The 143,034-nt window shown below is 41.9% G+C and overlaps 8 protein-coding genes and 1 pseudogene across 13 annotated transcripts; 8 read left to right on the forward strand and 1 right to left on the reverse strand.

Annotated features, from left to right (window-relative positions):
• Positions 1-3,027: 3,027 nt before the first annotated feature.
• Positions 3,028-23,366, forward strand: CYP71 (cyclophilin71). The gene is made up of 13 exons (XM_078591285.1): positions 3,028-3,336; positions 3,446-3,531; positions 3,780-3,868; positions 4,086-4,325; positions 4,857-4,978; positions 5,080-5,155; positions 5,226-5,333; positions 18,526-18,702; positions 19,339-19,556; positions 20,606-20,738; positions 21,101-21,324; positions 21,909-22,062; positions 23,088-23,366. Exons 1-13 carry the CDS (start codon positions 3,203-3,205, stop codon positions 23,166-23,168), a joined length of 1,842 nt encoding a protein of 613 aa, XP_078447411.1. The 5' UTR covers positions 3,028-3,202; the 3' UTR covers positions 23,169-23,366.
• A 359-nt stretch (positions 23,367-23,725) lies between these two features.
• LOC144716198 (monodehydroascorbate reductase-like) lies at positions 23,726-29,044 on the forward strand. Its single transcript, XM_078591286.1, has 10 exons — positions 23,726-23,863; positions 24,251-24,322; positions 24,651-24,702; positions 25,106-25,186; positions 25,293-25,411; positions 26,304-26,523; positions 26,602-26,720; positions 26,796-26,921; positions 27,020-27,160; positions 28,566-29,044. The coding sequence occupies exons 1-10, from the start codon at positions 23,813-23,815 to the stop codon at positions 28,890-28,892; spliced, it is 1,308 nt and encodes a 435-aa protein (XP_078447412.1). The 5' UTR covers positions 23,726-23,812; the 3' UTR covers positions 28,893-29,044.
• Positions 29,045-48,162: 19,118 nt separating this feature from the next.
• On the forward strand, positions 48,163-52,542 carry LOC144716131 (flagellar radial spoke protein 5-like; annotated as a pseudogene). The gene is made up of 9 exons (XR_013584822.1): positions 48,163-48,518; positions 48,619-48,703; positions 48,813-48,929; positions 49,847-49,911; positions 50,298-50,386; positions 50,796-50,875; positions 51,546-51,657; positions 51,745-51,864; positions 52,246-52,542. The product of XR_013584822.1 is annotated as a flagellar radial spoke protein 5-like (transcript).
• Positions 52,543-55,236: 2,694 nt separating this feature from the next.
• LOC144716318 (flagellar radial spoke protein 5-like) lies at positions 55,237-61,446 on the forward strand. The gene is given in 10 exon segments (XM_078591441.1): positions 55,237-55,518; positions 55,520-55,604; positions 55,706-55,790; positions 55,909-56,025; positions 57,783-57,847; positions 59,188-59,276; positions 59,677-59,756; positions 60,432-60,543; positions 60,631-60,750; positions 61,091-61,446. Coding segments are annotated over 10 exon segments (1,071 nt in total). The 5' UTR covers positions 55,237-55,383; the 3' UTR covers positions 61,274-61,446.
• LOC144716320 (zinc finger A20 and AN1 domain-containing stress-associated protein 4-like) lies at positions 61,430-63,159 on the forward strand. 2 transcript variants are annotated; one of them, XM_078591442.1, is made up of 2 exons: positions 61,430-61,589; positions 62,548-63,159. In XM_078591442.1, the coding sequence occupies exon 2, from the start codon at positions 62,564-62,566 to the stop codon at positions 63,071-63,073; it is 510 nt and encodes a 169-aa protein (XP_078447568.1). In that variant the 5' UTR covers positions 61,430-61,589; positions 62,548-62,563; the 3' UTR covers positions 63,074-63,159. The 2 variants fall into 2 exon arrangements, with proteins under 2 accessions (XP_078447568.1, XP_078447569.1); XM_078591443.1 differs by lacking the exon at positions 61,430-61,589 and adding an exon at positions 62,050-62,066.
• A 9,305-nt stretch (positions 63,160-72,464) lies between these two features.
• LOC144716080 (bZIP transcription factor ABI5 homolog) lies at positions 72,465-76,474 on the forward strand. Its single transcript, XM_078591111.1, has 4 exons — positions 72,465-72,675; positions 73,516-74,260; positions 74,344-74,415; positions 75,657-76,474. Exons 2-4 carry the CDS (start codon positions 73,550-73,552, stop codon positions 75,777-75,779), a joined length of 906 nt encoding a protein of 301 aa, XP_078447237.1. The 5' UTR covers positions 72,465-72,675; positions 73,516-73,549; the 3' UTR covers positions 75,780-76,474.
• On the reverse strand, positions 75,569-83,341 carry LOC144716079 (Spc97 / Spc98 family of spindle pole body (SBP) component). Of its 2 annotated transcripts, none has more exons than XR_013584815.1 (21): positions 83,185-83,341; positions 82,378-82,436; positions 82,198-82,240; positions 81,979-82,113; positions 81,767-81,898; positions 80,775-80,858; positions 80,583-80,681; positions 79,927-80,018; positions 79,756-79,828; positions 79,526-79,678; positions 79,328-79,447; positions 79,188-79,241; positions 78,578-78,661; positions 78,422-78,496; positions 78,187-78,333; positions 77,485-77,610; positions 77,119-77,226; positions 76,987-77,049; positions 76,032-76,338; positions 75,833-75,959; positions 75,569-75,757 (listed from the first exon to the last, which is right to left on the reverse strand). XR_013584815.1 is itself a non-coding variant. In XM_078591110.1 (21 exons), the coding sequence occupies exons 1-21, from the start codon at positions 83,254-83,256 to the stop codon at positions 75,839-75,841; spliced, it is 2,073 nt and encodes a 690-aa protein (XP_078447236.1). In that variant the 5' UTR covers positions 83,257-83,341; the 3' UTR covers positions 75,569-75,838. The 2 variants fall into 2 exon arrangements, 1 of the variants encoding a protein (XP_078447236.1); XM_078591110.1 differs by having other exon boundaries at positions 75,569-75,959; positions 76,032-76,189; positions 76,264-76,338.
• Positions 83,342-95,997: 12,656 nt separating this feature from the next.
• On the forward strand, positions 95,998-104,806 carry LOC144716270 (uncharacterized). 3 transcript variants are annotated; one of them, XM_078591382.1, is made up of 16 exons: positions 95,998-96,206; positions 96,739-97,235; positions 97,333-97,573; positions 97,650-97,945; positions 98,568-98,747; positions 99,374-100,063; positions 100,136-100,230; positions 100,348-100,410; positions 100,505-100,593; positions 100,672-100,740; positions 100,821-101,309; positions 101,581-101,655; positions 101,731-101,801; positions 102,246-102,303; positions 102,668-102,899; positions 103,921-104,806. In XM_078591382.1, exons 2-16 carry the CDS (start codon positions 96,823-96,825, stop codon positions 104,442-104,444), a joined length of 3,585 nt encoding a protein of 1,194 aa, XP_078447508.1. In that variant the 5' UTR covers positions 95,998-96,206; positions 96,739-96,822; the 3' UTR covers positions 104,445-104,806. The 3 variants fall into 3 exon arrangements, with proteins under 3 accessions (XP_078447508.1, XP_078447510.1, XP_078447509.1); XM_078591384.1 differs by having other exon boundaries at positions 97,333-97,567; XM_078591383.1 differs by having other exon boundaries at positions 95,999-96,206; positions 98,571-98,747.
• Positions 104,807-104,884: 78 nt separating this feature from the next.
• Positions 104,885-107,170, forward strand: LOC144716272 (F-box/LRR-repeat protein At1g67190-like). The gene is made up of 2 exons (XM_078591385.1): positions 104,885-105,024; positions 105,822-107,170. Exon 2 carries the CDS (start codon positions 105,845-105,847, stop codon positions 107,072-107,074), a length of 1,230 nt encoding a protein of 409 aa, XP_078447511.1. The 5' UTR covers positions 104,885-105,024; positions 105,822-105,844; the 3' UTR covers positions 107,075-107,170.
• The last annotated feature ends 35,864 nt before the right edge of the window (positions 107,171-143,034 follow it).

Genomic DNA, 143,034 nt, shown 5'->3' on the forward strand with positions numbered 1-143,034 from the left:
ATATCGGTTTCTTCCTCCATAAATAACATATGGATATCTGAAATGATTTATTCAAATAGCTCTTCATTCAATTCTTTATCCACAAATTCTTGATCCATATTTTCTTCGTCAATATCTTGTTCATAATATTTAGTCATATTTGAAAGATCATCATTACTCATAGAACACATTTGATGTTCAAGCATAACTACACAAGGTTCAAAATTTTCAGGATTTTCTTTTCCATTATCTATACAAGTACCATGTTTCAAAGAATCCTGATCCATAATGCATTCAATTGAATTATCTTTTGATATTCCATAATGAAGATGTTTTCGAAGAGGAACATGAGTTTTGTGATGTTCTTGAGAAGGATATATTTCAACTATTTCTTCTACCAGAACATCGGTGTGCTCACTCTCCTCTCCCTCGACTTCATCATTAGGAATTTCCATGATAAGGGCAGATAATTCTTTTGACAGCACTACTCTAGGCATAGCATGACTGGATTTCCAATTTTCTTAATTGACTGAAGGCAAGGAAGATGATGCATGTGACTCAACGTGCGAAGGCTGATGAGATGACACAAATTTTGAGTTGAGGGTTCACTTTGATTGGCAAACATGTTGCTTTGTTCATCTTCCATTAGGTTGACAAGAGACTTTTTAAGCTCCTCATGGGCCCTTTCATTATTTTCTATCTTCTCTAATATCCTTTTATTCAGCTCCATCATCATTTTCAGCACCTGCATTAAGTTATTATCGGGGTTCTGATTAGTTAAAGGCACATTCTGAAATTCTGAGCAAGATTAAGGTTTGAGGAAATGTAATGATCTCTGCTGAAATGGATCCCCAGATTCACGATTTTAGTTTCTGCTTCCTTGATTAGTCAAAGGCATTGAATGAAAGTTTTCATCAAATAAGCTTATTCTTCAAAAAATTATTGATGTCGGTGGTTTTCATGAGGAAAGATAATAATATCTATACTTATACAAAAATTTAAAAACTTCTCACAGATACTCTCCAATAATTTTGACAAATGCCCAATCAAAATATCATTTCATAACCAGCTGCTTGACTACTGCTGGTCATATGATTTTTAGAGCAAAATTGGATTATTTTTGTGTTTAAATAAAATGATTATCTTTTGACCCTCCATTTGAACTGAAAAATATATTCAGGTGATGACATTTTTATCTTTCATTCAGAACAAAGTATTGAATTCATGATGTCAGCCTGCATAATTAAAATCCTAGCTTCTTAAAATTTATAAATATTTATTTTAAAAGTTATAAATTATTAATTAATCATGATTCCTAAAAGTTATCAATCATAATTCAAAGATTTTTCATTATTTTTTTATTAATTATTTATGTTCTTCCTAGTTCTATAAATAAAAAATAATAATAATAGTGTGTTATAAATATATTGATTAAATCATACATACTAGTTATGACCTGGAGTAACAAAATGAAGTTCACTGATGTAAGTATTCAAAATCTGGTAGAGGTTATCCAAATATTCATGCATGGTAAATTTTAGGCCCAAAATCAGAGGCTTGCTTTGTTGGTCGCATAAATATTAAGTTTATTCATTAAGGTACAGCTGCCATTATTGTAATTCAGTTTGATGTATTTCTTCATCGCTTGACTTCTGGAGATAACAGAACATCTTCCCATGCCTTACCATTTATATACCCAATGCAAAATTAATCACCACGGTTTACCACGCCATTTAGGATGTGATGTATTTTGATTATTCGTCACTCTACTATCATGTGTATCAATAATTAAATGTATCATGCCTCAATATGCACCTTTTATACAAAAGATAAAGGGTATATTTTATAACATGGTGGACAATATAAAAAGTGTAATGAGTGTAGCAACAACCAATTTTATTTAATGGAGCGTCAAAATGATTTGACATGGCACCTCATGTTGCTCTTTAGGCCAGTTCTTGTTAGGTCCTCTAACTATGTAATGGTCCATCTTCTATAGGTTTGTTGGAAACATCTCAATATTCATTGGAGTTGGTAAGCTGATGGTGCCGCCAAACCTTATCATTGCCCTGCAAGAAGGAGGTTACTTATCAGATCATTAATCATCTAAACTTTACTAAATATTTGGATTTTTATAATAGTTCACCTTATGATTCTTTGACATTAAATTAAACAAGACTTGTTCTACAATAAATTTTCTCTACTACAATGGTTCTACAACCTATGGCACCTAAACCACACAACCAATAATGTTCACGATGTCTTTATATTGGAGGAAAACAATAATTTGGTGTATCCCAGTCTTTCTAAGAAATAAAACTCAGCATTTTTTCCTTTTTGAGATGTCATTGTACTCCTCACCCATCCTTAAATTATTTATCATACTCCTCCACATCACAACCCTACTTGCATCCTAGTTATCATATATTTGAATCAAACTTTGCTGTATTTGTGAAATATTGAAATGTGGTCATGTCAGACCCCGGGAACTAAAGCATTTGTAACCATTAACTCAACTAGACAATATTGATACCAAATGTTGTATCATGAAATAACTAAAACAAAATTTCCTTCATGATATACTTGGTCACCTGAATGAGTGTATTAGTGTAAGTATTAGGAGGCATCCTATAGCCTTCATATATGAGGGTGTGGGGTTTTTTGCGTTCAGTATCTTTGAATACAATGCATTATAATGTGATGCAGGTTTATATTTACTTCTCAAGGCGAGGAAACTAATGAAACATAACTAATGCAAAAAACAATGCATTATTATATTCCTTTCTGTGTATCACACGCATAATACCTAAATTCTATAATTGGACACTGCATTACTGGTTCCTATTTGGCTGGAACTTTCAATTGGAGTTCTAATAAATGCACTGCTCATGAGGTTCAGAATGCCTTTTCATTTGAACTGACTTTTATTGATTCTTTTTTCAATTCAGGTGCATGATTTTTGTGAAATAACTAGGAACCATGCCTCATATAATGGTAAATTCCAAATTCAGAGAAGTGAGTTTTGGGTGCATTATTTCAGAAATTCAAGATGTGGGTTTTGGCCCAGTATATCAAAGATGAGGGTTAGCGTTGTCCGCCATCTCCGACAGTCCAGAAAGATTTGCCTTTCCCGCCCGCCGGAAAGTTGTGTTCTTGGCCAATTCTGAGACAACCCATCATCTGAAGATCTCTGTAGAAGAGAAGAAGATCAGTAGTTAGCCATATGGAGGGAGCAACTTTAGATTCAATCGAAGAAGAAGAGGTCGCTGTAGGCCCGGCTCCAGCTCCACTTGCTCGACCAAAGCGGCCTCTGCAATTTGAGCAGGCCTACCTTGATGCTCTACCTTGCGCTCACATGTGAGTTCATGATCTTAGCGTGAATTGTTATTTATTTGATTTTAAATGATCTTTGTTTGATTTTTTCTTCCGGTGGATACATTGTTTCTTCATCCGTTGGGATCCGCAGGTATGAAAAGAGTTATATGCATCGAGATGTGGTCACGCATGTTGCAGTTTCGTCGGCAGATTTCTTCATTACTGGCAGTATTGACGGTATGTTCATTACTGAATCTTCGGTTCTCTTATAACTCGTTCATGAATTTGGAATATTATCGCGATCTGATTGATCTCTTTTTGAAAGAGGCGGGTCTGAGTTTCCATTTTGTTCAACTTTCCGTTTGGAAGACGCGGAGTGAAGTTTGATTTATGGATATTGACGATTTATTGGAATGAATGTACTTTACTCTTTGAAATTGTAGCTTTTTAGATGAACCCACTTATATTGATTTCACCATGAACAGGTCATCTGAAATTTTGGAAGAAGAAGGCCATTGGAATTGAGTTTGCCAAGCATTTTAGATCTCATTTAGGCCCCATTGAGGGTTTATCTGTAAGTGCAGCTTCCAGTTTATGCTCTGAAATTTCATTAATCTTGTATGATAATGCCATCTGTTTTACCATCTTCGCGGCAGCTTCTTATCCTGTCTGAATACAAGATAAGAAGCTGATTTTTTTTATTCAACTGTTTAACACCATTAACCATACTTCTCCCCTATGTCTTTGTATTAACTATACAATTTGATAGTTAATGGTGTTTGGGGTTTTAGGTCAGTGCCGATGGCTTGCTTTGCTGCACGATTTCTGATGACCGTTCAGTGAAGATATATGATGTAGTTAACTATGATATGATGCTGATGATGCGGCTGCCTTTTGTGGCGGGAGCTGTTGAATGGGTCTTTCGACATGGAGATGCAAAGCCCAGGCTAGCTGTCAGTGAGCGAGACTCGCCACTGGTTCATGTTTATGATGCTCGATCTGGGTCCAATGAGCCAATCATCTCAAAGAAGGTTCATAATTTTCTAACTATTATGTTCACTGTCCCGGAAGACGATGAGGAGAGCATGATGACGAGTTGTCATTGTCATCGTTCTTGTCATTTGTTCATGCCAGGATGACGATGGCGACGACAATGACCAGGTCATCATTATCGTCGTCATTCATCTGCGACTAGGATCACGATGAAAAAGTCTTCATTCTAGTCATCATCCTACCATCTCACTCCTGTGACAATGTCTGGCTATCTATCTCCTCTCATTTCTGTCAAGATGCTTTCTCACTCCCTATCTCTCACTGTCTCTCCCTTTCTATCTCTCTCTCTCCTGTCTCCCCTCCTCTTCCTCTCTCTCTCTCTCTATCTCTTTCTCCCTCTAATTTCCTCCACTCGTCATCGCCATTCACCTTTCTCTTGAAAATCATCATCATTATTATGATCACCACGCACGCTTGTGATGACGATGATGACAAACTCATCCTGGGATGGTGAACCCTTCTTATCACCTTGCCCAGTCCAAATTGTTCACTTTTCTTCCTTTTTATAGATACATTTGTGCCCAATAAAGCACATGAAGTACAACCAAGGGTATGATGCAGTGATATCCGTAGATGCTAAAGGAGTGCTAGAATATTGGTCTCCTTCCACACTATCCTTCCCGGAAGATGGGTATATTTTTTACTCTTTTTCTTCTCACAAGATGCTGGTACGCTTGTCAATCGAGACAGGTTCTTCCCTTACAATTAAAATTCGGGATGTTGTCTGTGCAGTGTACGCTTCAGCCTGAAGGTTGACACAAACCTCTTTGAGATAGCTAAATGTAAGACGACTGTGTCAGGCATTGAGGTGGGTGTGGGCTTTCTTTTTCTCCATTCATTGCACGTATTGTTATGTATTTTGGGATTGATTTCTGTAGGTGAGTCCAGATGGTAGCCAGTTTGTGACTACATCACCCGATCGCAGAATTAGAGTTTTTTGGTACAGAACTGGGAAACTCAGGCGTGTTTACGATGAGTCACTTGAGGTCTCTCTCTCCTCTCTCTCTTTTTCTTCCTCTTCATTGGGCTTTTCCTCTCACGCTTTCTATCTCTAACCTTTTTGTCTTTGCTTACTTTCTCGCTTTTAACGAATACTTCAGAGGGTATGAATTTTTTTTTGCTAGTGGGGGATGGTTCTTTGGTTTGCTACTCGTGGGACTGGGTTATTCTACAGTTTTTTCTAGCACAGTTGCTCTGCGATGAGACACGAGTGCAGTTCAAATTAATTGATTACTATATTATTTTTTTCGATTCTTATGTTGTCCTGCACGAGCTTCTCTGCGACGAGAATGCTCTGTGATGAGAACCTAATTGATTACTAATTGCTCTGCAATGAGAACCTAACCTGGGGTTAGGATTGAGAGGAAGCTCGATGGAAGAGGAGGATTGTAACTTGTTACCCAAGGGAGAGAGGATACAAGAGGGTTATTTTACCCTATTCAGATAGAGAGAGATAAGAGGGCTAATGGGCTTATAGAATAGGGCCCATTAGCCCATATAGAGGATGTCTCACTAACAGCCCCCTGCAAGCGAAGTATGGATGTCATCCATGCCGAGCTTGGATACAGCACGTTGCAAAAGAGGTCTGGAAAGCCCCTTGGTGAGGACGTCCGCAGCCTGATCAGCAGAGACAACAAAGTCTAGGTCACAAATGCCCTCGTCCATCTGCTCCTTGAAGAAGTAGCGGTCACGTTCCATGTGCTTGATCCTTCCCTGCTGGCCAGGGTTCTTGGCCAAAGCAATTGCCGACTTGTTGTCGCAGAAGAAGTGAATCGGTCCGTGTTAGTGATAGACTATCCCTCATGGGCTAATGGGCCCTATTCTATAAGCCCATTAGCCCTATTATCCTCTCTCCCTCTTAGGGTACATATACCCTTACATGTACTCTGTTCAAGTTATGTCATTATCTTCTTCTTCTCTTCCCCAACATGGTATCAAAGCTCCAGAGCTCCTTCCCTAGGGTTTGACATCGCCCATATACAGCCGCCGCGCACGCACAGCAGCCGCAGCCCGCAGCCGCCGCGCACGCACAGCAGCCGCAGCCCGCAGCCGCCGCGCACGCACAACAGCCGCAGCCCGCAGCCGCCGCGCACGCACAGCAGCCGCAGCCCGCAGCCGCCGCGCACGCACAGCAGCCGCATCACTACAGTAGCAGCGCCGTAACAGCACCATGCCGTTCACCGAGACCGACTTCCTGGAGAAGCCACTGTCCTACAAGGTGGCTCATCCGCTTCCGTCGGTCCCCGAGACGACACTCTTACGGGGCCCGAATCTACTCCCGTGGATGCGCTTCGTCGAGACCACCTTGAAGGCGCGCCAGCTCTTCAAGCATTGCACTGAAGACCCCCTTACCATCGACCACCCACATTATGCAGCGTGGGACGTTGAGGACCAGTTCATCCTCAGCTGGATGTATGCGTACACCCTGGCTCCAGATTTCCGCGACCGTCTTCCGCATCAGAAAACGGTGAAAGGCTTCTGGGATCAGGTGCGCTCTTTCTGTGGCCGGGAAAGCGACTGGTGGCGTCTTTATTCCCTTGCACGTCAGGCCAGCAATCTCCGTCAGGGGTCGTTGACGATCTCTGAATATGCACTTGCCCACAAGAAGATGTGGGATGAAGTGGATTACTACCTACCGCCCGACGATCCGACGTCCAAGATGTTCCAGAATGTGCTTCTTCTGCGGATCATGGGCTTCCTCAATGGCCTGAACCGCGAGTATGATGACGTACGTCGTCGTGCCTTGCACCGCAAGGAAGGTCCTCCTGCCCTCGAAGAGTTGGTGAAGGAGCTTCAAGAAGAGGAAAGCCACTTCCTCCTCCATGGGACTCCCTCCTCCGGCCCCCCAAGTGAGTCGACCGCACTACTTTCTGCCCTCCCTTCAGGCGGCAAGGCACCGTCGATCCTCCCTACGCCCATCTACGCCGCTCCTCCAGCTGGGACGACGATTTGCTCGTATTGCAGCGAACCGGGCCACGGGAAGAGCAAGTGCAAGAAGCGCCTGAATGACTGGCGAAAGAAGAAAGAGGCCGAAGAAGGCAAGGCCATGGTGGCCCATTCTGATTCCTCCTCCGCCAGCCCCTCCGCAGTGACTATGGACCAGCTTCAGGCAGATTTGGCCCGCCTCCGTGACCAGATGGCTGCCCTGCAGAATCCGTCCACGGCCTACTTCGGCGGCTTTGGTGCGTCTTCCCTTCCTTCATCTTCAGATGCATGGTACTGTGGCCATACGGCCTTCCACTCACCTGTCGTCTCCGATACGACTTGGGTCCTTGATTCGGGGGCTACCGAACACATGACCCCGAGCAATGCCCGGTTTGTATCATATGAGCGGCATCGTGGTGGCCGCACTGTCCTCACGGCCGGGGGTGGACGTCTCCGTGTGGCCGGAATCGGGGCAGTCTATGTGGACGGCCTCGGTGTGGTCCACAACGTTCTCCATGTCCCTGACCTGCGGGCCGTGCTTATGTCTCCGCAGCGCTTAGTTGATGCTATCTCCTGCTCCTTTCACCTACAACCTGACGGCATGTTTCTGTCTGACAAGGTGGGCCGGACTACACCGATTAGGCGGGAGAACGGACTGCTGATGCTGGACGATGAAGGCCGCTCCCAGTGCTTCATGGTGCACCGGACTCTTCTCTTGGTGGCTGAGCAGCGTCGGGGACGCCTTCTGATGGAGCATCAGCGACTTGGACACCCACCTTTCTCCACTTTACAGCGTCTTTTTCCCTCGTTGTGTTCGGGCGTGGACCTTAAGACTATGCTTTGTGAACCTTGTCAGTTAGCCAAGCACCGCAGATCCTCCTTTACTTCATCCTCGTCTCACACATCGACCCCGCTGTTCCGAGTCCACAGTGATGTTTGGGGGCTGGCACCGCAGATCAGTCTGAAAGGGCACTGCTACTGTCTACTCTTTGTGGACGAAGCTACCCGCTATACGTGGGTCTACCTCCTGACTGCGAAGTCGGAGGTTGTGCAGAATGTTCGACATTTTTGCGCCATGGTACAGACACAGTTTGGTCGAGGCATCCAGCGTTTTCGTTCTGACAATGCTCGGGACTTCTTCAACGCTGACCTCGCCTCCTTCTTTGCCGACCGGGGCATCCTCCACGAGTCCTCTTGTGTGGCCACGCCCGAGCAGAATGGCATGGCTGAACGTCGCATCGGCTATGTTACCTCGACGGCGCGGACATTGCTGTTGGACTCTAAGGCGCCGGGGCGTTATTGGGGAGAGGCGGTTTTGACGAGTACTCACCTCGTTAACCGTATCCCCACCCCACTCCTGGAGTTCTCCAGCCCCTTGGACCGGATGACTGTGGCATTCCCGAATGCTTCTTTGCGGACGGGACTCTTGCCTCGTGTCTTCGGCTGCACCACCTACGTCCATGATACTTCTCCCACACGCACGAAGTTTGATGCACGCGCACTCCGGTGTGTGTTTGTGGGTTACTCTTCCCTCCAAAAAGGGTACCGATGCTATCATCCGCCTTCTCGGCGGTTCTTCATCTCGGCAAATGTCACCTTTGCCGAGCATGAACCCTATTTTGGGGACTACTCTACCTCATCACGCCTTCCGCTGGATGAGGCTCCCTCGGCCCCCCCCTTGAGGCCAAGTCCGATCGTGGAGTCCACCACTCCCACTCCACCCTCATCACTTCCGGATCTTTCTCCCCTTGATTCCTTTTCCTCACTTCCTCCTGCGGGGTCCTTGGACGTGTCCTCTACCTCTTCTTCGTTACCTGCCCTTCACCTTTCGGCAGCTCTCCCTCTCCCATTGGTCTCCGTTCCTCCTTCCGGCCCCCCATCCTTGTCAAACCCTGGTGCGTCACCCTCCTCCTCTCTCGGTGACCAACCCTCGTCACCCCCCCCCTCCCGGTCTACCCTCGCCCTCCGATGAGTCTCCTACGACTCCTGGTGTCCTCTACTGCTCCTCCCGGGGAGTCCCCCATTGCTTCCGCTCCTTCTCCTGTCGATGGTGACGATCAGCTGGGGTGGCCTATTGCTCTACGGAAAGGGGTCCGTCAGTGCACTAAGGCCCCCCTCTACCCTCTCTCTCATTACCTCTCCTTTGACCGGCTGAGTCCTCACTACCGGTTGTTCCTCACCCGCATCGAGTCGGATCCCGTTCCTCGACGCTTAGCCGATGCTATCGCTTCTCCCCATTGGAAAACGGCGATGGACGAGGAGATGTAGTCTCTCCTCAAGAACCACACGTGGGACGTCGTTCCACTACCTCCGGGCAAGAGGGTAGTGGACTGCAAGTGGATTCATGCCAAGAAGCATCATGCGGACGGTACTCTCGAACGCCTCAAGTCTCGGCTTGTGGCTCGGGGGTTCACTCAGTCCTATGGCGTGGACTACTTCGAGACGTTCTCTCCCGTGGCGAAGATGGAGACTGTCCGGCTTATTCTGGCGCTTGCAGCGCACTTCCACTGGGCCATCCGCCAGTTCGACGTCAAGAACGCCTTCTTGCACGGCGACTTGACGGAGAAGGTGTACATGCAGAAACCCCCGGGCTACTCACTCGGCCCCCCCGGTCACGTGTGCCGACTGCGGAAGTCCCTCTATGGACTCAAGCAGTCCCCGCGCATGTGGTTTGGGAGGTTCTCCTCTGTTCTGAAGACCGAAGGGTACACTCAGAGCAATGGAGATGCCTCTCTCTTCTTCCGTCACCGCCGAACGGTGTCTCCATTCTGCCGTACGTCGGCGACATCCTTATCACGGGATCTGATGCTGCCGGCTGTCCGCCTCAGCACTGCCTTGGCTAAGGAGTTTGAGATCAAGGCCCTAGGCCTTCTTCGCTACTTCCTTGGTCTTGAGGTAGCCTACTCCCCGTGGGATCTTCGCCTCGCAGCAGAAATACGCCGTCGACTTACTGGCACTGACAGGGATGACCGATTGTGCGCCGGTGAGCACTCCCATTGATCCCAACGTGAAGTTGGGCAAAGGGGAGGATTCGCCGCTGACGAGTTCCCACCGGTATCAGCAGCTGGTGGGGAAGCTCCTCTACTTGACGCACACTCGGCCCGACATCGCCTTCGCCGTCAACCTGCTCAGTTAGTTTATGCACTCCCCACGGGAGATTCACCATCAGGCCGCCCACCGGGTCCTTGCTCTTCCCTCGCAGCACTGACCAGACAGTGAAAGTCTACACTGATGCTGACTTTGCCGGCTCCGTTGTGGATCATCGGTCTACCACGGGCTACTGCACATTTGTTTTTGGCAGTCTCGTCAGCTGGAAAAGTAGCAAGCAGGACAAAGTCTCCCGCTCTAGCGCCGAAGCTGGGTACCGCGCACTCGCCGATGGGGCCTCTGAGGGCCAGTGGATTTACGGCATCCTTCACGATCTTCGCGTGGAGTATGCTGGCCCGATTCACTTCTTCTGCGACAACAAGTCGACGATCGCGTTGGCCAAGAACCCTGGACTATAGGGCCGCATCAAGCACATGGAGCGCAACCGCTACTTCTTCAAGGAGCGAGTTGACGAAGGGATCTTTGACCTGGACTTTGTTGCATCCGCCGACCAGGCAGCGGACGTCCTTACCAAGGGACTCTCCCGCCCTCTTCTTCAACGTGCGGTCTCCAAGCTCGGTATGGAAGATATCCATACTTCGCTTGCGGGGGGGTGTTAGTGATAGACTATCCCTCATGGGCTAATGGGCCCTATTCTATAAGCCCATTAGCCCTATTATCCTCTCTCCCTCTTAGGGTACATATACCCTTACATGTACTCTGTTCAAGTTATGTCATTATCTTCTTCTTCTCTTCCCCAACAGTCCGGAATACTCAATGTGTAAGTCACGGAGAATCCCATAGATCCACTGAGCCTCAGAGGCCCCATCGGCAAGTGCCCGGTACTCGGCTTTAGCACTGGAGCGGGACACTTTGTCCTGCTTGCTGCTCTTCCAACTGACTAGGCTGCCAAAGATAAACGTGCAGTACCCGGTGGTGGATCGACAGTCAACGATCGACCCTCCATAATCAGCATCGGTGTACACCTTCACGGTCCTGTCCGAGCTACGCGGAAATAGCAGTCCCTTCCCGGGGCAGCCTTTCAGATACGCTAGTACCCGATTGGCCGCTTGGCGGTGAATCTCGTGAGGATCATGCATAAACTGACTGAGAAGGTTGACGGCGAAGCTGATGTCGGGGCGAGTGTGCATCAGATAGAGAAGTTTCCCCACCAGCTGCTGATACTGGTAGTGGTTCACCGGAGGCGAGTCCTCCCCCCGCCCCAACTTGACATTGGGGTCGATGGGAGTGCTAGCTGGTGCACACTCAGTCATACCGGTCAGAGTCAGCAGATCACCGGCATACTTCTGCTGGGAGACGAAGATACCTTGTGACGAGTAAGCAACCTCAAGGCCGAGGAAGTAGCGGAGCTGTCCCAAGGCCTTGATCTTGAACTCCTGGGCCAAAGCAGTGCCGAGGCGGCTCGTCTCGACCGCATCAGATCCCGTCAGCAGCCTGTCGTCAACGTACGCAGCAAGAATGGAGACTCCAACCGTAGTATGGCGGAAGAAGAGTGTGGCGTCCCCATTGCTCTGGGTGTACCCTTCGGCCTTCATGACGGATGCGAACCGGCCAAACCACATCCGCGGAGACTGCTTCAGTCCGTAAATGGACTTCCGCAGTCGGCAAACGGTGCCGGGAGGACCAAGAGGATACCCTGGAGGTTGCTGCATGTACACCTCCTCAGTCAGATCACCGTGCAGAAATGCATTCTTCACATCGAACTGCCGGATCACCCACTGGAAATGAGCCGCCAAAGCCAAGAGAAGATGGATGGTCTCCATCTTCGCCACAGGTGAAAATGTCTCGAAGTAGTCAATGCCATACGCCTGGGTGAACCCTAGAGCCACAAGTCGGGACTTGTGGCGCTCGAGTGTACCATCTGCATGATGCTTTTTGGCATGGACCCACTTGCATCCCACCGCCTTCTTGCCAGGCGGGAGCGGGACGACATCCCAGGTGTTGTTCTTGAGCAAGGACTGCATCTACTCGTCCATCGCCGCTTTCCAATGAGGAGAAGCGATAGCATCAGCTAAGCAACGTGGAATGAGATCCGACCAGATGCGAGCGAGAAACAGCCGGTAGGGAGTACTCTGCTGGTCGAAGGAGAGATAATGAGACATAGGATAAAGAGGGTTGCGAGTGCACTGGCGGACCCCTTTACGAAGGGCGATGGGCCATCTAAGGTGGGCGTCGTCATCATCGGAGGAGGGATGGGGACCATCACCGGAAGGAGGAAGAGCGGAAGCATGAGTGGGAGAAGGGGAGTCAGGAGGAGGAGATAAGAGCTCATCAGGAGAAGAATCGGAGAGAGACGGCGACTCACCGAGAGGAGTGGACAAGTCCCCCGATGGATGAGAGGAAACCTCCGGATGAGGAGAAGTAGGAAAGAAGTCAAAGGAAGAGGAAGCCGGCTCCAAAGTCACCTCGAATGACGGCTCCAAATGGGGCGGAGAGTCAAGGGAAGATGGATCACAAGAAGAGGATATAGGGGTCGGCGCGGTGGGCTTCGCCGACGGGAATGGCTCCAAGTGGGGGCCCGAGAGCACCTCATCCAAAGGAAGGCGGGATGAGGAAGAGCGGTCTCCAAAAAAGGGTTTATACTCGTCGAAGGTGACATTTGCCGAGACAAAGAACCGCCGAGAGGGCGGGTGATAGCAACGGTACCCTTTTTGGAGAGAGGAATACCCCACAAACACACACCGGAGGGCGCGAGTGTCGAGCTTGGTCAATGCCGGTGAAGTGTTGTGGACGTATGCCGTGGACCCAAAAATCCGAGGGAGGAGGCTGGTCTTCAGGGTCATGCCCGGAAAGGCCGTACTCATCCGATCAAGCAAACTGGTGAACGCCAGCGGTGCGGATGGAAGGCGATTGATGAGATGAGTACTCGTCAAGATCGCCTCACCCCAGTAAGTCCACGGCACGTCGTAATTCACCAGTAAAGTCCGAGCGGTCGACGTCACATAGCCAATCCGACGTTCGGCCATGCCATTCTGCTCCGGGGTGGCAACGCAAGACGACTCATGAAGAATCCCTCGGTCCGCAAAAAAAGGGATCGAGGTTAGCGTTGAAGAAATCACGAGCGTTGTCCGACCGGAAACGCTGAATGCCTCGGCCAAACTGCGTCTGAACCATGGTACAAAAATGATGGACTGTCGCGGAGACGTCGGACTTGGCGGCCAGAAGATACGTCCAAGTGTACCGGGTGGCTTCGTCAACAAAAATCAGGAAGTACCGGTGGCCCTTCAGGCTGGCTAGAGGGGCCGGCCCCCAGACATCACTATGGACTCGAAACAGTGGCGTCGTAGTATGAGATGTGGATGGAGGAAACGATGAGCGTCGGTGTTTAGCGAGCTGGCACGCTTCACACACAAAGGTTGGAGGGTCCAATCCCATACACAACGAGGGAAATAAACACTGCAAAGAGGACAAAGAGGGATGTCCAAGGCGCTGATGTATCAGATGAAGACGACCCTGGCGCTGCTCATCGGCCGGCCTGAGACTGCGCTGCACCATGAAGCACGTAGATCGGCCCCCATCGTCCAACAGCAACAGCCCGTGGTCCCGCTTAATCGGTGTAGTCCTCCCCACCTTGTCAGACAGAAACATACCGTCAGGTTGGAGATGAACCGAACACGAAAGGGAATCAACAAGTCTCTGAGGGGACAGCAAGATGGCTCTCAGTGAAGGGACATGGAGGACGTCTTTGACCAAACCAAGGCCGTCGACGTAAACCGCCCCAATACCGGCCACCCGAAGGTGGCCACCCCCCGCAGTGAGAACTGTGCGACTTCCAGCATGTCGCTCGTAGGATACAAACTGGTTGTTGAGCGGGGTCATATGCTCGATAGCCACCGAATCAAGCCCCCAGGTAGTATCCGAGACTAGTGGGGCGGTAAAAGCAGTATGAACACAATACCACTCATCACTAGCCAGAGTAGAACACGCACCAAAGAATGAAGAGGTCGGCACCGCGGTCGATGAGGACTGCAGAGAGGCCAGCTGAGCTGTAAGCCGAGCAAGATCAGCCTGAACCTGTTCGAACTGCTCGGCAGAGACGGACGAACTGCTAGGGGCAGGAGGAGTCGAAGAAGTCTGGGCGACCATCGCGGAATCCTTCTTCTTCGCCTTCTTCTGCTTCAGTTCATCAAACCACTTCTTGCGACAGTGGACCTCAGTGTGACCGGGGCGACTGCAATAAGGGCAAATAGTGCCACCCGAAGTCGGAGCTGAGGGAAGGGGGTGGGAGGAAGGACGTGAGAGAAGAGCCGTGGAGTCACGTGAGTCTTCAGAAGCCTTCAGTCCGAACTTCAGAAGATGACTCTCCTCTTGCAATTCCTTCACCAGCTCATCAATCGTGGGCAGACCATCCTTGCGATGCAAGGCACTGCGACGAATGTGATAGTATTCACTGTTCAGGCCACGGATGAACCCCAAGAGACGCAGACGCAGTGTGTACTAATACATCAAACAAGTCTTGTCGTCCGGTGGAAGATAATGATCCACTTCATCCCATATATTCTTGTGAGCCAACGCGTAGTCCATGATCGACATGGACCCCTGACGAAGAGAATAGGCTTGGTCGACAAGGGCAAGAAGGCGCCAATTATCGCCATCTTTACCACAGTAGATGGTAGCTTGATCCCAGAAACCCTTGACTGTCGTTTGGTGGGGAAATGTGTCGAGAAACACCGGGGTAAGTGTGTGTAGGCGCAGCCAATTCAAGATGAAATGCTCCTCTGCTTCCCACGGGGGAAAGTGAGGATGAGATGTGGGCAGTGGAGGAGCGGTGCAGTGCTTGAAGAGCTGACGGGCCGGGAGGGTGGACTCGACAAATTGACTCCACCTGAGAACATTCAGTCCATGAAGCCGAGCAGAATCAGGAGGAAGTGACAGAGGATTCACGACCTTGTGGGACAATGGCTTTTCCTGAAAATCGGCTTCGGTGAACTCTGCCTCAGATCTCTTGGTCTCATTGATCTTGTCGATCGACATGATCACTACGGCTCTACTGGATCACTGGCGGACGGCTTGGGACGGCTTGGGCTGAATCAGTCTCGTTCGAAGTTGAAGAAGGTCGGGCGTGGCCGTCTCGCCAGACTCGCGCAGGGGAGACTGCGCGCGGAGGAGAAAGTCTGACGGGAAGTCCTTGGTGAGGCCGCGCAGAGTCTTGCGGAAGAGTCCGCGAATGGCGGACGGCGCGCGGAAGTCCTTGGTGAGGCCGCGCGCGCGAGAGGCTGCTGACTGTGGAAGTCCTTGCGCGCGGGAGAGACCGCGCGCGGAAGTCAGGCGAGTCCGGACTGATTCACTTCGTAAGTCTGGCGATCTCGCAGCTCCGTGGTTCTTGCGGAAGAAACCAATCTCACAGAAACGACTGCGGAAGAAGAAACGACTCTCGCAGGGACGACTGCGGAAGGAACAACTCTCGCAGCTTGTCTGCGGAAGAGCACAATGGCTCTGGATCAAGAGCACAATGGCTCTGATACCCTGAGAACCTAACCTGGGTTTAGGATTGAGAGGAAGCTCGATGGAAGAGGAGGATTGTAACTTGTTACCCAAGGGAGAGAGGATACAAGAGGGTTATTTTACCCTATTCAGATAGAAAGAAATAAGAGGGCTAATGGGCTTATTGAATAGGGCCCATTAGCCCATATAGAGGATGTCTCACTAACACTTTCTATCTCTAACCTTTTTGTCTTTGCTTACTTTCTCGCTTTTAACAAATACTTCAGAGGGTATGAATTTTTTTTTGCTAGTGGGGGATGGTTCTTTGGTTTGCTACTCGTGGGACTGGGTTATTTTACAGTTTTTTCTAGCACAGTTGCTCTGCGATGAGACACGAGTGCAGTTCAAATTAATTGATTACTATATTATTTTTTTCGATTCTTATGTTGTCCTGCACGAGTTGTTGAAAGCTACATTGGTGAAAATGGCTTCTAAGACAGTCGTAATTTCTGCATCTTACAACATACAAATGCTTGTACTCTATGGTTTGAGAGCTATTGAAACATATTCTTGCCCCACAAAGAAATAGATTTAAAAAGGGATTGGTCAAACATATTGTTCCTGCTCATTTATAAACTTTGCGTTGTGACAGTTAGGATATTACCATTCTGAATTCAAGATACAGTGTAGATCACTATGAAACGATCTTGATGAAATTGCTAGTTTTAGCATTTGTTAATAGTGGTTAATGTTATGTGACTTTCAGCGCTGCTCTTTGGAATACTTCCGTTAGTTGCATTGACCACTTCATGGAGGATGCTTCTAGATCTGAATATCATCTCTTTCCCTTTTGGTCATATCATTCTCTCATTAGAAGATCCAATGTATGACGCAATAAGCATATAAAATCCTCCAACATACTGGTCCATCATTTTCCAAATCAGAGTTAAGCTGACAATGTTTATGTAATACTTTGGTCGTGACACTATACTTGGGTCACATTTTAGCTTGCTCATACTATCATGAGTGTGCAAATGATTTCTTCAACAGTTTAACGTGTTCTGATGTACTTTTCAGTGATTACTCCTTATTAATCATGTTTTCTCTAAAAAACTTCATAAAATGACTCCAACCTCATGAAAATTACAACGATACCTCTCAGTGGCCTCTTGTTTGGCATTGGCGATTCGTTGTCGATAATAATAATAATTTTTTAATAAATAGTTGCCAATAATGATTATCATGTGGTAGGCTCTCCGTCGTCTTTGAAGCCCACAAACAGTCAAATGAGTTCTTCTTCCTCTCACGTCAATATCCATTCGGCATAGTCCTCTCTATCTCTTTTATCTAGCTGGCATCTCCTTCCCTTCAGGTCATAAATCAAGCGTCTTTCCACTTGACTCCAAATCTAGTTATATTTTGATAGGATACCGATCAAGGTTTATCGTGGATCATCATGATCTTTTAAACGCTGGGCTGCTCTCAAATAACTCAATGAACGGGAGGGTCTTCCCTGATTCTATCACTTTTGCAGACCTCCAAACAATGCCGGCCGTTTTCTCATCCTTGCTCTCATGATATATTGTTGTGTATTAGAGCTATTGGTTTACAGAGGATGCCCTGTTATGAGTTCCGCAGCTTATCTGGCTCTTTATAAAACATAAGATTATCGCCTAGACTCTCCAATTCTAGCCTATACCTCCTGCTTTTTTTTGATACACCCAAAAAATCTGGTTTCAATCCTGAGAGGTTTTATGATCAAATTACCTAATCAGTCATGGAACATAGTATCTTAACTTTTTGAGGCATAATTTGCTTTTTATGGATTGTTGACATTCAGGGCCACCATTGACTTGGAATTACTTGGGCTCTTACATAATGTGAAAGAGAAAAAGAACAAAGCTTTGGGAGATATTATAAGAGAATCTTCATTGTAAAGTAGAGGAAAAAAAGGCTTTTTAAGCGTTCAAATTATTGGTAAATTATGTTCATATCAGGCTACGGTTTGAATCACTGATCTGCTATATAGGAAGGGATTAATGTATACCTTTTGAGGAGATTGAATGCAGTTCGGATGCAACTCCTTTACAGAGAAGGTTTCGTTCACATGAATTGCCTCAAGAGCTCTCATACATCCCAACATCAAATTTGGGGAACCCCAAAGTAGTGAATAGGTTTTCGTGTCAATGATGACCACGACAATGATGATTATCATCCAATTCCCTAGATCCGTCATCGTCATCACCATCATCCGTCAGTTGATGACAAATCATCATCGTCACCTTCATCCTGTTTCTCGTAAGAGCCATCATCCCCATCATTGCCATCTTCCCTGATTCTTGCAAGAGCCATCATCCCCATCATTGTCATCTTCCCTGATTCTTGCAAAAGCCATCATCCCCGTCATTGTCATCTTCCCTGATTCTTGCAAGAGCCATCATCCCCATCATCATCTATCCCTTCCAAGCTATGATCAATCATTTCATCTTGTCACTGTCATCATCACTGTCATCACCTTCCAGCTGTTGAGTTCATCATCATCATTACCATCATCATCAATCATTCGTTTGAGCCCAAACATGAACGATAAAGACCAAATCTGGGGATGACAATGACGATGCTGAATTCATCATCATCCTCAAACCCTACTTGTTCATATATTTTCAAACAGTTTATCGTTTTCTTTTCTAGTGACGTAAAGGAGGTATTCTTGCAATTCAGGTGGCACAGGATCTACAAAGGAGTGATGCCCCCATGTACAGACTAGAAGCAATAGACTTTGGGCGAAGGATGGCCGTGGAGAAGGAAATAGAGAAAACACCGGATGCCCCGTCTCTTAATGCTGTCTTTGACGAAAGCTCCAACTTTCTCATTTATCCCACCCTCCTGGGTATCAAGGTATAACCATCAACTACTTCTCTAGAGAGAGAGGGAGTGAAAGATTTGTTAAACTAGAGAATATTTTGCAAATCTATTTCTAGATTCAGTTCATAATCCAATTAATTCTGTATCAAGTATCATAGTGTATTCAAGCTCAATTGGACCCAGTTTAGATAGTCCGATGGGTAGCTAGATATATAAATAAATACATAGGTAGACAGATTCATATATTAGATAGGTTGATGGATAAATAGAGAGATAGATGGATTGATAAAAAGATGGACAGATCGATAAATGTATAGATAGAATAGAGATATTTTACTTAAATAGACACACCGATAGGTAGATAATGAGGCAGATAAAAAGAGAAGATAAAGAGACAGACAGGCATATAGTCAGATATATAGGTATATAGATAGATATGTAGGATGGAGGAATAGATAGATAGACAGACCGAAAGATGAATTGTTTGTATCAAAGTAGTCCTAGATTGTTATGCCCAAAACTTTTTCTTTTTGTTTGTTTGATCAAAAACTCGAATAAGAGAAATTTCCACCAAGTCAATGAAGACTCCGGGTTTACTCAAACCATTGCTAGGCCTCTTCTGTTCCTGCATGCTTGAGCTCTGAACTTGGATTTCTGTTGTCATGGCAGATAGTGAACCTGCATACAAACAAGGTTGCCCGAATTCTGGGTAAGGTGGAAAACAACGACAGGTTCCTGCGTGTTGCTTTGTACCAGGGCGATGGTGGCAGCAAGAAGGTTAGGCGAATCCCAACGGCGGCCGTAAACGTGAACGAGGCTAAGGAGCCTCTCTCTGACCCCACCCTTCTCTGCTGCGCCTTCAAAAAACACCGCATCTACCTCTTCAGGTGAATGATTCTTCTGCACAGTTTCTTGATCAATATTTATAAATGCTGAAGTCAGCAGCCCACGGAGAAATGTTATAGACAAAATCTAGTGTCCTTGCTATCAGCTATACTAGTGTTTGGGGACAAAGTGGTCTGTCAGACGGGGGATATTGTGCTAGGTGAAGGCTGACATTTCAGACAGGATAGGAGGCCCTGGGATAGGACTAATAGTGCATCCCATTCGAATGCCCGTATTCTTGTCGTGCAAGTCCCTACCCTTTGGACCTGTATACTTTGGATCTGGACACGTCAGTCATGTCATCCTGCATCCCTGATGTTGGACATTTGGATTGTGTCCCACATCCACATGTCTTGCTGATACACCTATGTAGTATCAAAGAACTATTTCCAAAAAAATCCAAGAATTCACGAATATTCACCAATGTGAGTTTGAACTCTGTGGGAAATTGGATAAACGAATGATAAGGGAGTCAGACAATCGGGATGGCTCCTTCCTCCTCGTAGGTGGAGCTCCTTCCTCCTCGTCGTCACTCCTCTCCAGATCGACGGCTTGGATCCGTGTCTCTGGCCTTCTTTCGGCGCAACTGTCGCCCTGTATTCAAGAAAATGAATCGATGTCCCCCCTCGTAACTTCCTCCTTATTTATAGGGGCTTGGTCCTTGGTCAGGTCATGCGGTCAACGGGTTGTTGACCGGCTCTCTTTTGCCTTATTTGGTACTTTCTTGAAAAGTACTTATCACTTGCATCCTATCCCTGATGTCAGACTGGACGGGATATGTGCTTCTCTTGACTGGATGTCGTGTTCTGATTGATTCTGCATCCCACATCCTGCATATGTGATGTAGATGAGTCCCTTCCTTCAGGACTTCTGGGTTTACGTCCTTGGGATGCCAGTCATGATGCGCTTCATCCCAACTCGGCTTGCATCCGGGAACATATAGAACACTAGCTATAGCTTTTAGAACAGTAGTAGGTGCTTGAATCATAATAAATTATATAATCTTCGACATCCTGATAGATCCAATCTCTATGGTTGTTTCTCTGTTCAGTCGGCGAGAGCCAGAAGAGGCGGATGATGCATCCAAGGGACGGGATGTGTTCAACGAGAAGCCGCCTGCGGAGGAACTCCTGGCAGCATCAGAGCTTGGCAAGACGGCGGCTTCATCCTTGCCAGACAATGTGGTAAGTTCTAAGATCAATCGGAAAAAAATAAAAAGAAAGTTGAGAAAAAAATTCAAAAATCAATAATCTACATTTCCTCAATCAACAATCTTATGCAGACTGCGAGGCTGATTGTTCCATTTATTTTATTTGTGTGTTCTTGGGTAACTTTTAGTTCCTCACTCCCTGATGCAGATCTTGGGTATGATCGATCTATTTATTTTCTTTGTATTCTTGGGTAGATTCTGTTCAAGAGATCAAATGAGAAACATATAAATACTTGAACAGAAAAACTCAAAGATTGATTATCTACATAACCTTAACCAATTTTTAGCAAATTTTGTGTTCAATCGATCTTGCTCATTTTTTATCTTCTTGGGTAGATTCTACACACATCGCTGGGGGATGTGCATTTGAGGCTGTACCCAGACGAGTGCCCAAAGACGGTGGAGAACTTCACAACACACTGCCGCAACGGCTACTACGATAATCTCATCTTCCACCGTGTGATACGTGGATTCATGGTCCAGACCGGGGACCCTTTGGGAGATGGCACAGGGGGTCAGTCTATTTGGGGCCGTGAATTTGAAGATGAGTTCCACAAAAGGCGAGTGCTTTCGTGAATTTTCAGCTTCTCAATTAAAAGGGTTTGTTAAAAATCTTGTTCTCTTTGGGTGTTCCTCTTTTTTTTTTCTAAAAAAAGTTGTTTCGATAGAAAAGTTTGATTTCTGAATTTAAAGAGGTTTTTAAGACCCTTGCTCTCTTGGTATATGTTTCTTTTTTTGCAAAAAAGAAATTTGTCAAGAAATTTTTGGCTTCTGAATTCTAAGGGTTTGCCAAGAATCGTCTTCTCTCTGGAGGTTTTTCTTTTGTTTCTAAAAAAAAGATACTTGTAAATAATTTTTTTGGTTTGTAAATTAAAAGGGTTTGTCGAAAATCTTTCTCTTGAGGGATTTTCTTTTTTATTTAAAAAAATATAACAAACTCGTAATGAAAACTTGGCTTCTGAATACAAAGGTTTTGTCAAGAGCCTTGTTCTCTTGGTTTTTTTTTTTCTAAAAAACTTGAACTTGCGAAGAAAAGTTTGGCTTCTAAATTTAAAGGTTTTGTCAAGAACCTTGATTCAAAAAAAATTCTCTTTGGTGGGTTTTTCTTTTTATATTTTAAAAAAATTGTTGACGTTTTTTGTAGCTTGAGGCACGACCGGCCATTCACTTTGTCTATGGCAAATGCGGGGCCGAACTCGAATGGGTCGCAGTTCTTCATCACGACGGTGGCCACGCCGTGGCTTGACAACAAGCACACTGTCTTTGGCCGGGTTGTCAAGGGCATGGATGTCGTCCAGGTATCTAGTAATTTTAGAAAGTTAGAGAGAGATGGTCTTACATACGCATGTTCTATCTCTCTCTCTTCCTCTTTCTTTAAATTGTCTATTAGTTCTCTCCTCTCTCTCTCTCTCTCTCTAGATTGTCATCCTTCCTCTCACCATTCACTATACTTGTGTTGCTGATAGATGCCCTTTATATTCCTGGTTTTGGTTAAGGTGGATATTCCCTCCTTTTGCATCTCTTGGCATGGATGATCTCTCTCTCGCCATAGTTCTCTGCATGTTTTGGCTTAGTGATCTCTCTCTCTCTCCATCTCTCTCTGCATGTTTTGTCTGAGGGATCTCTCTCTCCATCTCTCTCTGCATGTTTTGTCTTAGGGATCTCTCTCTGCATGTTTTGTCTTAGGGATCTCTCTCTCTCTCCATCTCTCTGCATGTTTTGTCTTAGGGATCTCTCTCTGCATGTTTTGTCTTAGGGATCTCTCTCTGCATGTTTTGTCTTAGGGATCTCTCTCTCTCTTTCGCTCTACTTGTGATCCAACTAGGGATGGTCTCTCTTTCTCTATCTCGTGATGTATCAGTTTTTTATTTTCTTGGCTATTATGGGTATCTTATTTCCCTTGATGAGCCGTGGGTATCTTATCTGTCTCTTTCTACGTGGGCACATATGTTACTATTTTGATATCTTCTGTATCTCTTTCTAGAAGTATTTGGAGCATTTATCCTCTCCATTGACTATATTTGTGTTGTTAGTAGATGCCCTTTATTTTCCTGGTTGTGTTTAAAGTGGATATTCCCTCTCGTTTTGCATCTCTTGGATATGCTCTCTACCTTTTTATCTCTCTCTATCTCTCTCTCCATGTTTTCAGTATATTTTATTTTCTGGGGTATTAATGGTGTCTTCTTTCCCATGATGTGTAAGCCGTGGGTATCTTATCTCTCCTTACTCTCTTTATCTCATCTCTCTCTCCACATGTTTTCCAGCCCGGTATGCATCTCTCTCTCCACAGATTCTAATTCTCCCTGTGTTTCTTCTCGAGCAGGCCATAGAAAAGACGAAGACGGACAAGAACGACAAGCCTTTCCAGGACGTGAAGATTCTCAATGTCACTGTCCCCAAGTGATCTGCCAGAGAGAGAGATCACCATGCTGCTGCTGCTGATGATGATGATGATATCATGCTAATATTGATTGGCCATTTTGTAAAGTAATTATTTTAGGCTTTAATTACAGGCCAACCGCAACAGTAATTACAGCCCAGACTAGTGGCATTTTTCGTAAAAATTAGAATGTTAATGGTCATAGATGTATTTTCACTTTGCCATTCGATGCTTAGAAAATGACGGGGGAGTCGATGAATCGATCTGATCGATTCGGTCGCCGATGCGATCCGATCGAAACATAGGACGAATTTGCCCTTCCGGATCGATCGAATCGAGTATTTCGATCCGATCGATGATATATAGCCAGACGAAATGGTCGATCGAATCGTCCGATCAGACCGATCGAAAACCCGACGATCAACGGCGACCCGATTCGATCTGATCGGATCGGCGGTCCAAGTGTCTAAGTTCATCATCTGGAATGTTCCACGTGATGGAAGGATCACGATACGCCACGTGGCACCGGGCTGACCAATTCGATTGGCTGGACAACTCTGCCCCACCACACTATAAATACGGTTGCTCGTATCAAATTTGTTTTGATATTTCTTCCTAGTTTGTGTTCTTCTTCTCTTCCGCGCTTGCGAGCTTGAAGTCAGCTGGCAATGGCGGAGAAGCAGTTCAAGTACGTCATCCTTGGCGGTGGTGTAGCAGCTGTGAGCTCCGATCTGTCTTGCTTTTGTATTTTAAAACGTTTTTTTCGATGTTGATGATCAGGAATTCTGTTTTTTCCCCCTCTTCCATGGAGTTTACGTTTTCGGCGTGCGGAAGAGATGTGATTCGTATTTTTTGTTGGATAGGGGAGATTGCTGCGCCAAAATGTTGTTCTGTGTAGCTTGTTTGTGTGTGTGTTTTTTATTGATGTGGATATTAAGCTGTATGGGAAGAGGATCCTCTGGGATCGTTGTGGATTGTCGTCTCTATTCGTTGTGGATTCTTATTGACTCCCTGCTGGAGTTTATTTTTATGGCAGCACTTTTTTTTCCCTTTTTGTAGGATGATTACAGACGATCTTACTTTGATTATTTGCTCCTGCTTGTCAGGGATACGCTGCGAGGGAGTTCGCCAAACTCGGGGTCAATCCTGGTGAATTGGCAATCATTTCCAAGGAGGCGGTATGTGCATCAATTTTTATTTTGATTTGTTTACTCTAATCTTCAGCTTAATTTTAACCAGGAAAATTAAATTTCAAATGAGTATCTCCCTCTGATTCAGCTTCTGAAATAATGAGATCATGAAAATTTATGAGCATTTTTTGCTCTTAATGCTTTTTTTCCCCATACAGGCCTCCTCCATTGGTAGCTGGTAATGTAAAATTTAGAAACGGGCGAATCCAGCAAAAAAATAATTGAAACGATCTTTTCAAATTTTCCGGATTTCTTGGTTTTATAAAGTTGATTTAAGTCTTTTAGAAAAAACACCTGGTTTTATGTTTTCGTCCAGGTTGCCCCTTACGAGCGTCCGGCTCTCAGCAAGGCATATCTCTTTCCTCAAGGTGCGGATTTAATTTCAGTGCCGTTAGAAGGAAATTGGTAGAGCAAAGATTCACAGATCTCGTTTAATTATATTTAATAATTGAAAATTTTTAAACATATTTTTGTAATTTATCAAACCTCCAGTGAATGAGTACAATGACGAAACGTAGGATAGAATGTATGAATTATTTGATTTTTGTCTCGGCTGACATGAATTACATAAAAGTGAGTACAGAACAGTGATGGTTTAATAAAAGTCCTCGATTTTCTTTTTGCAGCACTTTTCAAAGCCCTAAAAATATTATGAGAGTAAATTTTAAATATATTTTTGAAGAAAAAAGATAATTTACTATGCGTTGCCATTGGCTGTTGAATTATTTGCCTGGTATTTCTCTTTAACTTGTTTCTTTCCACAATTTCTAGGAGCTGCAAGGCTTCCGGGATTTCATGTCTGTGTCGGCAGCGGTGGCGAGAGACTTCTGCCAGAGTGGTACACGGAAAAGGGTACCCAGATTTATTTTTTTTAAACCCGTTTTCAATTTCCACGGTGGGATTTTCCTATTTCCGATTTTTATAGTAAAAACTAAACGATTTTTTTGCTTCATCTCAGGCATTGAGCTCATCCTGAGCACCGAAATTGTCAAGGCAGACCTTGCTGGCAAATCTCTGACTAGTTCTTCCGGGGAAATCTTCAAATACGACACTCTGATCATCGCCACTGGCTCAACAGTACTCAAAACCCTCTAATTTTTTCGTTTTCTTTCCACTTTTAGGGTCTGCAATCCGATCAATTATTCTTTCGATCCTTGCCAAGATCGATCTAGCCGTTTCTTTCAATCGAGTTGATCAATCCTTATCAATCGATTTGATCATAGTATAGAACAAAATACGAATACATGGTTAGAAGAAAAAAAATGTCGAAATGGACCAATGATAATGTGACACGTGGCTGTTTCCCCTGCTTTATTCAATTTACGAAATTGTCATTTTTATCTTACCGATCTGAGCAAGATCAATCACCGATCGGAATGGCGATTGCGTCAATTCAATAACTGTTGAGGAAAGGTCTTATCGTTTCTTTTAATCGAGTTGATCCATCCGTATCAATCGATTTGATCATATTATAAAAAAAATGCTTGGAAAAAATGTTGAAAAGGGCCAATAATAATGTGACGAGCGGCAAGTAAAAAAATGAGACGAAGTTACGAAATTGCCACCTTTGTCTAATCGATCTGAGCCTGATCGATCGTTGGTCGGAATGGCAATGATCATCGATCTGAGCATGATCGTATCAGTCGATTTGATCATATTATAAAAAAATGCTTGGGAAAAGTGTTGAAAAGGGCCAATGATAATGTGACAAGCGGCAAATAAAAAATGAGTCGAAATTACGAAACTACCATCATTATCTAATCGATCTGAGCATGATCGATCATCGATCGGAATGGCGATCGCGCCAATTCGATAAAAAATGGGGAGTGGTCTTTTCCGCCCGACCTTTTTCCGAGTGATTTTATTTTTATTCTTATGTTTTGATCAATCAAGAATCGATCAATCGACGACTGATCATCCGATCAAGAACGCGACGAACCCATCCATCTCTCAATCATCAAAATTTCAGGTCTTCAAACTATCCGATTTCGGCGTTCAAGGAGCCGAGGCGAAGGGAATATTCTATCTCAGAGAGATCGACGACGCCGACAAGCTCGTGGAAGCAATCCAAGCGAAGAAAGGCGGGAAAGCCGTGGTCGTCGGAGGAGGCTACATCGGGCTTGAGCTCAGCGCGGTTCTCCGACTCAACGGCCTCGATGTCACCATGGTCTACCCCGAACCTTGGTGCAGTAAGTATAATTCCTTAATAATTTACTCCCTTTAAACTTTGGAAATATGAAATTAAATGCGGCGAATGAATTGGGCAGTGCCCCGGCTGTTCACGGCGGGGATCGCTGCGTTCTACGAAGGCTACTACGCGAACAAGGGGGTGAAGATCATCAAGGGAACGGTCGCCGTGGGCTTTGACTCGAACGGGGAAGGCGAGGTGGGCCGAGATCCGACCCGATTAGCGTTGGCACTTGGCGGATGCTGACGTGGTGGGATGACTTTTCTTGGCCAGGTGACGGCGGTGAAGCTCAAGGACGGGAGAACGCTTGAAGCTGACGTCGTTGTGGTGGGGGTCGGTGGGCGACCGTTGACTTCTCTCTTCAAGGGCCAGCTCGAGGAGGAGAAGGGCGGGATTAAGGTTAGTATAGTTGAGTTTTCTCTATCTATCTGTCTGTCTATATCTCTCTCTGTATATGTATTTTGTTTTTGTGAAAGTTGATGATTGGTTTGTGGTAGACGGATGCATTCTTCAAAACTAGCGTGGCTGACGTGTACGCCGTCGGGGATGTCGCCACCTTCCCTCTGAAGCTGTACGAGGAGCTGAGGAGGGTTGAGCATGTTGACCACTCCCGGAAATCTGCGGAACAAGCTGTCAAGGTGCCCTACTCTCTCTCTCTCTCTCTCTCTCTCTCTCTCTCTCTCTCTATATATATATATATATATATATATATCTCCTTTCACTCGCCCTTTTATGTCTTCTATCTCTTCCTGAAGTGTGAGCTCTCTCTATCTCTCTCTCTCTTCTCTTCCAATCGCTTTTATGTCTTCTATCTCTTCTTGAAGTGTGAGCTCTCTCTCTCTTCTCTTCCAATCGCTTTTATGTCTTCTATCTCTTCTTGAAGTGTGAGCTCTCTCTCTCTTCTCTTCCAATCGCTTTTATGTCTTCTATCTCTTCCTGTGAGCTTTCTCTCTCTCTTCTCTTCCACTCGCCCTTTTATGTCTTCTATCTCTTCCTGAAGTGTGAGCTCTCTCTCTCTCTCTCTCTCTCTCTCTCTCTCTCCTCTTCCACTCGCCCTTTTATGTCTTCTATCTCTTCCTGAAGTGTGCGGTCTTTCTCTCTCCTAATCTATCTGCTATATGGTGTCCGTTTCCTCTCTTCTATTTTTTTTGCACTGTCTCTCTCTTTTTTGCACTGTCTTTATCTTTTTTATTCTCTTTCCCTGGCTTTCACTCTGTTTTGCATTGCGTTTTTCTTAACCATTTCTTTTAATCACTGTTTCTCGCTAAAGCGTTGTTTGAGCCTCTCGTCTCTACCATATCTCTTAATCTCTGTTTCCTCTATAGCGTTGTTTAAGCCTCTCTCTCTATCTCTCTCTTTTGCATTGCGTCTCCCTTCTTTACCTTTCCTCTTAATCTTTGTTTCTCTTTTTGTCGTTATTTGAGCCTCTCTCTCTTTTGCATGGTACTGGTCTCTCTCTTATTACCGTCTGTATTTACTTTTCTTTCCACCTCTTGTGTTATGTCTGTCTCTCCGCAGTAACATCTCCATTGCAATTTGCCAATTACGTCGTATCATCTCTCTATCTCTCACGCTTTTGACCCATCTTCCATGTCCTCTTGCCTGTTACGTCGGTCTCTCCACTTGAAATGTATGATATTTCTCCCTCTCTCTCTCTCTCTCGCTATAAATATATATATATATATATAAATATATATATATATATATCTTTCTTTATGCATGCCATGGTATGTTTGTCTCCCTCTCCCTAAAGCTTTACTTCTCTTTATACTTATTTTCTGGTCTATATGCCCTCCTTCTCTTCATATTTCTCCTATCGTAGTCATATCTCCCATTCCCTCATTCTGGCTTTCCCCGTAAGCTTGTTCTCCTCACACCCGGCATCTTATTCATCTCTCTCTTCCTGTCTGTCTATCTCGTTATTTTTGCATGTTTTCCTGATCTCTATGCCATCTATCTCTCTCTCAGTTAATCTCTCCTATTCTCCATATACATATAAATACATGCATTATATTTTTGTAACTGGGTTGAGGACATGGACAGGCGATTAAGGCGAGCGAAGGAATGGGAGCAGTAGAGGAGTATGACTACCTTCCTTACTTCTACTCGCGGTCTTTCGACCTTTCATGGCAATTCTATGGGGACAATGTGGGGGAGACGGTCCTCTTCGGCGATAACGACCCGAGCGCAGGCAAGCCCACCAAATTCGGCTCATACTGGGTGAAGGACGGCAAGCTCGTCGGCGCCTTCCTCGAGTCCGGCACTCCGGACGAGAACAAGGCCATCGCCAACCTTGCCCGTCTTCAGCCCCCCGTCCACAGTCTCGATCAGCTTGCCGCCGATGGCCTCGCCTTCGCCAGTAAGATCTGAACTCTCCTCCACCTTCAATAAAGCTTCCCTGGTATTGAGCTTGCTCTATGTTATATGCCTCTTGCTACTAAATGATGATAGAGATATCATGTACTGTTCTTGTGATCTCTTCTATGTAGTTATGTGTTCCTAAGGATTATTTCGCTTTTCTGTGTTTTGGTTTTCTTTTGGTGGGGGAGGGCATGGATGAAAAATAGAAAATGTGAATAACTTTGGTTCCTGCATATCTTTGGTCTATTTATAATTAGCTGTCTCTTCCTACCAATTTTCTATTTTTCCCAGACTATCTATTATTTGGCCTCTTCTATTAGTGTGGGTAGCCGCTTGTTTTTTATCCATTAGGAATTCTCTTGAGGTTGCTTTCTTTAATTTGCCCCTTCCTACCAACTGGTTTTATCGAGATCTTTTCCCGTTTTTGGATTATGGTATATTTTGGAAAACATGCATAAGAAATAGACATTGCGAGTACTAAGAAAGGTACCTGCAGATGTTTGATCCATTCCCAATTATATATCTAACTGGTTCTGTCTCTGTAAGGATTGGGAATCGAATCGAATTGGATCGAATAATTCGATTGACCGAATGAAACATGGATTTTTCTTGAGTTTGATCTACCAATTCGAGCGATTCCATTTCAGTAATCGAAATCGATCAGAAAGTTATTCGAACTTTTAGAACAAAACTGAGCAGTTCTCTGAAAAATGAGCTCTCTTCGTCCGGCTCTCTCTCATGCTCTCTCTCTCTCTCTCTTTATTTATCTCATTCTTGCTCACTCTCTATCCGGCTCTTTCTCTCTCTACCTCTCTCGTTCTCTCCCTCTCTCTCTCCGGCTCTATTTCTCTCTCTCTCTCCTGATCTTGCTGTCTCTCCCTCTCCGGATCTTTCTCTCTCTATCTCTCCCGTTCTCACTCTCTCTCTCTCTCATTTTATTTCTTATACATATATTTTTAAAAATTAAATCAAACAACTCTACCCAATCTGACCCAAACTGAACGGTTAAAAAAGAAATGGTTTGGGTTATTTGATCATAAGGTTGGGCCAGATTGTTAAATACAATCTTATCCAATGGGTTAGATCAAGTCCGTATCAATTTTCCGGCCTGAATGATCTTGGATCAAACATTTGAGATATCAGATCAAAATCCCTGATTCTTAGCTCTCTGTAACTTGGCCCTTCCCACTAACCGGTGGGTTAATTAAGTGTTTCTGCATATTGGGATAATGACATAATTAGGATATGGACGTTGACATGGATAACTGAACAGATAAAGAGAGGAAAACTCATTTGAATACTGAATTAAATTAAACCGTTCAGTATTGTTCTACTGCTCATGACAATAAAATTAACTAATTATCTCATTGTCATTTAGGAATCTGAATATTAATACACATGTGTAAATGAAAGATTCATAGGAGACAGTTAAAAACTTCATAGTTGATTACCAAATGTACATAATGATTAATATTCAAGTCACCTAACTATTTTAATACATGTCATCTAAGATCGTTAAAAGAGTTTAAAGCAACTGCTCTTACTGTAATATAATGAATTCTCCTCCAAGAGGAAGTGCCATAAGACCAGGATGGTTGGTAATCTACGATGAGCCGATGATAGGGCTCACCTAAACAGAAGAGAGAGTAAGATACAATACAAAATGATAGGTTAGAAAGAGGAGAAAGCAAGATAGGGAGAGGGGCGCTAAAATGAGAAGGTTAGGTTTTTTCTCCCACAAAGACAATTCATCTACTCAGTGGTGTTTCCAAGAGACAACTAAAACAAGAATCCTCAAAATCGGGGAACAAAATTAAAGACAATAGGTGCAATTAGGAAGCCATATGCTGGCCTTGGTCACTGATAGGAGGTCTACATATGGCTTCCTAATTGCTTGGATGGTTGGACCTACATACGAAAGAAAATGAAGGTGACCTAATGCTGGAACCTTTGAAAAACTTAAAATTTTGGGTATTAATTAATGTGGTTGTTGGTTTTTGAGTTTAATCAGTGATATTTATAAAACCTTTACTCACTGAAATATATCTAGCAAGTGATAGGTAAGGTCATCTCTGCCTTTGAAATTAGGACTTTAATACTAGGAATTTATAATTCTTATAATGGTGAGGAGGCAAGATGTGATACCGATAGAATACAAGGTAGTGAAATGTCAGAAATGGTGAGCATGAAGATGATATATAATTTCTATAAAAGATATTAGGAATATTAAAATGAAAGATAGAAGGTGGAATATAATGACATAGAGATGGAGTGAAAAGGAAAGAGGATAATGGTGTGAAGAGAGATGATGGGATGAGGTGGATAGAGATATAAATATGTATGTATGTATAAATTGATGTAAATCTATATTATATATATGTAGGTCAAATGATGGTGAGATGATTAAACAAGGTGATGTGAAGGGTGTAAGAAGTGATGAGAATGATAGGAAGTGATGTTATGAAATGATGAGATGGATCTTACCTAAATTGTGACAATGAAGATGAACTAATGTAAGGCAAGGAGACAAACCCCAGCTCCTTGTGTTCCATTAGGACAACATCATCTTTCAGATACAAGTAAGCTCCTATTCTTCATTTATTATCTTTATTCACTGCAAGATGTCAAGGATGAACACTTGACGGATCTCTCAACTCACTCTCTTTCAACTGTCTACAAGTCTAGGAGGCAAGGTCGAAGACAAATTTCTTATTGTTTGACATGTCATCTCATAGATTAAAGTACATGGATGGACAGAGGAAGAAAAATAAATCAGCCTCAAATTTTTATCTCGATCGGCGTTTTGGATTGTCAGATATCAAGAGTTTGCATTTCAAGAATCATTTTGTAAATAGTCTATCTCCTCAGTTCCACTCCGACTCCATCTCTTCACGCCCAATTCACTCTAGTCATTAGCCAGTGCAATCGAAACATTTATACTCTAGACAAAGACGTACATCTGTTTAATCACCCCGGATATGCGCGCGTGTGTGTAGAGATAGACCTATTGGAACCTATACAACGTATGATCCTCATCCACAATGGCGACGAGCTGACTCACCAGCCAATATTGTATGGGAATTTACCATAATTCTGTACATATTGCACTCTTCTAGGCCACACTATCCACACGTGTTGCCAAAAAGTGTCGTAAGTTACCTCCCTACAATTACAACATTGTAACAGCCCATCCCACTCCCCATGGGTATTGAAAATCTCAAATTTAGGGGTTTCAATTCGTCGTTGGTAATTGAGACGTGTATTTAACCGTACTCAATTAAGAATATTTAGTTATTGATGAGTACGGATTGTCTCCACATGGAACGATGATTAAGGATTCAATTTTCTCACTATAGTGATTATCAGTACGAGAAGAGATAAAGACAAGAATATAATAGGCGAGCTAGTGATGTCAAGTAAAATGATGTAATAGTTATAATTCAACTTAAATTAGTAGAGAAAAGAGGGAGTAACAGTAGAGTTATGAGACGTGTTACGAGAATAAGGAAGAAGACGTGACGAATGCGATAGTGATCAAATGCGTGAACAGTGCGATGATAGAGGGGGAAGATGAGATAATGGGTTCGTAAGGGAGTGATTGTATAGTGAAAAGATAAAATATAAAGATGATAATAAACTATAACTATGATAACTATGATGTCGAGAGAGAAACAACGTAAGGCGAGGGCACATACCTTAGATCTTTACGTTCTGCCAGGCTCACGGCAATTTACGAGTGCCAATAAGCTCCTCCACTTCTCTAATGCTTCTCCCCGCACACCCAGGACACCGAGAACACACTTGATGGATCACAAAAGTCACTATCTTTTAACCAGCCCACACAAGTAGGAAGCAAGTTCAAGATGAATTTCACAATGACCCAGGCCTCTATTTATAGATCAGAGGGTATGGATGGAAATAGGAGGGGAAAAAATAGACAAAATAAAAAAGGACAAAGAAAAAAATAAAAGAAAGAGTATAAAAAATGTTTTCTCGAGGCTGACATGGCGGCGCGTCAGCGCGGCCCATCACCCTGTTTGTTCTTTTTTCTTTGTTAAATGAGTGGACGTGAGCGTGCCACATCACCTTTTTTGAAAACAAACAAAAATACTTTAAAATTTCACATTAAATAAAATAAAAGCCCAAAAAATACATATAAATATATACTTCACCTTTGAAAAATCATATCTTTCCAAATTTAACGTCAAACAATTCCAGAAAAATCATATTCTGTCTCAAAAATTATATTAATTTAGAATCTATTTTTAGAAAAATCCCAAAATTTTAGAAAATTCATAAAATCATTCTAAAAATAGATTTAATCATTTTAAGTTTGATAACATGCAGATATGAGTGATTTAATGCAAATATACATGTAAATATGATCATATTAAAGCACTAAACATGCATGTTATCAATTGGGTGTCGCCAATCACTAGTGATCGCTACGATTTGTCACCTTTTGATGAATTCAATGGCGACACATGGCGGCGTGAATAAAAGGGCTAAAAATATATTAAAAATTCATACTAATTAAAATAACATCCCAAAAATACATGTACATATATATTTTGACTAAGGAAAATCATACATTTCAATTTAATGCCAACAAATTCCAAAAAGTCATATTCTGTCTCAAAAATCATATTCTTTTAGAATCTATTGTCAGAAAATTCCCAAAAAATGACAAAAATGTAAAAAAATAGAAAATCATTCAAAAAATAGATTTAACCATTTTAAGCTTGATAACAGGAAAATATGAGTGATTTAATGCAAAAATAGACATGTAAATATGATCATATAAGGTACTAAAAATGCATGTTATCAGGTGTTGCCCTAGTCAGCGACCGCCTTACACTACGCGTCCCACCCCCTGCATCATAGGGTGAGCCGAGTGCGCCACCTTCCCTATTGTGGGCTCCCATTTCGAAAAAGTCAATTCTAGCCAAGCCTTCTCAGGTAGCTTTACAGTGGGTGAAGAAAGCACTTATAAGCGCCCTAAAACTTCACCCAAAGCTCTCATAATCTACTACCTACCCATTATACAAAGGTGAAGAAGTTAGGGTCCCTACCCTAACCTCAAATACCTTTGCCCTTTTGGACGCATTAGATGGGATAGGGGATAGAGACCGCTTTGTAGCTGAGGAGAGTAGACCTAGTCCTCTATCTCATCCAACTAGTAGCTCTCCCACCAGCTCCTCTCCCCCCCCCCTGTTGGTTCGGTGCCTTGGTTCGTCCATGGATGCAGAAGCGTGTCGACCGATTCACAACCGACCTTTAAAATGAAACATCGAACGTACCTTTTAGGGAACTCGTTCCACCCTTGACTTTGTCGCTCCCAGATCATTCGGAAGCCGTTCACGCGTCCGACCTCTAGAAGTCCATTGAATTATGATGAGATCATAATACAGTGATCACTAGTTTTTAAACATGTATTCTAAATATTCCTATTAGAGGATAGTTGAGACGGACATCGAATTAACCGGATAGAATAGCACTATCTAATCCTACTTATTTGATAAGTATAGCTGATCCGATGGCTATTAGTGTGTCGACACTAAGGACAGATAGTAGGTGCTCTTTAGAGAAAGAGTTCACTGAATTGATCCGTATGAATCCCTGAATGGTATTATACATGAACGTCAATCAGGTTGATTCAAGTCACGGTTGTATAAGTGATCCACTAACCTGAGACACCAAGGACATCTCGTGAGTGGATGACTACATTTTGAGTATGACATACGAGCCTCTAATCATGAGATTCAAATAAGTTATAGATTGGATGTAGTAAGAAGCTTACGGAGATGATTGAGTGGTCAAGATGGGATCATCCGCCCTCGGTATAAGAGGAGATTGACTCAAGGAAGACGATTCAGGAAAATCCCTGGCCAGGGTAGTGAGGATATTGGAGAAGGCATTCTCTAATGATCCCCGTTACGCATCAATACTAATCGAATGACGGATTAGGGTTTGACGATAAACCATGCTCTAAGTCATTCAAGAGTCTCGCGCGGATGATGGATCATACATATATGGTAACCGATGACGGTAAAGGTTCCATGTGAGGATTCGAGACTACTCGATATCTTCTAGAGCACGAGATTTAGCTAGGCACCCCACGAGCTGGAAACTTAACCTATCGATTGGGTTAAATTGATCCTTATTTAATTAATCTATATGTTGATATATTTAATTAATAAGGTTGGTCAATAAATGTTATTGGGCCACTAAAGTTATTAATTAGAATGATACATGGGCCTAGAGGGTCGCACTCACAAGGTTATAAGGGCATTGGTGGATATATTATACTGTGTTGGGTTTGGAGAAAAACCTTAAGTGAAATATAAAGAGGGAAAGGAGTCTCATTTTAAGCACCCATGCAAGCCTGATTTGAGAGCACTCTCCTTTCTTCATTCTCAACATCAACCAAGGAGAGAGTCTCCAAAAAGAGTTGAAGAGGAAGAGGTGGAGATCCAAGCGCCAAGTGATCGCGTGGATACTTCTAGAGGTCGGACGCGTGAACGGTACACTCAATAAGTTCACTTAAAGTGAATGATCTCAAAGTGAACATGTCAACGGTGGAATAAGTTCCCCAAAAAGGTACACTCAATATTTTGTTTTAAAGATCGATTGTGAATCGATCGACACGCTTCCACATCCATGGAACGTGTTTTCCATAGACGAACCAAGGCACCGAACCCAACACAAACTAATATGGGTCTCTGGACGTTGGGCTTGTTTTGAGCCAGGCTAGGGGTATTGTTAGTTATTTCAATTTCAACCATTCAACTTAATTGGATATTAATAAAATATTTTAATAACTGTTAATCCTACTCATGAAGAGAATGAATATAAATACTATTGCTTGATTATGCATATATATGTTTGTGTGTTTCCTAGTGAAACATTATATTATTTAAATTATATTCCTACTTATATGTTGGATATAAAAAAAACAAATATCCGATATCCAATTTGTCATCCAACCCCTGAGACAAAGATGTATGTCAATATTGGGACTAGGGAATGGCACATCTAGGATGGATGACGATGGTGATGAATGAAATTGTGACATTATTTTGTCATGTCTCTCATCCCGTCACACAACCCTAGTTCTTGAAAAAATCTGTGACAATGGCATACATCATGGACCATCACGTCCAGTGCTTGTCTCATCACCAACAATACACATAATGTAAGGATTTATAAATATATTTTTAGGGTGTCTCTAGGTTTCACTTTCTCTTTATCTCTCTTTCTCTTTCTTTCTTTTTCTCCCTTTCTCTCTTCTCTCTTAGTTTCTCATTCTCTCTCTCCCAGTCTCTCGCTCTCTCTTTATATCTCTCTCTCTCTATTTCTCTCTCTAGGTCTCTCATTCTCTCCTTTCTCTTTCCCCCCTCTCTTAGTCTCTGATAACTTGCAAATTATCATGTTTAATTGATGAATATTACATTATATTTATGTGTTTTAATGGCCATATTTGCATGTTATCATACATAAATGAAGATAAATGACTTACACTTTGATTTTATTATTGTTTCTAATTTTTATTATTTTTTACATGGTATTCAACCTCATTTCATTGAAGAAATATTTTTTACAGGGTATTAAATACTTGGCGAAAGGTTGGTAAGGGCTTTCCTAATTTTTCTGGAATTTTTCCATATTTGTTATAGTTTTCTGACCAATATTTAGCTGAGAAATGATTTTACGAATTTAAATAATACATATTTTATTTATTTGGCATTTTATAATATATTAATATTTATATCACGTGGCATGCACGTCATTCGCCTGAAATTCAGGCAAATAAGTGGATACAATTTTTTTTATAATAATGGGAGAGAGAGGGGGGGAGCATTATTGGCTCATTATGGCATCGCAAATCGCGATGCCATAATGAGCGAATCATTAGATCGCATGGAACTACGTGGCGCGGAAGGCGATAGAAAAAGGTATATTTCATTTTTTTGTTTCATTCTCTTTGTCGTGCATTTATGATACGCGAAGAATCAATGCACCTAGAACCGGTAAGCCGCGTGCATTTAATGCACGCGCTAACTGACACTACGTGCATTTATATAAATAAAGATTTCACTTTGTATTTAATACACGCACAATTGATTCGCCGCGTGCATTAAATGCACGTGGAAATCGACACCGTGGATATTAAAAAATTGCGGTAAGCTTACCGTTTTATTAATTTTTACTCAAAAAGGGCGCTAATAAGGGCAACTTGACTTCTTCTTAACCATTTAAATAGAGCATCATTTTTTCAATGATTGGCCCTGTGGAAACGCTCAAACATGTGGCAGAACGAGATCCAAGGCGGCAAAAACAAGGAAAAAGAGCCGTCAGCCAATAAGAAGAATCTGTTTTTCTTAAATAATTAAACGATCCAATGGCCACGATTAAACGCTAGTAAATCTGCAATATCTTGAGATCTAGCCGTCCGATTTAGCTAAAATTTTGAGGGCATATGTGTCTTTTTCCCCTCTACAATTCAGACAGTTGGATATTTAAATAGAGGTCAGGACGAAGGCAAAATTCACTTTTGGAAGCTCTCCCCAAGGATTTGGCCAGGAATGACACAGGAGTTGCTTTGGAAGTCGACAGATCTTGATTCTGCATTCAATGTTCTAAGTTTCTGATTTGTATTTTGAACTTCTTCATGAGAGATTCTAAAACGCCTTGGCATGGGAAAAATATACATGCCCTAGAAGTTGTTTTGAATGAAATTAGTGTTAGATCATCACGGCCCAGTTAGGCCTAATTTTACTAACTTATGGGCCTGAAGCCATGTACGTGTATAAGACTAATCCTAGGGATCTAATGGAAAAACTAACCTAAAATGGATTTAAATAAAGGCCCAATAAGGGTCCATTAACGGCCCACTAAGGACCCATTAAGGGCCCAATAGTGAGGGGCCCATTTAGGGAATATATTAGGTCCATTAAGGACCTAATATATGCTGGGCCTGATTTATATCAGGCCCAGCCTCCAACAGCTATAAATATAGCTGTTGGAAGTCCTTTTTTTGAAAAAGGAATCTTTTCTGCAGCTTTTTCCAACGGTCAGTTTTTGACCGTTGGACAAAAGCATTAACCTCTCTCTCTCGCTCTCTATGAAAATTTGTATAAAAGGGGCATCTGTTCAGTAATAAAGTTAGTTCATTTTTGCCCCAATTTTTTCTGTCTCTTCTCCACATTCTCATAAATTCTCTCTGCAGTCCACTATCTCATCTTTTCCTTCAATTTATTACATGGTATCAGAGCATTTCCGATCCTGAATTCAGCAGAATTCAAGAGTGCAGTGTGGTTGGAGGCTTCTCAGAGAGAGTTATCTCTGTGATCCAAGTGCTCCTTTGCAGTTTCTTCCCCTATCTTCCGTCACGAAGCAGGACATCAATTGTGGGTGGCTTTCTCAGAGGATTTCTCCCTGAGTTAGTACATCCTCAACAGCTGAAATTCCCTGCTCTTAATCCAAGAGGCAGGCCCCTTCTTTTTGGTGAGAATCTACTCTTATTTTTGGAAATTATGGGTGGAAAAACCAGAACCAGAATGGCGGCAAAAGCGGGAAAGGAAGTGGAAGAGCTTTCATCTATGGCTTCTCCGGCAGCCAAGGCTACTCCCACAGCTCCAAATGCTCAAGTTACTGCCCTCGACACCGCCCCAGTCCAGATCAGGCTTGTTTTGCCCGATCTGGACATGAAGTACAATGGCCTTAACGGCCAAAAATGGGTGACGATCGATGGGAGAACCCTCAAGGCGATGTACCGAGACAGACACTTGTCTGATGAGGCACTTGCAGAAGAAGATCCGCGCAGTGAAGTATGGGAGTCCGAAGAGGCTCTCATCACAAATTGGATGATCAAGAACATGGAGGAAGAACAGCGAGATGATTATCTCCTGATCAGTTGCGTTCGAGATCTATGGCAGGAAATTAAGAAGTCGTGTGCAGAAATGCACGGCGATTTTTGAGTGTATGATCTGCAAGAACAAGAACGTACACTAAAGCAAGGGAGTTTGACAATCTCTACCTATTTTGCACGATTGAAGGCCATTTGGAGAGAGCTGGATGTCCTCTGGCCCACAGGTGATAAGAGTTCACCCTCTTACACTAGAGAAGTCAAGTTCAGAACCCTTCAGTTTCTTATGGGTCTGAATCCGGAATATGAGACTCTACGGAATCAACTGCTGCATAGGGAACGATTCCCTACATTGGCAGAGGCAATTTCTGAGCTTCAAGGAGCAGAGAGCCGGAAGAAACTTGGCACTAAAAATGGTGAGGCCCTCACCCTCACTGCAGCAGCCCATCTAGCCAAGAAGGAGCCGCAGAGCACCTCTGCGCCATCTCCGGCACCCCAACATCAGAAAGCGACACCGAAGGAAGGTAATACTTTGGACCTAGTCTGTGGATATTGCAGGAAGACCGGCCACATCAAAAAGGACTGTCGAAAGCTGGCGTGGAAGGAAGAACTGATACGAAAAGGCACCTGGAATCCAGGGCAGCACAAGAAGGCCTAGGTGGCTAGTGAGGGGGGGGAACCTCTCTACTGAAAGAAATGAGGCAGGAAGTGAAATCCAGAAGATGATACAGTCTGAAGTAAGCAAGATTTTGCAGAAAATGACAGTCGGGTAAACACTTTGCATTTACTACATTTAAGAATACTACGTCAATTTCGGCATCTTGGGTTTTAAATTCAGGGGTGACAGACCATATGTCACCTCACAAGACACTGTTTCAATCCTATGAGATTGAAACAAAGGATCTTAAAGTATTTACTGCAAATGGGGGAATCTTAGAAGTAGCAGGAAGAGGAACTACCATGATTAAAGGAAAGAGATTGGAAGGAGTGTTACATGTACCAGAATTAAAGGCAAAACTTCTGTCTTTAATTTAGTTGGTAGATGATACGGGGTGGCGGTTTATTTTAGACTCTGATTCATGTTTTCTCTGTCTAAAGGGCACTGGGCAGAGGATTTCGTTTGTTAGCAGGAGAGGAGGGCTTCTCTTGCTAGACGATCCAAGGGAAGATGGGGAGCAGAAGGTGACCTATGCTGCCCAAAGCGAAGAACGGGTCATCCTTCTCCATAGGAGACTAGGACACCCCTCATTTCATATTTTGAAACATTCACATCCTCAATTATTTAAAGGAATTTCGTTTGAGCACCTTAATTGCAAAAGTTGTCAATTCACTAAACACAAACGGTCACCCTATCCAAGTACGAATCATAGGGCCCTCTCTGCATTTGAATATGTCCATAGTGACGTATGGGGACCTTGCTTCATATCCGGCTTGTCACATCATCGGTGGTTCATCCTATTTGTGGATGATTTTTCTAGATATGCGTGGGTATATCTACTGAAATCTAAGGCTGAAGCCCCATCTATTATTACTCTGTTCTGTGAAATGATTCACAATCAGTTTGGTAAGAAGGTTAAGAACTTCATATCCGATAATGCTAGGGAATACTTCTGTGGAGAAGTTAATCAATACATGGAAGCAAATGGAATAATTCACCAGTCATCCTGTGTGAATACCCCTCAGCAAAATGGGCTTGCTGAGAGGAAAATTGGGCATATTATGTCATCTGCCAGAGCATTTCTATTCCAGGGAAATTGCCCTAAGAATTATCGGGCTGAAGTAGTAGCAACAGCCACCCATCTGATAAATAGGACAGTATCAAAAACATTGAATTTTTATGCACCTATTGACCTTTTATCTTCTGAATTTCCAAGTGTTTCTTTGAGAACTAATCTGCCAGCCAAGGTGTTTGGTTGTACAGTGTATGTCCACGTACATCATGTAGGAAAATTGGACCATAGGGCCATGAAATGTGTGTTTCTGGGATACTCCACTCAGAAAGGCTACCAGTGTTATCACAAGCTCCAGAAGGTTCTTCATTTCATCAGACGTTAAATTTGATGAGTTTCGAATGTTTCATGATGAAACAGTTAGGCCGGATCTCTATCTAGACTCTAGTGAGACAGACATTGAGGATGGTGAGCCCAACCGAATTCCATCACCGAAACACAGTGAACAAGAACCTGATGAGAGCACAGCTCCAAGTCCGGCTGAGGAGGAGGAATTCCATACACCAGAGGAATTTCCAAGTGAAGAAATATCCCTTGCTATTGAGGATCATCCAAGTAACAATGGGTGGTTGATGACTCTAAAATATGTCATCAAATAATCAAGTTCTTAAGTTTAAATTCATTACAATTATCTTGTGAATTCATGCTAAGTTCATGCATATGTATTGTTTTATGAAATCACTAACCCCACTTGATTCTTTGAATCAAGTGGAATATATTTAACATTTTATGGCTAGTGAACATTCAGAAACAGGTTAAGAAGATCAAGGAAGAGAGGAGGATCAAGAGAAGTGGGCAAAAATTCGAAGTGGCAAAAATTCGAAGTGGCAAAAATTACGAAAATGCCCCTGGGCATGACTTAAGAGAAAACCTATAAATACTCTCTTGAGAGAGGAGTTTAGGTGTTCAGAATTTTCTCTAAGGAAACTAGGGCTTGGAGAAGAGGATTTCTGCACCCTCCAGGAGCTGATGAGCTTTTGGAGTTGGAGAGGAAGAACAAACTGAAGATAGCTTGGATTGAAGAACCACGCCTTGCCGCAAGGACGTGACACCCGACGTGGGGAAATCTCAAGCTTCAGCCCTGTAATCCCTCTCTTCTCAGACAATTTTGGTTAGGTTGGAAGAGTCACAAGATCTTCCAATGTTTTCCAACTGAGGATTGTTTCATTTTAGATTTGATTTCAGTTGAATTTTGTTTCTTTCTTGTTCTGATCATCCTCCCAAACTTCCCAAAAATCCCTTTGACGCAAGCAGCCATGCACCGCAGCAGCACCGCCGCGCAGCAGCAGCGCGCCAAGACGCAGCAGCGCCGCCGCAGCGCAGCGCCGCGGCGTCACGCAGCGCGCGCACAGCGCCGCTACGCAGCAGCGCAGCGCTGCCGCACAGCGCGTACGCAGCCACGCCGCGACGCAACAGCGCCACAGAGCAGCGCCGCCGCAGCAGCGTCGCGCAGCAGGCCAGCGCGCGACAGCGCCGCTGCGCATAAACACCTTGCGCGCAGGTACCCTGCACGCAAGGTGTTTGATCCTTTGCCCCAAGGACAAAGGTACTGTCTACAGAGAACTCCTTCAGAGACAGCCTCTATTAAGTTAAATCTTTAACTTAATCAGAGCAATAGCAGTTAAATCTTTCGACTAAACTGGGAATTAAAGAGGAATTCTGTGATTTTCCTGAGGATCATTTAACAGAGTTTAATATTTATTTTAAATTGATAAGTGACATATCTATTGAATAAAGAAGGAAATTTCTGCTGTTTTCTCCTGCTCCCTGTGGATCGACCCTCACTCGCCTTACGCCGTGAGGTTTATAAATTTGTTGCATAAGCTCTGAACCTCACACGTCTGAACGGCTAAATAACCAGTAAAAAACCCCTTAAACTTGAGCTTATCAGTGGTCCATTGCCATCAGCAAAGGTGAGCGAAGGTGCACAAAAACTAAACTTTATCCAGTAAGCAATTATGTTTCGTACATTCGGATATCTCCGGAATATAATAGAGTTGTTCAAGCATTTATGACAGTATCTGTCCCGAAGAGCGTCAAAGAAGCTATGACCTACCCTGAGTGGAAGAAAGCGATGGATGAAGAAATGGAAGCACTAGAAACGAATAGTACTTGGGAGTTGGGCCCACTCCCGGCTGGAAAAAAGGTAGTAGGCAGTAGATGGGTATTCACAATCAAACATCACTCGGATGGATCAATTGCTAGGTACAAGGCCCGACTGGTAGCTCAAGGATACACACAGTCCTATGGTATTGATTACAATGAGACATTTTCCCCAGTGGCCAAACTAAATACGGTAAGAGTTTTGATTTCCCTTGCAGCAATACTCGGATGGAAACTATACCAGTACGACGTAAATAACACTTTCTTACATTGAGACTTAGAGGAAGAGGTATACATGGCACCACTCCCAGGATATTCCTTGAGTAAAAGAGCAGGGGATGTATGCCATCTCAGAAAGTCGTTATATGGACTTAAACAGTCTCCCAGAGCCTGGTTTGGTAAGTTTTCAAAGGCCATGATCGCAGCTGGATACCTCCAAAGTGAGGGAGATCACACCCTCTTTATAAAGCATGGTGAGGAGGGAAAATTAGCAGTTTTAATAGTGTATGTAGATGACATCATTATCACGGGAAATGATCGTGAAGAAGTCCAGAGGCTTGAGAAGCATCTTTCCTCATCATTTGACATCAAAGCTTAAGGGTTTTTGACATATTTTTTAGGAATTGAAGTTGCATATTCAAAATCAGGGATTTTACTCACTCAACATAAGTATATCCTGGATTTACTAAAGGAAACAGGAAAATTGGACTACAGACCGTCGGCTACTCCAGTCGATGTCAATGTGAAGTTAAAGGCAGAACAGCATGACAAAGATGCCCCAATCGACAAGTCATCATTTCAAAGACTCATTGGTAGGTTGCTCTATCTGAACCACTCAAGGCCAGACATAGCTTTTGCCGTGAATTCCCTCAGCCAGTTCATGAACGACCCATGAGGGTCACATCAAGGAGCAGCAGATCGGATTTTGTCCTACCTCAAGGGTTCTATTGGACAAGGCCTACTGTTCCGATCAGGAGGTGAGCCTAGTGTAGTTCTTTTTACTGACTATGATTATGCAGGTTCCTTCAAGGACAGCCGATCTACATCCGGCTATTGTAGCTTCATTGGAGGTAACCTTGTTAAATGGCGCAGTAAAAAGCAGAAATAAGTTTCCCTTTCGAGTGCTGAAGCAGATCTTCGAGCCTTAAAAAAGGGCGTATGTGAAGGCATGTGGTTGAAAGGCATCTCACACGACCTACATCTATACCAATGCAAAGGTATGACCTACATCTATACCAGGACCACAGTTCCACGCCTTGGTGTCCAAGTTGGGCATGATTAACATCTATACCCAACTTGAGGGGGGTGTTAGATCATCACGGCCCAGTTAGGCCTAATTTTACTAACTTATGGGCCTGAAGCCATGTACGTGTATAAGACTAATCCTAGGGATCTAATGGAAAAACTAACCTAAAATGGATTTAAATAAAGGCCCAATAAGGGTCCATTAACGGCCCACTAAGGACCCATTAAGGGCCCAATAGTGAGGGGCCCATTTAGGGAATATATTAGGTCCATTAAGGACCTAATATATGCTGGGCCTGATTTATATCAGGCCCAGCCTCCAACAGCTATAAATATAGCTGTTGGAAGTCCTTTTTTTGAAAAAGGAATCTTTTCTGCAGCTTTTTCCAACGGTCAGTTTTTGACCGTTGGACAAAAGCATTAACCTCTCTCTCTCGCTCTCTGTGAAAATTTGTATAAAAGGGGCATCTGTTCAGTAATAAAGTTAGTTCATTTTTGCCCCAATTTTTTCTGTCTCTTCTCCACATTCTCATAAATTCTCTCTGCAGTCCACTATCTCATCTTTTCCTTCAATTTATTACAATTAGCATTGTAATTTGATTTTGATTCGAGATGAAATTTTTAATCTTTAGTTTTAAATAGGTTTGGAACTATTCTGCATTTTTAGATTTTTAAATTAGGGTCGGATTTCACTTTTTCCCCAAATTCTTCACTTTCTCTCTCTAGGTTGATTCATCTGTTTTCTCTCTCTCTATATTTCAAAATTGATTGTTTGTAAATTTAACTCAATTTATAAAAAATCTAAATATAAAATTTCGCCAAAAGTTCGTCCATCTTGGAGTCCAATTTCAAAACCCCCTTCTTGATCATTAATTCCCAATTTTAATTCATAAAAATTGTCTTAAAATTTTATAATAATTGGGAAATTAGTAATCCGAATTAATCTGATATTATAGTTAAAATTACTCTATCTCGAGTGTTTTCACCGAAAATATTTAAAATCAAAATTAAGTTTTTTACTTAATTTTGATTAATTAAAAGCATAATTAAATATGGATAAAATTTAAAATCAAAATTAAGTTTATTAATTGCAAAATTAATTTATTCTTGAATTAATTTATTTAAAATTAGATAAAAATTTTTGCTTGTTGCCTCCCTGTGGTTCGATCCCTTGCGTACTCTATACACAGTATTTAGTGATTAAGGGTATTTATAAATTTACACATCATATTTAGGCTAATCATTCTCTCTTTCTCTCTCTCTCGCTGCCTGTTCTTCCTCTCAGCCTCTTTTTTTCATTCTCTCCCTTATCTCTCTCGATCTCTCTTTTATCTCATATTCTCTCTCTCTCAGTCTCTCTTTCTCTCCTCTCTCTTGTCCTCTCTTTCTCTCTTTCCCTCCTCTCTCGGTCTCTCTCTCTCTCAGTCTCTCTTTCTCTCCTCTCTCTAGGTCTCTCTCTCAGTCTCTCTTTCTCTCCTCTCTCACGGTCTCTATCACTCTCTCCTCCTATCTCGCTGTCTCTCGTTCTCTCTCTACTTCTTCTCTCTTTCTCTCTCCCTCTTCTCTCTCTCGTTGAATCTCTCTCCATCATTCTCTCTTTCTACAATTTCTCTCTCTCTCTTACTAGGTCTCTCTTTCAACAATTTCTCTCTCTCTCTCTCTTCTCTCTCGATGCCTCTCTATCTCCTCTCTCTCTCTCGGTGTCTCTCTCCATCTTCCTCTTCATCTCTCTCTCATCATTTAAAAATCTCTCATGTCTGTCATGCGCGATGGCTGTCCCGTCATGTCACCCATCTAAGACCCTCTGTCAAGTCAGTCGTCGCCAATATTTTCTCGCATCATCTTGCACCACCATGAGACTTTAAAACATCATTGGTCACTATCGCATCATCCATCATACATCCATCACGAATAATGTTCGTCATTTCCTAATCGGGATGGATAACCGTATCAACCCTACCCAATCATCCATACACTGGTACAGACAGATATCGGATATTCCATTTTCGGTACCCAGTTCAGCATTTGTCCCGATATTGTCATCCAATGTCAGGCTCGGGGCTGGTGCACAGTACATTGTTTGATCTAGACAGGTCACGCCAAAATGTTGCTTGATTTTGTAGTGAATCCATGTTTGAAACAATATGTTTACCTACTTAATTGACTGTTTAACTAGTTTGCTCAAACTTTTTTACCTAAATTTTGACTTTCATTTTTCAACTTTGAATTTGCTTGTCTAACACTCAGTAGCCAAACTTAGAGCTTAAGGATGGATGACACCATCCGTCATTTTAAATTTCTTCATCCATCATCGTCCATGGCAACGGACGGATGACTAAACGAGGGATTTCCATCGTTCGTCTTTAGTCATCCGTCATTTGTGATGAATGACGAAAATGAAGGATGAAATGATGGAAATAACGGATGACTATTACAGATGACGCTGGCCCCCGCTCACTACCGTTGCCCACCCCCTCCTCTCGCGCTCCCGCTGCCCCCTCAACTTACCAGTAGCCGTATGAAAAGTATGATAGTAGAAAACTTAAAAAATCCTAATCTTTATATTCTATGAGCAGGGTTTATAGATAGCTTTAATTTTTTATCCAACTTTAGATCATTTTATCCAACTTTAGATCAATTTTTTTTCCAAAATCAGTGATCAATTGGCGTTTGACCTGGACCCAATTGACGGATCTATCTTTTTGATCAATCAGGATCCTGATCATCGATTTTGGTTTTGATCCAAGATGTGTTTTTTATCTCAGCAAGGTATTAGCTTTTTTGTTTTTACCTATTTTACAGTGGATCTAGTTAGTGATTTTAATCTTGGCGAGGTATTACTTTATTTATTTTTTATCCCACCATAAATCAGTCTTCTTATTAGGGCAAATATTCCCATATATCCCAGGTTTTTTAAATTGTCCGCGATCTATCCCACGTTTTTTTCACGCGATCTATCCCTCGGTTTTTAAAAGTTCTGCAATCTATCCCCCCTTTTTTAAAAGTTCCGCAATCTATCCCAGGGTTTTTCGATGCTGACGTGGCGTCCAACGCGGACGGCGAAGTGGGCAGCTGGGCTGACCGTCATAGACGTGGCATCCAAGTCGGACGCCACGTCCGTGTCGAAAAACCGTAATAAGTCATCATCTTCGCGGAGAGAGAAAGGGAGGGAGAGAGACCGCAGAGAGAGAGAGAGATCACGGAATAGAGAGAAAGAGGGGAAGAGAGACCGCAGAAGAGAGAAAGAGAGACTGATAGCGGGGAGAGAGAGACTGATCGCGGAGAGAGAGAGGGAGGGAGAGAGAGACCGCAGAGAGAGAGAGAGAAGGGGAGAGAGAGAAAGAGGGGAAGAGAGGTCGCGGAAGAGAGAGAGAGAGAGAGGGAGGGAGAGAGAGAAACTGCAGAGAGAGAGAAGGGGAGAGAGAGAGAGAGAGAGAGAGAGAGAGGGAGACCCGGAGAGAATTAGAGAGAGATTGCGGGAGAGAGAGAGAGAGGGGGATCGCGGGAGAGAGAGAGAGAGAGAGAGAGAGAGAGAGAGAGAGAGAGGGAGGGAGAGAGAGAAAATGCAGAGAGAGAGAGAGGGGGAGAGAGAGAGAGAGAGGGAGACCCGGAGAGAATTAGAGAGAGATTGCGGGAGAGAGAGTGAGAAGGTGATCGCGGAAGAGAGAGAGAGAGAGAGAGAGAGAGAGAGAGAGAGAGATCGCGGAGGGAGAGAGAGAGTGGGGTTTTCTCCCGACGGTGACGTGGCGTCCGACTTGGATGCCACGTCTATTACGGTCAGCCCACTTTGGCGTCCGCATCGGACGCCACGTCATCGTTGGAAAAACGCGGGATAGATCGCGGTTTTTTTAGAAAATGGGGATAGATCGCGGACGATTTAAAAAACTCGGGATAGATCGCGGAATAAAATAATTTGGGGATAGATCGCGGAACTTTTTAAAAACCCGGGATAGATCACGGACGATTTAAAAAACCCAGATATATGGGAATATTTGCCCTTATTATTTAAAGAAAGAAGGAAGATTGCCAAGACCGAGGGGGGGGGGGAGAACGGCGAGAGACGAACGTTTTCCGTCACCGTGACATCCGTTCCGTTCCGTTTACTTTAGTGGACGATTGACGGAGCGGACGAATGACGTACTTCCGATGATGACGGAACGGTAACGAATGACGAAAATGACTGTAAATTTTTCCCCCGGACGGATATCGGAACGGAAGTACGTTCCGTTCCGTTCCGTCCGTTCAAAAGCGTCGTTCGTTGTCGTCCTCCAGCTCTAGCCAAACTTACAGGTTCTAATCGAAACCAATCTTCAGAACTGACTGAAGAACAGTACCAGGAGTGGGTCGCGAGGAAGGCCAAGAGAAGTCTTAATCTCGCTATCTCATCCATGGCGTCGCCGGCAGCGGCGGCTTCCCTGCAGCCCCGCGGCGGCGCCGCCGCCCCTCTCCGGCGAGCGGCGGCGGCCCGACGGCGGGCGACGAGGACCGTCCGATGCGTGTCCACGGAGGAGAGGAGCAGCCGTCGGACGTCTGTGATCAGCGGGAACGACTCTCTGGACATCTGCCGCGTCCTCAACGGGATGTGGCAGACCAGCGGTGGATGGGGTCGAATCGATCGCGACGACGCCGTCGAAGCCATGCTCCGCTACGCCGACGCCGGTCTCTCCACCTTCGACATGGCCGATCACTGTAAAGAAAAACCCTAATTTCGCAAAGCCTTGTTCCAATTTCTGCAATTTTCCGCTCAATTTGGGGGGAAATCGCCTTTGATTGGTGGATTTGATGGCAGATGGCCCGGCGGAGGATCTTTACGGCATCTTTATCAACAGGGTTCGTCGGGAGAGATCGCCGGAGCTGCTCGCGGAGGTCAGAGGGTGAGAATTTTGATTTTTTCGTCGGTTTTTCCATCGATTGATTGATTTTGTTGTGGTTTCTTTTGAGAGATTGATTTGGGTAGAGAATGATTGGTGTTGTTCATCGCAGGCTCACCAAGTGGGTACCTCCGCCGGTGAGGATGACTGGAGAGTATGTGAGGCAGAACATCGACGTCTCGAGGAAGAGGATGGATGTTCCCTGCCTAGACATGCTCCAATTTCACTGGTCTATCTCTCTCTACTTTCTTTCTCTCTCTTTCTCTCTCACAACTCTCATTCTATCTCACCAGTCTCTTTCTCTCTCACTACTCTCATTCTATCTCACCAGTCTCTTTCTCTCTCACTACTCTCTTTCTCTCTCACTACTCTCATTTCTCTCTCCCTACTCTCATTCTATCTCACCAGTCTCTTTCTCTCTCACTACTCTCTTTCTCTCTCACTACTCTCATTTCTCTCTCCCTACTCTCATTCTATCTCACCAGTCTCTTTCTCTCCCACTATTCTCTCTCTTCCACTACTCTCATTTCTCTCTCACTACTCTAATTTCTCTCTCACTACTCTAATTTCTCTCTCACTACTCTCATTCTATCTCACCAGTCTCTTTCTCTCTCACTACTCTCATTTCTCTCTCCCTACTCTCATTCTATCTCACCAGTCTCTTTCTCTCTCACTACTCTCTTTCTCTCCCACTACTCTCATTTCTCTCTCACATCTCTCATTCTATCTCACCAGTCTCTTTCTCTCTCACTACTCTCATTCTATCTCTCTAGTCTCTTTCTCTCTCACTGCTCTTCTCATTTTATCTCACTAGACTCTATCCTCTCATTCTCTCTCACTGCTCTCTATCTCCCATTCTCTGTCACTAGTCTCTCCATCTCTCATTCTCTCTCTCCCCTTCCCTCCCATTCTCTGTCACTAGTCTCTCCATCTTTCATTCTCTCTCTCCCCTTCCTTCCCTTTCTCTCTCTAGTCTCTCACTCATCCTCTCTCGCTGATTTATTTCTCTCTCTCCGCTGGTCTTTCTGTACTCTCTCTATTAATCTGCATCAATTTCTTCTGCACAGATTCGAGGTTGACTTGGCATCTCACTAGTGTTCTTGGACTATGAGATTGATCTTTGGGGACTGACTTTGGTTTTTTCAGGTGGGACTACTCCAACTCCGGCTACATCGACGCTCTTAAACACCTGGCCGACCTCAAGGACCAAGGTTTTGCTGAATCTTTCTCTACCCGTTGGTTTTTTTAATTTCTTTGTTTAAGATCCTGATTTACTTTGCATTTTTAGAATTCTCAAGACAGGATTAGGGAGTAGCTCAAATTTTTTTGTCATCTCCTTAGTGTACGGTGTTTGAGAAAAAATTGTAGACTTCTCATCCTCTTAGATCTATATTAGAAACCAACGAATTCACCTAGCTAAACTCATGTCATTTTTGGACGCCCTCTGCTAAAATTAAAGTTCAAACATAGATGTACATATTGTAGACGTATTTTTAAGATTAGGGAATAGCTCAAACTAAGTAGCTATCAACTTAGTTCTTGGAAAAACCGAAAAGTTCCACCATGCTGAACTCATGACATTATAAGACTCCCTCAGGTAAAATCAAAACCCTAGCGTTGACCAACTTCGACACCGAGCGGCTTCACATCATCTTGGAGAATGGGATCCCCATCGTCAGCAACCAGGTGAGCTTTGCAGCTTTTTCTAAACATATTGTTTGCAGACGATGATGAAAATCAGCATCGTCATCCAAAACTTGCGATCATCATTGTCTGCAGCGGTATGATGATGGCAATTCCGTCACAGTTATCCTCACTTTTCATGAATGAGGATGATAATTATGGTTTTATCATCATCTCCCGTCGTCTGATATAGATTTACAGAGGGAGATCGACGTGAAACAACGATTGTCATCGCCATCCCACATGCGGTGGAGAGATGCAGACAATGACGATAAGCATTGCCGCTGTCATCTTGGAGAGGACGAATGACGTGGGGGATGACGACTTGTCATCTTCCCTTCATCACAAAGACTTAGTGTGACAAACTGATTTGACAAATGTCGATGCCTTTTCGCATCTTTGTGCGTGCCAGGTGCAACATTCAGTCGTGGACATGCGGCCGCAGCAGAGGATGGCTGAACTGTGCCAGCTCACTGGAGTCAACCTTATCACGTGAGTTTTCATGCCGCCCTCCTTTTAAGCTCAATCTCAGGGTACGAACTTTCAGTTGGCAGCAGAACCATGAATTCAATCCCCCTTAAATAACTTTAATTTGTACCACACCCAGGCATTCAACCCCTTTATTAGGCTTAAACTACTAATAAAAACATTCAATTAGTATCAGAGTAGTGCATTCAACCCCAACCTTAGTCCTGATTTCCAATCTAAAATTTTAATTGGAATCACTGCCATCTACTGAGGCATGAACTCCACATTAAAAATTTTGAATCGGTATCAAGCCATGCATTCACCCCCAAGGCCAAATCTCCTTGTAAATTACGAAAATTTGATTGGTATCAAAGTCATTCTATTAATGCCCCTCTAAGGGTTGATCTTCGATCGGAAATTCTCAATTGGTATCAGATTCATGCATTCAGTCCCCCTCTTAGGTTTTATCTCCTTCTAGAAAACATTCAATTGGTATCAAAGCCATGCAGTCAGCCCACATCTGAGTCTTATCTGCGCACAAAATCTTCTATTAGTAGCAGAACCATAAAGTCATCACCCCCCTACTTAGACTTAATGTCACATGATCAAGACTATTAAAAGTCTCAAGGGTAGGACCCACCTAAGATGATATATGGCCAGGGTCAAGCTGACTAGGAAAAGTCAACGTCAACAGGTACGGCACCGTGATGGGCGGCCTCCTCTCAGAGAAGTTTCTAGACGCCAACATCTCCATTCCCTTCGCCGCCCCCCCTCTCAACACGCCCTCTCTGGGAAAGTACAAGCGGGTCAGCCCCTCTCATCTCACCCATTAAAGTCAACTCTGAAAAGTCAATGTCAAAGTCAATGTCAACGTTTGATTCTTGTGTATTCAGATGGTTGATGCTTGGGGAGGGTGGGGGCTCTTCCAGACGCTTCTCAGGACTCTGAAGACGGTTGCCACCAAGCATGGCGTCTCAATATCGACAGTGGCGGTTAAGTATATACTGGATCAGGTAATGCATTGATTTTCTGGCGGTTGACTTTTGATTTCAGTTTTTGTTGTTACGTTCAACTCATGGCTTCTGACCTTGAAAGTTCATTGGAAAATTGAAGGGGCAGAACTTTCTTTAGGTGGGATTTTTCTTTAAGAAAACGAAACAAAAGGTCACTCATGGCTCAAATACAGAAATATAGTCTCTTCATTTGTTTTAGAAATGGACATTTACTTTCAGGGTTTTCATGCGATTAATTTTTTAAGGTTGGCTTTCAGAAAAAAGAAACTAGAAGTGGGTTCATTGTTTCTACCCAGAATTATAACTAGGAAAAGGGGTTAGCACTATATTTCTCACGAAAGGGGTATTGACTTTTGAAAATTGACTTTTTGGATGATGCAGCCGGCGGTGGCAGGGTCGATGGTGGGTGTGAGGCTGGGCCTGGCCCAGCACATTGCAGACACGAACGCGGTCTTCGGGTTGACCCTCGATGAGGATGATGTCAGCGCAATTGACGAGGTTTCCAAGAAAGGCAGGGACCTAATGAAAGTGATAGGCGACTGCGGAGACGAGTACCGCCGTTGACCTTTCCTGGTGGACCCCACACTAGAACAAATGGTTGAAAGTGAGGAGGCACATCCGTTCAATGGGAGTTTTCATAAACATTTTATGGCCTACCAACCATATAATTTTATCTCACAGTCGAGTCGACTCTCAATCAGTCAGCGGTTAGCCCAATCAGCCCAGTTATTGAGACGGTTCGGGTGGGTTTCGAGGTTGAATTGGGTTGCCAACACAGTTGACCCAGTAAAATTAATAATACAATTAGTACATAGATATGTATACAGTTGTAATTTTAAAAGTATGTTTTCTCTGCAGTGGAGGGAATGACCTAGGAGGAAAGAGGGAAGATAGAGAGAGAGAGAGAGAGAGAGAGAGAGAGAGCAATGGAAAAAGTGGGATAGGTGAAATGTAAGTAGCTGTACAAATAATTAAGCTGATGTTGTTTTAATACAGCATTACCACATCTATGTGTTTCATCTGGCGTGCCAACTGAGCATTGAAACATGGGGAGCCTTATTTATATATCGATCCGCTCGGTATGTGACATGTCGCCTTCACTGCCGTTTTTAATTCTTGACAAATAATGTTAAGAATATTTTATTCTCTTCTCCCATTTCTCGGCTTTTGAAATTCCATTAATTGTGATTTAATACAGGCCTTTTTTCATTTGTCCATGTCACCCCTGCACATAAAAATTTGAAACTACAGTAATGATTGCCCATTATAGCATATTTTTGCAATGATAAATTAAATGGTGACATGTTAGACAAATACAATTTAAGTGGACCTAGTAAAATAAAATTTCCATGAATTTAATGTCAGAAAATTCGTAAAAATTAGATGCTGACTCTGAAAATCATTTCCTTCCAGAATATGATGTCTGAAACATCATGGTCATATTAACCCACTAAATAGCATGTTACCAGAGATATCCTCATAGAATGAATGTATTGGCCTAGAGCTCTTATCTTTCTCCGTCATCCATTCTGCTTTTCTTCATAAGCATACAAAGGATTGGAACTGACAACAGAACAACAAAGATTTGATGAGGATCAAAACAAAACAAACGCCACAAACAGACAACTGAACAGACTGTCGTTGAGTCCCATCCCATCCATCCAAAATGTCATTTGTCATCTGTCCAACAATCCTATAAAAACCCATGTACACATTATGACAATGAGACATGATAGTGTTTATACAGTGGGCTCCACCAGTCATACTTTTTGATCTCACGATCAGATCAACTCACGATTGGATTGACTCATGATCTGACCGATCTCACGACCGACGATAAAGATCAAAACAAAAACAAACTCCACAGACAGCCAACTGAACGGATGGTCATTGAGTCCCGTCCCGTCCTTCCAAATGTCATTCGCCATCCATCTAACAAGCCTATAAAAACCCATATCCACATAATGACAATGAGGATAGTCTTTTCATCATTTCAATAAACATCATTATAGTTCAGGGACAGAGACGGGACAATTTTTTGTCCCAATACGAAAAACTCATCCCGTCGGCAAGGTTGGACGAAAATTTGTCCCCAGACCTCTGGACGGGACAGTTTTCTTCCACTCGGACGAAAAAAACCGTCCTGTCGAAGGTCTTGGACGAAAAAACCGTCTTGTTCACGTCCCTGCACTGATTGTGGACGTCGGACTTGACGATCTTCGTCCCGTCCTGTACATCGTCCACATCCCAGACAATCCGGAACTAGGGATAGGCAAGCATCATCTGTCACGTCACACGTCACCGTGATGGATGTCGTGACGATGATGGTTTTAGGAGTCTGCGACGGTGACGGTGACAGATGACAAAGTAGTCATGACGGAGACGGGACGATGACGGGGTGAACAGGACATGTGACGTGACGGATTTTCTGAAAAGTTTCAACAGACAGAAAAATACAATTAACAATCATTATTTTAAAACATTTCAATTTCCTGGCATTTTGCACAGAAATCCCTTTTTTTTGCGCACTCAAACTGACACCGCCTATAAATTATTGGAGATGTATCCCTCAAATTTCCTGTCCTATAAATTTTCCCCAGTAAAAACCATAGGAAAAATTTAAAATTATACCACTTAATTTAGAAATTACCGTAATATCGTATTTTCTTGATAAGAATATCTATTTTTCACTAAAACATTAATTTCCTTATGAGCATAGAGCTAGTAAGAGTTGAATCAACTAGGAAGTAATATTGAACAAACAAATATTACATTTTTCAATCCAAGGAAGTAGTCTCAGATGCCGAGATTTTACAACCCAACTAAGCAAGTTGATCGAAGAACTTCAGCAGAGACGGTCAGCCCAGCTAGTGGAGAGGAGAGAGAAAGAGCGAAGAGTTCAAGAGAAAGAAAGAGAGAAGCACAAGACATATAATCAAATGGAGAAGAATACTGAGGGGGCTCGTATCCGTGCGCACAACAGCAATGAATCAAAGGAACCCACTAGAGATAAGCTGAACTCGCTACTAAGGGTTTCATTCACGTCACAGGTGACGGTGACGCCGTCACCTGTGACGTGTACGTGACGCGACTAATTCTGGAGGGACGGTGATGGGAACGTGACCGTTTCTTTGGTAAATGCTGGGATGCGTAACGGGACAGTGACGTGACCAAAAATCTGTCACGTTGCCGTCCGTCACATTTCGTCATCGTTCAGTCACGTTTCGTCATCCGTTCAGTCACGTTCAAATCATCCGTTCCTTATCCGGAACTATTACATCATACTTCTCAGCTGGGGCCCGCCAGTTATACTTTTCGATCTCACGATCGATTTACCTTGCGGCGACCGGAAATCGCCGATCGGTCCGATCGATCAGATCGATTGTCCGAAAGCTACGACTGTACAAGGCCAAGAGAAGTCTATCTCGCTATCTCATCCATGGCGTCGCCGGCAGCGGCGGCTTCCCTGCAGCCCCGCGGCGGCGCCGCCGCCCCTCTCCGGCGAGCGGCGGCGGCCCGATGGCGGGCGACGAGGACCGTCCGATGCGTGTCCACGGAGGAGAGGAGCAGCCGTCGGACGTCTGTGATCAGCGGAAACGACTCTCTGGACATCTGCCGCGTCCTCAACGGGATGTGGCAGACCAGCGGCGGATGGGGTAGAATCGATCGCGACGACGCCGTCGAAGCCATGCTCAGCTACGCCGACGCCGGTCTCTCCACCTTCGACATGGCCGACATCTGTAAACAAAAACCCTAATTTCGCAATCCCTTGTTCCGATTTCTGCCCTTTTTCCGCTCGATTTGGGGGAAAATTAGCGGTAATCGGTGATTTTCATCTCAGATGGGCCCTCGGAGGAGCTCTACGGGATCTTTATCAACAGAGTTCGTCGGGAGAGATCGCCGGAGCTGCTCGCGGAGGTCAGAGGGTGAGATTTTTGATTTGTTGGTCGGTTTTTTCTATGGATTGAATCGAATTGATGTTGTTATGGTTTGTTTGGAGAGATTTGATTTGGGTGGAGAATGATGGGGGGATGAATGTCGCAGGCTGACCAAGTGGGTGCCTCGGCCGGGGAAGATGACCGGCGATTATGTGAGGCAGAACATCGACGTCTCGAGGAAGAAGATGGATGTTGACTGCCTTGACATGCTCCAATTCCATTGGTTTTTCTCTCTCTAGTCTCTTTCTCTCTCTAGTATCTTTCTCTCTCTTCCCTGGTCTTTCTCGGCGAGACTAGTCTCTATCCTACTGGTCTCTCTCTCTCTCTCTCTAGCCTACACTTGTCTCTCTTCCACTGGTCTCTCTCTCTCTCTCTGTAGCCTTCACGGGTCTCTCTCTTGGTCTCTCTGTCTCTCTCTCCTACACAAGTCTCTGTCCATTGGTCTCGCTCTGATATCCTAGTCTCTCATCCACACTAGCCTCTCTCTCTCCCAACCTCATTTTCTCTCCCTCTCTCTCTCCCTCTCCCTTTCTCTCTCCTTCACTAGTCTCTCTCTCTCTCACGCTAGTCTTTCTCTCCCCCCTACACCACTCTCTCTCTCTCTCCCACTGGTCTGTCTCTCACCCTAGTCTCTCTCTCTCTCCCGCTGGTCTCTCTCTCACCCTAGTCTCTCTCTCTCTCCCACTGGTCTCTCTCTCTCTTCTATACTTGTCTCTCATCCACATTAGTCTCTTTCTCTCTCTCTTCTACACTTGTCTCCCATCCCCATTAGTCTCTTTCTCTCTCCCTCTCTTCTACTTCGGTCTCTCATCCACATTAGTCTCTTTCTCTCTCTCTCTCTCTCCTACTTTGGTCTCTCATCCTCAGTAGTCTCTTTCTCTCTCTCTTCTACTTTGGTCTCTCACCCACAGTAGTCTCTTTCTCTCTCTCTTCTACACTAGTCTCTCATCCCCATTAGTCTCTTTCTCTCTCTCTCTCTTCTACTTTGGTCGCTCATCCCCATTAGTCTCTCTCTCTCTCTCTCTCTCTCTCTCTTATACGCTAGTCTCTCATCCCCATTAGTCTCTTTCTCTCTCTTCTACTTTGGTCTCTCATCCACATTAGTCTCTTTCTCTCTCTCTTCTACACTAGTCTCTCATCCACATGAGTCTCTCTCTTTCACACCCTAGTCTCTCATCCACACTAGTCTCTCTCTCTCCCTCCCTCTCTTTCTCTCTCCCGTCCTCTCTCTCTCACTTCCTCTCTCTCCCTCCCTCCCTCTCTCTCTCTCTCCCTCTCCCCCTCCCTCTCTCTCCCTCCTCTCTCTCTCCTACACTATTCTCTCTCTCTCTCTCTCTTTCTCTGCCCCCTACACTACGCTCTCTCTCTCTCTCACCCTATTCTCTCTCTCTCTCCTACACTAGTCTCTCTCTCCCTCTCCCTCACCCTAGTCTCTCTCTCCCTCTCTCTCTCTCTCCCAACTACACCACTCTCTCTCACTATGGTTTCTCTCACCCTAGCCTCTCTCTCTCCTACACTAGTCTCTCTCTCCCTCTCTCTCTCTCCCAACTACACCACTCTCTCTCACTATGGTTTCTCTCCTACACTAGTCTCTCTTTCCCTCTCTCTCTCTCCCAACTACACCACTCTCACACTGGTCTCTCTCAACCTAGTCTCTCTCTCTCACTGGTCTCTATCTCACCCTAGTGTCTCGTTTCCATTAGTCTCTCTCTCCCCCTACACCACTCTCTCTCTCACCCGAGTCTCCCGTGCCCATTAGTCTCTTTCTCTCTCTCTCCATGCAACGGTGCAACAAAGGACTATTGTCCCTATCCCTTTCTCTCTCTTCTTCATCTCTCTCCCTCTCCTCCTCGCCTCTCTCTCTACTCCATCTCTTAATCTGCATCAATCCCTTCTGCGCACATTCAGGCGTTGACTTTCCATTTCTAGAAGTGTTATTGAAATATGAGATAAATAGGGCTTCAATTCTGGTTCTTTCAGGTGGGATTACTCCAACTCTGGCTACATAGACGCCCTTAAACACCTGGCCGACCTCAAAACCCAAGGTTTTGCTGAATCTTTCTCTCTCCATTGACTTTTTCAACTTTTTAAAAAAAGATCCTGCATTACTAAATTTCCAAGACCGCATTAGGGAACAATCTGAACTCTAGTAGTGATACGAACTTGCAAATTCGTATCAACTTCTTGGCTGCCCTCTTAAAGGAAGGGCTGCCCTATGTAAAGGAATTACATAAGGCCCAAATGGTTACAATGCCCCTATTGGGCTGGAATAACGAAATAGACCTAGATTCGGTGCAGATCATATTAGGAAGTCATCTAAGTTAATTTTTTGTATAACAGATAAAATTTAAATACACCTCTGATAGGATCCTAGGAGTAGTTTAGTCATGTTAGCCCACAGGGGCGTTCTAGTCATTTGCTATTATATATTTCCCTTTAAATAGGGATGCCCTCCCTTTAGGAGGGCAGCGAAGAAGAAAGAAAAGTCACTTGTCTCCTCTCCTACCTCCCTCTCCCGGTTTCCCTCACTTTCTCCTCAATCCCGTCCCGCGATCGTCTCCTCCTCACCGCATCTCCAGGCGGCTCGTCCTAGGCCGATCCCTACCCCCTCTGCTCGGCCTTCCGCCGACCATTCCCGTTTCTCTTCTCTACCCCGGGAACTTCTACCTTCCCTCATCCTCCACCCTCCTCCCGATACGAACGTAGATCAAGGTTCGTATCATTTGGTATCAGAGCCTTGATCTGGGTTCGTATCCGGAGGAGGTTGGAGGACGAGGTAAGGTAGAAGTTCCCGGGGTAGAGAAGAGAAACGGGAATGGTCGGCGGAAGGCCGAGCAGAGGGGGTAGGGATCGGCCTAGGACGAGCCGCCTGGAGATGCGGTGAGGAGGAGACGATCGCGGGGACGGGGATCGTTGAGGGAGAAAGTGAGGGAAACCGGGAGAGGGAGGTAGGAGAGGGGAGACAAGTGACTTCTTCTTTCTTCTTCGCTGCCCTCCTAAAGGGAGGGCATCCCTATTTAAAGGGAAATATATAATAGCAAATGACTAGAACGCCCCTGTGGGCTAACATGACTAAACTACTCCTAGGATCCTAATAACCTCTTACCCTCCTCTTAAGTTTTCACTGGTTATAAGAAACCAAGAAATTCGCCGAACTAAACTTCTGTCGTTCTAAGATGCCCACAGGTGGCATTGACCAACTTTTTGCATACTTTTTGCTGAATTTCGTTTGTATTAGAACTGATCAAGTAGCATAGTCATTTAATTAGTATTTAATACTTGAGATGAATATTTAAAATGTATATTTCACCCTCAGATTTTTTGTAGCCATTAGAAACCGAGAAATCCACCTCGCTGAACTCGTGTCGTTTTAAGACCACCTCAGGTAAAATCAAAACCTTAGCGTTGACCAATTTTGACACCGAGCGGCTTCAAATCATCCTGGAGAATGGTATCCCAATCGTAAGCAACCAGGTGAGCTTAGCTGCTTTCTCTAAACACATTATCAGAACATGATAATTTATGCGCATACTATGACGAAAATTGACATTGTCACCAAAATCTGTCATCATTCTCGTCCATAGCTTGAGTGACAGTGATGATGTTGTCGCCATCATCCTGGCCACATTCAAATGATGATTACCAGATGGCAATTTTATCATTATCTTTAGTCATCTGCTTGAGGTCAACAGAGGTTGAGTGATGAGCGGTCAGGAGACAATCGAGATTGTCATTCTGGCAAGGATGAATAACGGTCACTGTGACGACTCGTCAACACCCGTCTCGTCAGTCGTCAATGGTGACAGTGAAAAATAAAAGTAACGAGCCGATTTGAAGAAGTTAGCTGCCTTCTCAGGCTCTTTGCGCTTGACAGGTACAACATTCTGTCGTGGATATGCGGCCGCAACAGAGGATGGCTGAGCTCTGTCAGCTCTCTGGAGTCAAGCTTATCACGTGAGTCTCATTAATCTCCACCTTTAGGCTTTATCTCCTTATAAACTTTCAATTGGTATCAAAGCGATGCTTTCAGCCCCCCCTAAGATATAAGCGCTATAAATTTTATTTTATTTTATTTTTTGAGATGTAAGCTCCGTATTAAACACTCTCAATTAGCTCTAGACATGGTTGTTCTGTTCTTTTTGTGCGAATTTGTGTGAATTGTTCGTTCTGTTCGGTTTTCCGAACAGAACAAAACAAATTCGAACAGAACATCGCACAGACCCATGCAGTTCTTTTGTTCGCTTTGTGCGAATTTTGTTCTCGTTCTGTGCGAATGTGCAAATTTGTGCGAATGTGTGAATTTTGTTCGTTTTTGAAAAAAAAAACAGAACAAAGAACAATGCCCTGTGCGGTTCTTTTGCGCTAATTTTTGTTCGATTGAAACGAACAGAACAAATCTCATAACCATGGTACCAATCCCCCTCTTAGGCTAAATCTTTGATATAAAACTTTCACTTGGTATTAGAGCCATGCAATCAACCCCCATCTTAGGTTTATTTCCTAGATAAAATCTTGAATTGATACATCAGAGCCAAAAAGATCTAGATCATTACAAGTATCAAGAGTAGGTCCCACCTAGGATGATGCATGGACAGAGTCAAGCTGACCAAGAAAAGTCAACGTCAACAGGTATGGGACCGTGATGGGCGGCCTCCTGTCCGAGAAGTTTCTGGGCGCCAACATCTCCATCCCCTTCGCCGTCCCTCCTCTCAACACGCCGTCTCTGCAAAAGTACAAGAGGGTCAGCCCCTGTTCTCTAACCAGCATAAGTCAACTCTCAAAGTCAATGTTAAAGTCAAAGTCAACGTTTGATTTCTTGAGGATGCAGATGATTGATGCTTGGGGAGGATGGGGGCTCTTTCAGACCCTTCTCCAAACTTTGAAGAAAGTTGCCACCAAGCACGGTGTCTCGATATCGACTGTGGCGGTTAAGTATATACTGGATCAGGTAATGCTTTGACTTTCTTTTTGTTGACTTTTTATTTCACTTTTTTCTGTTGTCATGGTCAACTCATGGATTCTGACCTTGAAAGATCATCAGAAAAAATAGAAGTGTCAGAACTTCATATCATGAAGGAGTATGCTCTGTTGGATTTTTATTATGATTGACTTAGGAAAAATTTTGAGGTATTTTCTTTGGTTTTTGGATTCTCATGCGTTGACTTTTTAGATGGTTGACTAGTTAGAGAATTTTTTGAAGTAAAATTAAGCAGGAAAAGAAAAGTAGACTTTCTTAAGAAGTGGGTTTGACTTTTAGGGTTTTGACTCCTAAGTCGACTTCTGTACAGACGGCGGTGGCGGGGTCGATGGTGGGCGTGAGGCTGGGCCTGGCCCAGCACATCGCCGACACGAATGCGGTCTTCGGGTTGACCCTCGACGACGATGACATCAGCGCAATTGAAGAAGTCTCTAAGAAAGGAAGAGACCTGATGAACCTGATCGGCGACTGCGGAGATGAGTACCGACGTTGACCGTAGTTGACCTTCCCCGGTGGGTCCCACATTAAGGAGAAGTCGTCAATATCTTATGCGGCGGGAATCTACTGTAATTTTTTTTCTTTTAGAGGAGGTTATGGATAATATCTCATTCGGCGGATTTCGAGGCGTCTCCACCGCCCTTATAAATGCAACCCTGGCTTCTTAAATCTGGCCTTAACAACTTTCTTATTCTTCTCTCTCTCTCTCGTTCTTTTCTCTCGGCAAAGGCGATCGGAGGAGGAGCGAGGGAGACGGAGAGGAGGGGAAATCGTCCGATCGGAAGCCTAAAGTTCGTAGGAATTCGGCTCTGGTATGTGCTTGTGTTAATCCTCGATTCTTACGCGGATTTTGACCTTTTTTTCCATTGATTGGTAATTTTCTTCTGTTTTTTCGCGTAGATTTATGATTCGGCACCCCTCTGCTTGGCTTTTTGCGTCGTTTTAGGAATTCGGCTCTGGTTTGTGGTTTGTGTTCAATCTCGTTTCTTACGCAATTTTTGATCGATTTTTTTTATTTATTAGCAGTTTTTTACGGTGAGTCGGCGTTCTGTTAAAGTTTCTTCGTCTGGATTTATGATTCGGTAGCCCTCTTTTTGCGTCGTTTTAGGAATTAGGCTCTGGTTTGAAAATTTTGTTCTTCATCGTTTCTTACGCAATTTTTGAGCGATCTTTTTGATTTATTAGCAAGTTTTTTTACGGTGAGTCGGTGTTCTGTTATAGTTTTTTCATTTAGATTTATTATTCGGTCTCTACTTGGCTTTTCGCATCGTATTAGGAATTCGGCTCTGGTTTGTAATTTTTGTTCATCATCGTTTCTAAAGCGGTTTTTGATCGGGCTTTTTCAATGATGATCAGTTTTTTTTTGCAGTGAATCGGTTCTGTTGTCAGTTTTTTCGCTTAGATTTATGATTCGGTACTCCTCCGGTTGGATTCTCGCATCGTTTTTGGAATTCGGCTCTGGGATGTGCTTTGTACTCATCCTCGTTTCTTACGCGGTTTTTGATCGGTTGCTTTAATTGATTAGCAGTTTTTTTCAGTGATTCAGTTCTCTGGTCAGTTTTTTTCCGTAGATAAATGATTATTTACCCTTCCGCTAGGCATTTCGCGTGGTTAATGCGTTTTTTAAAAAATATTTCGATGGAGTTGCGTGTCCGTGTTTTCCTCAATTATACTAATCGATCAGACGTCAGCGTTTTTTGGATTTTCCGTGGAACGGAAGAAATTTCCGATTTAATCTCCTAGCAGATTAAGATATCACCGCCCTTGCAGATAAACCCGGAGAGGAATGGCGGAAGAACACCGTTTCGAATCTCAACCGGAGGCTCAACGCCTCTGCGCGAACAACTGTGGTTTCTTCGGCAGCCCATCCACGCTTAACCTCTGCTCCAAATGCTACCGCGATTACCGCTTCAAGGAGGACAGGGAATCATCTGCCCAAGAAATCATAGAAAAATCTCTCCAAATTCCGCCTGAAATTATCGAGAATTTGCCAGGCTCTACATCCACGCTTGATTCAAATTCCACTCCTGAGCTCTCTTCTGTCGTCCAGACAGAGACAGAGGAGTCGGCGGGGTTCGCCGCCGCCCCGCTGCCGCCGTCGCGGCCGGGACGGTGCACGACGTGCAAGAAGAAGGTGGGTCTGATGGGGTTCAGATGTCGGTGCGGCGACACGTTCTGCGGCGGCCATCGGTACCCGGAGCAGCACGACTGCGGCTTCGACTTCAAGACCACTGCTCGGGCCGCCATCGCCCGCGCCAACCCCATCGTGAAGGCCGACAAACTTCAGAAGATTTAGGGTAAATGTTTCTGGCCTTCTCGACGCTATCATGTTACTTGTTCTTCATGGTTTTCCTTAGAATGTCAGATTTTCCTTTTTCGCAATTGTTCGTTCTTGCTTGCCCAAATAAGGTTCCTCAGTCATCTGAATTGACTTCGTAACATGAAAATGCATCTGAATTGACTGTAACATGAAGATGCATGTGAATTGACTTCGTAACCTGAAGATGCATCTGAATTGAACTTGTAATATGAAGATGCGTGTGAATTGACTTTGTAACATGAAGATGCATCTGAATTGACTTTGTAATGTGAAAATGCATGTGAATTGACTTCGTAACCTGAAGATGCATCTGAATTGAACTTGTAATATGAAGATGCGTGTGAATTGACTTTGTAACATGAAGATGCATCTGAATTGACTTTGTAACGTGAAAATGCATGTGAATTGACTGTGTAACATGAAGATGCATGTGAATTGACTTTGTAACATGAAGATGCATGTGAATTGACTTTGTAACATGAAAATGCATCTGAATTGACTGTGTAACATGAAGATGCATGTGAATTGACTGTGTAACCTGAAGATGCATGTGAATTGACTTTGTAACATGAAGATGCATGTGAATTGACTTTGTAACATGAAGATGCATCTGAATTGACTTTGTAACATGAAAATGCATCTGAATTGACTGTGTAACATGAATATGCATGTGAATTGACTTTGTAACATGAAGATGTGTCTTGTGTTAAGAATCTATCCACTGATTGATCTTGATTGATTCTTAACATAACCTAGGAACATTATCGACAGTTATTTTAAGGAATCAAAACTCTGGAATGATTGGTTTGAAGATTTGTCAATGAATCAAGACTCTGGAATGATTGGTTTGAAGATTTGTCTATGAATCAAGAGGCAAAAGAATCAGCTAGTTTCCTTTTTCTTAAGAGTCGACCTATGCTAGCGCATTCTCAATTTAAGTTTGACCAGAAGTGAATTCGATTCCGTATCTTGCTTATATTAATCCTAAAATTTGTGAAGTGAACGAGTATATGTGATATGTGTAAACTAAGATGAATTCTTGGCGAGTATATGATGATTGAATCTAATTGATGAGGGTTTCTACCAATTTATGTGTATCAAGAATGTTTCTTTGGGAAGGAATTAATGAAGAGGTAATCTTATTCCTCTCGAACACCTTTAATAGTGGACTATTCTTAGAAAATTCCTATCTTTGGTCCTTTTGATTTTATGGATTCTTCCAGCATTTAAACTGCCATGTAGCTGAATTCTCCTTGTTATCCTCGTCGATTTTATACCAGAATTCATTTGATATAAGATGGAATCTGAAAAAGTCTAGGATATTCTCTATATTTGAACTTTAATTTCATCTAAAATTATATTTAGAATGCTTTTACACAATCTAGAATCTAAACATATCGATTCCATTATTTATACACATTGGATGGGGAACAACCGCTACTTGAGTTATTTATTTAAGGTCATTAGGTCCCATGTATCTGAACTTTATAGAATACTTGAAGAAACAAAGTGTTCAACAGCATTGCACATCAATTATGTGTGTGGACATGATTTATAAACAAGTGTTCCACAGCATTGTACATCAATTATGCAGACATGATTATCCACATCAGCTATTCTCAGAGTAGAAATGAGAACACTTAAAGGGAAAATAATGAACATTTACAGTGGAATCCTTGGTTTATTTCTCAAATAATTCCACTTGCAAAGCTTTAAAATTATCAATCAGTTTGGAGAATCTAGAGATTTTAAGTAATACACTGACAACTACATTACAACACGCTGTATATATTACAACAAAGAGAAACAAGCCTGCGTTCAAGATTTCAACTCCACCATAGGGAAGAATTTTCATACAGAGGTAAACCAAATTAATAAGATATATGAAATAATTGAATCCACACTCGATCTTAAAATGAGTCATTTGAACTAAGATAATGGAAGACATATCTTCTTTGTCTTTTTATTAGTAAAAAATTATCACTATATTTCGATTTGTGTTTTTTTATTGACATGTGTGGTTCTGCTATTTGCCCTACGAGGCTTTCAAGTACTTAATTAGGTTGTTCATCAATAATCAAATAGAAGAATATGATATGGTTTTGAGACAAAACTGGGCTACTGCCAAATCAGTTAAGCATTTCGGTGCTTGTTATTTCTTTTCACCTTGATAAGAAAGGCTCTTTTATAGTAACTTAGAAAATATCAAACGTATAAGTGTAATAGAATTTATTTCAACTGTCAATGTTCGTGCTAGTTTTTAGAAACCACCCTAGAACTATCAAAATTAGTCTAGATCAGGATTACTGCTCCTAGAAGTGTACTTGCTTTTCATATTTGGAATTAAAAGAAAAACCCAAAATATTAAAAAATAGGAAATTAATAAGGCCCTTCATGTTCTGCCAGTGTCATGGCGCCACACGTTATGCTAACTGTCGGCTTCCACTGCTGTTCGCCACCAAAGAAACTACAATAAATTTGGAAAATCTGCGGTCCATAGCCTAAGAAAGCAAAGATAATGAAAACCAATGGGCTAAGGGGCTGAAGAAACAGGTAAGGTTTTTATTTATTTTTATAAATATTCAGACCGCACCGCACAAACCGCACAATCGCACTGCTTGGAGACCTGTGAAGTGTGCTCTATGGCTACTCTGTGGGGTGCATGGTGTGAAATGTGACGTTAGAAAAATGTCGCAGAATATTTGCCTTTGGTGTGGAATTAATCAGTGGACCCTGCTACATGGACAACCGGTTGCCCCAAAGGAATCTTGGGCAACTGGTTGCCTCATTTTTTTTGGCGCTCTTCTTCTTTCGCACTCTCTCTCGCCTCTTTCACGCTCTTTTTTTTTCCGCTATCCCTCGCGCTCTGTTTTTCTCTGCTATCTCTCCTTTTCCCGAGCAACTCGTAATCCCCTCTCTCTCTCTCTAACTTTACTCTCTCTCTCTCGGATTCTAAGCAAACCACTTGGTCCTGACTGAATTCTAAGCATACAGAAACCAAAAAGTGTTATTAATGCATTTTAAGTGGATTCTAAATCTTACAGCAACAGGGATATCCTCCTCAAGATAGTTGTCAAAATCCCAGTTGTACATCTCGACAAAATCAAGTTGCTTCTAGAAGTCCTCTATAATAGTTGAAAGTCGCTCATGCAGGTTGAATAGCGGCGGAGAAACAGACCTATGACTCTCTTCAAGGATGCTCACTAACCCCCGGCTAAGCTCTCCAATCTAACTCGAAAGGGCAGAATTCTGACCAGCTTCCAACAGTCTAGAAATCTTAACATGGACATCCTCAAAGCGTTGAGACAATTGGGCATCTTCCAATAATTTTGACATTTGGTCAAAGAATTTGTCTGATATCTCCCTCAGTTGACTTTTACTAGTATAGCCTGAGACCCTCTCGGTGAGACGAGTTAAAGTTTCAGTCAACTTTGTCACTAGTTGTGACTCCTCCCACGAAGACAGGACATCATCGTTGCCCTCACTAGGTTGTATTGCCAGATTCTGTTCTTCGGGTATGGCAGATCTGTAACCATTAATACGAGCAGATACTCTTGTATTATATGGTTTGAAAGAAGTTTTTCCCTCTTCATTTGAGCCCTTTTGGTCAATGCGTGTGCTCAGGCCGGCACCCCTCACTTCAACAATCCACATGTCGAACCCTCGAGTAGCCATGCTTTGTGCAAATGAAGCCTGAAATAGGGGGAAAAAATGAGAGGAAATGAGCCTAAGCTACCCAAGATGACCAACATCCGAGAAACACAACTAAGTTACCACGAAATTAATGCAAAATGTTAAATAAATTACATCATCCAAAGGATTATGATCTCCTCTTCTTATGCCCAGATCCCAAAAGAACAAAATGGGATAAAGCCAAAAGAGTTTATAGGATATTGATACGAAATATTAGATAAATTTGTAAACAAGCTAAAGGATTAGGATTTTCTCTTCTCAAGCCCAAATCCCAAATTGCCAATCTGGGATAAAGCCAATAAATTTGCTAGGAGATTTAAAACTAATTTTCCAGTCTCTCTGGCTTTAAGCTGGAAAAAGTTAATATGAATCCAATCAGCAAAGAAAAATTCAGATGAGAATTGTCAGTTGGACGCATCCCGTGTTACACAAGCATGCGCTCAGTTGTGAGGTAAAGATGAATAAAAATACTCTCATTTAAAGGATTCAGAATGAATATGTATTCATTGTAGAATTTCAGAGTATTTATGCAATAAGATGGATGAAGAAATATAAAAATAACAAACATTACCTCTCTATTTGGCTTTAAAACAGTCGTCGATTTCATCTTTTCGGTAATCACTAACCTGGGCCCGCAACTTCAAGACTTCATGGCTTTCTTGAGAAAGGCAAGACTGCTCTTGAATTACCCACGGAATAGGTGTTGACGGAGTTGACCAAGATACAATCAAACTGTTTTACAAGTTCTGGCGTTGTGCCCTTGCTGCCCGCAGCTAGAGCAAGTGACACCCCTCTACTTCTTTTTACTTTGCAGCTGCTCTGCCATGCTTATGTAGCGCTTGTTCCCTATTATGGGTCGTCCTTTGCAACGAGCTTTCAACGGATTTCTAACAATATCTTCCTCTAAATCAGACAACGCACGGTGCGATGTCTGTAGGTTTCTTTCACTAGTTTCACCCAAAACAATCATTCATGCCTTGTACAACTGAAATGTGCTCTCGGTTCCAATTGAACGGTGTGAAATGGGCTTTGTCAGAGCCGTTAGTTCAGACAGACGTTGATCTTCGGTCATTCCTTGTGTAGCCCTGACTTCAGAGCTGGGTCGCGTAGCCAACACAACATCGATGAAGACAGACTGAATATCCACAATTTTACAGTCCTATTTCCAGCGTCGATTAAACATTAAGACAGGGCATGATAATATGTTATTGTGGCGAAAACAACACAGCATGTGTCTCCATACAATACCGAGCCAAATCGCCTTCCTACAGGAGCACGTACTTTGCTCAACAGAGCCAATGGATATTCTCACAACACGAAATTTGTTTGGAAAGTCTTTGTGACTGATTAGGAAATATACTTGATCTTTGGAATCATCTGCAACACCGGTATATGAAAGCGACATTCCTGATTCAGCTTTGAGAAGAACCTGGGCTTAATTTGTCAGTATTTGAAGAGCGTCATTAATTAGAGGATCCATTGTTGTTGCGGCGAACTTGGTGGAAAGGCTAGCTTGGGAACTCTTCTCTCGCGATCGTGTTTCTACTGCATCGAAACCATCAATAATGCGCAATAGAGACGAATTCGACAATAACGCGGATTTAATCTGACAGTTGACCATCTCCTAGCGTTGTATAGAAGACACACCAGCGACGAAGTTGTTATGGGTGTAGGCGAATACCCACTACTTCTTTTTTTCCTCTAGAACTCGAAGATAGGATTCTGCCGCTTGCCATTTTGACTTCAATGTTGAAAATTCCATCTCGAATTCATCAACATCTTCAATGGAGCCGACCCTCCAAAAATCATCCATGAATCCGCTGAGATTGGCCCTCAAAGAGCTAGCTAGAGCATGAGTGATATTCTGGGAAATGTGGAATCTGCACAGTAGATGGACTGTAGTGGGCCAAATGTCCTTAATAGCTCGGGCCAATTCCATATCGCCATCTGTAAACAAGACGATGGGATCGAGATTCGTATATGATCAAAATTGTTGAAGAGCCCAAGAGTAGGAGTCAGATTGCTCGTTGGACAAAAGACAACCAGCAGTCAATACTGTCAAACCATGGTTATTGATCACTGTGAACAACTCTAGGGGCATGCCAAAGCGATTCGTCTTGTATGTAGCATCAATTTCTAAAACATCGTTGAACTGCACATACTTCTCTTTGCCATTAGCTGAAATCTAGAAAACTCTCTTCAAGCGAAGTGTGTCATCATTCAATTGGAAATTGAAGGACCAACCATGATTGGACTTCTCTTTCAATAATTTGACAAAATCGTTAGTCTCGCGAGCTCTGCTAGAAGATTTTTGTAAAAAATTATGTACGTCTCTTATTGTCCACGTAACTGGAACATCTGGGAAATGCTCCTACTCTACCAATGTCTTGATTTGAGATCACCTGAGCATGCCAAGTTCGTTTAACTCCAGCATTTTTTTTTTCAATTTGTCCGGAATGAAGCAATTTTGCGGCATTTGGGCCAATTCAACTTCCGTAAAAAGATCGTGATTGTGCTGATTATTTATCTGATACACATCATAGACGCCCGAGGCTTGATTTAACCGCAACTTAATTACGAATGGACATTGACATTTCAATGTCCTCTTCTCTCTTTGGAACTCTGCAGAAACTGACTGCTTCATCGATGCCTGACCACCGCGAAAACAAAGAAACCTAATGAATTTCAAGTTCTTGGAACTCTTCTGACCAAGGGGACAGTTGGCGTACTCGGTACACTTCTCACGTGCTTGCTCGAGTGTTTCAAAGACATCTCCAATGGATACTTTCTGAGTTTCTACAGAAGCCGAAATCAAGTTTCTACAACTATTCAAACTCCTTAGAACACCACTAGATGATGCAGGCCAAGCATGAGCAATTGACGATTCGACGACGGGAGCAACATCTAATACTCCCGTGCTAGCACAACCAACATCTTCATTCAAGGAGCTACCGGTGACCAACATCGCTTGAGGCAGCGGTGAAGCAGTTGCGTCTTCAGAGATTGTACCAACCCCAGCTTCAGCACCCTTCATTGCCGAAAATCAATTTTTAGGGTTTCCTATATTCTCTCTTCATGTCCCTCATAAATAGATAGATAGATAGATAGATAAAGAGAAAAAGAAGAAGCAGAAGAAGACAAAGAATAAGAAGAAGAAGACGATGATGAAGATAAAGAAGCAAACGATGAAGAGGAAGAAGACAGACAAGTCAAAGAAAAGAATAAGAAAGTGGAACCACCATCAAGTGATAACAAGAAGGAATGTATGAATTCAAGAGTTTAGAAAAGGGAAAGAAGAAGTAAATGTGTATATACTTGAAGCCCGGATTAACATTCTATAGTCACCAAGAGTCTCAGTGGACATCAAGGACCTAAACTAACCTTCTTCAATGACTTTTGAGATTTGGCACTACAGTTAAAGGAACAAGAGTACAAAATGAGTATTACTATGGTTCAGTTCATGCTCTATCGAATGATTGACAAAATAGTGGCTTCTATAAAACGGAACATAGTTGATCCATGTTTTATCTGTTACAAAACTTTCTGATTATCAATACATATCATGTAGCATGGCATCAATGTAAATCCGTAAATCCATTTTCATGCTGCAAGTTTATGTAATGACTTTTAATCATGTTTGCCAAAGATTGTAGCCCCATTTCACCAAATTATCTCTTTCCACGGATACATTCTTGTACTTGAAGAAAAAGGCGAGCTCGGTAAAGATACAAAGGCAAAAAAAGAAATTTTCAGACAAAGAATAAAAAACAGCACAAGCGAGGGCTCGGTTTCGAGATGAATATATCTACAGTCTCCATCAACTCAGTGAAATCAGCACTTAAGAAAACATTCATACAAAGCAGCGTGAAAGAGCAAGCAAACATTGAAAGCAATGAAGCTGTAGTGTGCGCAATATTAGCTCAATTTTCTGTCACACTCTTTGTCCTATGGGTGAGGAACTGCCCAGAAGGCATGTTCCAGCAATGTACTATCACGTTCATATCAATGCATTTTTTTCTAAAAAAAATAAAACAAAACAAAAAAAAGATAGATAGATGGATAGATAGATAGATAGATAGATAGATGGAGAGATTGCGGAAAATGCGGAGGAAGCAAGGTCCTACCTGGACTCGTCTTTCCGGGTCTGTCATCGTGTAGCCTAGTAGCCGTGTCTCGGCGTTGATGGTCGGGGCGGCGATTGTATGCGCTAACGGGGCTTTCTGAATCTTGAGAATCACCGGAGTATCACCAGAGGATCGCCGGAGGATCGCTGGGAAGAGAGAGAGAATGTAGAAAAATGAAAGGGCGCCAAAAAAAAGAAGAAGAGCGCCAAAAAAATGAGGCAACCGGTTGCCCCTCTAGCTGGGTTGTTAATCATTTCTAAATGCAAATGCCCAATTGAATATGATAAAATGATTTTTATTCCAGAAAGACAATTCATAATTCAAGTATCATAAGTCAAAGTCTGACCAAGTATCGAGCCTTCATTGCACTTAAAGCAATAAAATTTTTGAACCCAAAATAGATTCCCCCACTTCCAGCAAAGTTCATTCCCAGTACCAAGCCTTTTAAAACGAAGTATTAAAGCAATAAAATATTAAACCAAAAAAAAGGAAAAAGAAATTCCCCCACTTCCAGCAAAGTTCATTCCCAGGACCAAGCCTTTTAAAAGGAAATATTAAAGCAATAAACTTTTTAAACCAAAAAAAAAGAAAAAAAGAAATTCCCCCACTTCCAGCAAAGTTCATTTGCAGGACCAAGCCTTTTAAAACGAAATATTAAAGCAATAAACTTTTTAAAACCAAAAAAAAGAAAAAAGAATAAGAAATTCCCCAACTTCCAGCAAAGTTCATTTGCAGGACCAAGCCTTTTAAAACGAAATATTAAAGCAATAAACTTTTTAAACCAAAAAAAAAAGAAAAAAGAAATTCCCCCACTTCCAGTAAAGTTCATTCGCAGGACCAAGCCTTTTAAAACGAAATATTAAAGCAATAAACTTTTCGAACCAAAAAAAAAGAAAAAGAAATTCCCCCACTTCCAGCAAAGTTCATTCGCAGGACCAAGCCTTTTAAAACAAAATATTAAAGCAATAAAATTTTTAAACAAAAAAAATAATAAAATAGAAATTCCCCCACTTCCAGCAAAGTTCATTCCCAGGACCAAGCCTTTTAAAACGAAATATTAAAGCAATAAACTTTTTAAACCAAAAAAAAAGAAAAAATAAATTCCCCCACTTCCAGCAAAGTTCATTCGCAGGACCAAGCCTTTTAAAATGAATATTAAAGCAATAAACTTTTTAAACCAAAAAAAAGAAAAAAGAATAAGAAATTCCCCCACTTCCAGCAAAGTTCATTCCCAGGACCAAGCCTTTCAAAACGAAATATTAATTTATTTTTTAAAAAAGGAACCACGTGTCAAGAGCACGTGACCCGCACGTGAGGGGGCAAACGGGGTGCCTCCAGGGCGTGCCACGTATGCACACGTGTCCGTCGCCGCTCGCTCGACCACGTACCCGTCAAATCGGGCTGTGTGATGGGCCGTGGGGCCCACCGGGGATAACGATGGGCCTTGGGAAAGAGACAAGTGGAGAGTCCGAAAGCGGCAACCCGATCCACTAACGCCGATTCGGTCTCCTCCTCCGCCGACCACTATAAATACCCCTCCCACCCCTCTCAACCGTCGTCTTCTTCAATCCCCGCGACCTCCTCTCCTCTAACAACCTCTCTCCCTCTCCCTTTCTCTCTCTGGATCTCTGCATGACTCTCTCTCTCTCGCTCCTCTCCGGCGCGGCTTCTTCGAGCTCTTCGATCTCCTGGTAATCTCCATTGGCGCGGCCGATCGGAGGTTTGCATGCGCCTCTCGAACTCGAGTGTGGATTTTGGAAGGTATGCTCGCTGCTCGGAGATTTCTCTCTTTTTTTTGTTGATTTATTGTTGAGTATTTTGGTTGATCTGTTGTTAATTTTTGGTTCTGCGTTTTTCGGTGATTTTTTCCTTTGCATGCGAGTGTTTGGATTGCCGACGGTCTTCGAAATTCGTCTGTTCCGCGCACTTCTGATTCGAATCGACTCTGTTCACATTTTTCTCGATTATTTGGAACGATCAATCGATCTCGACTCAGCTCTTCGATCTGCGATCTTCCACTGGCGTTTTCCACTTCGTCTTTATCTCTCTTTACATTTTTTCTACTTCGATCTACGACCTCCGGCTTGCATTTTTTCAATAGGTTTGATCACTCTCTCTTGTATGGAGCATGCGACGGAGCTCGAAATTTCTCATCTTCTTTCCTCACTTTTAACTCCATTTTTAGAAATTTTCTCGCGATTGTTTCGTCGCATCGAACGCTTGCCTTGTCTCGCTTCAGATCAACTGTCCTCCGGCTCCAGTTACGCCTGGAGGCCGCAGACCGAGGAAGGACGAAATTCCGTCCCGTCCAGAACCCCTGGACGACGAAAGGGACGTGATATCCTCCCTCAAATTCTATAAACAAAATACAAACCCATCGGAAACGTTCGAGCTCGGACGGGACGAAAAGTCACTGAACAAGGAATATTCCGTCCCGATCCGACCGTCCGGTCACGGATAATGGATGACGAATTAGCCGAACATGCGTCATCCGTTAGTATCGTCCGGTCTCTCGTTCATGTACAACGGAAAACGGGACGGATGATAAATCCTCGTCTTCCTTTTTGAATACTGATCAGGACGACGCGAAATTTGCTGCAGTTGAAGGCGAATCGAAAGCGGCGGATCGCCGTCGATGGCGGCATCGACGGCGGAGAACAAAGCGGCGGAGCAGCGGGACGACGCGGCGGCGTGGGAGGGGACGAACCAGCCGCACAACCAGCATGCCATGGCGAGGCAATCCTCCCTCCTCTCCCTTACTCTGGACGAGATCCAGAGCACCGTCTGCGAGCCGGGCAAGACCTTCGGTTCGATGAACATGGACGAGTTTCTGAGCAACATCTGGACGGCGGAGGAGACTGCCGCCGCCCAACCGCCGCCCCCGCCTCTACAACGCCAAGGCTCCTCCGTCTCCCTGCCGCCGTCCCTCTGCCGGAAGACCGTCGACGAGGTCTGGTCCGAGATCCAGCGCGACCAAGGTCAGCCCCCCCACCATCCTCTCCAGCCCCCTCCCCCTCCGTCATCCGTTCCCGGCGTCCCCCGCCAGCGCACGCTCGGCGAGATGACGCTGGAGGACTTTCTCATCAAAGCCGGCGTCGTCCGGGACGCCGCTGCCGTCCCGTTCTCGGTTGCGGCGCCGGCAGAGCAGATGCACGGGCAGGCGGCGTTCAACGGGTTTTACGGCGGGATGCACAACCAACGGCTGGGATCGCCCGCCAGCCCGGCGTCGTCGGACGGGACGAGGAAGCGCGGGGCGGACGGCGGCCCCGACCGCGTGCTGGAGCGCCGCCAGCGGCGCATGATCAAGAACCGGGAGTCGGCCGCCCGCTCCCGCGCCCGCAAGCAGGTGCCTCTTTCCCGAAATCTTTTGAATTCAAATTTCCCGCGCTTTTTTGACACCCCCCGGGTGCTGTCGTCCGTTCGACCCAGGCGTACACCGTGGAGCTGGAGACCGAACTTAACCAGCTCAAGGAGGAGAACGCCCGCCTGCAAGAAGAGCAGGTGAGAACCCCCCCTCTTTATCGCCATCCGTCTCGTCTACCCCGCTCCAGTTCCGTTTCGTCCCGGTCATCATGTCATCGGTCTAATTTCGTTCGGTCATCTGTTGTACTCGCTGCTCTCGTTTCGTTCGGTCATCTGTTGTACTCGCTGCTCTCGTTTTGTTCGGTCATCTGTTGCACTCGCTGCTCTCGTTTTGTTCGGTCATCTGTTGCACTCACTGCTCTCGTTTTGTTCGGTCATCTGTTGTACTCACTGCTCTCGTTTCGTACCGTCATCTGTTGTACTCACTGCTCTCGTTTCGTACGGTCATCTGTTGTACTCGCTGCTCTCGTTTGTTCGGTCATCTGTTGTACTCGCTGCTCTCGTTTCGTTCCGTCATCTGTTGTACTCGCTGCTCTCGTTTTGTACCGTCATCTGTTGTACTCACTGCTCTCGTTTTCGTTCCGTCATCTGTTGTACCCACTGCTCTCGTTTCGTTCGGTCATCTGTTGTACTCATTTCTCTCGTTTCGTTCGGTCATCTGTTGTACCAATTTCTCTCGTTTCGTTTGGTCATCTGTTGTACCCATTGCTCTAGTTTTGTCCCGTCATCTTCTCCATCCACTGCCCTAGTTTCCTCCCGTCATCTGTTGTACCCACTGATCCAGTTTCGTCCCGTCATCTTCTCCATCAATTGCCGTAGTTTCGTCCAGTCGTCTGTTACACCCATTGATCTAATTTCATACCGTCGTCTGGCACACCGCTGCTCTAATTCGCCCCGTCATCTGTTACACCCAATGACCTAGTTCCGTCCCGTCATCTGTTACACCCACTGCTCTAGTTTCGTCCCGTTATCTGCTGGTCCTGTCGTCGGTTCCACCCGCTGCTCTAGCTTCATCTCGTCATCTCTTCCGTCCCTTTCGGTTATCAGTCATTCGTCCAGACTTCAGAAACAATAAGAACAAAAAGCCTCCGTGCCTTCCATTTCATCGCAACCCGTTCCAGGGGTACTATATCCTTACGTCATCCGTTCCCGTTCCGTCATCGCTATCCTATGATATAAAATCCGTGGATCTCATTTTCGTCCCGTCCCGTCATCCGTGCTCTTGTTTCATCCCGTGCGGTTGCATCACCCTGTCCTATTCCGTCATCCGTTATCTTCGAATACTAAATCGTCATCCTAGAAGACAAAGTCGTCCACCGTGTGCTGGAAGATGAGAAAATCCCACATACTGTGATAAATTATTCAAACGCACGTCACAGCGGAGACTGGCGGCAAGGCGGCGGCAGCAGTTGGCGCAGGAGGCGGCGGAGAGGGCGGCGCTGTTGACGCACCGGAGGAAGCCGTCCAACCACCTCCGGCACTGTAGCAGCTGCATTTGGTGAGACCACTCGTCTCTGTCTCTCTCTCTAGAATAACTGGGCCTGGAGTTTCTCACTCTAGATCAACCGGGAGGAGGATCAAGGCACTGGGCTAGATGGGTCAGAAACGGCTCGGCCCGTGACGTGCCGCTGAGAGCCGGCCCCAGGCTCTGTAGCTCCCTGTTGAACTCCCTCTCGAACCTCCTGCCCAGAAAGATTTTAGAGATAGAGAGAGAGAGAGAGTAAGAGAGAGTAAGAGATGGAGGCGGGGTTTACAGTGTTGACTCGAGAAGGCGGGTGCCGTCAACGGCGGGGGTCAACGCTGGCCGCCGGCGGCGACCGAGGTTTGACTTTTCCGGGTCTGAGATAGTGGGGACCAGGTGTTTGACCGCGGCCGAGTACTGAAGGCAGAGTGACTTGAGCCTCTCGATCTTCTGTGCTCAGAAGAGGATGTTAGCAGAGGTGGAGAGAGAGATGGGATGAGGAGAGAGAGATGGGGGGCGTTGACCTTAAGAAGATGTGGCAAGAGGAGCAGACACTCCCTCAGGCACTTGTCGAGGAAAAAGTCGTGGTATTGGATGACCTTTTGGAGAGAGAGATTAGTAAACAGACAAGTAGAGAGAGAAAGACTAGCAACACGTTTTCCCATCCGTGTTCTTGTATTATTGTTAAATGATAGCTGTGCGGATCAGAATAGGGATTGTATGTTAAAGTGATGACAGAGAGATGGATTAAAGACTAGGACGGATGACGGATAAGCCCCGTGGACAGGGTAGGACGGTTGGCACGACTTTCCTTCAGTTTGCGATTAGAGACGGATGACTTGACGACGAGGGACGGAACATATGACATGTCGTTATCCGTACAGAATAACGAACATTATGGTGATAGAGATACCACAGAGACAAGATGGATATGTTTAGAGCGTGAGTCATAGAGAGTGATAGTGATGGGGGGTTAAGAATAGTAAAGATTGAGATAAGGCCAAAGAAGGATAGAAATAAAGATAGATGAGACTAACGATTGAAAGCGAGAGAGGGAGTGGAGAGTGGAGATAGAAATAGAGTGTACATGCAATGGAAAAATTAAGATAGTGAGGCAAACGTAGGAAGTAAGTGAAGCCAGACAATTAGATATGGAGAGAGAAACAGAGAAAACTGAGAAAGTGATATATATATATATATAGCGAGAGAGAGAGAGAGAGAGAAAAGCAGCCAAATATGAAACATACCTCATCTATGCTTTTGGCAGATTGAAGCCGGCTGTACATCACATGCCAATTCGGCTCAAGAACCTGGATTCACGTGGCCAACCACCTCCACATAAGCATAGAACTATAATGATAAAAAACGGAGAAACTTACATCGAATGTCAGATAATGCATCACGCTGTTGATGAACTTGAGCATGCTTCGGCACAGAACGGAGGACCGAGAGATGGCTGTTCCCGCCGTGCATAGAGCTCGGGCGCCCTAAAAATTTACATGACAAAGGAAACAATTTAAACTCGTTCGTTTAGTAGAGAAGAATAAACATTCTGCAAGAACAGGAGAACTGCTTTGGATAATTAATTGATTATTAGTTATTAATCCCTGCTTATTTCCTGCAAGTACCTTCTACAGAAAACCGAAATCTAAGTTCCTCGATGTTTTGATATATATGAGTTTTTTAATTTATTTATATAAGTTAGTTAGAAAAAGGAAAGGAAAGGGAAGGGAAAGGAGGGGTACTTGGTGGACTTGCCACGCCACGCAGAGCTGGCGGCTCACGTGCTTGCAATGGAAGAGGAACCGGAAGATCAGCTGATACTTGGCCAGCACTTTCCTTGATATGATGATTGACAGCGGCCACTGAACCTGTTTTAAAAACGCAGGAAATTACTCTTCAGTCTGGTTTTTTTTCTTATAAATTTCTCAGCCATTCTTTCTCTCAATTTCATAACCTTAAAAACATGGGGAAGGAAGGACGGCTTCCAATGTTCTCTCCTGCTCTCTCTCTCTCTCATTTCAAATTTTCATATCCTTAAAAAGATGTTGAAGGAGGGAAGAAGGGTTTCGAATACTCCCTCTATTTCATATCTACTTAAAAACATGGGGGAGGAGGGTTTCCAATACTCTATCTCTCTCTCATCTACTTTCTCTCTCTCTCTCTCTCTCTCTCTCTCTCTCTCTCTCTCTCTCTCTCTCTCTCTCTCTCTCTCTCTCTCTCTCTCTCTCTCTCTCTCTCTCTCTCTCTCATCTTCTTAAAAAACAAGGGAGGGAAGGTTTCCAGTACTCTTTCTTCCTCTCCCTCTTTCTCTCACTCTCTCTCATCTCCTTAAAGAAAATGGTGAAGGAAGGTTTCTAATACTCTCTCTCTCTATCTCCCCTACAGATATATGAGATCTCAGATAAAAACAGTATAATGCGGAGGCACGGAGAAGGAAGCAGCACCTTGTAGCTGAGAGAGAAGGTTTCCAAGCCAGTTATGCTGAGCGGCTCCATTTGGTCAACGCTATCATCTGACGTGGCAGCTGACAATTGACCATCTGGGTCCAGCCCTTTGACCGTGGCAAGCTTCTTGAGAAGAGAGTCCTTTTCCTGTAAACAACCACATAAATAAATGAAAATATTATTCTAAAAATAGAAATTGAAGCCAAGGTGATTTAATCATATCCGAAATATTAACCACTGAGCAGGCTAAGTCTTCGTGGCAGGGGTCTGCGGCGGCAGCCGTGGTGCGCAGAGCGAGCTCGAGAAGGGACTGCATCTCCCGAATATTAGAAAACTGAAAAAAAAAATTGAATAATATTTGAGAAATTAGTCTGAGGTGGTGAAATTCCACCTGCAGTTTCTCGACGTTGATTTCTTCGGGTCTTTTGGCGAGCTCGTCCCGGGATATGTCCATGAAATGTACGAGGAAGTCCCCCTGTGGATCAAATTTAATATGAAATTATAGACGTGAGATTAGGATAAACACCTTGTGATAGTGAAATATCAGTAAGTACGAAAGGGGTTTTTTCGTTCAGATTCACCGGAAAATATTTAAATGTGATAGTAAATCCATCAACGTCAAAGTCATCGCAAATGTCAACGAGGAAAGATGACATCGAAGTTGACTTTGACGAGTCCGAAACTTTAACGATGACGATGATGATGAATTCTGCATGGTCTGCCAGCCCTAATTCTTACATCAACTAGATTAAAATTTCAAATGTCAAAGTCAAAGTCATCGCAAATGTCAACGAGGAAAGATGACATCGAAGTTGACTTTGACGAGTCCGAAACTTTAACGATGACGATGATGATGAATTCTGCATGGTCTGCCAGCCCTAATTCTTAGATCAACTAGATTAAAATTTCAAACGGGTTTGGTTCCGTTCCATATCATATCATTTTTTTTCAATTCAGAAGGTCATTTTCCAAAAGTGTGGGGGAGAGAGGAAGAGAAGTACCTGGTCAAGAAGGAGATAATGCTTCATCGAACGGAGTTTACCAAAAAAATCATACTGCAAAAAATTTAACGAACCAAATGTGAATTTACTGATTGAAAAGAGAGATGCATTGAGAAAAGACCGATCCCATAAATGACAACCTTATCCTTTATAAGATTCAGTAACTCTTTGCTTGCAAAGTCATGTGCAGATTTGATGCATTCCAGATAATGGTGGTTCGATTCAAAGCTCATAAACTTTGAATTCTCAGTCACAGGAACCTGATTGAATAAAGTATCCGAGGCGAATCAGTGCATTATTCAATACAAATACGAAATGGATCAAACGGAAAATAGTACCTGAACATTATGCCCGCATTCTCGCATCACATTTAAATATTTTCCCGTGGTTAGAACAGTGCCAGCAACTGCACTTAGAAAGCTGGGAATGCTGTCCTTGAGACTATATCTCTTCTTCCAGTACTTTGCTTCATAATCTTGTGTCAAACTCTCCTATAATTAACAATTAAAACATGTCAAAATTAATTATCTTAAGAAGACATCTCAGTATTTTTCCTCCATATGAATACCTTCATAAAGGACTTGTCCTCTGAGATGAAGAATTCACCGTAGGGATCTTCAATAACTCCCTCGTAAACCCATCTGGCATTGAACAAAATGCAGAAGAAAATAATATAAGTATAATATCCCTGCAAAAATAGAATATTCCTCATCCAAGATTGAAAATTATGCAAATAAACCTCTCTAAAATTCTGAGATAAGGAGTGCTAGCGCATTCCGTCATCTTCTCGAGCAACGTTCTCACAGCACAATCACCAGCCATGGCTCTCGCCTGAAATACAGTTCCAACATAATTCTTGATTGAAAAAAACTTTCAACCAAACAAAATAAATTAAAGTCTCTCCATCGTTAAGGCCAAAGACACCTAAACAAGGGATTCATCGTCTCCTCTATGGGTAGGCCACAATTATCATAATTAGCCCCATGTGGGATTTGCCATCCTTGATGATGATAACAAGAGGACGATGACAAATCATCATCATACTCATCATTTTTATGTGACAGGATGATAATGTCAAGGACGACAAAGTGGAAAGTAACGATGGAAGGAAAATTTTGAGAGGGTGATCATGTCATTGTTCTTAGAATTCATCCGCACGAGGATGACGATGGCAAAGCCATCGCCATCACTCATCCCCAACAAGGATGATGATGCTGACATCGTCGTCACCATTGTGACACATGCTTATCAAGATGAAGAACATTATGATAATGACGATCACAAACGCCTGACTCTAGTGTAACGCTTCAATAGGATATATTCTGATCCTAGTTTAAATATACCAAGTCCAAGAAAACAAGGTCAATTCTGGTAAAGCGTTGGTCAAAGCTTTACCTGATTCTGCAAAAGGTTTAGAGTCGCAGCTCCAGATAAATCATCAGTAGAAATCTGCTTTATAACAGTAGATAACGCATGCATCGATCCAATCATTGGCTGAGGATAAAAGCACCAGAAACGCAGCTAAATATTTATTCAATGAAAATGACACAATGACAAGGACAAGGAAAAAAGGTCAGAAAAAAGAACCTGGCAGAAAAACCATAGGCCTTGCACAGAAAGCCTTCCAAGGCGAAACTGATGCTCAAGTTGGGCAACCATAGTTTGGTAGTCCTACCATGAGAGAAATTTTATGATTATATCTCAATAAAAAACAAAATATGCAAGCATCATAAAAAGATGCCATGTCACTTCAAGAGGAAGTAGAGGGTTATGATTTCAAATTTGTGGAGATCATGAAATATTCTTGTCTATGCATCTAATAAAATAATCATCCTTAAGTCAGAGATAGAAAACCTCAATGCATTATAAAAGACGACATGAAAAGACAGGAGACCGCATAAAAGACTACTTTGACGCCAATGTTTCTACGGCAACAGCAGAGTATTCAGTGAGACCTCTCAATCACTTCTGTTCAAATGATTAATTATTTGATTAAATTTCCTAAATAAATAAGATGGAAAACACAAAGGATACGCATAAATATCTAGCCAAGGAATCTCGAGAAGAAAGACAAGATCATATTCCATGTCAGGATCGATGCGATCCCCAACCTTTCAAAGGGTATTTTTTATTATTTGGCTTTAGTGTAGTTCTCTTTAAATACTTGAAGCCCTCCCAACGATGGGCAGCAAAGGCAAGCTGTTGAATCGGCCAGAACATCCTGCCAAGGGGTTTAATCGCCGATCAAGGTCTTTAACCATTATTATCAATTAATGTTTTATTCTCTCTCTCTCTCTCTCTCTCTCTCTCTCTCTCTCTCTCTCTCTCTCTCTCTCTCTCTCTCTCTCTCTCTCTCTCTCTCTCTCTCTCTCTCTCTCTCTCTCTCTCTCTCTCTTCCCCTCCCAAGAACCTTCTCACTGGAAAACTACACAGAGATCTCTACCAGATTCACACGGCAAGCAATCACATAGTAAAACTGGATATTTTCTATAATGCAAATGAATGATCACCAAGCATCGAATTATAATAAAATCTATCAAACGAGAAAATGTTTTGAAATAATCTAATATTGCCCCCACCAGAAGAAGCGCCCTCAATGCAGCAGCAAAAGCTTGGTTGACAAGACCGTTCTTGAAATGTGACTTGGCCTCGATGAACTGATCAATCAGGATGTAGTTTTCGCAGAGAGGAAACATTCGCTGTGCCAGTTCCTAAAAAAATACGAATACATCAAGTGTAGACGTTTTCTTCTATAAAAATACTGCGACATACAAAGGCATTTTCATCGTACCCGTAAGGCTAAGTCTGTAGATGGGACAATTTGAAATATGAAGTGATCCTCTGTCCCTCTTTCTTTCCTGATGGAAATGAACCGGCCCTCAATACCAACCAGCGCAGATAACATATCATCAACTATCAATAGCTCCTGACAACGAACCAGAAAGTTGTGTAAAATTATAGTCAGAAAAGTCGCACAGAAAAAATGTTTCTATCAATTGTAGGAAATCACCTGAACCGCAACAGGGTAAGAGCCAATCGCGATGTCTGAGCCCCTGAAATTAAGACAAACAATAAAATTTCACCCCCAAAAATCAAAACTCACGAAGATAAATGTCCGAATTAAGGTTGGGATTAATGGAAATAAAACTTCTGCAAAAAAAATCAGATAAAAGCGAGATAAGAAGCATACCTGTAGGATTCAGAGGCCACAGACTTCGATCCGGAAGTCCGAGGCGGTGGCTTTGCATCCTGTCATCAGAGTCAAAGAAAAATAAAGAAACATTCTTTCGTCTCAATTCAACTGATAACTCAAAGTTGTGCATCTCGGTCGCCAGGTGACGATCTGGATTCTAAATGCAAATCACAGATTCTATCCGGCGGAATCGGCCAGTGACGACCTCAAACGTCTAGCAATCTCAATGCAATCACACACACAAATATAGTGCGTCTCGGTCGCCGATTGGCGATCCTGTCCTTAAATTTCGAGTAATAACACATTAAACGGAAATAAATCACTGATGCTACCCGGACAAACTGGCCAGACACGACCGCAAATCTCTTGCAACCTAAAGGCAATAAAAAACAAAAACAAAGTGCCTCACAATCGCCACGCAGCGATCCAGCTCAAAATTTTCGAATAAGAACTCGATGAGTGTCAAAAAAGAATCAAATCGCCGATTCTACCCGGTAAAACTGGCCAGTGACGAACGCAAACGTCTCGCAACCTCAATGCAATCCAAAAACAAAAATAAAGTGCCTCTAGGTCACCAAGCGGCGATCCAGCCAAAAAGTTCCCAACAACAACACATTGAATGTCAGAAAAAGAAATAAATCGCCGATTCTACTCGGTGAAACTGGCCAGCGACGAACTCAAACGTCTTGCACAATAAAAAAACAAATATAAAGCGCATCTAAGTCGCCAAGCGGCGATCCAGCTAAAAAATTCCCGGACAACATCACATTGAATGTCAAAAAAGAAACAAATCGCTGATTCTACCCGGTAAAACTGGCCAGTGAGGAATGGACGCTCGTGATTCCACCGAGGAGTCGTGCTGGTAGTCTCCTCCATGAATCCCTCCTCTTAACCGACTCTTCGTCCTCTCTGCTACACCGACAGATCATCACAGAAAAAATCCCAAAGTTTGTTAGCTTTTATAGTCCCCCCCCCCTTTTAAACGCTTGCGCGGGAAGGAAGGGTTTTCCTCCTCTTTCTATTGGACTCCCTTATATTTTCTGACTCTTTTGTTTTAGGAGTGTAAGTTTTTTATTTATAAAAATACTTTCAATGTCTCAGATTAGGTCTTGGGACAGATGTTGTACCGGATACCCGGAATCAAAATTTTGGCACTCGTTTTTTCCGATATTGGATAGCGGTTGCTACAGTACTGATATCCGATATCGAGATCAGTCTCGATGTCGTCATCTGCCTCCGTCTCTCAAGAAGGATGACGATGTGGTGAAGTCTTTGGTCAAGACAGCGGGATATTGAAGAAGAGTTATCCAATGATTTTCCAATACATTAGACTATCTTGGATGATTGATTAGTGTTTGACAGTGCATTATATCCCAAGTCATCCAGGGAGTATTGAGTTAACAAGGAACTATATGTACACGGTAATTGATGATCATAAGGTTATATGAGAAAGTCATTAAACTCATGCATATCTTTTATAGCACGAGGTGTAGCTTCACAACCCACATGAAAAAAACTCAATCTATCGCATGGGTTAAATTAATACGTGATCAAGTAAAATACATGGCGACACAGATGATTAATTAGGTTAGCCAATAAAATTGTATTCGGCTATTGGACTCATTAACTAGATTAATACATGACTGATTATCATAAATATTATGTTATTTTGAGTAGTCATTTCATGTATTTTATTTTCTTATTTTCATTAAAATGATCCTAATTGAACATTTTTTATACTTAAAATGAATATTTTACTTTTAGAATGATTTTCCTATTGTTATTGATTTTATGGTATTCTAACATAGTTTTCTTGTGTTAATTTCATGAATACAATAATCTTAGAAGTCATAAAATATTTATTTAGATTCACGTAAAATTTTGAATGGATTTATTATATTTAAAAAATGGTTTTTACTGATTTTCTAAACTTCATAATATTATTATGGCTGTGACATTAAATTCATAACAAGAATATAGTTTTGAATTTTTAAAACTATTTTAATGATTTTTTTACTTTTTCACTCATAGGGGTGTGTGTTGCAATTCCAATCCACCTTACAAATCAAAGGGGAGCGAAAATCTGATGGCTCATATTGCTCCAAATTGAAACAATGATATTCAACGATCTAGAAGGATTTTTGGGCTGAAGTTTTGGGGCCAATTTCATCAATCCATACTCTAGCCATCCACCATCATGGATCTATCAATAAGACCCCCTGTCCTTGTAAAATAATCAGCAATGGATTTTCCTAATTACGTTTAGCGAAGTAATTTGCTCATTCAAAATCTCATTTGGGTCTGATCTTGTAGAACAAATGATTGGAGGAGTGACTCTCATATTAGGAGACATGGAGAAAAACACTGCTCGCCCTGCTGGGCATGTGATGACAAGGTTAGTGCGGTCATCTTTTTTTCTAACTCGCATCTTCATCCTTTCTCCTAGGCTATCTTTGTCGATAGCCTAGGTTTCCATTATCACAAACACCACCTCCAACTCTGCTGCTCATTGGTGCATATCTGCCTGCATCTCCATTGCAACCGACAATGGTAAAATCATCATTGTTCGCCCTTATTTGTCACTCATTACTGCATGTTTGCCACTGTCTCCGTCACAATTATCAACAACATTTCATTCATCCACCCCACCCTAGTCATGACATCGCTGTCAACCATCACCCGACGCTCCCCAAGCGTCGTCTAGGATATTTTAATTAGAACTACTTAGTATTTACAACTCTAAATTTCTATACCTTTTTCTAATTTTTTTTATAAATACATAATAAATTAGGTTAATAGGATAAATATTTTATGAATTTAATTTAATTTAATTTAATTTATTTATTAAATCTTGGAATAAATATAAGAATCAAAAAGTAGAAATTAAAGATAGAATTTTATTATTCAATACCTGCTCCCCACATATTTGACTAGGGAACGACACGCCTGGGACAGGACACCCCAGATGTGATGAAACGGACGACAGAACATGACGGACGGTGACGTGATGAATTTTTTGTCACGTCACCGTCCCGTCACACATCCCAGCATACACAAAAAATCCATCATTTTACGTCACGCGTCCCTCCTTTGGGCGTTCGTCACGTCCACGTCACAGTGATGGCGTCACCATCACCGGTGATGTGAGAAACCCCTTGTGCACCATCATCTGTACTCTCTACGACGCCACTCTCAAGTCCTACCCGAGTTGCGCCCCCCTCGGCCGCCGCCTTTGCCGCTGATCGTGCCGCCTCTCCTGCCGGCAGAAAATCAGCTTTTTTTTTTCTTAATCTATTTCCTTGCCCTCGCAGGCTCCCATGGTGATAACATCTGTTATCTCCCGTTTATCCCCCTGTAAATATCTTAATGCTCTTTTCGCAGCACCTTTTTCCTCCATGCAGGAGAGAAAGAGAGAGATGAATGGCTACATGCAATAACGCACTGCTGTATGCGGATTCTGATTCGTGTCACGGAATAGTCGTTCGTAGAGAGATGGGTCGGTGGCGGTTGAGAGTGGGTTGTACTGTGAGCGAAAGGAAAATAAATTAACGCAGGACAAAAAAGTTAGGTTAATAGATATCATACTCATATATCTCTATAGATATCGTATAACGTTAATGTGACTATAGCATGCTCCTTCTCTCTCATTGGTCGGTCGATCGATCTTTCTCCCTCGCTCTTTCTCTCTGTTCATCTCCCTCTCTTGCTCCTCTCTCGCTCTCTTGGTTGGTCTTTTTCCCTTCTCTCTCTCTCTCTTGATCTGTGTGCCCTTTTGTCTTTCTCTTTTCTCTGGTTCGCCCTATGTGCCTTCCTCTCTCTCTGTCTATCTGCCTCTATCTCTGTCGGTATCTCTCTCTCACTCACTCGCGCACTCCCTCTCTCGCTATCTCTATTTCTCTCTCACTCCTTCTCCCTCTCAATATCTCTTTCTATCTCTCTCCCACAAACTCTCTGATGGAGGACCACCTTGTCTGGCATGCCCTAGCTTGTTGTCAGCTACAACGCAGGGCTCGAGCCAACGTGAAGAACCCAAACTTCCACTACCAGGTTTAAAATCGCACTCGCGTCGTGTTGTTTTATCTCGAATTTTTGATGTTTTACAGTTTTTGGAGGTCCTTCGTGGTTCTACAGAGGTTTCTCTTTGCGTCGGTTTTATTTCATCACTCATGGACTGTGGGGAGGCCCCCTCCCACGTGTGTATTGACCCCCCCATGAGATTCATGTGCTCTATGTCTTTTGTTTACCCTTTTGAAGGGGGGAAAGCCATGCATGGCTTCTTCCCCCCCTTAAACTATCCTTTATGGGAGGGGGGGAGCCCATTAAGCCCTCTCCCCCAAAGGAGCCGTTAGGGCACTTTTGCCCCCCCTTCTCTTTCACTATAAAGGGAAGGGGGAGGACTTCGTTTTATAGGGACTGTTTTTTTGAACTCAAAGAATATGACTCGAACACATTTTTTTTAGAGTTCTCCCTCCTTTCCTCGTGCCCTTCCTCCTCCTCTCACCTTGAAGAAGTAGTGCATCGGAGTGTTGCCATTCCATTCTTCGGCATGACGAGGACACCCACCATGCTCCGGCGTGGTTCCTTATCGCCAAACGCATGCCACCATGTCGCGGACGTCCCTCTCTGGTGAAACGAGCCCGTGGTGCCCTTCTTTTCAGAATACGAAGCTCGGCGGGTCATTCCGTGGGTTGTCACCGCGGGTACCGACGCCACTCTACCGGGTGAACCAGTCTGCCAATGAGGTCGCTTCCTCCCAGCCCAACTGATCCTACCTTGCTCACTTGATACTGTCGCAAACCGAGAGTCCCCTTGCTGCACCAGATCACGACGACTGGCGTATTCCACGGTCGTTGCCAGTCATCGAGTTAGTATCGCCGCATCTGAGGGTTCACGACATGTGAATGCGTTAGTGTATCTCCCACGAAACCCCAGGTTGACTCTTTCTGGTCAGAATTGGCGGTGAAAGAAAGGAAAGGACGTGGAGCGACTTACCAGCTAGCATGACATGGCGAGGTGCTGTTACACCTTCCACGCGGTGGTCCACCACGCTAGTTTACTTCAACTGTTGGACCCCAGCCCTGCGTCCATGAAGGATCATGCCAACGAAGGCAGACGACCGGGTGTTCCCTCAAAGTTTCCTCACAATCCCCTCTGATATCTCTTTCCCCCTCTAGAGGAATCCGACCCGCCAATTGCACTGGGCCTTGGCCCCAGGTCATACTCTCCTCCTTCCCTTTATCTTGTAATATCATTACATTTTCCAGTGCCGATCTTCGAATGCCCCTTTGCCTTGAGCGACTTACACGTGACTGTAGGACTAGCCACTCATTTTCTATTTGGTGTTTCTTGACGGCGTTGGATTAGCTTGTTGACGACGATGGTACGGACGCTACCAGATGGTAACTCGTCCCCCATTCGTTGGCCCCTGAGCTGATCGCACAGGACATTGGGAGCCTGGACAGGGCTCCACAGCTCTCCGTGTTGTCACTTGATCCACGCCTGGATCAACGGCCGTCTCTACTTCTTGTTGAATTTTCCTATTAAAATTTGCATGCATTCTATCACGTTGTTGTCATTTTCATAAAGTCAACCCCCGTGGTGTGATGCGATGGGCCGCCCAATCGTGTTACATCACTCGCTCTCTCTATTTGTGGCTCCTTCACTGACTTTTCTCTCTCTCATCAACCACAAGTCCATGACGACAACAAAAAGCTCTACATCGCCAAGATCCTGCGAACATTTTTTAAATGTATTTAGAAATAATGTCACGGTCGTCATCTGTGATGGCCGTTCCGTCACATCACGCGGCCTAGGCTCCCTGTCACCATCACGTCCCCGTCACGCACCCTCTGTCACATGTCACCGTCATCGTCACGTACCCTTAAAACCGTCACCATCACCGTCACCGTCACGTCATCCGTCACGTTTCTGCCACGGTGACGAGTGATGTGCCGGATGACGCTCGCTGAACCCTAGATTTGACATGTACTCATTTTATGTTTGTAAGAAAAATTATAAATATTTTTGTATAAAGATGACACCTTAAACTACATATTTAACCCTAATTTCAAATTCATCAATGAGTTTGTAAATATTTTATCTTTAATTATAAATATTTTTTGGGGTTACACTAAAAATGTCTTTTGATTGTCGGAAATTATGCTTAAAATTTAGGAGGTTTGTTGAGAAACTATCATTTCATATAAAATAAGAGAAGGTCCTGAATGAAATTCACCCAAGCTAGGGTACTTCAGGTGCCCATCCATCTTCTCTCTTTCCTCCTTAGTGCCTTTCCATTCCTGATGCGATCAGCGTGTTGGAATGATTACGGTGGATCGATAATAAGGATCATCGAGATTGAGGATATTTGACTTAACAGGGATCTCACTTGAAGAACTAAGAAACCATGTATTCAATATTTACCAATATTTTTTAATCATCTGTTGCACAAATCATTCTTCTTTAGGTCAATAACTGTCCTAAAATCCGACTAGGGGCCCACATATCTGTCTAGTTAAAACATTTAATATTCTAACAATATTTTTTAAAAAAACCTTATGAATTAATGATATATCCATATGGATTAGTTCATCAAGTATCCGTTAACCCCTCAACAAGTTTAGTTTTTGGTGTGTGGGACAGAAGTTGCATCAGCTTGGGCAAAATTCTAAAATCAGCTAGATAATACTTCTCCACTCTATGAAAATACCCATATGTAACGATCACTAATTGGATATTTGATAACTTAGACCATCACTCGGCTTGGTAATGTTCGCAACATACGATTCCTCAATTAGTCTACACATGAGACCTGAAAAGACACACTTTCTTGGTTCCTAAAGTGTTTTGCCACACCTCATATTGACATAGGACGATGACTTATTTATCAAAAAATATTAATATCAAGATCCAAGCTCATTTCATTTTGGTCATCCGGTGATCTGGATGATTATGATTCTATTTTTTTGTTACTGCACTTATGTTGGGAAAAATTGTCCGGTTATGTGCTCTGATTGAATCATGAAAAATATGGTTTCCATGGATGCGGAAGCATTTATCGATTCTAAATAGATCATTAAAACCATACATGACAAGTACCTTAAGGGGAACTTGTTCCACCATTGACCTTCTCACTTTGAGATCATTCTAAAGCCGTTCACATGCCCCACCTCTAGTTATCCACAGGATCACATAGTTCTTGGTTCTCCACTTCTTTGTCTCCAACTCTTCTTGAAAATGTTTAAGATCTTCTCACCATGAAGACTCTCTCCTTGGTTTAGTGGAGAAGCGATCATAATGGTGAAAAGGGGCCCCAGCTTTAGTTGGCTTGGGTGCCTAAAAATGGGTGGCCATTCCCCTGTTTATATTTTACTTAAGTTTTTTCTCAAAACTCATCATGTTAAATATATTCACCAATGTCTTGATGATCTTATGCATGTGACCCTATAGGCCCATGTATCATTCTATTTAAATACTTTAGTAGTCCAATAACAATTATTAGCTGACATTATTAATTAACTATATCAAACATATAGATTAATTAGCTAAGCACCAATTTAACCCAATCGATAGGTTTAATTTCTAGTCCGTGAGGTGCCAAGCTACAACTCATACTCTAGAAGATACATAGAAGTGTTTGAACTCTCACATAAAACCTTTACCGTCATGGGTTACCGTATATATAATCCATCATCTGCACTATACTTTCGAATGACTTAAGGTATTGTTTATCGTCAAACCCTAATCCATCATTTGACTAATACTAGTGCATATTGGGGATCATTGGAGAACACCTTTTCCAATATACTCATTACCCTAGCATGGGATTTGTTGAATCATCTTCCTTGAGTCAATCTCCTCTTATATCAGGAAAAGTGTGACTCCATCTTGGCTAATCAATCATCTTCATAAGCTTCTTACTACATCCGATCTATGACTTGTAAGTCGTAGTCAAAATGTAGTCATCCATCCATGAGATGTCCTCGGTGTCTGACGAGTCATTAATCATGCTTGCAAACCGACATTTCTTAAGGGTTTATGAAGTCATATAATGAAATGAGCATTCATTTTTATGTTAAATTCCATTTTTATGCTATTATTCATTCATTATGTAAAACATCATATTTTTAATGGGTGATTCTATCTCTTAAAAGATAGCATAAATTTTGTTGATTAAATATAAATAAAATAATAATAATAATAAAATAAAATTAATAATAAAAATACACATACATATGATAAAAATAAAAGTAGGGTCCCTAAAGAGCCGCCAAGGAGCGGCCAAGGCAGGCACACCGTAGGCGCCACCCGCAATCGAGCCAAGGCAACAGTCGCAGGTGGAACCAGCAGCACAGGCGCAGCCCAGGCCGGTCCCTCAAAGCGGTCCTAGAGGTAAAAATATTTTACCTCAATTCTACATTTAAAGAAATGCGGGATTTATATACTCTTTTAATTTTCAAAAAGAAGCAATATGGGATAGATGTAACAATCGCTTTTCAATGAAGTGGGCCGGGCCAGAGATCACAAGAGAGTGATCGCGGCCCATCGGGCTGCGATCTTATAAAGAAAATAAAAGCAAATCAGATCGGGCTTCGAGCCAAACCGGCCCGAAGCCCGTGTCGATTCGGGCTTTTATTAAAATAACGATGTAATCTTGACCATTGATCTTCTCTTAGAAGATTGAACGGTCAAGATCATCTTTTAATCATTTTGTTTTCTTTTCTTTTATTTTAGGTTGACAGCTCATCCTGAAGATTGATGTGGACAAATCTTAAAAGCTTAAGTGGACATACGGTGCTGCTGATGTGGTCCACCGTAAATAAAGAGGGTCCACAACTATGATTTAATCGTAGCCATTGATCCCTCTCAAAGAGAATCTGATGGTCGAGAATACTCTCGATCAAACTCCCTCTCTTGCCACCGTCTCTGTCTTTGGCGACGTTACTCTGGTGACGAGTAGGTGGATTTCCAGCGACTTGTCGCTGAAGACGATGCCAAAGTGGTCCCATATCGGTCAGGAACGTCTTTAGACTGTTCCTGACCTATACAAACTTCATTTAATCGCCAGAAATGTATCTTTGGGCGTCGGAATTCTGAATCAAAATCTTGAAATTAAATCGCTGGAGGAGAAAGTCCTCCGTCTTCATCTCTTGTTTCCTGGATCTCTCGGTCAACGGCTGTGACAGCCATGACCTGAAGGGAGATTATTGAGGGAGAAGAGTCGAATAAGGAGAAGGCTCGCTTACCCGAAGGACGACGCAGCCGGGGAAGAGTCTGGAGCCGTCGGCGACTCCGAGCTAGTGCAGAAATATGGTAAGTGATTCAATTTATATGGTTTGAATTTAAATTGATTAGATCAAGAGAAAGATGCAGAGATAGAGAGAAGAGCGAGGAACGAGAGAGAAAGAGGGACAGAAGAACTAGAGAGAGAGAAGAGCGAGGGACAAGAGAGAAAGAGGGATAGCCTGAGAGAGAGGAACGAGAGAGAGAGAAGTGAGCAAGAGAGGAAGAGGGAGAGAGAGTCGCCGAAATCTCACATAATCGCACATCACTGGGAGAGAGGAACGAGAGAGAAAGAGGAGCAATAGAGGGAGGGTTTTCTCACGTCACCAATGACAGTGACGCCGTCAGGGTGACGTGACCTAATGGGACGCCCAATGGAGGGATGCATGACGTCACGCCACCGTCCGTTACGTTCCGTCATCCATTCCGTCAAGTCTGGGGCATCACGTTCCGAACATGCCATTCCCTACTCACAAGAACTTCAGTCATCACTAATCTGTTTTAAACTAAATAATTTATCAAATGAGAGTGCCCTCTATTTATAACATATAATATATATATATATATATATATTTATATATAAAAGTGCTCATAATCATGGCCTTGATTGACTATCTGAACTCTATCGTGTAGTGAAGTACCAAATCAAAGTCAAATATGAAAAACAAAAACATATATAAACAAAAATATCACCTTTTCATGTATTGAATCCATAATAAATTGGTTTTTCTAGTGAGCCTCTTCAAGCCATTCATATCAATGCAATCTTTAGCGCACTCATTCTCTTATCCTTTCTTCAAAATGTGCTACTAGAAATCCAAATTACTCTCAATCTAGTCTCACTGAACGCATCACGTGGAAAGGGAAATAGATGAAGGGGGAGGGCACTCAAAATGAATCACATGGATATTGATTGTACCCTCTCTTTTTTTTACTTTTCTGAATTTTTTTATCTAGTCCTTGGTAAATGTCATAAAAGTCCTTATCCCTAGGAGTATTTCATATTTAATGACTTCAATGGCCAAAAACCTTTGTGTCCAGACCTTATTATTTAACCGTATCAACATATCTTTTAATTAGTCAATTATAAACTTAATCCAATCTATTGGTTGTGGCCAGTAAAGGATCATGTAAACTCTCTCACGGAACATTTACCACCATCAGTTAGCATGTACGCATAATCCTTCATCCATGCGAGTATCAAACGACTTAAGATATGGTTAATTGTCTAACTCCATTACGTCACTCTAGTTTGTCTTGATGCGCGAATAAAGTAATCACATAAACACTTATCTGATATTTCCTCTACTCTAACTAGAGATTTAACTACATATTCTTCCTTGAGTCTATCTCCTCTAATACAGAGGATGGAAGATATCATCTCGAGCACACGATCACCTTTGTGGACTTGGAATCTAGATTAGTAGAGACTTTCATGTCATAGTCAAAACACAACCTTCCATCCATAAGGAGTTTGGCATCTCAATTATAAGGACTGCTTAAATAACCATGACATGGATCATCATCATTGACTTTAGCTATGATACCATTTAGGGATTCACATGGATCAATTAGTGAACTATTTTCCCAATGAGAAACCATTTTCTATCCTTTTGCGTCCCCACATTAATGGCTATAGAAAATGTCTTATTATTTTAGCGGGACCAGACAATATTATTGTATCCGAAGACTTTTTTTATCCATCTTGATTATCCTTTGAATATGAATATCTAGAACACATGTGTAAGAACTACTGATATACATGTCATGATATCATCACAATTCACTCAGTTGTTGGATTCATTCATGGACTTCTATTATAAGCATCATAAATGCATTATAATGAACATATTCTTCGAACGAATATTGAACAATATTTTGCTTGGATGCCACATGTATTTCCAACAATGAAAACTAAGTGGATAATTTCATTGCAGGTAATCCCACCCTCCACAAACACACAAAGCCATAAAGATGAATTGGCCCTATGTACTTAACACAGTCATCAAATACATTATCGGTAGGTCACATGTCGCGTCATTGAATTAATTGGTCAACATCTTCATGATGCACTTGAGAGGATATTCATACAGTTTTTATGCATCAATGTCAGCATGTTTGATGTGCACGCGACACCTTGAGGATGAGTGTCGCATGACATCGTCAATGTCCACATTTGTCTTATTGGTCATGTTCAACTCATGTCTGGATTGTATCCATTTGTTGTATTTTTATCTATTTCATCTGGAAATGAAAATTTAAAAAGTCAACCCTTTCGCATTTCATAGAAATTTTATTTTGTTTTCTTCAGGAGTTTCAGAGTTATAAAGAAATTGGGCACTTAAATTTTGAAGGTGAAACAGACCTAATTTAACCTTATTTTTATTTTACTTCATGTGTTGATTGCTATTTATTTTATTGACTCGTGTTTTCTCATTTGTATCACGAAGCCAAGCTGCATGAAAAACAATTTGAGAGCAAAAAAAGCAGTAAAGCGGGACTGATATTTGTAAAATACCTAAAGTAGTTTCTGTTTTCATGAAAATTTTATTTTGAATAAATAAATAAATAGTAATAAAAGTGAAATGAAAATAAAACTTACAGGAAAGAACAGTAAGATTAAAGTACGATGAAAGAAGGAGAGACACTCATTCTTTAATCCCGTACCTTAATATTTGTTTGGTTATTTTTTGGTAATTGATTGATCCAATTCCATCCAACCTGAAGATGGATTTAGGACATTAGAAGGTAAGATCAGTGCAATAATAAAAGAATGAGAGATTATTCACTGGAAGGTAAAAAAATAAGAAAAAAATAACAAAAGTATTAATCACTGGAAGATAAAGGAACAACCATTTCATTTCATTCCTTCGTTTCATAAATTGATTTTATCATCGTTTGACATTTAAACATGGTATTATGGATTAGATTTGTTGGATCTAAAAAGATGAACAATGAGAGTATTGAGAGAGGATATATCATATGGATAATCAGAGATGATTGTTACTGATTAGATGAATTGTTTCCCGAGACGGGAAGGGATTATAAAACAAAGGAGATAGTTTATTGCTTTAAATCAGATTTACTTTCCTCAACTGAAGTTCAATATCGTAATATTAGGTCTACGATAAATCACATATTTTTAAAGTTTAGAGATATATAAGGTTTGTATTAAGTTTGTTGAGCTCATTGTGACTTTTAGATTATATATTGACTCTGAGAATGATAAATAGAGTTTCTTTCCCATTGGCTGACTGGAGAATGAACCTCAAAATTTGAACTAAAGTAACATTTTAAATTTTAAACCAGAGAGCGGAGGATGACGAATTTGGAGAAGGGAATCCATTCGTGGAATTGTGTAACTGAGGATATAAAATAATTTCTCCAATGGTTTATGTAATGTGATTTGCATGACATTTTGATAGTCCTTTTCTCAAGGTAGTAGATTTGGTACCCACATTATAAGGATCTAGGCCTCATTTGTACACAAGATATTTTACTTTCACACCTTCTATCACCAAGTAGAATCATATCTATTTTGTACATGTAGTCTAATTATCTACAAAAAATTAAATAACCTATTCAACCCCTTTTAGATTATTCCCTCCTTATGCAGACCGATAATATCTACTTATGATTCAGATATAGATTTTTAAATACCCAATTCATTCTCCATAAACCAGCGTCAGGTTAATAGAAAAATTGTAACTTTTTGCTTTTCTTGCCAAAAAAGGGGATTACTCCCCTTTTGGACTTAGATTAAGAGGTGATATTCCTTTACTTTGGATCTGAATCATCTTGTCAATGAAGACTCATATAGTTGCAACTACAAAACTTATTTTTGGGAATTAGTAAATTTCATAACTGACATTATATTTGCACACCAAAAATCTTAAGATCAGCTTACATCGTGGGTCACCAAACTAAAATCTATTTTAATTTGAATAAAGAAAAATTGAAAGCATTTTAAAAAAAACTTTCTGGACGGTTCTATCAGTCATCAACGGACGGGACGGATGACGTATTACATCACGTACGGTTCTCTGCGTCGAGGCTTCAGTCAACTTGTGCCACGTGTCATTGGCGCGCCAGAAAAGTCAACTCCAGTCAACTTTTAACCAGGGCGTGGGTTTAATCGCTTTAATTACACTTAAAAAAGGAAATAAAATGTTCTTTTTGCGTATAAAAAATCCGGAACCTTTTAAAAAAGCGAATACTGCAAATGCCCCTGGGAGTGCTTTCCAGGTCCGGAAGCGAGAATATTCACGGGTATTTAAGCAATTACGGAAGGTTTGTGGGGGTGCGAGACAGTCGAGGGAAATAGAGGGGGCGAGGGCTAGTCATCTTCTCCCCGGAATTTGGCTACTGAGAATCTCTCTCTCTCTCTCTCTTCTCTCTCTCTCTGTGATCGTGGTGGAAGGGGCTTCGACGTTGGGAATTTTTTCTCAGAGCGGGACGGGTCGTGGCTTTGCGAAGTTCGTCAGCATACTCCGATCTCTTCGTCTTGATCGTGAACGTGGACGCGGGCGATTGGGGGAATGCCGGTGAGTTGCGATTTGATCGTCCAGTTTTGTCAGAATTAGGGTTTTTGGTCGGGGAATCTTCTCGTCGCGGAGATTTGAATTCAGGGTTTCTTCGGAAGTTAATTTGACGCTTCCTGGTGGAAAATTGTTTAATCGTTGGGATTTTCCCCAATTGAGGTATTTCTGGTTTCGCGATCCTTGATCCGTGGCGCTGGTGAATGTTTCGATTCCGTTGAGAGGCAATTCGCGGTAGAGCGTGGCCGAGGATTGTCGTGCTGATCCGGGGCGGCATTTTCTTTGCGCTGTTTGTGGGATCAAAAGTCATGGTCGTTCTACAATGATTAAAAATTCTACCTTGATAGTTTTCCATTCTTCCTTGGAGCTGTTAGTCTAATCTCCAAATGGAAAATCTGAAGTTCGAGTCTTTGTTCTATGCGCTAACCTTCCACGCGTTTTACTTGTGCGAATTTTTTTCAAGGGTTTCTCTTAAATTCGGAACTTGTTATGAATATTTGGCAAATTGGATCGTCTGACACTTTGATTTTCGGACTAGGAACTGGTTTGATGTTGGCGCACTTTTGATTTTCCGCTGCGGTCACTCGTAGAAACCATCAATCGATGTGAGCTGTCATGATTGATGTGGATCAGAATGGTGGGTAATTCGAGGTCAGAATTGGCTACAGGAAGCTTAGACGGGCCATCTTTAACTGCTGGTTATTGCAACGGGCTTCGAGGGTCTTTCTCTGGTGCTAGTTTGGAGAGATCTGGAAGTTTTAGAGAGACTGCATTGAATTCAGTGGGAGCAGGAAATAGAACAGCTTCTCCTGCATCTCCAGCGGAGATTCCGCCACCTTCTCATTTTCTTTCTCTAGATCTTTTATCAGTGGGAGATCAGAAATTTCCCCGTTCTACAGAGCTGAGGAGAGCCATCGGAGTTTCTGTTGAAGATCACTCACTCGGAGCTGTCCAATCTAGGACTCAGACTCCAGCTGCTGCTGAAGAGCTGAAACGATTCAAGTTTAGCGTGGTAGAGACAAGCTCCAAGGCCAGGTTGATTCCATTTTTTCCAGTGCTTTATTTTATTTGATTTTAATTAAATTGTGTTTAGTGCAAGTTTCTTGAGTTAACCCTGAAATGTGTGAAACAGAGATAGGGCAAGACTGTTGCAAGAGTCAATTACAAAACTGGATAGGTATAGGATTTTGGTATCAAAGAAAAGGCAGAGGAGTGATATCCCATTAAGTGAGAGGGCTGGTGCTGCAAACATAATGAAGATTGGAAGTCAAATACATCAGTCCCCTTCTGATATTGCTGCTCAGCGACTTGAGGAGAGGACTAAGAATTCTGTCCCAAACAAGCGTATGCGTACCTCAGTAGCGGAAGTACGGGTTTGTATTTTTATAAATTTAATTGCTTAAATGGATAACTTTTTTTCTGATGGGTTTTGGGTTGATCATTTTTCAGGCTGATGGGAGAGGTAACCTTCCCCTTAGACAAGGGCCTACTGGAGACAAGGAAAAAAATGCACCTTTGGATAAGGACAAGAATTTGTTGAGGGCTTGTAGTGGGTTGATTTCCGTTGAAGAAAAGAGTAGGGTTCATTCTGGTGGTGAAGGATGGGAAAAGAAGATGAAAAGGAAACGCTCTGGGGGTCCAGTTGTTACGAGACCGGTGGATGGTGATCGTGATTTTAAGTCATCAGCACAGCAAAGATTGAGCTTAGAATCTCGCTCTCGACTCAATGACAGTCTTACTTTCAGGTGAGCTTGATTTAGGCTAGATTAGTGCTTCCTTTCGTGGTTGTTTTTTCTGCATTTGTAATTTAATTTCCTACGCTCTGATTTTTTAGAATTAATATTTAATCGTCAGACGACATTTAATTATGCATTCATAATTTCTTTCATTGGATTTGAGTGTGGAGCTAGAGGAAGTCCAGCCATATTTTTCCTGCAGTAAGAGATGAGCATATTGAAAGAGTAACAAAATTAACAGTTTTCTTTTCAAAGTAGTTCCTAATTTTTTTTTGCCTGAAAACATATGAAAGATCTGCTTCTATGAATGCAGCGTATTTCAATTTAGTGTCAGAAGTCTTTTAATTATGCACTCACACTTCTCTTTTCATGGGAATACAACTTGGATCTAGAGAGTGGCAAGCCATGATTTATCTGCAGTACATGATTAATGTATCAGAATGGTTACAGAATTCATTCAGTCTCTTGAAAAGTAATGCCTATTTATTTTCTGGCTGAAAAAGCTATGAAATACCTGCTTCTCTGAATCCTGTCTCTCTTCTGATATGCTGCTGCACATCGTGCCTTTGATTTGATTCTCATTATTTTATCCATTTTATCCAAAAAATCTAATTATATATCCGAGTTGTAGCAGGCAAGGTTCATCAGGAGTTAATGGAACTATGAAGTCTGAGAGTAGCCCTCAACAAAACATGCCCGGCAGCCGTCTCGTTTCAAGAGGTGAACTTGATAATGCATCTCTCTCCAATGATCGAAAGGAACGCTCTGGCATGCTAGAGAAGGAGCGGGGCCCATCCAAAGGAGGCAACAAGTACGTATGATGCCTTGATCCTAATTATTCTTTATAAAATAATCATTTATTTTTATCTGTAGCATGCTGTCCAGTAAAAAATTGTGACATAGGCTTTGGAATTTCTCTGTCACACCTTATCTTGGATATGTCAGGCATTTCCCCTCAGAATAGCTTCCCTCCCTTTCAGTACATTTACCAATCCTTTAGCACTCTTCAACGTCAATGTCAACATCATCTACTCTTGTTGACGTTGACGAATTTCAGTGTCAATGATGATGTTACATTGATGATTGCATTAGTATCACAGATGATTAAAGCCATACTTCAACGTCAGTTGTCAGCTTAGTAAAAGTAAATTAATATTTTTTTTCGACCCCATCAACTTCAATGCTGTCGTCAATGTCATCCGGCCTCTCTAGGATTGACTTTCACGTTGATACAAATTTAATTAAATTGTTGATGGTTTACGGTGATGATGAGGCTGTCATTGGCCATCTGTCAACTTTCAATGTCATTGGAACGCGAGACCCTACTTTAAGGAGGCCTGCCAAGAACTTGCCTAATTGGGACCTGGCGTCATTTGGTTTCTTCTTCTCTTTCCATCCCTTTATCATTAACGCCTGATTATGTCTCATTTTTTGAAGGTCCAATGCCCGTGAAGACGGACAATTAGGAAGCCATAGCCCTTTGACCAAAGGAAAAGCATCTCGTGGCCCGCGAACAGGTCCTAGCTCTATTATGAATTCAGCATCCAGTTTCCAGAGATCATCCATTGAGGGATGGGATCAAAATTCATGCATAAACAAAGTTCCTCACTTTGGTACGGCAAGCAACCGAAAGAACTCAATCCCCTCCATATCGACCTCGCCTCCCATGGCTCAGTGGGGAACTCAACGACTGCCGAAGAACACAAGAACAAGGAGAACTAATCTAGTTCCCCTGGTGCAAAATCAGGAAGCTTCGGCGTTGTCTGAAGGGGTTTCTTCTGAGACTAGAAGTTTTGGAAATAGCCAGCAGCTGAAAGCCAAAGAATCACTTGTCCTTTCACCATCAATCTCGGAGAGCGAAGAATCAGTGGCTATTGAAAACAAGTTTAAGGATAGAGTCGTTTATAGCTCTGAGATGGAGGATGTTGATAAGGTTACAAGTTCATCACTGCTTTCCAAGAAGAACAAGCCGCCAAATGAAGAAATCGGAGATGGAGTGAGGAGGCCTGGAAGAAGCGGAAGGGGTTCGTCTCAGTTGAAATCAGGGGCTCATTTGTCAAAAGAAAAATTGGAGAACACTGATGCTGCTCGGCCTATGCGTATTGGAAGACCTGGTTCAGATTTAAGGTATTTTTTAAGGTCTGACTTTAATAAACCCCTCAATTTTAGGTTAATTGTTCATTTTCAACTGAGGTGCAGTAAGGGTGGTCGGCTGCCTTCTAAAAAACTGTCAGAACGCAAGGGTTATGGTCGTCCTTGCTTTGTCCTTAACAGTGGCTCATCTGAACCAATAGGTTATCTACTTTTCTATACACTTATCTGAATCATTTATTTATTTATTCTTTATTTCAGAAGGATATTGAAAAAGTTTATTTTTCTATACAATTTTTGATTTATGTGATCTCTGACAGGTGAACATGATGATGACCATAATGAGCTACTATTGGCGGCTAGTTCTGCACGTAACGCAAGCAGTCAGTGCCCAGAATTTCTCAGTTTCTCTCCTACTGTTATATAATATCTTTTAAAAACGAATTAGTTTTGATATTGTGTTGTTTTTTCGTGTAGATCTGTCGTGTTCTAGTTCATTCTGGAAGGATGTTGAAAAAGTTTTTTCTGTCACCAATGAACATGCCTCGTCTTCCCTAAAGCAGCAGGCATGTCCCGAGTCCCAGGAATTATAATTATTTTTTATGTTCCTTTTGTTTAACCTTGTTCACTGGAAAAAAATTCAGCTAAAATTTCTTGATGAGGTAGAAGAAGGATTTTCAGCACTGGCGGATAATGGTTCGAATGCAGCAAATGTATGGAACTGCGATTTTTCCTGTTTTTAATCTCACTTTAACTTAACTCATCCAATTTCAAATTTTGATATTCTGCACAGATACTTTCTAATCCGGACGGCCTGGATGAATCGAATCTCGTATCATCAGGAAAATTTGATGCAGAAAAATGGCTCTGCAATATTTTCCCCCTTTCGCAGAGGCTTCTTGCTGCCTTCATCGAAGAGGATGACGTCGGAACAATTGACTATGACATGGACATGGAAAATGATTACACGTGTCGAGTTATGACTGGCTCTGCAGGTTTCGAAGCCAAGTACGAGTCAGAGTTGACTGGTCGTAGCAGAAAGAATGGATTTATAGATAACTCATGCAACGGGTACAATGCCTCAAGTAATTTCAGAAGTCCAGAAGCCCAGCCGGTTTCATATGGCAACGATTTGTTGCAAGATATTGAGATTCGTGGGGTTCGTTCTGAATTCGGATCGGAAGTCTCTCGTTCAACATTTGATTTCCAGAACTCGCAGAGATGTCTTGATGAGAAAATCATGATGGAGCTGCAAAATATAGGTTTACTTGTTGACGCCGTGGTACGTTTTTCTCTACTCAACCATATATATTTTCTCGAACTATCCAAACATTAAAAATAACTTTACTCGACTTGGTAAGCATCCAAAATTTTCAAAAATTTGATGAGTGCCATTTTTATTATTCTAGAAATATGGCAGTCACATGCAATCCCATTTGGGATAGCTTTTTCTTTCTTTCAGTGTCATCGACCACAGTTTGCAAATGTTTCATTGATTGGTTTTGTACTTTAAAATTTATTTTTTGATTTATTTGTTTTCTATAATTATGTAGCCCGGCCTTGAGGAGGGAGATGATAACGAGCTGGATAGAGATTTGTCAGCGTTAAAGGGAAAGCTTTACGAACAGGTTTGTTTTGTCCCTAAAACCTGCACAATCTTTCCTCTTTAATCGTAGTCAAAACAAATTTCATTCACCTTTCAGATGAAAACTTCGAAAAACCGCCTCTCCCAGTTGGACGTGGCTATCCAAAAAGCCCGACAAGAGGACGAAAGGTGCCCAGATATCTCAATGTTTTCATTCTTCAACCTTATTCAATAAAGCTAGTGACTGCAGACCATGACGTAAATCGTCATCGTCCGCAACTTGAGTGAAAATGCTGATTTAGTCACTATCATTGTCTTAATAGCTACATAGGAATGACTATGATGACACTGTCATCATCGTCACCCTCATCATCTAATTGAGGTTTTACAGAGAGAATGACAAGGGGCAATGATGAGAACAGAGAGACGAGGACAATATCGTCATCCTGGCGAGGACAAATGATGGCGACAATGATGACATCATCATCTTGATCGCCCTCGTCATCTGAACGAGGTTAACAGAGACAAGAGGGACAACGACAATATAGTCATCCTGGCAAGGATGAATGATGGAGACAATGACGACTTGTCATCAGCAGGGCATTAAATAGAACTTGTCCGTTCAATGTGCAGGCGGCTGGAGAAGACCGCCATGGATAAGCTAGTGGAAATGGCATACAAACGGTACTTGGTAAGTATCCAGAAAAATATTATTTAATTTTTATTCCTAATGTTTACTTTATTTTTATTCAAAAGTGAATTTACATTTAAAATCTGGAAGAAAAATTCAAATAACGTAGTTTCTAAGAAAAATTTTAAAAAAACTTTAACCAATTCAACTTTAACCGGGTCAACTCTAAGAATCCAAAAAATGTTATTTAATTCTTATCTCTTATCATCATGTTAGTTTCACTAAAGTTCAATTTATGACAATTTTCAAAATTTGAAAGAAAATTATTGATTCTAGTAAATTTATTTCTGATAAAAAAGTTCATTAAACATGAAGAAAATTTGCCATCTTTAACTGGGTCAATGCTAATTGGGTGAATATCCAGGGTGGACGGGGAGGTCATAAGAGCGGGTTGAGCAAGATCTCGAAGCAAGCGGCGCTATCCTTTGCGAAGAGAGTCCTCGAGAGATGTCGAAGATACGACGAGACCGGAATCAGCTGCTTCAGAGAGCCCCCTCTCCGAAGCGCCCTGTTCTCCCTGCCTCAGCCTGATCCCGAAGTCAAACCCGTTGACAGTCAACTCCCAGATGTGGGCCCCCCTTCCCAGCCACCTTCAGGTATCCATCCAATCCCTTCATCTAATTCCAAAATATTCATTTCTCCTGCCCCGTTTGTCCTACTTCAAGAAAGATGGGCTTCGTTTTTCACAATTAGTTTTGGTACCCAAGAACGAGCCCTCATCTTTTTCCAAAACATACATATATATTTTGGAAAAAAAACAGGGAAGATCACCCAAGATTGGGACTCAACCTGTTTATTATAAAATCTTTGTCCCCCCTTGTATCTATTTTTTAAAAAATGTTATAGTATTTTAAGAATATCCTTCGAAAAAGGTAGGCTTCATTTTTTACAATTACTTTCGGTATCCAAGCTATAGTTTCTGATCGTCCCGGTCGCGGACGATGGACGGGATGGGACGGGACGAATTTCGTCCCATCTGACGTCCGGATTTACTGTAGGGACAAAGGACGGGATGAGTTTTTCGTCGGACAGTACGAAAACCGTCCCGTCCAGTTCTCCCGGGCAAATTTTGTCCTGTCCTTGGAAAAAACCGTCCCGTCACTCTTCCCGGACGAAAAAAACCCATTTTATTCTTTTTACAATTATTTCTGAGCGGCGTCAGTTTGCGTGTGCGTAAAATATAGGGACTTTGATGCAAATTGTCGTAGCGAGGACAAGTGGCTACGTCTCAACTGTCGGATGTGAATCTGGTTTTTTGTCCAGTATTCGTCCGTCCATCGTCTGAGACCTCCAGACAGACGGTTTTTTCGTCCGACAGATGAACACCGTCCTGTCCGGTCGTCCCCGGATATTCGTACATACCCTTGGACGGGACGATTTTTTTGTTCTGGAACGAAAAAATCGTCCCGTCCGCTTCCCTGCACTATAATCCAAAATCTTCCTTCGGGAAAAAAATGGAAATAACATATAGTTTTTTGAAAAAAAAATGAAGGTAGACCTTTTTTTTCTACAAATATTTTCCTTCCCTCAATTGCACCCAAACTCTTCCTTGCGAGCACATATTAGACATTTTTTTCGGGCAAAAATGATAATTTTCTAAAATTTTCTCATTTGCAGTCTCGGGGGCGACGGATCCGAGCGGGCCGGCTGGGCCCAAATCCGAGCCTGATCCGAACTCGAGCCGAGTGAAGAAGAGGGAAGCCCTACTAGATGACGTGGCAGCTCCGAGAACCGCTCCCATCCTGGGGGGCCCACTCCCCGGCGGCGCCAAAGGAAAGAGGAGCGAGCGAGAGAGGGACCAAGGCCCAATAAGAAACCCGAAAACGGGCCGGCCCATTGGGCCCAGAGCCGAGCGGAAGACCAAGATAAAGCCCAGACAGAAGACCAGCCAGCTCTCCGACCCCCCGCCACGTGGCGCCAATCCGGAGCCGGTCTCGAGGGATCCGGACCCTCCGATGGGATTTCCCAATTTGCCCCTGGAGTCCATGGATGGGCTAGACGTGGGCGTCGACCTCGGAGGGCAGGGCCAGGACATTGGCTCCTGGCTAAACGTCGACGACGACGCCTTGCTCGATAACGACCTCACCATGGGGCTCGGAATCCCCATGGACGATCTCTCCGAGATCAACATGAACTTCTAGAGCGAGATCCGGAGCGATTCCTGTGCATATCCTCGCTTCCGTCGTCTTCTCGATCGGTCTCTCCATTCTTTTTTGTATACATAATCTTTCTTTTTCTTCTCCCCGAGCAAGCAAGCAAGCAATCAAGAAGAAGAATTTCGAAACGATGCTGAGATTCAAACTTTGCTCGAGGTTTCGGATCTGTGCTTGTTCTGGAGAAGGTGATGCGGTTGGTGGTTGTTAGTCTGCGGATTTGAGACGATTGGTGGCTTCTAGAGCGAGATCCAGAGCGATTCCTGTTCATATCCTCGTCTCCTTCTTCTTCTTCCCGATCTGTCTCTCCATATTTTTTTTATACATTATCTTTCTTTTTCTCCTCTCAAGCAAGCAAGCAGTCAAGAAGAAGAATTTCGAAACGACGCTGATTCAAACTTTTCTCAGAGATCTGTTACTTCTGGAGGAGGTGTTGTTCGAGGTTTTGGATCTGTGCTTGTTCTTGAGAAGGTGATGCGGTCGGTGGTGGTTAGTCCACCGATTTGGAGCAATGCGTTGGCCGCGCAACTCTGATCTCCGTTCTCGAGGAGTTTTTAGTGGCGCAGAGGTTTGTTTTGATTTTTACTGCATTGTGGATCTGTCTTTCTGCTTAGATGTGTTCCTCATTCGGTGAGCAGACTTGAGAGGATTGGTGGCTTCTAGATCCAGATCCAGAGCGATCTACTAAATCTTCCTCGTTTTGGATGGATTCTTCGTGTTTTGTATTTTTTCCGACGGTTTATCCGTCGATTAATCGGAATCGCTGTTCTCGAGAATCTGCTGCGCACTGACGAATATGAATTTGCAGAATTTTTAGGATATTCACCGCATTTTGATTCGAACTTTACTCAGAGATCTGTTACTAATATCGATCGATTATTATCTTTTACGAATTTTTCCGACGATTTATTAGTAAACTTTATCCGCGGAGTCACAATCTCATTCGCGATTATCAAAATTTTTAGAACTGTCTACGAAATTTCCTCGATTTTCCAGAGCATTCTGACCTAATTAGATTGAACCGGACGAAAAACAGAGATCTGATCAGTTTTTTTTTTCTGCACTCTTTTTCGCATCCGGTCAACTTTATCCGCAGAATCACAATCTCACTTCCCGATAATCAAAATTTTCTTACCGTCAACGAAAATTCCTCGCAAATTTCCACTGCATTCTGGCCTAGTCAAATTGAACAGGAGGAAGAACAGAGATCTGATCAATCTTCCTTTTTTTTCTGCACTCTTTCCCGTATCCGATCAACTTTACCCACAGAATCACAATCTCCCTTCCCAATTACCAAAAATTTAAAACCTCTCGCCAAAATTTCCTCAAATTTCACCAGCATTCTAACCAGATCAGATTGAACAGGAGGAAGAACAGTGATCCGATCAATGGAGAGCCTCCCGGTGGAGGTAATAGGCAACATCCTCTCCCACGTCGGCGCCGCCAGAGACGTGATCGTCGCCTCTCTCACCTGCCGGAAATGGCGAGATGCCAGCAGGAGCCACGTCAGCACCCTCTCCTTCCACGTGGACGAATCCCCGGCCTTCAGAGACTTCTCTTCAAGCCGCCTAGAAATTCTCATCACCAAGTCTATCTTCCAAACAACCGGCCTTCAACATCTCTCCATCGCCATGGACGAGCTCGTCTCCTTCTCCGCCTCCGCCGTCCTCGCCTGGCTCCTCTACTCCAGAGAAACCTTAAAATCCCTCTCCTTCAAAGTCCGAGTCACCCCCCACGTCAGCATCCTCGACCTCTGCGGGCTCCACAGGCTGGAAACCTTAACCTTTGCACATAATTCCATCCTGGGCTCGGCCCATTTGCGGCTCCCCTGCCTGAGGTCTGTCTCCCTTGCTGACGTCACCACCTCGGAGGCAGAGCTCCGCCGCCTCCTCGCCGCCTGCCCCAGGCTCGAGTCCTTGGAACTCGTCTCGCCGCAGATCTCGCGGCGGGCCTCTCTGGAACTCATTAGCCCTTCTCTGAAGAGAATCCTCCTCGAAGGGTTCAGCCTGGAGAAGCTCCTTCTCGCGGGGGATTCTCTCGAGATCGTCAAAGTCAAGGAGTTGACTATGGACGTGTTCGAGCTCTCCGGGAGAGAGTCGTTGAAGAGGTTGCAATTGGATGATGTCAGCGTGATGCATCTCGAATTGGGGGGGAGTTTGGAGGTTTTGGAGGTGGTCGAGGTGAGTAATTTCGCCTTCCCTTGGGGCAAGTTCTTGGAGATGATAAGCAGATCTTCGAGGATGAAGAGGTTGAAACTGTGGGGGGTCGTCTTCGAGGACGAGGAGGATGGGGTTGAGGTGGAAGCGATTGCCGTGTGCTTTCCCGAGTTGCGCGAGATGTGTTTGAGCTTTGAGGTGAGGGAGGGGTTGAGTGGGGATTGGGTGTTGGGGAGGTTGACTGTGTTGGAGGTTGGATGGAGTGTTAATTCTGAGGGGTTTTCGAGGTGGGTGGATGGGTTAATGGGGAGATGCCCTGAGCTGAGACAGCTTGTTGTTCATGGGGCCGTCTCCGAGGTCAGGTCCCATGAGGATTGCCAGGTCCTCGCGGAGTTCATGTCCTTCGTGGTAATTTTGATGAGGACTTATTTGCAAGTGGAGGTCCGGTTTGAGTTTGATTAGCCAGGATCCTCGGATTAATCAGTTGACTTTTTTTAGAATTACAAGCTTGTAGATTGAAGTTGTTTGAAGATCTAGTTCTTTGGGTTTTTTTTGGCAGTCTGGCTCTTTACATTATTAGAATTTTAATGACCAATCAATCTCAGTTGTACATCAACAGAGATCCATATTTTGGAATTCAATATTTCTGATTATAACAATTTCCTATGGGAAGTCAATCCGTTGATTCAAGTGTAGATGATTTAGGACCTTATTTGGATCAAAGGTATTTAAGGTTTTCATTTGCGCAATAATATTTATAAACTTTTCCTTGCTTGGTACATGGTAAGTGAGATATCAAAATTTAATCAATATAGAAATTTTGTGGAATTTATATACATTTTCTAAAAAGTAGATCTATTAAAATAAAACAAACAAGTGAAAACTAATTCTAGACGCTCAGAAATATCTACTTGATTTTAAAATAAGCTTATACACTTTAAATATAAATTATAAAAAATAATTGTTTTTAGAGCATGAAATTAGTCATAATAAATTTATATACTTTTGACCAGCAGTATACTGATAGATTTTTCTTGGGATTGTGTTGACTGGGGCAAAAATCATGGGCAGCGGTGCAACAGTGGTGATAGAGTTGGGTGATGATGTGTGGTGGGCCAAATTGCACCACTTTTGTTACAAAATAACTCCTGTAACTTTTGCTACAAAATAAATTGTTGAAAGTGGTTGGTGGCAATGAAAAATGTTTTTTAGGCTATCCACTAGAATGTTTATCTAATAAGATCTACATAAATTTACATGAAAGGGGATGATAAAAACCTGGTTGTCACTTCACCTTAGGAGGGAGTGATGTATTTTCTAAAAATCTTGATACTGGCTCAAGAACCTTAACACCCTTTCCCACACAAATCACAACATATTTTTCCCAAGAATATTAACTCTCTCTCCTACACTTTTAGAAAAGTGATGGATCAAAGAAATTTGATCCAGTAAGCTGCCAACAACATATTGGGAGTAGAAATCCAAGATAAGATACAAAAAGGAGGAAAATAGATTAAACAGAAGTTTCCTCTTTCTTGATTTAAAATTTAATTTCAGGGGTTTGGAGGGATAGGATGACTTGATCTCAAACAATAATTCATGTGAATAACTACAGAAAAATATAGAAATGCATTTTATTCAAATTAATTGACATTATCAACTTTTCCAGCTCAATGTAATTCGATCATCTACTTAATCTCAATTCAGTAGTTTCGAAGAATGAAAATCGAAAGTTCTGTCTTCAATGGAAAAAAATGGTTTCTCTTATAATTTGTGTTTCTAGAAATGACTGTGAATTTGGTCGATTGTATTTATGGTTGGGTTCATTGAAGTATCGAAACCCTAGTTTATTTAAATTTTCAGAAACACATTAATGAAATCCTGACTTTTCCATCAACATCGGATAGACTTCGTATTTTTGTACTAGAAAATTATCCATAGATCATCTGTAGCCAAATTTCATCTTAAATGAAAAATACTATCTTTTCATTTTATCATAAGATATTACTACATATTGGATGGAATTTGTTTCTGATTTAGATTCTTTGGATATTTTGATGACACTCTAGGTCTTTGCATTTTTAGTTTTTTAGTATTTACTTGCTCTAACTCACCATCAATGCAGGGTCCAATTTTATGGAAAATAGAAATACTTAGATAACCTAATTCCACAATAATGAGAGGAATCAAACCTCACAAGTATTCTAACGAAAAAGAGTGGTGGAGAGGAGACATAATGATAAGGGGAGTCTAGGGATGTCCCCAAATACCATAGAGTAGTCACTATGCCAGGGTTGGCTAGGAGCTCTGGTCCACTTACCCTTTGATGTCCTCTTTCAATGTCCTTGGGCCTCTCCTAAGGAGCCCTAGCTAGGGCTGTTACATTCCTAGGCCACTCCATCTACGGTGCTCCCATGTTGGCTATCTCAGGTCTGGGGGGCCTTGCTTTGGCCAATCATGCCTTGGGCCATTCATGCCTGGAACATATCTCATCTTCATGGCTTGTGGTTCATTCACCTGGGATACATTTGTGTATCACAATTCTCTTGTATTTTTGAATTAACAATTACGTGGATCATGACCCATGAAAATATAATTTTCAGTGCCAAAAGTTACTTTCTCTTTTCATTAGATTTTAAAATGATTGGACCAGGATGATTTTCTGGCCACTTTTTTGCAACATAAATTTTTTCATATGGACATTGACCCTCGCCTCTTTTTTGCAGATTGTCATTTCAATCTTGTTTAATAGCAATAACAATAAAATTTCTTCCAAATTTCCTCTTTGTTTTGTGTTTTTCATTTTTCCCTTGATTTACTTGGTACTTTTTTATTCGCATAAATTTACCTTTCTAAAAATCAATGGGAAGCATATGCAATCATTAAAACCAATATATTATGCATGGAGAACAATAACTATCCCTTTGGTTTGGTTTGCTTTTATTAAGTTGATTTTATTCATTTAGGTCCATGCATATAATAATGGGTGGAATCATAGTATAAATGCCAGTTTATTTAAACATCATGCATAGGGGGTAAATAACTTATGAACTTTACTAATATTATAACCCCTTTTTGGATGTCCATTTTCCCTTAAGCATAGGAGCATGTGTGGAGAAGTTATCCTCCAAGAGAAAATACAAAATGTTTTAGATGATAAAAAATATGTTTCAGACAGTGATAGGTAGAATCCTAACTAGCGAGGTTATCTGGTATTGTGATGGAACATACATGAAAATCATAGGGTGATAGGGGGTTCACACAAGTCACACATCACTTTATCGAAGGATTTTAGTGCTTCAAATCCTAAAGCCTAGATCATAATTATATGAGCTGTGTAAGAGTATTCTTGAAGTCTGTATATATGTTTCCTCTTTACCCTTTTCCCTTGCCTATCTTAAACCATTTCAACTGTTGTTGCTTATTCCTATAGGACCACCTCTTTCCCCATTATCCCGAATTACTTATGATCTGCTTTACCAACTAAGTTTTTTCTATTCTCCACCTTTGTGATATCAGTCTTTATGATATCATCTCTTATCCCTAATTTCTTTCTTTTTTGTCTACATATTCACAATATGCTTCTTATCCTTTTCTCATTAGCATGTGATGAATTATATCAAAAGCATTAGATTTGATCAACAATTCCTCATGTTTTTACAAAAATCTTCTATTTTTCTTGTTCATCCCTTTACAAAAAGTCAACGAGTTTAATAGAGTCTGGTTTATGAGCAGGGCCAAAACACCCCTGCATAAGATGTTCAGCCTTTCCTCAGGTTCATAGAGTCTGGTTTCCCATCTACCCTCAATTGAGGAGCGGAACCACCAACCAGGCAGGTGGCCATTTTTCATATCATGCTCGTCACACAACATATCCTTTTAAGTTGACTTATTTGCTCATCCGATTGTCTAAATGTGTACAAGATGCAAGGAGGGCCTGATATCTCAATAACACCCTAGTCTAAATCTTCAAATGAGACTGGATATCTGAAACACAAGAACAATCTTACCATAAAATCAAGTGAAATGGTTCCCTAATACACAATTCATTAACTCTTCATGAGGTGGGAGTATCTATTATTCGTAGGTGATGTAGCGTATGTAGGGCCTCATTTTTTTATTTCTTAAAAATTTTTTTGTAACCTTCAAAACCTAGCTCAGCTCCACTGAGCCAAAAGGAAAGAACCACTGGAGGCAGACAGTGGAGTATAGCCAAGAGGATTTCATCATCCATAAACATGATGAAGTAAATTGATACGTTCCTGATTCGGGTGTGGATCTGGCACGGATGTATGACTCTAAATTTGTAAACTCAATAGAACTCGAGTCCCAATTTGGCAAAACAAATCAATGTATGAGAGGAGAGGAGAGGAAGCGTTGTTCACAGGGAAGAATAAAAGAACGAGAATGATGAGGGAATGGTGAAGGATTGCTAGAGGGAGGAGGGTATCTGCGTTCAGGCTGACGATGTCCACCTGGGAAAATGAGGGTGAAGGTCACAACCAGAGAGAGAGAGAAGGAAGAGGGAGACTCACATTGACATCTTTTTCCTGCCCTGTACTCTCAAGAGTGAGGGCTTAAATTGGAGTGTCCATGGGCTGGGTTGAGGTTTTTGGGCCGGGCCGATGCTGTGGCTTCCTCCGAACATATAAGCAGTGGTGGATCATATCAGTACTCCCCCTAATTTGACCAGCTCGTCCTCAAGCTGGAAGTCAAGGAACTGATCACGGAGCGTAGCAGCCAGTTCCCATGTAGCCTCAGAGGGTGGAAGGCCCCTCCAGTGGGTGAGAACTTGGCAGCCCTCGGCGGAGAGACAAAAGGCATAGATCTCATCGGGTATGACTTGCCAAACTCAGTTGGAGTGAGGTGGCTTGGAAGCGGTTGAGGGGTAATGGTGACGGGCGCTGTACACTTGAGTTGCGACACATGGAAGATTGGGTGGATGGGGGCGTCAGGAGGAAGAGCTAGCTTGTAGGCGATTGGATCCATTCATTATGTAATGGCATCTGAGCAAAATAACGAGGAGAGGGCTTCTCAAATGGGCGGAGTGCTAGGGACTTCATGCGGTAAGGTCGGAGCTTGAGGTAGATCTGGTCACCCACAACAAATTCCACAGGGCGATGGTGCTTGCCAGCATGGGTCTTCATGAGAGTCTTGGCGCGGTCGAGGTGTTGCCAAAGAAGGTCGAGGTGGGCATCGCAATCGCAGAGGAGCTTGTCAATGTCGTTGACGGGAGAGGAGGCCGAGCCATAGCGAATGAGAGTGGGAGGTGGACATCCATACACGGCCTCAAATGGAGTTTGTCTTGATGGTTGAGTGATGAGAGGTGTTGTAGCTCAGTTCGGCCTAATGCAATAGAGACTCCAGTGCTTGGGTTGGTCACCTGAAAAACAAAAGAGGTAAGCTTCCAAATTGTAGTTGAGCAGTTCAGTTTGTTTGTCAGTCTCTGGGTGGTAGGCAGAGCTGTGACGAAGTTGGGTGCCTTGAAGGGAGTGCAACTCCTTCCATAAGGCACTCATGAAGATACTAACGCGATTCAAGATGATGGTGCTCGGAGTGCCATGCAGTCAGACGATGCTGCGGTGAAGCATTCAACGATGTCCTTAGCTGAAAATGGGTGACAAAGGCCGAGGAAATGGGCATATTTGCTGAGGCAATCCACCACAATCAAGATGGAGTCAAGGCCATTTGACTTGGGAAGTCCCTCCATGAAGTCCATGGAGATCTTCCCAGATGTGCATCGACGTAGGAAGAGGGCAAAGGAGACTCATCGGGGCAAGCGTGAAGGCCTTGTTTTGCTGGCAGACATGGCATGCACTAATGAAGGTCTTGATGTCGTGCTTCATGGCTTTCCAACAAAACTGTGAAGTGATGCACTTGTAGGTTTTAAGGAAACCTCCGTGGCCTCCCACCGGTCTTGTGTGAAACTCGTTGAGCACCATGTCAGTGAAACGAGAGAGCTTGGCAACACGGCCTTGTCATCATAGAGAAGTGTCTCGTTAGAGAGGGTAAAGTGGGGGGAGGGGGCCTGGCCTGCTTTTATGGCTTGAATGATGGAGGCAAGCTTGGGATCCTTGGACACAGCTTGACAGATAGCTCTCAGGTCATCCCAATAGGACCACAAAATGGCCTCGATGGTGAACTCCATGGAAGGAGTGACATGGAATAAGGCCTCCACGGCCACGTTAGCGCCCCTGTCTTGTACTAGATGGTGAAGTGATATCCCAAGAGTTTGGACAGCCACCTTTTCTAGGCATCTTGGACCTCGCGCTGCTCCAATAAGTGCTTGAGGCTTTGTTGGTCGGTATGGATGACGAAGGGCTAGAAAAGCAGATAGTGACGCCATTTGCGCACTGCCAGGACTATCGCCATCAATTTGCACTCGTAGGCCAAAATAGGCCAGGAAGGGTTTGGCTGAAAAGGCCACAGGTCGGTCGTGCTACACGAGCACAACCCCCACGTCGGCGCGGGACGCATCTGTCTCCAACACAAACTCTTGAGTGAAGTTAGGGAGGATGAGTACTGGAGCCATGGAGAGAGCTTGCTTCAATTGCTCGAATGCAGTTTGGGCCTCAAGCGAACATGCAAACATGCCCTTATTGAGTAGGCATATGAGGGGCCACGCAATGGCAGCACAACCGGCCACGAATAGTTGATAATATCCAGCCAACCCTAGAAACCCTTAGAGTTGCCAAAGGGGGAGGGGTGCAGCCAGTCGCGGACAACACGTACCTTTTCAACGTCTGTGGCAACAACCGCGGAAGACACTCAATGGCCCATGTATTCAAGCTGGGCTTGGGGGAAGAAGTATTTCTTGATATTGATGAACATCGAGTGGGCATCGAGGAGTTGTAGGACTTGTTGGAGATGCTCCACGTGCTCATCCCTGGAGCTTTTGTAGATTAGAATGTCATCAAAGAAGACCGAAATGAACCTCCGGAGGACATGTTGGAAGACGTGGTTCATCAGGGCCTGAAATGTTGCCGGCGCGTTCGATAGTTTAAACGACATGATGATGTACTCGTAGTGCTCCTGGTGAGTGCGTAACACAGTCTTGGCGATGTCATGAGGGTGCATGTGGATCTGGTCATACCCAAATTTGAGGTTGAGCTTGGAGAAATATTATATGCCATGCAGTTATTCGAGGGGCTCGTTGAGCACGGAAATAGAAAAATGGTTGGGAACCATAATCTTGTTGAGGGCGTGGTAGTTGACACAAAACCTCCACCCGTTGTACTTGCGGATGAGGAGAGCCAGACTGGAGTAGGGGCTTTGATGTAGCATGAGATCCCCTTCCATCAAAGATGATGCCGAAGCCCACACGTTGGCTCGAGCCCCGCCAGAACGGCACGTCAAGGTGAAGGCAAAGGTACCCTAGTAGCTTTGATTTTCGGGCCATATCCTCGCAACGACCCTTTTGTTTCGACCCTCTTTTGATTCCGTCTGTATTTCTTTGTTTTCCTTTTGTTTTTGGATTTTTAAGGGAGCCTCTATCTAATTGGGCCCAATTGTTGGACCTCTTTCAAGGGGCCCATTACCATTCCTCATATAAGGGATGGACTGGGCGCCCTAATCACTTGGTCAAGATCAAAAGTCAGAGTTGAATTTTGAAAGGGACCCACCACCACTCACAAACGTGTGAGAGAGATAGAGAAGAGAAGGGAGGAAAGGAGGCGTTGCCGCCTTCGTCGGAAGAAGCTGCCGCGTCCCGCGCTTCCACCAGAGGCCACCGCCTCGCCATCCATGCCACCGCCGCTCTTGCCGCTGCCACCCGCACTGCCGTCGTCGTGCCGCCGCCACCGTCCGAGCTCCATGCCCTGCCCTCCCGTCTCCACTCATGCATCACTGCTCTTGAGCCACGTTCCGCTGTCAGTTGAGTGACGCCGTGCCCGTTTCCAGCACCACTCCACCATCTACGTCCGTAGGTATCCTGCATCGACAAGGGCGACAACTCCGGGACGACGTCACCGAGCAGGTACCTTGCTCCCCAAGCTCGCTCATTAATCTATCTTTTGTCGTATATCTTGTCAATTGCATTCCACCACGCTCGGGATAGATTTGGTGAGACTATAAACATACATTAGAGGTTGCCTATCGAGCGTCTACCCTAGGTATAGGCCGAGCCCGTTCGTTACGTGAGAGCACCAATGGTCTCAGTCCGTCTGGCGCCATAGACTCCTTTGACTCTCCAACGAGGGTCAGGAGGTCACTGTCACCGCCGTCGATTGCCCGCCTCAGAGCACAGAGCCCGGCGAGCCCCACGAGTCGGGGCCTGCAAGTACCGTCACCTAGGGTTTCATCGCATCACATAGTCGCATCTCCCTAGTGAATTACCCGTCGGACGACGTCATTGGTGACGTCCGACATCAGGCTTGAGGAGGGGCGAATAATACCCGCTTTGAGTTGCTCCCGTACTAACCGCTCCAGCTTGTTCTTCTGGAGATGAGATAAAAAGTAGGGTCGAGAGTTGGCTGGACCTGTACCAGGGAGAAGAGTGATCCGGTGGTCAAAGGTGCGTCGAGGAGGTAGGCCGCCCGGATGGTGGAAGACACGTGGAAATTTTTGTTCTAGGATTGCTTACACTTTTGTTGAAGCTGGGGAAAATCCAGCAGGGCTAGAGGGCGACGTGTACATGACGTAGAGCATGCTCAAAACCCTGTCAGATTGATGGCACGTCGTGCCTATACGGCTAGTGTCGGGATTTCTCGCCAAAGTATGCGACACCCTTCTTGGAACTCGAGGAGGAAGAGATCCCGTTGGGCTTATGTCCAGTCGAGGGTACGGAGTCAGGAATATCCCAAGATGATGTCCGTGCTGAGGTGGGACACTGGAAGCAAGGTGACGACAGTCGTGTATCGGTGCAGTCCTACGAGAATGACCTTGACCTGATCATTGCCTTTTGTGACAATACTATTGCCATAGCGGATCTGATAGGGATGTGAATGACCTCTCGGTATGATGGGCATGACTCTAGGAGGTGCTCCCTCCAAACCCCGGGGCGGCCGCACTGCTCGACAATCCCCTTGGTCTTACAGTTCGATGAGGGTCGCCTCCACTTTGAATGCACAATTGATCGTTTCCTTCGTGTTGCGGCATCAAAGACGATTCATGTTGGCTCAAAGGGTGGGGCGGAGGGCAGTGTGGAGCGCATGCGTCATCGTGTCGTCAACGAGGGTGGGTAAGTACCCTACAAACTCCATGAAGGATGCCACCAGCTCGCCTACGCTCCTAGTTTGCTGAAGCCGCATGAGACGAAGGTATGCCTCTTGTGGTTTGGTGCCAAAATGGCGGTTGAGCTGCTATTTGAAGTCCTGTCAAGCTTAGAACCCTGATTGGTCGTTGACAGAACAGAACTGTGCCGTTGCCTTCCTACCCATATAGGACAGAACAGAACTTTGTGCAAGCACTCCGCGTTGTCCACATGCATGGAGCAGAAGTACTGTTCTATGCGCCGTAGCCAGCAATCTGTGTCCCCGTCAGAGAAGATAGGAGGTTCTATCGTACGGAGATGGGGGCATCCTCTATTGAGGGGGCCCTCCAAGAAATTGGGGTGAGCTCGCCGCTGTCGCAACAGAGGGCGCCAGGAAGCTTCTAATGCTAGATCAAACTCATCCTCGTCTTCACCCCACCTGGACTCCTGATGGAGCACGCCATCTTGCTCCCTCAGAGATGACTTCAGCGCCATCCTTCTTGCCATCGACGGCGACTGGTTAGCATTCCTCCTGACTGGCACGCCAAGGCGCCAACGAAGACACCCGGCTTCGAGCATCTCTGGTGGAAATATTGTCTTTGATTTCTATCTCACTCTTCAGCTAGTCGCATTTGTGTTTTTCTCGGTCCCGTTTAGTCACCTTCATCGCATCGTGTTCATGGTTTAATGACTCTAAAGATAGAAGAATTGGTCCTCATCAGCGATCGAATCAGCCACCATGAGGTCGTCCAAGGCGGTCGTTGGTGGTTGGTTCGAGACGGTTTGAGCCGCAACGGCGTGGACGGTGGGTGAATCACCGCGGGAGCCAAACACCGACTGAACGCTGCCATTTGTTGTTATTGCACCACTAGGAGTTGTTGAAATTGGGCGGCGAGCAGAGCCAAGTGGCGTTTGTAGGCGTCTGATAGGGCCTTTGCAGCTACATCATCCCCGCTGGAGGAGGAGGCGTGTTCTGATTTTGCTTCCATGCTGGAGGTGGCGACATGGGATGGCTCTGATATCAATGATACGATCCTGATTTGGGACCCGATCTGGCACGAATGTAATGACTCTAAAATTTGAAACTCAGTTGAACTCAAGTCTCAATTTGGTGAAACAGATCAATGCTTGAGAGGAGAGGAAGATATGTTCTCAGGGAAGAAGAAAATAATGGGAATGATGAGGGAATGGCGAAGGATCGCCAGATGGAGGAGGGCGTCTGCGTTCGAGCTGGCAATGTCCACCTGCGAGAACAGGGGTGAAGGTCACAACTAGAGAGAGAGAGAAGGAAGAGGGACACTCACATTGATATCTTTTTCCTGTCCTGTAATCTTAAGAGTGAGGGCTGGGCCGAGGTTTCTAGGATGGGCCGATGCCGTGGCTTCCTCCGAATGTATACGCGGTGGTGGATCATATCATAAACATCACACTTCAAAGTGCACTGATAAATTTCTCCTTTTTGATTCAGTCCACCGAGTCAACCATAGGAGGAAGAATGAAAAAGCTACAAAGGCATCACATGTGTTTCATCTAAAACCTGTGGAAGGCACAAAGTACAACAGTGCAAAGTAAAAGGTTTTCAAAAAAAGTTTCTCAAGCAATGATGTCTAAACCAATGCTCACGTTTGAGCTTAGGCTCCGAGGTAACAAAGAAAGCAAATCCAGTTGTGATTCATCCTACCTGATTCAATCCTTGTTATTTTTGGATTTGAATTGCTCTAATCATCTTATACCTTTTAGTGAGCTCAAACCTTTTTTGTAAAGACCACATGATTATCCTCCATAAAATGGTGTCATCACCAGATGGAAATCATTGTTGACATTTACTATGCATTCTTAGTCATTTGAATTTTTATCTTCTTTTTCTTCTACTAACCTTGGAGTGAGTGGTCTTTGAAGTGAAAAGGCTTAAATCAAGGTATTTTACTTGTTTTCCTCTAATTCAAAATATGGATGTATTTAATGGATTATTACATTAAATAAGATAGAGCCAGATTTCAGGGCTCATGTTATTCTATTGATCCTTAGACACTAAAGATAGAAGAATTGGCCATGGTACAGAAAACCCAAATGAGCATGGTAGGAGAGACCTTAGTAAATATGCTAGACCAGTTCATCAGAGGAAAACGATGCAAACCCATTCCCTTATTTGCAGAGGAGAAAACCTTAAATTGACTGCCACAAGCTTAGCCTCACATAGTTTCCATGTGTTGGATTCTAATGTTTTGATTGAATGATAAAAAAACATTTTTCTATGCAACAGAAGTTGAAATTCATTTCAAATTAATCTAAAAAATAAAACACATATTGTGTACCTTTTGGGGAACTGTCTCTGCTCTTGACTTGCTACCTTGGATATTTTTTTGAAGTTGTTCATGCCCTCTATAAGAATCTACATGATCAATGTGCTCTTGGATCTCTACTTCTTCTCCAACTCTTGAAGCTCTCATATGTCTTCGCTCCATGAAGACACTCTTCTTGCTTTTAGAGAGAAATGAGAAGATGTGTGGGAAGGAGGGCACCCAACACTAGCTTACTTGGGAGCCTAAAAATTTGTGGCCCTCCTGTATTTTTACTTTACTTATTTGTGCCCCTCGCATATTTTTACGTATTTATGACCCTTTATAACCATGTATCATTCTTGTCAATGACTTTAATATCCTGAGAAAAACTATTAGCCAAACTTCTTAATAAAATATATCAACATATAGATTAATTAACTCATGATATTTTTAAGCCAATCAATAGATTAAGTTTCCTACTAGTGGGGTCCTAAGCAATAACTCATGCTCCAAAATATACACAACAGTATTTAAACTCTCTCATGGAACCCTTACCATCATCGACCATCGTATATGTATAATCTATCATCTGTGTAAGACTCTCAAATAACTTAGGGTATGATTAATAATGAAAACCTAATCTGCCATTCAGTTAGTATTGATGTGTAATGGAGTTTATTGGAGAACACCTTCTCTAATATCCCCACTACCTTGGCCTGGGATTTAGTTGCATCATCTTCCTTGAGTCAATCTCCTCTTATCAAGGGTGGACAATTCCACTATCAACACTCAATCATCTCCTTGTACATTACTATATTCGAGCTAAGACTTATTCGAATCACAAGGTTACCAACTCGTAAGCCAAATCAAAAACATACTCTTCCATCCACGAGACGTCCTCTGTGTCTCAGGTCAACATACCACGTATACAACCACTGCACGAATCAACGTGATTGACATTTAGGTATAATACCATGCCGGGATTCATGTGGATCAATTCAGTGTATTTTTCTCAAAAGGGCACCCATTATCTGTCCTTGGTGTCTCCACACTAACAACCGCATGATCACTTGTGCTTATCAAGTAGGCTATGATTGTGCTATTCTGTCCAGACAATTTTCTGCACGTCTTCATTATCCATCTAATAGGGAATATTGGATGATATTTAAATGACCACTATATTATGATCTCATCATAATTCAATAGGTCATTGCACATATTTATGGACTTCATTATAAACACCACATGTGACTAATAATGAACAAATATTTCTTTCAATGAACTTAAATAAAAAATATTGGTGTGATTTCTTGATGGCCACATAATATCCATCACCATGGACTCTTGTTGAAAGAATTAGAGACATAAGGATGAATGTAAATAAGTGTGTGAATTCAGTCAATTTCAGAATGTCTCGTCCAAAACAGTAAAGATGGAATTATTCTCCTTCAGACTGAAGGAGATATCAAAATCCAGGTGCATTTCTTTAGAATGGGTTCAATGTTGGAAATATATATGACCTACTTGCCTATTGCAATTTCACAATGTCTAGATCAATAAAATACATTCATTATGCTGCATGTTCTATGCTTAAAATTATATTTTTTGAATACATACAATGATAAAGTGCATTATTATGAGATCATCTTTGAATGAAAACATTCTGATCTCCTATGAGTAAAATTCCCATTTCTCCTTTTGGAGATTCTACTCATACATAAAGTTCTTATTCTGACAATTCAAAATGGTCTGACTTTAGCAAAAACCTAAACATAGACCTGAAGTTTTGGCTAGTCTTGGGGCGGTCAAGGAGTGATTTGATCTCAATTCTGTCATGTTGATGAGTTAATGTCAAAGTGAAAACTAAAAAGTCAATGCATTCATTTCAAATAAAAATTAAGAGTTCAAAGTTAATATTAAAAGATAAAAATATTATTTCTATTGTGGAAGCAATAAAATAAATAAAAAATCTTGACATGAATTCCAAAAGGAGAAATAATATCTTATATCTTTTCAGTATATATTGAAATAAATAATATTTATCTTTCAACGGATTTCATTAAACTTGGTTTGTCTTTCAAACTAACCACATTTTGTAAGCTATATAGAAATGAATAAATAATTTTGGATTTTAAGGGCATTAGAAGCATATGTTCTAATCAGCGGGGGAAAGGGAGAAAATAAATATATAGATAAGGATAGAGGGTGAGAGTGACGTGGAAAGAGATAGGGTTATAAAAGGGAAGAGAGTGAGGGGAAAATGGATTATTAGAGATGAAAGAGAGTTAGGGGGAAGGGATAGATCAAGGTATGGAGAGAGTATGAAAGGGAAAGAGAATGAAGTAGAGAGGGAAATTAAATGGGAAGAAAAAGAATGATCAAAAGACATATTTATTGGGAGGAAAAAAAGAATGATCGGGAAGACAGAAGTTGATTGAGAGGAAAAAGAATGATTGGAAGACAAAGATTGATCAGGAAGAAAAAGAATGATCAGAAGACAGATTGGTCGGAAAGAAAAAGAATGATAAGAAGACAGAGATTGATTGAGAAGAAAAAAAAATGATTTGGAAGAAAGAGATTGATCAGAAAGAGTGGGAAGAGAAAGATTGATGGGGAAGAAAGAATGGAGGGAAAGAAAAACGATGAAAATATTTAATGGGAATAAAAATGAACCAATGAAAAGTTTGAATGGGGAGACATATTGAATGAACAATTTAAGTAGCTGTATGATGGAAATTGGAAAATTATCTTTGATACTCAGATTGATCAATGCAGATGGAGAAATGAATGAGATGAAAAACGAAAACAGCAAAAAGCCAATGAGAATGCATTTATAGATCGAACAAGAAGGCTACATTTTAAAAAATCTAAGTGAGACAATGATTGATTTCAAATCGTTAAAACTTTAAATATATATTGAAAACTGAAATCGAATGATTCATTTCTATTCCTTCAAAGCAGAAAGAGATTCAATAATAAAAACAGACCCATGATCAATATAAAGGTCGAAAAGAAGCCTGTTGGACATCATGATTTCTTGTATGACCACTAGCAAGATCTTTGCCGAGAAGCTTCTTGGAACCTTTTCAGAGCTGAAAAATGTATCTTGGAGAGAGAGAGGAAGCCATGGAGAATCAGGGTTTCTTGTCGTAATTATATTTTTTATTTTTTTTATTTTTTTTATTCTATATAAATTTAAACATTTCTTTGTCCAAACAACAATGTATTTAAAATGCAAAACTACCTAGTAAGAATGAGTAATGAATATTCCTCATTTTTACCTCACTCATTGGATCAGGAACACACTATAAATCTCAAATCAGAAAAATAAGTGTATAAAAATTACCAGTAAATCAATCAAGTCAGATAGTTTTACATCAAAATCACAGGTGTCAATTCAAAGAGTAAAAATAGAGGGGAACACCTTCTTTTGATACCCATGCGAGTAATTTTGAGGTCCTCTCCTTTTTTCTATTCACTGATTGTTCCTTCTAGTTAGATTAGATCAAGGGAAAATTAGACTTCTAGCATCACAATTCTAGGAAAGAAGAGAATATCTAGTCCTTGAATATCATGATGATACATCTAGAGGCTAGTCATCTGAATATCATAGAAGATGCCCATTTAAGGAACTAATAAATTATGGATTAGCTTTATGCAGAAGTGATACTTTTTTCACAAGATCTCTGATAAGTTAGAAAAGTATGTGTATATATGTTGTTATTTAATGGTTTTCCGAACTTAATCAATAAAATGTGTTTATCCCTTAGTGCTTAACTAAGGGGTCGAACCCTCGGAAGGCGATAGGGAAATTCGATTATCAGATTATGGATTAGCACTCTAGATTTAAAAAATATAAATTTTTTTTACTCAGGTGATAGAAGAGGCGTGTAAATTGTAACTATCCTTCTAACTATTTCAATTCAAATTATCTCAATTAATCAGAGATTTGATTCTAAAGTTTTTATTATCAGTGAGAGTCAGATTTATGATTCGTTAACAATTATTGATAAGAATGGCTAACTAATTCCCTAACTAGATTTTTTAAGTGTTCAGTTGATCTTAGATTTTTAGGATGTTAGCATCACAAAAATCTTGATCAAGAATTTCTCATTAATCATGCTTTTACTTATTTATTTAACCCAAGGACTTAATTCAGCTTGAATTATGTTTTTGGATTATTTATTGAATTAGAAATGATTTGGAGGAGATAGTCAATGCTAATTGTTTATTACAAATCTTTTTGTAAGGATTAATTCAAACTTCTCAGGGATTACAAGCCCTAAGGTAACATTTTCTGGTGTTTTGCATTTTTATCTGATTTATTTCTCACAGATTTGAAATGATAAGAAGGTTTTTTTTATTGAATTTTTATTTCATCCTAATTAATTCAAAATGGTAAAGATTTCCTTAATTAGCAAATCGTGAATACGATTTGCTAATTTGAGAAATAAGGGACTAACATGAGTGATTTAAATGTCGAATATCATTCAAAATGATTAATCTAGACTCAAGGAATACTAATTGAATTGAAAACAAAGTAAATTTCAGAATTAAGATGATTGAAATCGGAATTTAGGAAAAATGGCGAACATGAATGAAACTACAAAATTGCAGAAATTGAACGCTAAATCAAGTGTAAAATGCATTCAAAATAAACCTAGAAGTACCAGGGATGATCAGAGAATTGATCTGGGCTGATTCTGTGGAACAAACACCCAAGTTTCCACGAATTTTAGCTTGAATTTGGGGAAGAAATGTGGTGACAGATCTGCAAAATTCCTACCCAAAGAGAACTCCATATCGCTCCTAGTTGATTCTTGAGTCTTCAAGGAAGCTAGGAGTTCTTTCCTTGAGCTTAAAATCAAGAACCACAACTGAATTTTTTGTTTTCCCCTTTTATCACTGCAGAAATCAGAAGAACAAGTTCTTCCGATTCCATTACTATTCCCATCTTTTGCGTGTTGTACGCAGGGTGCGCGACCCATCACGATTGGGCCACTTGGTGCCACGCATGCGTCGCCCTTCGTACACACGGTGCTGGGTGTACAGGTGCTTTGCACAAGCGCTGCTTGCGTGGACCATGGCGATGTGCCATCCCATTGGTCAGCGCAAGCTCTGTGCAACTTAACTCGCTACGTCGCACACATCGAGTTAAGTCACATGGGATTGGTCAGCGCAATGCTGCATGTGGTGCGCGACACACACTATGCTGTGTACATGCATGTCATGCATCGAAAATGCCTAGGGCTTCTCTGATTGGACTGCACGATGCTGTGTGTGGTTTGCGACATATACGATGCTGTGTACGTGCGTGTCGCGCACCAAAGACATCTAAGGCTGTTCTGATTGGCCCTCACACTTCTTGATGCGTTTCCTGCGCATTTAGCACCCAATTAGCGCTTAGACTGGCCCAATAAGTGCCAGTTTCAAGGGGGAGATTGAAGATTTTAGATTATGTGTTTTTATGAATTTCAAAATAAACTGAGAAGAGATAACAAAATGTATGTTTTTATTTTGTTATGATGAAAGTTACAAGGACATTTTGGTAAAATGAAAAATGCCTTTGAACGTGAGCATAGAAAAGAGGTAAAATAAAAAGGGAGAAGAGGGGATGAAAGAGGTATCGGGTTGGAAAGAAAATTGCAGGCTGAACGCAAGAAAGAAGAGTCCAGAAATAGAGAAAGTCTGTTGGTGAAGAAAAAGGTTTACAAGAAATCGACAAGGAAGATAGATCAATCTCCAGTACAGATCCAAAGATCAGATTTCTCAAGCTGATAATCAGGCTCGTTTTTCTTTTCTTTCTTCTGTTATTGATCTTCCAAAATCGTTCATCTCTCTTTCTGTGTTTTTGAAAATCAAAATTTCTTCTGTCGTTATCTTTCAAAATCGTTCATCGCTCTCTGTGTGTTTTTGAAAATCGAAACTGCTTTGTTATTGATTTTCAAAATCGTTCATCTCATCTCTCTGTTTTTTGAAAATCGAAACTGCTTGTTATTGATTTTCAAAAACATTCATCTCATCTCTCTGTCTTTTTGAAAATCAAAATTGTTCTGTTATTGTTTTTCAAAATCGCTCATCTCTCCATCTGTGGAAAATCGAGATTCATTTGTCTGCTGAAAAACGAAATTCATTTTTTGTTTATTCTTTTCTAAATCATTTGATTCATCAGTCTGTTGAAAAATCAAAATTCATCTCTTGTTATTCTTTTATAAATCATTCGATTCATCAGTCTGTTGAAAAATCGAAATTCATCTCTTGTTATTCTTTTCTAAATCATTTGATTCATCAGTCTGTTGAAAAATAAAAATTCATCTCTTGTTATTCTTTTATAAATCATTCGATTCATCAGTCTGTTGAAAAATCGAAATTCATCTCTTGTTATTCTTTTCTGAATCATTTGATTCATCAGTCTATTGAAAAATTGAAATTCAGGACATTGTTTCTAAAATCGAAATCTCTGAACATCGTTCTTAAAATAAAATTTCAGAACATTGTTTCTAAAAACAAAATCTCAGAACATTGTTTTTAAAATTGGATTTCAGGACACTGTTTCTAAAATCGAAATATCTGAACCTCGTTTTTAAAATAAAATTTCAGAACATTGTTTCTAAAATCAAAATCTCTGAACATCGTTTTTAAATCGTTTTTCAAGAGAACAAAAATTCAGATCGACAGTTCAGAGATTGAATTTTAAATTGAATATTAAATTCTTTAAACTGAGAATCAAATCTTATAGTGAGATCTGTTGAAATTTTTGTTATCTCTCTGAACTGTGATTTTATATCCTACATTGATAACTGTTAAAATTTCATCTTAAATTTCTGAAGTGGGAATCAAATACTATCTTCATAACTGTTTAAAATTTCAGTTTGAAATCTCTGAATTGCAAAGAAAATCCTACAGTCATAACTGTTAAACTTTCTCTTTAAAATCTCTGAATCTCAAAATTGACTTCTAAAATAACTGTTGATTCTGCAGATTTTAACATCCTTGTATTTGAAATCAAAAGATAAAATCGTTACTTTGAAATTTTACAATTTCAATTTTCAGAAATTTGAACTGAGTATTAAAACTCTTGACTGTTAAATCTGTGTCTTACAACTCCTTTATCTCATATTGAACTTTAAGACATTGATAGTTGAATATTTCAACTGTTGTGAATTTCAATATCCTTACCTTAAAAATTTTATTGTCCTAAAGCTAATCCTAAATTCTGGGTTAACTTGATCCGAATTTAGAGAATATAATTCTGGTGCAGAAGTGAAAATTTCTTGTTGAGATTGGTATTGTTTCTTAGCTAACTTCTCAGGAACGTGGAAGACATTTTGTTTGAATCATTTCAAGAGTTCTTACAGCATTTGTGACACTAGAACTACTACCTCAACTAAAGGCGATTTTTGGAAGCTGGGAAGGACTTGAGTGGTCCAGTGGAGAAGAAGTGAAAGCAAGGATTCCTTAAAAGGAGCTAAGGGGGTTCAAGGACATTCTTGTTTTTTAATTTTCTAGATAGGAGGTATCCGTGTATCCCTATTACCAGGCGGTTTTAGCTTGGGGGGCTATAAACTTGGTTAGGGACATATTATAACTCCGGTTGGATACCCCGGGACATGAGTAAGGGATTAGCCCTAACCTGTATAAAAATTCTGGGTGTCCACCTCTTCCCTCTAGATAATTAGATATTAAAAAAATAATAGTACAATAAGTAAATTAGGAAAGAGGGATTGGTCTAATTCACCCCCCCCTCTTAGACCATTCGTAGGATATAAATCCAACAAAAATTACTTTTAATCTCAAAATGATTCAAACAAATCATAAAAAAGTGTTTATTAATGCAGAAAAATGTTCTATTAACTTCTAAAATAAAATTTATTGTTAATTTCTTATTTTCTTATAAACATCATTTTAAAAACGTTTAAAATCTATTAATTTGCCTAACTATTTGTCAAAAGTGTTGTTTAACTTAAAATTTAAGAAAATTATTCATTTAACCTAAAATCATGATAACATGCATTAAAAATTAATGTTTTAAGCATTAAAACCCCAAAAGTATGATGAAATTCACACTTTATTAGCTCTTATTTGCATGTTATCAATCTCTGATGTTCATATAAGTCTATTTGAGGTTTTAATCTCTCTGCACTATAAAGATACCTCAGGAATCCTTGATTGATTGATTGATTGTGTACTCTTAATTTCTTTGTCAAGAATACAGTGATTTCAATTTTGAGTGGGTGACACTCGTCTTGGTGAAAAAATATTATCAATCCATCAAAGAAGTGGGAGAATCGTTGCCAACACACCATGATACTCCAAAAGCAAAGGGTGAGCTGATTGAAAAGCCTTCGACTTGATTTAAGGCCTACTTTTTGGGGGTTCTGGTTGGAAAGATGTACTAATTTTTGTTTATGTTTATTTAGAATGATCTAAAACTCTAGTTTAGAAAAAAATACATGAAAGATATAATTTTAGCAGGAATTCATACTCATTATACTCGTGTTTATATATTTTAATCATTTTGGAATTTTAGTTTTTGATTGAAAAACTCTGTGTTTAAATGAACTCAAATTTTGTTCCCATCAATATGGAAGATGCATGATTTTGTAAGTCCGAATCATTGGGTAAGATAAATGTCACGAGATGGGTTACTAGAGAATTCTCACAAGGTTCAGGAAAGGTACTGATAAATCCAAATTTAGGGTTTTAATATCGTTCTTTTAATCCAAAATTAACCAACAATATTTATGAAAATTTTCCACTTAAATACTCTATAATAAAAATAGGGCAAGTAAGGGGTCTGTCCATAGAGAGGCAGAGATTCAATTTTGGAATTTTCTGAATCTTGTAATGAAGAAAATAAGTTCAAAAGTGAGAAGTACAATTTCGGGGATTTTCTGGATTTTTAGTTAATATACATGATTTCCTATGATTTAAATTGAAGAAAAAATACAAAGAAAAACACTAGAAATATTTTACACTAATTTTCCTAATTTTCATTAACACCAGAAATCGTGTTAGAAATTTCTGGAATTTTATTTACACCAAAAATCCCTAGAAATATTAAAAACGAGAGTTAGAGATTTTTAAAGAATAATTTTAGACGTTAAATCACTAGAAATTGGGAATATGAATTTTCGAGATTTTTCTTAATTTTTTGGAAATTTTAAATGTAAAAATAGTTTTCGTGATTTTTCCTGATTTTCCCTAATTTTTCCTAATTTTATAAATACAGAAAATGATGAAAATACCTGCTCTGGCGATCGCCGGCGGCAGTAGTGGGGTAGTGGTGGCAGAGCACGGCGGAGCTGGAGCAGAATGCGGTTTGGGCATTTTGGGTTGGGGGGCCCGGTCTGGCCCGTTCAGGCTGGCCTTAGTGGGTCAACCAGTTGGGATTGGCACAATTGAGTTAGGACTTAGCCACAATTGGCTAAGTCCTGCACTGGGCACTCCTTTGCCTGGTGGTTGTGTGTGCTGCCTGTGCCCCGACTGACAGGCGGAGGGGTGTCCCTGCCGCACAAACACCACACAAACACCGTGCGTTACTGAATTTTGAAGGGATAAAATTGATTTTTAAATGCGATTTTTTTGGGATTCAAAGTGGGAAATGATGGAGGATATAGAGAGAGATAGAAATGGGTTTTAGAGAGAGAAATAAACTAATCGAAAGATAAAAATGTTGAAATGAGGAGATACAAAGAGAAAATGTGAAAATGAGGAGATAGAGAGAGAAAGTGAAGAATCGGTGTAAAAGGTGTTTGAGGGGGAATTTGAAGATGCAAATGAGGGAGATTTTTTATGAAATTTTGAGGGTACGAAATAGAAATATTGATAAGGAAAGGAGAGAGAAAAATTTGATTCTAGAGAGAGAAAGTGATGTCGGACGTCGTCAATGGCGTCGTTTGACGGGTCAATTCAGTAATTGAATGTAACTACGTGATGCGTACAGGCCCTGACTCGTGGTAATTTGCCAAACTCAAACCTCTGAAGCAGGCATCCGGTGACGGTGATGGTGACCTTCTGACTCTCGTCGGAACGAGGATGGCAACTACGGCGTCAAACGGAGTAATTACGTAGGGGCTTGCATGTAACGAACGGCTCAGTCTGTACCTAAAAAGATGCTCAACATGTAGTTTTCTAGATAATTTTCTCTCACCTAATCTAACCCGAGCGCGGTGGAGTGCAGTCGAAAGATATACTGAAAGACGTAATATAACTGACGAGCAAGGGAACGACGTAACTTTTCGGTGGCAGTGTCCGTCGTCGATGTCTTCTTTGGTGTACAGAGCAATGTAGATAGATTTGCGTCGGTAGAGCGTGTTGTTGGAAGATGAGAGCAAGGCGGAAGGATGATGGCTAGAGAGAAAATCACCTGCGATGATGTTCGTCTGCGATTTGGGGGCTGGACAGATCGTACGCGGCCGAGCGATACGTGTTGTCGGTGTCGAGGAACGGCCGGTGTGTGCAGCTGTTGCCGCTTTCACCGACCAAGGGCAGTTGACTGGCGAGACACGACGTGGCAAAGCTGCGTAGGCCAGTGAGATCAGTCAACAATGTATCAGATCTGCCAGAAGTCTGGTACGGCACTGGGAGCTAGCCACACAAGTCAGCCTATGATCGACTGCGCGAACTACTCTGGCCGCAAGGTGAACATTCGGGTGTTTCGCGTGGCCGAGGGAGTCTCGGATGGTTGTGACCAAGTACAGATGACCTTCCAACGACTTGGATCAGCGTCCGTTTGACGAGGGCCCTGTGCGGTGAGGTTAATGGGTGGGGCCGTGTGGATCCCACCCTCGTGGACCGCAAGAAGATGAAGCGATCCCTCCCCGTTGCCGGACGTGGTTGATCGATGATCAGTCCACTAAAACGTGGCACGTCGACAAGCTGCACCCGTTGATGGTGGTGCGATGGTGACACCCAGGCATAGGGAGGATGGCGATTCCAGTCGGAGACCGTAATCGGTCGTTCTGATGGAACCGGTGCAGAAACGATTCCCATCATTCCGTTAAGACGGAACGACGAGTCCTGTGAGCGCCGTTCAAGTGCGGAGGAATGAAGCTTTGAGCGTGGAACGGGACCCCGGCGGTCAGGATGGCCGTCGTGCAAGGTTTCACTCCCAATTTCTATGCTTTAATATACCTCTTCACTTCCCGCTCTTTCTCTTCCGTTGCCCTTCTTGTCTTCTCCTTCCTCTTCCTCTCCTCTTCCTCTCCTTGAGTGTGATATCTGAACGAGGTTTGTAACTGTCAAACTGCAAATCCAGATCTGCCAATGTCGTGGTCCCATCATGGCCTTATATAGGGCCATGATGGGCCCTTACAAGGGGTTGAGAAAGGAGAGCCCAATAAGGATCTCCCCCTTCATTTACAACACAAATAAGAAAGAAAATAACGGACAAGATGACGTGAACTTAAAAATGACACAAATGACTGAAAACATAAATCAAAATGGCTGAAAGCAAATACTAAAACACAAAGATACGGGCGCGGATGTGCTCTACCCGGTGTATTTAAATCTGTGCGTCTTCACGGACACTTTGGCATGCCGGTCAGGCTGGACATGGACCGACAGTGATGCTGAAGTCGGTGAAGATGGCTCCGATAGCGTGTTGTCGATGACGCTGGGGCACGATCCATTAGAAAGTAGGAAAAATAAGTGTTTAAAGTGAGAGAGTGATGGTTTTAAAGGGAAAATGGATAGATAATGATCAGAAAATGTAAATCTAAGTTCCTAAAACCTCAATGAAAGCTTAATTATCCCTAAATGCTTCCTCTCAAGTCTTTATCCTTATATGTCACCAAGATAAGGCATTTTTCGATGCAAACAAGAGTTGAGATTGAGAGAAAACTTCAATAAACTTACATCAAGCAGGTTGAGCAACCTGTATTCTGAAACATGCCTTGTCCTGCTGGCCAGCCACTTGCTCAAGAACATCCAGATTGAGGGGAATTGAGGGAGAAAAAGAGTATTCATACATAGGAAGAATTAATAAAATACCCGTTTGAGTATTTTTTATTATCTTTTCTTGCCATTTTTCCTCTTATTGTCCATGGATTGAGAGCTTTCCCTTGTGATCTTCAGCTTCTTTCTTTGTAAGGATTTTGATAGCCCAATGGGAATTCCAGGTTGTGTTCCATATCCCTCAGACTTCTCTTTTGAAGGCCCACAACACCCTTTACTCCGTTCATGCCCCTTTTTAGAATCACTTAACTCTAAAAAATTCTCCAACTCTTGAAGAATTGTATCTTCTCATTCCTGTAAATTTATTCACATGTAAAACTATAAAATACTTATCATAACTAAAACTTCTTGACTTTAAACAAGTCAAGGAGGTTAGTAAAAAACAACCATAACATGGAAAAATTGGAATTTCTAGCTTATGCATAAATATTTGATTAATTCAAATAATACCATGATAAATTTTAAATTAATAATACCAAAGACATCTGAAATGTATACAAATAGACATGCATTTATCATGTTATCAGGTACCCTACAATGCATGGGAGTGATTTTAGATAGCTTGAGAAACAACCACATCATGACATACCCAAACATGAACTTACATATATAGTTTATGATAGGTTTAGAGAGCCTAATTGATATTTTCTCATGTTGTTATCGGTGAAACATTTGTAAGGAAATATGAAGATGATGCTTTAGATTTGATTGAGTTGGTGGCTGAGAATAGCCATCACCATGTATTAAATCCCTTGAATGGAAAAGCGCTAAGATAAAGAGAGGCATGCTAGGTGTTGTAGCACTAGTGATGGGTATTCTCAGCCACCAACTCAATCGACTCTAAAGTTAGTTCAGGTAATTGGGTAGTTCAGGTAATTAGTGATGGGCATGCTAGGTGTTGTAGCACTAGTGATGGGTATATTTTTTCGACAAAATTGAAAAGTTAGTTCAGGCATTAAACAAACCGATGGGTTCATTAAATATTTTGAATGTTATAAGGTCCTAGCATGATGCCCATAGAATCATTCCTCTCTACGTGATCATTAGTCTAGTTTCCAGCATATCAAGCTAGCCTTCCCCATTATGACAAAGGTCATAACACTTTTTGGCAATGCCCTACGACTTATAATTGGCCTAGGCAATTGGGTAGATTAAAATAGCGTTCACCTGTCCCAACCCCAATATTGGATGACAATATCAGGACAAATGCTGAATTAAATCTTGGAAATGGGCTTCCTGATATTGATTCATACCGATATCATGATACCAGACGACAATATCAGATCTCATTTCCCACATTACCAATATCTGATACTGTGATCTGTCTCGATATCGGATTCGTCCTCGTCTCAAAGGTTGGATGATGATATCGGATATAGAAGTTGCATATCAGTTTTGTCGATATCTGAAATACTGATATGAAATATGTCTTAAAAAAATTTTCATACATAATTAAGCTACTGCAAGTGAAATTTGCTGTTTCATTAAGTATTTTATGATTTCAAAAGGTTTTAATTTACACTTCACTTATGATATCACACTAAGTCTGGCCCAGTACAAAATGGGCCAGATTTCTGTCACAACGGACCACAATAGAGGTCCATGAAATTTAAAGGTCTGGCATTTGGTATACCACATGGAGTTTTTTTGTTTATTTACCAAAGCTATTTATACTTCTGAAATTTTTTTATTTTTTCCATATGGGACAATATTCAGCCGATATCTAGGTATTGGATATCGTTATCTGGCACCACTTTTTGATATGGGTTTTGATATCCAATAACCGAATAATGATATCCGATACCTGGTACCGGCATTTGCCACGTCTGGAGCCCTGCGATAGCCATCAAGATATTGGATGGAGGATGGATCTTTCGATATACATTTGATAGCTGATATCGATATCAGAAACTTCCCCAATTTCCACTGGATATCGGATGTCGATTGATGATATCAGATATTGTTCGTATATAAGACAGGCAATCAGTATATTAAATTACCCAAATCAGAGTTAGAATAACAATAATAATAACAGTTTTGACCCTCTCTATGCTCAATTATGTAATGGTCAGCAATCATATTAACATCAAACTTATAGTTATGCTCAATTTCTAGTTGAGGATACAAGGCATCCCACTTACGCTATGACTCCTCTTTGACAGGGAGAACTATGGGCATCTACAACACCTCCCATTATCACCGTTGATTCCATCATGAGTGCATTGTCACAAGTGATGAGTGAATTGACCGAGGTAAGTGATCAACATGAACAAATTGAACGAGATCAAGTGGAAAGCTCCAATTCACATGCAAGTCAAAAAAGGTAAGTAAATTGAATTTGAGTATTAAGTGAATTGAAGAAGATCAAGTGGAAAGCTCCAATTCACATGCAAGTAAAAAAAGGTAAGTCCAATTCACACGCAAGTCAAAAAAAGGTAAGTGATGTCAAAAGAGGCCTAGATCTGGATGAAGAACTCAAAATGATTTGCAGTTGAAGACTTTAAATGAATCATAATGTTCAATAATATAATAAGGAAATGAATAACCTCAACACATATTGAATCCATGATTTCTTGGATCCTTGAGCGAGACAAATGAAGCTGCTCATGTGTGCAGCCTCTAGACGTATCCACATAGTCCATGGCACACCGAATCTCCTCCTTTGCATTGATGAGATCTCTTCAACCTTTGTTTTCATTGTTTCATCATCATGATTGCATCATGAGTGAGCGAATGTGTGGGAGGAAGGAGAAGAAGGGGAAGGCCCCAGAAAAATTCTGGCATGGGTGAATTTCATTTAGGAACTTCCCCTATTTATACTCTGTGGGTATTGTTCATAAGCATAAAAGATGGATTCCTATGCGATATATGTCAATGAGCACAAAAGGTATCTCAACCCAAAATCAGGAGTTACGAGTGTGGATTCCCAAATCCATGTTAGAACCATTTTAAAAAATATCGCATAAAGAATTATGGATTCCAAAGTTCATTATAGAGCCATTCGTATGACTCTAAATATTAACATTCGTCTAGCTCACCATTTTGTTTCTTTATTTAATTGTACTTTTCTTTGATTTCACTTTACTTCCATAAATAATGGGTTCTTACATAACAACAACCAGATGTCGGCTCAACATAAGTAAGCTTTTCAAAATCAAGGATCACGCGTACTCAGGTTTGCAATTCTGAATTTTTTAATTATTTTTATGATGATGCATATGCATTGAGGACATTGCATAGTTTAGTGGGGGGGGGGGAGAACATTTCATGTTTTTAGAATTGCAAACATTTGTTTGGTCTTTATCTCATAAATCCATTTACAAACCAAAACCCATCTTTAGGAGATCTTCTTCATCCATTAGTTTGAATTACATGTGTACGGAAGTTTGGCTTTATGGCGCATCTTGATCATGCAAAGATGAAACAAACCGTGATTTTGGATAATGTGGGAGTCAATTTCCAAATGGCTAGGGTATCTAGTGGGTGTGTAGGGGATAGCAAAATCGAAGGATTGAAGCACTATGACTCAAAAAGGTAGAGAGTTGAGTGAATTGAGGACCTCCACAACGCCACCATTCACTGAGCCGATCCTACTTGAATGTTTTATTATTTCATTGAGTCAATCTTACTTTAGGGTGGAAGATAGGCATTTCTTCAATTCTTACAGCACAGAATTTTCCTTTTCTTGATTTTCCATCCAATTTTCCATTCCATTTGCCGTTCCATACACCATACTCCTTGCCATTTCCTTGAACCTTTCTCTAATCAACAGTCTTTCATGGATGGTAGCCATCTCCCAAGCCATTCTATCTCCCTTTCTATGGGATCATCTACATCCCATCTCTATCACCATTTCTGTCTAATTTTGCTTTTCAATTTCTTAATACCTCTTCTTCTCTTCAATGATTTTACATATGGCGTCACTAGAGTCAATGATCATTCTATTCTCTCTACTTTTACACAATGCTTTATTATGTTATTTACCCCTTACCCAAAAAAAAGAGATAAAGGTCCTCAACTTCAAGCAAAACCTGAGGAATTTAAAAATGTGGGGATTTTTTTGTGGTAGGCATTTTTAGTACATCAATCTTGATACAAGATATTGCCTATTGACTCTAGTGAGGGCATCACACATGATTTCTTTCTTTCTAAATCCATCACATTCGTCTATGTCTTGGGAGAAGGCAACCTGAAATGATATATCCATTATGAAACCATACATTCAAATCCATCTCTTCCCCTTTGAGCATGCCATCTTTCGTTCGTTCTTATTCTCTTACCCATGCCATCGTTTCTGAAATAAAAATCATCACACATATCTCCCTAATACAACATTTGATATTCTGTGCTAAATGGGAGGCGGATAATGTCTAGCTTTTATAATAAAGTAGGAGGAAACTTAGTGGAGAATTTTAACATAAAGTAGCCGCTACCCGGAAGAGAGTGACCTTGATATGAGAGGCGCGAGGTCCATCACTTGAAGAGTACAGTGAGGAACCTTTAGATCATAGTGTCAAATCTAGAGAGAATTACATCTTTCTATCTCATTTCATTAGCTCTACCCGAATCAAGAGGGATGGCACCCATATTCCTGACAAGGTGGAATCCAAATTGTTGAGGGGAGTTCCTTTTGAGCATGTTATTGATATCTTTAACACTTCATGCAGATGAATGAGGATTGATGGATGAAGAAATCATCTAAAGTAACAATGGTACATTGCTAAGGGACTAGCCATGATTTAAGTAGGGGGGTATGATAACTTGCAAATTATAATGTTAAATTGATGTATATTATGGTACATTTATGTGTTTTAATGGCCATATTTGCATGTTATCATATATAAATGCATATAAATGACTTACACTTTGATTTTATTATTGTTTCTAATTTTTTAGTATCTTTTACATGGTATTTAATCTCAGTGCACTGAAGAAATATTTTTTTCAGGGCATAAAGTACTTGGCTAGAGGTTGGTAAAGGCTTTACTAATTTTCTGGATTTTTTGCCATATTTTGTATAATTTTCTGACCATTCTATAGCCAAGATTTAGCATTTTTATATAACTTTTCTTTTGAGTTAATGCGTCATCCACGTCATTCGCCCAAAATTTGGGCGAATGAGTAGATGCATTTTTTTTAAAAAATAAAAAAATAAAAGTGAGCATTATTAGCTCATTATGGCATCGCAATGCGCGATGCCATAATGAGGAAATGATTATGTCAAAAAGATGCACGTGGCGCTCGACGACGTGAAGGTATGATTTGTCTTTTTTTTTCAATTGTTGAGTTAACTTATTTGTGCAAAAAAACATGAATATACATCGTATGCAGTCGATTAGCCATGTGCATTGATTGCACACAGTAATTGAGACACATGTTTTTTTAAAGAAATCGCTGTATTTAATACACGTCATAATCGATTCGCCGCATGCATTAAAAGCACGCTGCAATCGAAAATGGGTGGAATAATTTCTAACGAAAAGCAGTTTTGTCTTTTATCAATTTTTTAAAATAGGGCGACCTGACGCTTTGTTATCCATTCAAATGCAGCATCATTCTGCAATGATTGCGACCTGCAGAAGCGCGCAACGATGTGTCAGAATGAGATTTGAGGACGGCAAAAGCAAGGAAAAAAAGGCGTCAGCCAATAAGTGATGGCACACGCCATCAAAGATCGTCGACGACGTCGTCCGCACCGCCCGCCACCGTCGTCGAATCTCAGATGAAAATTGCTCAATTATCGCTTTTCGTCTTCATCATTCTCTCTCATGTTATATGTTTTCCCACCTCGTCATTCTGTTTTTGTCGCGTTCGTGACTCGTCCCTACGTCCTTCATCGTTGTCACAGAAAGGGGTCCTTAGCCATTTTGGATCCCCTCCCTTGTGCCCTTCTTTTCTTGTTTTCTCTTCTTTTTTTATTTTTAATTTCCCTTTTAATTTTGTAATGAGGGGGCCCATTATATAAGGGCCCCCTTAATGGACCCTTTCTTCCCTCCTTGTTGACCCAATTGGGGGCCCATTGGCCCCCCCCCCCCCCTTTATAACGGAAGAGGGGGCACCCTAAACGTTCAGACCAGGAAGAAGAAGGGAATTTTGTTGTTTTCTGTCTTGGTCTCCCTTCCTCGCTCAAGAGAAGAAAACAGAGGAAGGAGTAAGAGGGAACGAATGAAGAAGGAAGAATTGAGGGGGAGAGGGGGATCTGATGTTCCCATTCCCCTTTAATTTTCTTCCTCGGTCGTGAGTGTCCTTACCCCCCTCCATCCTGGGTGATTGATTCTCACGATCGGGGCGGATCTTCACGTCCCGACGCTCCACGGCAGAGAAGAAGGAAAGGGGCTCATCTCAACCGAGAATTGAGCCTCCGTGTGTGGTAATATTTCCGCCACCATGGTGGCTAATTCGGCTTTCCCGCGAACAAGTTCACCTCCAGGCATGCCCGAATCAATGACGGATAGAGAAAATTTGCTGCTCCGTCGAGTCCCCACCGTCAGAGTTATCTATCTGTGGTCGTCAAATCTTCAGGTGATGGGCGCATTGGTCACCCTGGCAAATCTATTGACATAAAAACAATGGGCCACTCGGCCCACTGGCACTGTTGAATCCAACAGGCCGGACGACTGCCACGCCAGATAAGGAATTTTCAGGGAACGATCTGCCATTCCAGTCGAGGGAAGAGAAGACTCACCTACAGAAACCGCAGTTGAATCAGGTCAACGACCCTCCATGCTTGCGGAAGGAATCCAGGGAATTCCGCCGCCTTGCTGACTTCCTGCTAGGTCAGAAGGACCTCAATGACAGTTTGTGCTCGTTAGTGTGACACTACCTCCCTGACCGGTGATCGTTGTAGTGGTGATAGTTGGTCTACTCGTACTGGCCAATGCTGCTCTCCACACACGAGCTGAATTGAGAATCACCACACGCCAACCGTCCGACGGTTGATCACTGGGACCGGAACCCTTCATGTCCCTGAATGCCTGCCTCCAAATCTCGATCCACCACCCATGGACCAACCTGCCTGTGCTGAAGTGCCAGAAACCATTTCTCGCAACAGTGACCTGAACCCGTACATGCCCATCCATAAGGGCGTGCCTTATTCAAGATTACACTAGAGCCGGTTTGCCGCTGCCTCACCGTGTCCCTCTCCTCTGACCTTTACTTATAGCTCCAGCATCATCTTGCTCGTTGAGCCGCCGTTTATTATCTGGTGCCTCTTTGCTCCACCCTCTCCGAATTGCTGCCAACGTCGAAGAAATTCTGCACTGCGAGCCACGCCGACAAGGTACGCCATCCTCTCCCGATGCTTGTTTATTTATCTTTGGCAGTATACTTTCATCTCGACTCCACCACGCTCGGGCTAGGTAGGTGAGAGAGGTATTGAGAGAAAACTATGAATGATACTTGAGTGTCTTACTAGAATGAAAATGGCCGTCTGTTACATGCGAGCTCTACGGATAGATTCTGTTCCGTCATAGACGCCTTCGTTGCTTTGACGAGGTTCCAAGCTTGGAGCTCGGCGCCTCCCTCGAGTCGGAACCTGCACGTACGACACGTAGGGCATGTGCATAGTTACGCCGCCTCGTTAGGGTTGCATCCATCGGATGACAACACTGTCGACGTTCGATACCACTACCTCTTATCGGCATCGAACCATCATATTCGGTGCCGATCGGATGACGTCCTCGATGACGTCCGACATCAATAAGAAAAATCCATTTTTTTTAAATAATCAAATGATCCAATGGTTGAGATTAAACGCCAGTAAAATTGCAATATCTTGAGATCTAGCCGTCTGATTGAGCTGAAATTTTGAGGGCATGTTGTCCTTTCCCCCTCTACGATCCATATGGTTGGATTTTTAAATATAGGCCAGGAAGAAGGTGAAATTCATATTTTGAAGCTCTCCCTAAGGGTTTGGCCAGGAAGGACACAAGAGTTGCTTTTGAAGTCAACAGATCCTGATTCATTATTGAAAGTTGTAAGTTTTTCTAATTTGCTTTTTGAACTTCTTCTTGAAAGATTCTAAAATGCCATGGCATTGGCGAAATGTACATGCCCTTGAAGTTGATTTGAAATGAAATTAACATTGTATTTTGATTTTGATTCAAGATCTGATTGTTAATAATTGGTTCTACATTGATTCTTATCCCATTTTGCATCTTAGATCTTAAAATTAGGGTCAAATTTCTTCTCTAATCCATTTTACCATAAACTTTGTCTACTTTAACTCTCTAGGTTAGATCACCTATGTTCTGTCACTATATTTCCAAATTGATTATTGGAAAATTCAATTAAACATCTAAAATACCAAAATCTAAAATTTCATAAAAAAATTCGTCCATCTTCAAGTCCAATTTTAAAACTCCCTTTCTTGCTTATTAATTCCCAAATTTTAAGGCATAAAATTTTCATCATAAATCAGCATAATTTGAATATTGGAAATCGAATTGATCTTATAAAATAATCAATATTATCCTATCAAAAGTATCTTGGCCAAAAATATTAATCTCAACATTAAGTTTCTTCTTAATTTTGATTAATTATAAACAGAATTAAACATAATTAAAGTCCATTAAATGCAAAATTAATTCATTCTTGAATTAATTAATTTTAAATTGGATAAAAATTCTTGCAGATTGCTTCCCTGTGGTTTGACCCCTTGCTAGCTCTATACCTAGTATTTAGTGATTAAGGGAAATTTATAAATTTTATTGCTTAAGTCTAAAAGACCAAACATCGACATATTTACACACAAATTTTTAGGCTTATCACATACCCCTTTGTGTGACATATAAATATTAATATACATTATTAAAGATGCTCATTCCTCTTTATCCTGCTTGTCATCCCTTGATATATATGTAATTTATCCATCATGTACTTACTAAATTCCCGTTCTTTTCACATATACTATATTATTATGAATAAACTTCTCATATCTCCATTTTGGAATCTTCAAAACTACCCGTTCTCATCCCTAAATTAAAAATCAAAATATTAAATTATCTACTTATCCTTTCCTGTAGAGATGATATTGATCATCACTTGGTAATCATATTCTTAGGACTCAAGGTCATTTAGAATTTTCATTAATTAGCTCAATTATTAACGGCAAACTAAATACGTTTGAAGAAGAATTGCCATACATGCTTGAAAATCGAGTTGGAAATGATGCTGAGTATTTAGTTAATTTAAAGTTTCAGGATTTATAGTATGGGGAAAATTTAGATAATTATATAATCTGAATATGCATCTTACTTATCACGGCCACTTAAGGCAAGGTAATAAAGTTTTGCATCCAAACTTATGGATTAGGTTGTTTATCAGGAGGTTTACAAATATTTTATTCATGAAAAAAATACTTAGAAACATATTTTAGTTTCGGGTGCCTCTTGAGGGAATAGATATTAGACGTAGTAGATACCAAGAGGTGGAAAGAAGGGACTGCGGAAACAATGTAGACCTGGAAGGAATGAGTTAAAGATGAATAGAAATCCAAAATTGAAGCTTACATACAAGGAGTCCTAGACAAGTCTAACCATGAAATTAGAAAGACAGATTGGTCTAACCTAGATCCGAGAGGATCTGGATACCGATGGAAATTTAAATTTCATCCAAATGAACCAAACACACACTTAATACATATATTTTATTAACATCAGGAAACATAATCCTTTTAAAGGGACTTGAGCATGCCTAAATAATTCCTATTCTATTGCTTCACGAATTTTGTCAAAGAATGCTGCAAACATGAACGTTTATTTCACTCTCTCAAGCAAAGTTTTTATGTGGAAATGATGCTTATGTTTCTAGAATGATATTTTTTAACATATTATCATTTCAATTTGAATTACAAGATTTAATGACATCCCTAGAAAAATAAAAAGTATCACACTATACTGGGAGATCCAGGCATCTGAATATTATTATTCTGACTGATTTTAGCCCTCGAATAATCACATGGGCCTCCCAATAAAGGCAAGGACCACTAGTTGTTCATGGGGACTATCTGATAAATACAGCCATTAATTTGGCATGGTCAGTATCATTAGAATACTGATTTATACAGCCATTATTAGATTTTTTACCCATGTCTTTTCCCCAAGAAGAGGGGGCATCTGAATTATGATCTCTTAGTAAGTTACTAGTTTTATTCTCTTTATTTTTACTTATATAAATAACCATACATATTCCATTCCAGCACAGGAATTATAATATAAGGATGTATTGCATAGAGTTTCCAAGGTTCAAGGAAAATACCTCTTATATTGTATTGAGTACTCTTCTTCCCCATATCCTCACTCATACTTGTCCCAAAATTATTGTCTAGGTACCTGCATCTTCAATACTATTAATTATGAAGGCACACTCCATACCTTTGTTCTACTATGGTTTACCAAATGGCCATGAAACTCAATCTTATAGTTCCTTGGGTTTGACAACATTAAAAAATATAATAAATTGTACATTTCTTCATGCCTATATAATCAGCATTGAACTTAAGGTATTCACAGTTGACATTAGCTTCACCTCCACCACCTATGCTTCTATTATGTTTTATCTTGCGGTCTTCCACCCCCTCAGCCTTAGTTCACTTTCTTATATTGATGGTGAGATGATTATTTATTAACAAAAGGTGGTGATGAATCTATTATTGGCCTCTGATTTTTCATCATATGTACGTTCATCTATGATTTTGTGTTATTAACCTACATGTCAGTCTTTATGACATTACTATTTTACATTAAAATGGCATTTAAATAAAATCTAATTATACCATATATCCATGCATGGTAATCATTGAGATTGAATATAATAATAGGAAATTTGAACAAACATAGCACCAAATTATGATAATCTTGGTTAAATATTATGGAGCTTATTTAGAAAGAATATCACACTCAACTGATACATATGTAAATATGTATATTTATATTATATTTAAAGATATTAGGCTCTCATATTGTTTTATATAATAGCGGTCAAAAGTTTTAGAGAGATTAAATATCAAAGTCATAATCACTATAACACAGATATTGCTAAAAGGTGAGAATCTTAATATTTGACTTCTCTAACTGAGAAGGACAAAATTCTAACTTACAATTAAGTGGCACAATAAGAATGATTATTTTATTATTGAATAATTCATAAAAACTAGTAAGTTCAAATTTCAGATCCAAAGAAATAACAAGAACACATACCAGTTCACATAAATAATTATTAGATATTTTAATTTTTGGGTTTGATTCTTATTTTGAATTAGTTATGAATTACTTTTTTATAGGAAAATATTAAAAATAAATAGATATTTCTTATTATAGGGTAATATATCTAGGGAAAATGAATTTTAAGATTCAAATTAGAGCTTGAGATTATTTAGTAAACTCAACACAAGAACATATACCAGTTCACTTAAATAATTAGTAGAGATTTATAATTTTGAGTTCAATTATTATCTTAAATTAGTTTTGAATTTCATATTTTGAATAGTTAATATTATGAAGAAATAAATACGTCTACTCTAACAATATGTTTTAGAAAGATATTTTTAAAAAAATAAATTTGAGATTGAAAGTTAAAACATAAAATTCATAAAGTAAGCTCGGCAGTATAACCTATACCACTTAATATAAATAATTATTATATATTTCAAACAGTGAGTTCAATATTTTTCAAAATTAGTTTTGGATTTAATAATTTTAAAATTTAAAATATGGATCAATAAAATTTTTGATGTTCACATTTGAGAAATAAATTCTGCGGAAATCATTTAGATTTTGATATTTTACAAGTAACATATTCAGTTAAGACTGTATCAACATACTTGTTTTTTCAGAATTCAGCTATGCATGTTCTTATCCATATAAGTAATTTTTAAATATTCTGATCCAGTATTTTAAAAAATATCAGGAAAGTAATATTTCTGAAATCCCAAATTGAAATATCATCCTTCTGTATCATAGAGACTCTACGAGCTTGATATCTACCTGGGTAATGGTGGTTGGCCAGCACAAGTTCGATGGCTTGCACCAACTCTGCCAAGCTGGCACAATATGGAGCTAGAACGTGATGGAGGGATGACATTAGCTTTCTTTCTGGCAATTCCACTTGTGATTTTTTTAAAATAGAGATAAAACAAATACCTATCTGGTTCCAAAAGATGTGGTGTATATAAAAGGATTAAACTTGGTGAAATATTGTTCAAGAAGCATGGTAGATGCTCTGGAAGTGATGAAGAGTGAGGGTGATTGACTTGAAGTCAATGTTAGATCTTGATAAATTTACAAGTGGAAGTCCGCTTGTGCCATTACATGGAATGAAGACTATTGTTCATTTGGAAGTCAAACCCTGGTCAACTGATGTTTAATTTATTATCAATACATGATCAAAAAATTGTTTTGACATGGAAAATCAAATAAGATCTTCTGCAATTATATTAGCACAATCTTGAATTCCAAACAAATTTTGGTTATGTTTGTGCCACTTTGAGTCAATATCAATACGATGACTTACCTGACTTTATCATAAATGTATTAAGCCTGTTTAATGTGATTCCAATTTTGGATTGATCAATTTTTTTTTGGACCAAGTAAAATTTATTTGATTTTCAGTGGATTGATCAAATTTTTTTGGACCAAGTAAAATAAAATTTATTTAAGTGGATTGACCAAAATTTGGGTTTATGCTTTCAGGTCAACTATGCATTGTTTAAATGAATATTGGTTTATGTTTTCAAGCCTCAAAATTCAGGTTTACTTTTTAAATTTCTGATGACTATTTTGGTGTGTAGGTATGGCATATCAGATGAAAGTAAAATGGTTGACTTTTAAATATATGATTTTTAATATGTCATGTGTATTATTTTATATTATTTTTTAATGCTGATTTGGAAGGCAAGACATCACCCTTACGAGGCAGAGAGTTCTACAAGGTCTACCAAAAATGCCCTTAGGAATTCCATACCATGTAAAAGAGAGAAAGGGTACCGTCCATCT

Source organism: Wolffia australiana, chromosome 20 (genome assembly GCF_029677425.1).
Source record: "Wolffia australiana isolate 7733 chromosome 20, ASM2967742v1".
NCBI lineage: Eukaryota > Viridiplantae > Streptophyta > Magnoliopsida > Alismatales > Araceae > Wolffia > Wolffia australiana.

Excerpts from the sequence above, each read along its gene's own strand:
- LOC144716320 (XM_078591442.1), top strand. The coding sequence starts at position 62,564 with ATGGCGGAAGAACACCGTTTCGAATCTCAACCGGAGGCTCAACGCCTC.
- LOC144716079 (XM_078591110.1), bottom strand. The coding sequence starts at position 83,256 with ATGGAGGAGACTACCAGCACGACTCCTCGGTGGAATCACGAGCGTCCA. Across the intron at positions 81,899-81,978 it reads CTACAGACTTAGCCTTACGG|GAACTGGCACAGCGAATGTT; the intron begins GTACGATGAAAA and ends GTATTTTTTTAG. Across the intron at positions 79,829-79,926 it reads TATCTCAGAATTTTAGAGAG|ATGGGTTTACGAGGGAGTTA; the intron begins GTTTATTTGCAT and ends GTTCAATGCCAG.
- LOC144716272 (XM_078591385.1), top strand. The coding sequence starts at position 105,845 with ATGGAGAGCCTCCCGGTGGAGGTAATAGGCAACATCCTCTCCCACGTC.
- CYP71 (XM_078591285.1), top strand. The coding sequence starts at position 3,203 with ATGGAGGGAGCAACTTTAGATTCAATCGAAGAAGAAGAGGTCGCTGTA. Across the intron at positions 3,869-4,085 it reads GCCCCATTGAGGGTTTATCT|GTCAGTGCCGATGGCTTGCT; the intron begins GTAAGTGCAGCT and ends TTGGGGTTTTAG. Across the intron at positions 21,325-21,908 it reads GAAGATGAGTTCCACAAAAG|CTTGAGGCACGACCGGCCAT; the intron begins GCGAGTGCTTTC and ends CGTTTTTTGTAG.
- LOC144716080 (XM_078591111.1), top strand. The coding sequence starts at position 73,550 with ATGGCGGCATCGACGGCGGAGAACAAAGCGGCGGAGCAGCGGGACGAC. Across the intron at positions 74,261-74,343 it reads GCTCCCGCGCCCGCAAGCAG|GCGTACACCGTGGAGCTGGA; the intron begins GTGCCTCTTTCC and ends CGTTCGACCCAG. Across the intron at positions 74,416-75,656 it reads CCCGCCTGCAAGAAGAGCAG|CGGAGACTGGCGGCAAGGCG; the intron begins GTGAGAACCCCC and ends CGCACGTCACAG.
- LOC144716198 (XM_078591286.1), top strand. The coding sequence starts at position 23,813 with ATGGCGGAGAAGCAGTTCAAGTACGTCATCCTTGGCGGTGGTGTAGCA. Across the intron at positions 25,187-25,292 it reads AGAGTGGTACACGGAAAAGG|GCATTGAGCTCATCCTGAGC; the intron begins GTACCCAGATTT and ends GCTTCATCTCAG. Across the intron at positions 26,922-27,019 it reads AGGAGAAGGGCGGGATTAAG|ACGGATGCATTCTTCAAAAC; the intron begins GTTAGTATAGTT and ends GGTTTGTGGTAG.
- LOC144716270 (XM_078591382.1), top strand. The coding sequence starts at position 96,823 with ATGTGGATCAGAATGGTGGGTAATTCGAGGTCAGAATTGGCTACAGGA. Across the intron at positions 97,946-98,567 it reads AATGACAGTCTTACTTTCAG|CAGGCAAGGTTCATCAGGAG; the intron begins GTGAGCTTGATT and ends TCCGAGTTGTAG. Across the intron at positions 101,310-101,580 it reads GTTTACTTGTTGACGCCGTG|CCCGGCCTTGAGGAGGGAGA; the intron begins GTACGTTTTTCT and ends ATAATTATGTAG.